Source organism: Accipiter gentilis, chromosome 10 (assembly GCF_929443795.1).
Source record: "Accipiter gentilis chromosome 10, bAccGen1.1, whole genome shotgun sequence".
Classification (NCBI taxonomy): domain Eukaryota; kingdom Metazoa; phylum Chordata; class Aves; order Accipitriformes; family Accipitridae; genus Astur; species Astur gentilis.
Genome location: NC_064889.1, coordinates 31,747,567 through 31,888,954, shown reverse-complemented (window position 1 = coordinate 31,888,954; position 141,388 = coordinate 31,747,567). Strand labels below are relative to the sequence as shown.

General features: G+C 41.9%; 2 protein-coding genes across 10 annotated transcripts; one reads left to right on the top strand and one right to left on the bottom strand.

Annotated features, from left to right (window-relative positions):
- The first annotated feature begins 10,619 nt into the window (after positions 1-10,619).
- On the top strand, positions 10,620-12,464 carry LOC126043624 (GTP-binding protein Rhes-like). Its single transcript, XM_049812314.1, has one exon. The coding sequence runs from the start codon at positions 11,106-11,108 to the stop codon at positions 11,730-11,732; it is 627 nt and encodes a 208-aa protein (XP_049668271.1). The 5' UTR covers positions 10,620-11,105; the 3' UTR covers positions 11,733-12,464.
- A 13,100-nt stretch (positions 12,465-25,564) lies between these two features.
- On the bottom strand, positions 25,565-135,680 carry TNRC6C (trinucleotide repeat containing adaptor 6C). Of its 9 annotated transcripts, none has more exons than XM_049811401.1 (24): positions 134,839-135,680; positions 114,704-114,803; positions 113,730-113,751; positions 84,572-84,898; positions 65,016-67,607; positions 57,083-57,292; positions 55,679-55,845; positions 54,906-55,010; positions 54,374-54,454; positions 53,670-53,727; positions 53,317-53,462; positions 46,550-46,723; positions 45,175-45,321; positions 44,598-44,720; positions 42,628-42,711; positions 42,055-42,286; positions 40,169-40,336; positions 38,782-38,973; positions 38,492-38,635; positions 35,507-35,623; positions 32,926-33,120; positions 31,480-31,550; positions 30,583-30,722; positions 25,565-27,472 (listed from the first exon to the last, which is right to left on the bottom strand). In XM_049811401.1, the coding sequence occupies exons 2-24, from the start codon at positions 114,764-114,766 to the stop codon at positions 27,112-27,114; spliced, it is 5,919 nt and encodes a 1,972-aa protein (XP_049667358.1). In that variant the 5' UTR covers positions 114,767-114,803; positions 134,839-135,680; the 3' UTR covers positions 25,565-27,111. The 9 variants fall into 9 exon arrangements, with proteins under 9 accessions (XP_049667358.1, XP_049667360.1, XP_049667359.1 ...); XM_049811403.1 differs by having other exon boundaries at positions 46,550-46,699; XM_049811402.1 differs by having other exon boundaries at positions 57,083-57,289.
- Between the last annotated feature and the right edge of the window lie 5,708 nt (positions 135,681-141,388).

Genomic DNA, 141,388 nt, shown 5'->3' with positions numbered 1-141,388 from the left:
CTGCAGAGACCGGCAGCCCCCACCGCAGCCCCTATTCCCCGGTGTTCACCTCTCAGTGCCGGGGCAGGTTTCCCCACCGGTGCTGGCACTGGGTGTGTGGACCAGGCTGGGGGGACCAGCTCAGCGCTGCTCCGGCATCTCACCCTCCGCTCCCCGTCAGCTCGAAGCGATGCCGCGTGTGCTCTCTCCTGCTGCGCCCTGGGGCGGGATGTAGAGCAAGGGCTGGTTAAATAAACACGCTTGTCTTTTCTGCCTGAGCTTGCAGCAGCCCAAAATCCCCTCTCCCTGGGCTCAGGCAGGATTGGTCCCTGTCTCACCACTTAAAAGGTTTAAAGTGTAGGTCAAAAGGATTGCGCTTTTCCAGGTATTTGGTCTTCTGATAATGGCAAAGGCTCGTGCTTTCACTTAGCACAAAGGAGTGATGCTGCAGAGCCCAGCGGTGCTACGGCCCACAAAGCGCCCTTGCGTTCTTGCTTTGCTGCAGCGGTTCAGCTTGGGACCCCCTGTGCCTCCTCTGGAGCTTGCTAGAGGGCGGAGAAGAGATGTGAGTTTGGTGGCTAATTAATTGCACATATTAACTTGTACCTGTCAGCGGCCACGGTGCAAATAAGATGGGGCCGAGCACCAAGGTGTCAGTGAGCTACTCCCCGGGAAGACAAAGTGCATTTTGCAGGACACCTCTGTGCACTCACGCACAGCAGTGCATGGCGCTTGGGAGCATCTCAGAAGTGCCTGGGTGCTCTCCTCTCAGTGTCCACAGCCCTGCTGGAACTTTGCCTGGAGAACATGCCACGTAGGGTGAGCAGCACCATGCAAGGGAGCAGGCTGCAGCCCTGCCTGGGGTCCAGCCCCGGCTGGCAGCCCCCGTGGACGTGTGTCTGCCGCAGCCCAGGTGGGCAGCTGGCAATTTGCAGCATTGCACTTTTATTTTTCACCTTTAAAGAAGCTGCTCTGTGAGCAGGGAACGCAGCAGTGCTTTGCCTTCCTTGACTCAGTTTACTTTGTACACAAAAAAAAAAAAAAAAAAAAAAAAAATCTACTTACCCTTGCAGCTGCCCCTGCAAAGGTTTTTAGCAGCACCCCCCGGCCTGCAGCACTCAGCAAGAGGGATGGAGCCAAGGAACTGGAGCTGTGGGTTGAAGACTGGGACTTTTTTCCTTCCCACGTCCCTGCTGTGAAACGAGAAGGAACTTGGCCAGCATCAACACAACAAGCCACATCCATCAGCTCTGGTTAACTACACACAATTGTTTTGAACGTTACTGGAAGGGAGAGGAGACAAACACAGGAGCATGCACACAGGTCATTGCACAAGGAAAATAAAGCCAGTCGGTTACTGCAGAAGGTCCTGCCTGACCCACGGGGCGAGCGTGGCCCCGTTTGGGAGATGTGAAGAGGTCTCCAAATCCCGGTGTTACAGCAGCATCCCCTCCCCTCCTGGTGCCACTGGAGTTACACTGGCCTTGATAAAAATGAGACCTGATTTTGAGCATAAAGCAGCTGCACGGGGTATCTTACCGCTGCCAGCTCATCTCTGCTTCACGCTGATGCTGGAGGAGGCTGATGGAAGCGAAGTGTACGTCGTCCCTCATCTTCGAAGCCACCAAAGAGCCCCAGAGCCCTGCTCAGGCACTCGGGGAGCAGCTCTGATGCCAGGAGACACTGTGGTTTGCAGCCGTGCCCTCGGGCCCTGTGGGGAAGGGGAGCCTTGAGCCCCCCTTTTCCCCACCGGACCCCCAGGTCAGCTTGTGCAACGATGTCCCCTGCCCTCTACTCCCCTCTTGCAAACATGCTTTTGGGTTCCTCGTCTTTTATTCCCAGAGCTCCACTCCTCCTGGCTTCGCTGGCAGTCTCCGTCCCGCTGGGGACAGCCCCCAGTGCCTCTGCTGACAGAGGGACGCAGCCGCCCCATTAACCACCGTGAGAGGGGCTTTGTCTTGTTGGCGGCCGGTTACGGGTGGCCGGGGTGTTCTGCAAACCAGAGACCCGGCAAGACGTGTCCTTTGGGGCAGGGCAGAGCCCCGCCACAGCAGACTCCAACCGCAGGCGGCGAGGCGAAGGTGCCATTTCACGGCTCACCGACACCAGTTTGCTTCCTTTGAAACAAAAACAACTTGGGGAAACCAAGAGAGCTCAAGGGCTGGGTGGACGCCAGAAGTTCGGAGAGCAATACCGAGCCGGGCATGCAGGAGCTCAGCGGGATGGTGGCCCTGGGCTGAACAGGGACGGCTGCTGCTGATAGTCACAGACAGAAAATATGTTTTAAAAATGAAATGTCCTGACAGGCTGCGGTTGAACTGGAGCCCCCGGCGCAGTCTGCAGAGCGGAGACAGCGGCTGCTCAAGCAGTGCTGTCAGGAGCTCTTACGGTGACGCCAGCTTTGGTGAGAGGGCAGCTGGGGAGTGGGGATGGTGCATGGGGAGCTGGCAGAAGTTTCCTCCTCTGAACCCAAAAGGGACAGGAGGAGAGGTTTTGGGGAAAGCCAGACCAAAATGCTGAGGTTCAACAGCTGAAGGCTGCAGGCAAGGAGCTGCCACCCCTGGTCACCAGTGCCCCAGCTTGCAGGACTCTGGGGCAGGGGACATGCAGCCCACACTGTGGGACCTGGCACATACAGAGGGAACATCAAGCTCCCTTGTAAAATGAATGAAAAACTTTTTTTTTTTTTTTTCCCCAACCTTGCTTTCTGACAGATCCATCCTTTGCACATGCCCTAAAAAGGAAGGAGGAGTTTGATCATAAACATGGCTATGGCAAAAATCAGCTCAGATCTGGGACAACACTGCTGTCACTTTTACCCCGTGATGTAAAGGTTTATTTTAAGGACACGGGGTCACTGGGGAAAGGGTAGAGGACCGTGGCATGAAAGCCCAAGGAGTCAAGGCCATAGAGTCAGCAGGGAACAGGCCTTTACGGGCAGTGACAGGCAGCCTCCCGCGGGCAGGCAGCATCACTGGGGGTTGTTTACAACATGACATTTTCATGCACTCTGGGGAAAAAAAAAAAAAGCGGTTAGTTTTCAGGGCGAGAGCGTCACGTCTGCCTGCCTTTGCACTGGGGCATGATGCAGAGTGCTGCTCGCATTAAGACACGGGTCAGGGGAGGCACGGCTGCAAACGCTGCTTGGGGACAGGAACGGCAGCCCGGCTGCTTGGGATCCGAGGCGAGACGTGACGATGGCTGCAGCATCCCCGGCAGCCTCGGTGACAGCCTGGGAGAGAGGGGCCGTGGCCCCAGCCCAAGCTGCAGGAGCACCCTGGATGGGTGAAGACAGGCAGGGGGGTTTGCTCCAGCTCCAGCAGGGTGCCCCCTCTGTGCTCCCGTCTCCTGAGTCTGGGGTCTTGGGCATCTCCTGCCCACGTCAGACCCTGCTGCACCCAACTTTGTGCTAATGCTGTGGATCTGCTGAAGATCCCATCTCCCTTCTGACATTGCCATGAGAAGCCATATATCCACCCCTGGCTCCTCAAAGCCCTTCAGTCATCCCTCATCAGTGCCAGGCTTTCTCCCAGCTTCAGAGTAGCTCCTCTTTTCACTTCATATTTAAGTTACTTGGACAATGGCAGGACCCTATGCTGTATTTCAGGGGTGTTCTTAGCAAATTCTGCCATTTTTCTCCTGGAAATACCTTACCCGTGCATGCTAGGACATGTATCGGTCATCCAGAGATGCACTGCCAGGTACACCCCTGCAAGTCCTGCCCCGGTGAAGGCTATTACATTTTGTACCATTTCTTTCCACCCCTCTTTCACGTTCAGCCCCACTGGTCTGTCAGCACCCCTGCCCCTCCCCACCCTGCTCCTGGCCCCTCTCCCTGCCCTTCCCCACCTGTACCCTGAACCCAGGCCAGCAAGACTGGTCTTGATTTGGGGCTTTCATGCCTACGCTAGCATCAGCCATACAGCCCAGAGCCTCCCACCGCTGCCCAGACTGATTTATTTGCAGTGGCCAAGCGCGAATGGAGGGAGCGTCCGTGGGGATGGTCACAGCATCCTCCCCGTCCCCAGCCCACCCACCCAACACCTCTGTGGCTGCAGCCCCACACGGAGGAAGCTCAGCCCCACGTTGAGGAGGTTCAGGGTTTGACCCCACATGGAAGAGGCTCAGCCCTGCTCGGAGCAGCACGGGGGAAACCGGCTGCTCAACGTACCTTGCAGCACCCCACCGGTTGACTGGCTGCCAGCTTTATTGGTCCTCAAAGTGGATCAGCGCTAATACGAAGCCATGTGCTTGTGTCTAGAGAGGTTAAGGCACATGCCAGGGCTGAGCTTCCCTTCTCAATGCCACCGTAGTGGGCAAAACTGGAAAGAGCCGGGCACTGGGACCACCGGGACCACTGCAGCCTGCCACAGAAGGGGGTAGGCTGGACCCCTGCTCCCACACGGCACGTTGGGGCGGCAGGGACACACATCACAGCCCCTAGCAACACACATTTAATCTCCTGATGACCCGAGAGCGCTGCTGCAGAGCATGTCACCCCATGTCACCCGAGGAAAAACCGTGTCGGTGGCCCAAAGAGAGGTGAGCTTTTCGCTCCAGCTAATAATCCCGGCCAGGGCAAGATAAGAGAAGCTATAGAAACTCCTCCAAGCCCGAGAACAGCTGCACTAAATCCCTTTAGTCCTCAGCAAGACATTTGTTTACAGGGAGACTAGATTTTATTACCCGGGGTTGTCTAGTACAAGCTGTTCGCGGGCTCCCTGCCTGCCCCCCCCGCAACACCGGTGCTGGCACGGGTCCCTTGTCCCCCTTGGTGGGGGGAGGTATGGGGGCTGCAGCTGGAAACGGGCTTTGGGTCAAGGTGGGTTTTCAAAGCCAGGATGAACTCTTTTGCTTGGAAGAGGTCGGTCATCTGGAGGAGGGATGAGCTGGGGAGCCAGGGTGCCAGGGTCAGCTTCCCTTTGCCCCCGTGCCCAAAACCGGCTGCCGCGGGCATGACACCGGGGCTGAGCACCCTTGCCAACAACTGCACAAGTGACATGGTTTCCATGGGTCTGGCTGCCGGTTGGATCAGCCCCGTCCCTGGGGAGGGTCCTGTCCCCTCGGGCAGGACGTGCCACGAGGATGCCGTTGGTCCTCCTGAAGCGACTGGTGATGCCAGCAGGGATCGCCTCCAGTCCCTCCTCCACTGGTGCTGGAGGACCCCAAATCCAGCCCTGCTCGCCTCTCCTCCCCTCGCTCTGCTGATGCCTGGTTCGGGGCTATGGGCAAACCTCAGCCCTGGCCTCTTGCAACCAATTCCTGCCTCTTGCAACCTTGCAATTACAGCCTTTAATTAAGCCATTAATCCCACCTGGCACCGGGGTCACCAGGCAGCAGAGAGGCAGCGGGGCAGGAGCTGGGGTTGGTGTGACCCTCTCCAGTGCTGATCACCCCCACGTGCCCCCCCAAAATGGGGCCAAGCAGCAGGCTTTCCCTGCTCGGGGTGGCACGTACCCCGCGGCGGCCCCACCAGCATCGGGAACAGGATCCGTCCGGCGACATGCTGTTCCAGACAGAGTCGGCACAGAGCACCACATATGGCTGATCCATCTATGTATGCATCAGGGAGGGCTGCGGCTCCCCTTTAAAGTGGGGGCGGAAGCTACAGCGGTTCAGATTTCTCCTCTCACCTGTCACTAAATCAAAGGCCATTTGGATTTAATCTCCAGGAGAGGCAGGTTTAACCCTCTCCTGTGCGGCTGGGTGTCCTCACACCAGGGTGAGGACCTGCCTCACCGATCTCTGACGGCAGCGGGGGCCATCCCCTCTCCCGTTTTTGCCTCGTCTCCCATCCAGGGCTCATTCCATGTGGGAGAAGCAGTACTTCACCCTGCGAGGCTGTTGCCCAGCCCCTGTCTGTGGTGATGGGCAGCAGCTGGGGACACGCTGCTCGGCGGAGACAGTCTCGCTGGGGTTTCTCATTACTGACCGCGTCCTTCTCACCTTCTCGGCCGGAACGCCAGAAACGCCTGCTGAAAATGCAGCCGCTCTCACGTACACCATGAATTTAACCATGGGCAGAGGCACAAGCAGGTGGCAGGGGGTGGAAGCATCCTGCAGGCATGGGCTGCCTTTGCTGCCTCTGTGTCCTGTTATGGGGTACAAAGGCACGGGGTGCTGGGGCACTGGGCATCCCAGCACAGGAGTCGGTGATGTATCAGCTCCCAGAAGCTGGCCCAGACTCACGCAAACACATCACGGTGCTGCAAACTATTTGCCACCACGGTTGTAATGATGCTTTGCTGCCTGCGAGCAATGGGCAAGGCACACCGCTCCCGTCAGCTAGGAAAGCACTTCGCCCCGCGTGTGACTGTGTGGTGCTGATCTGCTCACTGGGCAGTGCGGGTTACTGGGACACCGTGTCCAGGACTGGAACAATGCCCAGCACCGGCTGCTCCAGCACCGTGCTGGAGAACATTGCTCCTGGCTTCCTCAGCAGCCACCGTCCCCTCTGAACTGTGACAGCTGAGCACTGAGATATCATAGAATCACAGAATCATTTAGGTTGGGAAAACCTTCAAGATCATTGAGTCCAACCATCAACGATGCCCGCTAAACCATGTTCTGAAGTGCCTTGTCTACGCACTTTTTGAATACCTCCAGGGATGGTGACTCAACCACTTCCCTGGGCAGCCTGTGCCAATACCTGACAACCCTTTCAGTAAAGAAATTTTTCCTAATATCCAACGTAAACCTCCCCTGACACAACTTGAGGCCATTTCCTCTTGTCCTATCTCCAGTCACCTGGCAGAAGAGACCAGCACCCACCTCACTACAATCATATGAGCTCCCCAAAACCACATCCAGATGCAGCATGGGCTGTTCCTGAGGTTTGCAAATTGTCTTACTGAAGCGCATCTCAGCACCACAGCGGAGCCGTGTCTGGCAGCGGAGCTGGGGAACGCTCAGCTGGTGGGAAACTTTCATGTGCTCTTTTGGGTTCCTCCTCACACACTCACTTAAGGCACCAAACATAAAGCTTGCTAGTGAAATGAAAATGAATGTTTGTAAACATCAGGACCTTTTTTGGGGGGGAGAGCTCAGCTCATACCCCTCCAGCACGGGAGCTCTGTCCCTCCTGGGCAGCTGCACAGGCTGGTTCAGAACAGAAGTGGCACCAACCACAGTGTCCCACATCCCGGGCTGCAAACAGCAGTGGGAGGGGAGTGTGTTACTTGTGCAGACCCCAGTTTCTCCTGTACTTAGTGCTGATGGCTTTTCCCAGGAGTGGGGGTCCAGCTGCCTCCTCTGCCCTCCTCCCTGTGCCTCCCCTGGTCCCTGCGTCTGCTGCTGCTCCCTGGCTCTCCCCCATCAGCCCGTGGTGGGAAGCAATAGCGTACACACCATTTTCCAGTGTTCTGCCCCAAACTGCCCTCTCCTGACTGCTGAAAGCTGCCCAGCCCACGGGGGCTGTGCTCAGGCAGGGGCCGGCTGGTGTTTCAAGCTCAGACCGCTGCTCATCCCGTGCCCCGGCACCGGCTGGGACCTTGGGGACCATCCCTCACCTCCCCCCCAGGGTACCCCACCGCTCCGTGGCTGTTGGCCCTGCAGAGGGTTGGCGTTGGGGTAAGGATGACCAAGAACCCTCTTGTCTCACATATCCAAGCTCTTCTTGCTCCAGACCTGCCTGTGAACTCTGGGTGTGAGGTTCTACCTGCCCCAAACCCACCCCCAGCTCGTTCATGCCCATCCCAGCTCCGGCCCATCACTGCCGTCATCCCTTCACCCTTCCTCCCGCTGCCTGCACTCCTCCCTGCCAGCACCTCAGGGCTGTTCTCCCTCCCCGCTCCCTTGCAGGCAGGTCACTGCCTCCCTCCCTCCCTCCCTCCCTGGGCCGTCACGGTCCCCTTCTCCCGTGGGCGTACGCTCCGGCTCAGCACTGGCACAGGCTTTGCCCCCGCCGTGCTCCAGCCCCCACGGGTGCAGCGTGTGCCCTCGCTGCAGGATCCAACGCTCCACCTGAGTTACTAAATCCAAAGGGGCCAGATCCAGGCTGCTCCCGCAGCCCTGCTGAAACCAAGAGCCGGCTCGGCTCCACTCACCAGCTCGGTGGATCCCCACGGTCCAACGCACAACTCGTGGGATGCGGGGCTTTTCTGTAGGACTCATCCATGAGTGTCCCCACCTCCAAGTGCCCATAAAGGTCTCGTGAGTCTTTCCCTGGGGGAAACACAGGCTTTAATTATTATTATTTTTTATAATACCTGACCCAAGCTGGCTGGCCAAGCTCTCCTTCAAAAATACAGTATTTAGGCACATCATTCTGGGCACAAAAGGCTGCAGCGGAAAACAAGTCACCGCATTCATCCTTCTCTGGTTTCTTCCCTTCCTTGCACACAGTCCCCCTGCGCTTTGCTTTCCCTGCTGTCAGTGGACATAAGCTAATATGGAACGAGATATTCATGCAGAAGGCCTTTGGAAATATTCATCGCTCATCTCTTAACAAGATTACTCCTGAAATCCTCCATTGCTCTGAGGGAGATTTAAAACCTTTCAGGCTCTCGGTAACCATAGCAGCACAGATGTGAAAACTAAGGGGAGACAACTGATGTGAAAAATCATTGGGGATGTACAGACAGGCTGAGCGCGACTGCAGCGCCAAGGCAGGGAAGCTTCTTATCTGCAACACATTTCTTTGTCTAACACAGCCGGGGCTGGCTCTTCCCCCTGGCCAGACCACGCAGGACACAGCCGCTCTTTGCAGAAATGACTTGAACTGCAGACAGCAGTAGTGATGTGACCCGGTGGTGGCTCCCATGGCACCAGGGTCACCTTCCCGGCCACAGTTTGGAAACCCTCCATGGCTAGCGTTGCTGCTCGGCGTTTCCAAGCATGTCCATCAGCTTACGGCTCCTTCCCCGCAGGGTGCTGACTGTCACGGAGACAGTTTAGAGCCAATACAGGGTGCTTGGAGACCGGGGTCCCCATTCCCTCCTGCCACAGGTTCCTCCTTCACCTTGGCCACCTGTAAGCGAGATGCTGGGGTTTGTGAAGTTGAACAGGTCCATGTTTTGAGGCTCTTTGGATGAAATACTGGGGAAGTGAGCAGAGGCAAGGGCATCACCCAGGCCCCCGGCACCTCTTGAGAGCCGGCTGAGCCCTGCCGAGCTTTGCCATCATTGTCTGGGAGGAACTGCGAGAAACCCTTTTCATCTCCTCTCTTGAAAACCCCTGTCACTATGGCTATCTAAGCACAAAGAAGCATTAACAAAATTCTCTTCTAATTAAAAATAAAAAATAAAAAATGTTTTTTTGGCTTTAAACAGCTTCCAAAACTGCGGTGAGATTACTTGTCATGCCCTAATCCTTGCCGCCTTTGGTTCTTCATTTCCACTGACGTCAATGGCATGTCGGGCACCAAAAGGTGATCAGTGCTTTGTTCATGTCCCTAAACTCAGCACCCTCGGCTCATCCACTCCTTCTCCTCGTTTTTGGCCCGCTGAGGTCCTGGGGCTGTGCCATCACATCTTCTGCATCCTCAGCTCTTTCCAACTCCTGCGGCTCAGTCCTTGGCGTTTGCCTTTGGGTTCGCCTCATGGCACAGTAAGTCTCTCCAGAAAGAGCTTCACATGTGCAAGTGAAAGCACGCTACTGGATGGTGCAAAACCCCACAGGGTGCCATGGTGTACTGGGTATTCTGGACACCAGTCCCATTGCCAGTCCCAATTAAAGGGACCCAACCTTCCCCTTCTCCCAGGGCAGGCTGAGCTGAGGACAGGACTCTGCTCACCCTTATGCAATCTCTTGGCTCTGCTGATAATGAGATCAGATAGGGAAAGCTCCTAATGTGGTTAAAATGTAACGATAATTGGGGAATTAAGAGGCAGGAATAATTCTTGTAAAAAGGGCTTTTGAAATCAACAGAATAAATTCATCCCAGAACTGAATGCTGAAAGAGGTACTTTGCTACGGAAAGAAAACCAACTGCATTAAACCTACAAAAACTAGTCCAAAGCTAGAAAAAAAACACACGTGCACAAATTTAGGATAAAAACTTACTTTAACTTTTGAGCAAGTTCCCTTTGTATTTGCACTTTGCAGAAATCAGCTTCTGAAACAACTCTAGCATGAAATAGGGGAGGTGACTGCTGAGGAAACACACCTGGACGGGGCAACCTGCACCTCTATGAGCAAACCTGCTTCCCGAGGTGATGCCCAGCCACACGGAGACAGGGGCTGACAAGCACCCCACCTCTCCGCCCGATAAGTCAACCAACCGTTCTGGGTCACAGTTTTGCTGAAGCCAGGTCACGGCCAGAGTTCCTACCCATGACTGCTCGGCATCTGCTCGTGGAGCTTGCGCTGCATCATTTTCAGGATTTTATCTTCCCCTCAGGTTAAATGTTTCATAAAATCACAGAATAACTGACAGCTGAACGTGCAGGTTATGACACGTGGGTTTCAGGAAGATCTTATTTTTCCGCTCAGGTCAAATATTTCATAGGCTCACGGAAGAGTTGGGCACGTTTGCAGCAACCCCGTCTGCGAACAAGTCCCCAGCCCCAGATGAGTGCAAGAAATGCTGCGGGTGACACCAGCCAGCCCCTGCCATGTCCGGCCATGAGCCACCCGAGGGGTGGGAGACCCCCACCGAGCTCCCCTGCTGCCAGCAAGCCCGCGCCAAGAAACACACGGTAATCTCCAGGGAGGACAAAAGGGCAGGATGGCTCACGCAGCGTGACGGCTGCGATGCTGCCGGCTCCCCAGCGCTACCGGCAGCGGCGGGCGATGCAAGTGTAATGTGCGATGTGCAATGTAGCGCGGTGCTCTCCAGGGCTGGAGTGGTTTTCCAGGACTGAGCTCCGCGGATTGGCCCGGAGCACCCGGCTCTCCTCCCTCCTTGCCCTCCCTCCTTCAGCACCCTCAACCCACGGAGATTGGACAGCCTGGTGCCACATGGCAGAGAGGAACCAGGATAAAAGATGAGCTGGACTTGGGGACGGTAGCATCTGCGGCAGAACAGCCGGGAGAAGTTTGCAGGGCGGTGGCACCAAACTTGCCTGGCTGCGCTGAGCTGGTGCAGGGGAGGACGGACAGACGGACGGACGGACGCCGGGGCTGCGGCCGCCCAGGGACACCCGTGAGTGCCAGCTGCGGAGCATCCCGTCCCCTCTGCGCCAGCCATGTCCCTGGTGGTGAAGGAGAAGAACCACGTGCGGTTGGTCTTCTTGGGCGCTGCCGGCGTGGGCAAGACAGCCCTCATCCGTCGCTTCCTGATGGACACCTTCGAGCCCAAGCACCGGCGCACGGTGGAGGAGCTGCACAGCAAGGAGTACGAGGTTAGCGGGGCCACGGTCAAGGTGGAAATCCTGGACACCAGTGGCAGCTACTCCTTCCCGGCCATGCGGAAGCTCTCGATCCAGAACAGCGATGCCTTCGCCCTGGTCTACGCCGTAGATGACGCCGAGTCCTTCGAGAGCATCAAGAGCTTGCGGGAGGAGATCCTGGAGGTGAAGGAAGACAAGTTCCCTCCCATCGTGGTGGTCGGCAACAAGGCAGAGAGCGGCGGCGAGCGGCAGGTGCCGGTGGAGGATGCCCTGTCGCTGGTGGAGCTGGACTGGAACAGCCGCTTCTTGGAGACGTCGGCCAAGGACAACGAGAACGTCCTGGAGGTCTTCAGGGAGCTGCTGCAGCAAGCCAACCTCCCCAGCCGGCTCAGCCCGGCGCTCTGCAAGAGGAGGGAGACGTTGCCCACGGAGCAGGCGCTGAGGCCTCCCATGAACAAGACCAACAGCTGCTCGGTGTGCTGAGCCGGCCGCCCGGGGCTGGGAGGACGGCGCCGGCAGCAGCGGCACCGGCTGGAAACTCAGGTGGGCTGGGTGGGGAGAGGCGCTGCCTTGGCCAAAACCAACCCTGCTGCCTCCCACCCCTTTCCTCCTCTTTCCCACCCAGCCCGCCGGGAACCGGTGAGAGTTGGAGATGACAAAGAGGAGGGACTTGGGATTTGGAAGGGATGCTGGTTGCTGGAAGGGCACGGGGAGAGGGCGAGTTCCCAGAAAGGCAGGAGGCGTTCCTGGGAAACCGCCGTCGGTCAGCCAGCGCGTCGCATCCGTGCCGTGGTGAGCTTGTGGGCAGGCGGGCAGGCGGCTCCTCGCGTACTAGGAAAGGCGAACAAACAACAGGTCTTTGGCTGCATGCATCAGAAGGCAGATGCGGGCATCTGTGCAGCTGCATCGCACCCACCGGTGCCGCTCTCCCGGGTCTCATGTGGGTCCTGTGCCACCTCGCCCCAAGCACTTACACGTACAACCTCCTGGCGCGGCTACAGTCACAACAACTGATCCAGTGTCCAAAGTAGTTTTGGTTTTGTACCTTGGCGTAGAGCATGCGATAGGGAAGTCTATGCAGTTCTTTGGGTTTCTCTTTTCTCTTTTTGATTTTTTTTTTTTTTTTTTTAAGCATACCCAATAAACACGTTGTTGCAAAATGGAGCTGGAAAAGGTCTGGGTTTCCTTCTCCTGTGCTTCAAATGCTGTAGTGCCTGGTATCAGTGTTTTATGCCCAGACCCCTTATCACCGCATTTGCTTTCCCTCCTCCATGCTTCATCCTTATCTGGAGCGTGTCCCGGCACTGGAGGAGCCTTCCCAGCTCTCCAGCCTCCCCTGGCAGTGTCAGGATATTTGGTGTTATGATTTTCCTGTCAACTTAACCACTAAAGTTTCTACCAAGCATGAGTAACTAAAAATAAAACAGCTCTTCTCATGTCCAAGTACAGAAAAGAACAACAGCCGTTACAAGACAGCTGATCCACTGAAATAAAAACCATAAACACATTAAAAGGAGATAATAAAAGGAGTGGGAGAAGAGCACAGAAGGGCAGTATTTACTGTGCTTTAGCATGCACCGCAGTGATATACTCTCCCCTCGCACAGCCCATCCTTGCTGTAATGAGCGTTTAGCCTGCTCAGCAGCCGCACAAACACAATAAATAAAGATCTTAAAGCCTGGTGGATTAAAGAGTCATCCACCCTGGTCCAGACCCAAGGCAGCTGGGCACTTTGGGGTCCCCCAGCTTTCAGAAGCTCAGCCCTACAGTATGGCATGCCTCTGCCCAGCCTGGCCGGGCAGGCTGATGCAGGATCGCACCCAGTGATCCCAGCCCTTTCCCGACCCGGGGAAGCGGAGGGGAAGGTGCCGGCAGGGAGAGCCCAGCCTCCCCGTGGGCACCCCTCGCCGGGGCATCCTGCTGCCACGTCCCCCGCAGGCACTGGCGCAATGACAGCCACCTCCGGGCAGGCAAAATCCTCCTCCTGGAGCCCGGTGAGGGATGAAGCCAGGGGGTGGGCAACGGGGAGGGCAGGCAGATGCCGGCAGGACCCCGCTGCTGCCGGCCAGGTGGGTCAGGTTGCTCTCACCGCTCTTCAGCTCACAGCCACGTACCTCGTGCTGCCACCGCGATGCTCTGCGAAGGCGTGCGGCCGCTCCTCGCCCAGCGCCTCGGGGATGTGTGGAGCAGTTCAAGGCAGAGCCCTTTCCTGGGGAAAAAAACGGCGCTTCTGCCTGGAGGGAATGAAATACAAAGAAAGTTCACTTTCAGCAGCTGACCCAACGTGGTGGCACCTGGCCCGCAGCAGGGACGGGCGTGATGGATGCAGCCACAGGGGATGCTGCACCTTGGCTGTAGCCACCACCTGGGCCACCCTGCCGTGGCCAGATGGGGACGGGGCCATCCCTGCCAGCGCTGCCCACACTTAGTCCTGACCGGGGGTGACCTGGCCATGGTGAGGCACCTCCTGGTTGCTGCAGCGGGTCCTGCCTCGATGACCCGACCTCTCACTAATTAGCCAGCCCTGTGGGAGTTTCACAACTCGCAGAGAGTTTTGGGGTTTTTTTGGTTTAGAGCAGGGTTATGGCAGAATCGGGAGCATCAGGCCTTTTGGTTTACGGCATTATGCTAAAAGCAGAAGAAAACCTCTTTGCAATGTAAAATTAGGAAGCTGGGACAAGCAAGGCTGCCTGCCAGCCCCCTCCTGCGCAGCGTGCCCTGCGTGTTTTGATCTGTGATATGGACTGGAAACAGCTCCTTACATCTGGGGTGTCCCAGAAGCCTCCCCAGGCTCAGGCTGGCGGAACCCCCTGAGCCGCTGTGGGCAGCAGCTCCCCTGTTCCCCACCGCTGGCCTTTCTGGGCAGACCAATAGCCCCCGGGTGCTTCAGGACCCCCACTCCCAGCCAGCCCCGGCCCAAGACCTGCAGGACACAGCAGCCACTGGTGCAGAGATGCTGAGCTAGATGCTGGAGCTACAACAGATGCAGAGACTGAGCTGCCGGAGGTGCAGAAGACGCAGAAACTGAGATGCTGGAGGTGCAGAAGATGCAAAGACCGAGACGCTGGAGCTGCAGACTGAGATGCTGGAGCTGCAGAAGCTGCAGACCGAGTTGCTGGAGCTGCAGAAGCTGCAGATTGAGCTGTTGAAGCTGCAGACCAAGATGCTGGAGCTGCTGGAGATGCAGACTGAAATGCTGGAAATGCAGACTGAGATGCTGGAGCTGCAGACCGAGTTGCTGGAGATGCAGACTGGGATGCTGGAGCTGCAGGAGCTGCAGACCGAGTTGCTGGAGCTGCAGGGCCTCTCTCAAGGGTCCCACCTCCAGGTGCCCCTGCAGTCCTGGGCTCCAGCAATGAGTGGAGCCATTGGAGGAGCTCAGCCAGCAGCACATGCCACACACCCAATGCCTGGCTGTGTTATACAGCCCCTCCCGCCGGCTCCCGGCTCTCTCAGCAGGCAGGGTCCCATCCCCCTGTCCCCCCCCCCCCCCCCCCCCCCCGTCCCTGGCTGTCCAGGGGACTTGGGGGCAGCGGGTAGGGATGCTCTTGGGTTGGAGGGCAGCGCTCCCCAGCCCTTCTGCCCCTCACCTGCAAAACCCCGCTCTGCGGCATTGCGGGTTTGGGTTTTTTTTGCAATGCTCCCGTGAAATCTTGTTGCATGGAGCTGCTTAACTGAGGTTACAAAGAGCTGCCCGCTCGGACCTTGGGGTTAGCAAGCTTTGGCCATGCAGGAACATGGTACGGAAGCTGGGGTTAGCAAGTATTTGCCATGCAGGGACTCTGGCAGGACAAGAGCCTTTTAGATGTCTTCTCCCTGTGGCTCTGTGCAGGACGCAGGGCAAGGGAGAGGAGCCTCAGCCCGTGCCAACCTGCAAGGCACCATGTTTTGCTGCAGGAAGGTTGTAGAATAGCTGTAATATGAAAATGCATATAAAGCAGTGTGGTAAGAACCCCTGGTGTCTGTCCCAGAGGAGCGATTTGTGCAGACACAGCGTTGTCCTCCGAGGCGGTGCGAGCCCTACCCCTTTTTCTGCCTGTGCACATCGGTGTGCTGGGGCTTGAGCAGTGCTTCTCTTGCAACCGAGCAGGGCAAGAAGCAACCCCACTGCAAATGTACCGAGCGAGATTAAAAATAGGCAGGTCCTATGTCTCACAGCCTGAGATGTATGTGTGCAACCCGTCTTCAGCCTTTGTTTTAGCAGAAAAATGTAGTTAAAAGGGCTCTCTCGGGGCAGCTGGGTCACACAGGGGTGGTAAATCCCTACTGAGGGCTAGAGCTGGTTTTGGTACCTAGGTGTGTCTCTGTACAATGTGATGTGGTGAAGAAGTGAACACCTGCAGCTCATTTCCTTTCAACAAGTGGCAACAGGTGAAAAGGCTTTTCTTTCCCAGACACCAGTCACAGCTACTGAACTCAGCATATCTGCAGCACGGGAAGCCGAGTCCATGGGAACGGTAGGTGAGGGCAGACGGACCGTGCGATAGACCGAGCCGTGCACACAGAGGTTGGCTAGAGCTGTCCCTGCAAACATCCCGCAGGCACACGCAAAATTTGCCCTTCCTTCTGCTTCCCCTCCCAGGAGGAGAGGGCAGCTGGGGCAGACACTTTGTGCCAGGGCTTCAGGAGAAAGCCTGGGGAGAGCAGGGTCCTTCCAAACATCTATCTGGGTCCGTCCCCCCCCCGGCTCAGCTCTGCCCTGAAGCGTTCGGTTGTCCCCAGCAGAGCTGCGGGGACAGAGGAGTTAACTGTCACCCCGGGCACTTGGAGCCTGGGCCACTTCTCAGCGGGCCAGGGGACCAGCAGATGAAGGGGCTCCTGCCTCCAGAGCAGCTGCTCAAAGCCCTCCAAGGTGCAGGAGATGCAGCACGTAGAGGGGAGGATGCCTGAGACTGGTCCAGGGGCAATCGGGGCCTGCCAGGGGCCGAAGGACTGTCGTCTCCATTAGCTGTGCGCTGGAGGCTGCTGCAACACAGGATCCAGGGAAAAAAAACCCCTCGGTCCCCGGTGAGCCACGCACAGGCGCGACAGAGCTGTCCCCGGGATGGCATCCCAGGCAGCAGCAGCGCTCGCTCTCCCGACCCCATCTCTGGGACTGGAGAGGTTTCATCGCGCTGGTCCTCTTGGTTAATTAGCTGTGGTTTAAGTTTTTCGTAGGTGGGCTATGAACCATTACGTCCACATGTAGAGGTGCCTTGGAACCGGGGAAGGGAGATGTTCTGCTGGGCATGACAGTGGGACAAGGATGTGGGTATCCCTGTACGATGACCGTGGGCAAGTCGCTCTGCCTTCACAGGGCTTCTCTGTAAATCATGACCCCTCAGAAGCAGTGAGGTCTGTGCCAGGACACGCACCGCTTCTCAGTGCCTCCCTGGCTGGTGCCGAGGTCTCTGGTGCCGCTTTTCTACAAAAAACATTGCGGCGAACGTTCACGTGCCGAACCAAGGGCTGCTCTTTCCATCCCCAAAATACCAGAAAGATCCTAAACGTTTTTCCATCGCAACTCTTTCTCTTCCCTCTGCCTCCCCCTCCGCCCGGTTGGACCATTTTACTCCCGCCTCGCCTCCAGAGCAGACGCCAGCCCTGTCCCCCCGCTCGCCCACGTCACCCCCCAGGAGAAGAGCTCCGTGTGATCCCTCCTGTTCTGTTCCACATCATGTAGCACATCCCATCAAACCGCCGCGAGATGCTCCCGCTTAATTTGTGTACACAAACAATCAGGGAGAATCAAGATGCCGCCCGCGAGAGCTGCACACCAGTGACAGCCGCGCTGGCCCGCGGGGGGGGGGATCAGCTGCGAGACCGTGATGTGCCTAATTGGTGCTGGCTGCTGCAGTTTGCTCAGGTCTTGATTGATGTAGAGCTGCGGCACAAACACTTAAACCAAGGACACCGAACGAGAGAGCAAAACATTTTAAAACGAAAAGCGGCACTTACTCGTTGAGGATATAATTAGCCTTATTTGTCTTTAGGGCCTTGCGCTAAGCGAGGCTCAGCACCGGGGAAAACAAGCCGACCTGCTAAGTGCTCTGGAAAGAGCAAACCTGCCGCCCTCGCGTCACACGAGCCCCGTTAGGGCTCTCCCAGCCCCGTCCCGCAGCGGGGCCGGTTGTGGCAACGCGGCCGGGATTCGGCTGGCCCCACGTTGGGGGGCGGCTGGCGGGGGCTGCGCGAACATCCTCGGCGTTGCCCCCTGGAAGAGCAGCACCCTCCCGTGGTTTTCGGCCTAATAAATGGATATAAAGGACAGGGTGCCTGCCTTCCTCCCTCACCTTGCGGTGAAACCAGTTCCACCCAGCGTAGACCCTCGCAAGCGCGACGTGGTCTACGGGTTTGTGCTCGCTACGGCCTAACAGCGGTGTGGAAAACCTCTTTCACTGGCGCGTAACCCCAACTTAACCCGAAATTGCTTCCAAGCGAGGAACTTTTTTTAAAATACGTGGCTCAATTCAAGCCGCTTTTGGGAGGAGAGCCTCCCCTCGCACACGAGCGTGACCCCACGGTCCCGGGGAACCCACCGAGTCCCTGAGGCGAACAAGGGGGGACGAGGGGGGGACGGGGGACGGGGACGGGGGGCTGCTCCCTCTCCCCCCCCCCCCCCCCAGCCCCCGGGGCCGGTACGTGCTCAGAGCAATTCCCTGCCACCATCTGGTGGGGGAAAGGGGGAATTACAGCCGTGGACATTTTGTAAAAGGAAAGGGCTTTCTCCCATTTCCTACCGGCAGGAAGGCTGTAACCCTTGAAAAGCGATTTAAGCCCCCCCCCCCCCCTCCCCCCCCCCCCTTTTTTTTTTCTTTTTTTTTTTTTTTTTTTTTTTTTTTACGAGGTGCGAAGGGACAGACAGGACGAGCGTTGCTTCTGCTCCTCGGGGCTGCCCAAGCAATGCTCTTTATTTTGTCCCGATGCACAACAAACCCAGGGGAACGTGGGCCAGACCAGCTAATACTTGTTTCCATTGCTACCCAAGGGCCTGGGAATTGCTCATACAAGTGGTTCTGCAAAAAGGACTTGCCTGGGTCTTAGGTGGAATGTCCAGCTTTTCCGGAGAAGAAATTTCAATATCTGGAACTGTGTAAATGAGAGAAAAATGTTAGTCTGCAACACTTGGAAAGCATAGCGTTGGTCAGCATCACTATTCCTCTTCCTCTGAACTCTTTGGGCTGCCCAGTGCTCACTTGCACCAGGGTAACCACCGACCCACCCTGCAGAACGTGCAGGGCTGACGCAGATTTCTTTCCTGGATAGAATGGATTGCAGGAGCTCAGAGATCTGCATGCTGCAGGACTTGAAGCCTTTGCAAAGAGGATTTACAGTACTTTGCCTTTTAATTGCCAGCTCAACCGACAGGGGACAAGCATGCAGAACTTTGCTTGATACAAAGGCTTTCCAAAATCAAAAGCCTCCATTTAGGAGCCTAAACGAGTCTGTAAACACCCAAGTTCGTGCCCTGCTTGTTTCCAGTGCTGAGTATCCAGGCGGCCTTCAGGAAAGACAGCGTAAGCTCCGGAATGCTCATACCTTAATAAAACAGGGCTGCTTGTCCAGGTAGGCAAAGAGAGGAAAAGTGGGGCTTGTTCTCCTGACGCAGTCGGGCCACAAGCAGCGAAAGGGCAGTGCCTCTCCGCCTCCGAAAAGCAGGCTGGCTTCTGGTGCCGAAGGTGCCGGGCAGAGGCTGGCTGCTCCGGCTAAGGCAGGGCCAGCAGCATCTCCAGCAAAGCAGGCATCTCCACTCTGTGCAGCATCTTCCCCGCTTTTCATTCCAGCTCTGCTCATCCCCGTTAAGGCTGTGGCCCTTAATCACAGGGCAGCAAAATCCGACGTTGCCTGAGCTGCTAGAACCCCCGCTGTCCCTTGTGTTACAACCTTGTAACCGGTGGGGAGAAGCTGAGAGGCTGATAAGCGATTTCCTTGGTTTGCAGGCCATGAACTTCTGGCCTCTGCCATGGTGCACAGTAAAAAACTGGATAAATCCTTTAACTTGGTATTTCTTCTCTCTCAGGTCCCATATAGGACAGAAGTCAGGCACACAACTGATACCTCTGTGGTCCTACCACTGACTATGAAAGAGGAAAGCATTTTTAAGAATGTATCAATCACTTGTTACGCCAGGTGGAATACTGCAATTTAAATGCCCTGCATCGACAAGAACACAAAGAACAACGCCATTTGGAAAAGGTGATATCTGGCCTCCTAGACTTGGTGAAGCTCCAAGTGGAAAAGGAGACTTCTTCAACTATTCCCTCCAGGCTCACGTCAGAAAAGGTCCCCTTTCTTCTCAGCTAGAGACGGTGTCCACTGTGGTAAATCTCCAATGTCTTAAAAATCCTGGATTCTACAAAACCGGTAAAATTGAACTATAAGGTGATAAAGATCACTATCTTCACGTGGAGGTATCTATACCAGAAGACATGATCTCTTACCTACATACTGGATCCTATTATTTTTTGGACACTTCCTCTTCCCTTCCCTCTTCCTCCTGCCCCAGCATCTAGGGACAAAAGCTAAACTTATTTACTTACGCTGTGTCTTAAATTTCATATTATCAGGGTTTGGTGCTTTGTGCCTAATCTCCAGTAAATGATGAACAAATAGTGTTCTGTTGCAGACAAGGCATTAAGCTTTATTCTGCATCAACCCCAGTCTTAGTCTCTAATGGTCTGTGCTTGAAAGCAACTCCAAAGGGTGTCCGAGGCCCCGTGCTGGGCTGGAGTCACTGGTTTGCTTTGCTGGTCCCGAGTGCTCAACTTCACGTCTTGCAGCTGTGTTGCAGAAAAGCCCCAGGAAATGGTGTTTTTCAAAGATGCTGAAGCACCCTGGGGAAATAATTTTGAAACTGCTTCCAACTACACTCCCATCTGGGTTATTGTGTGACCCATAATTCACAAACCAAGAGACAGCAAAAGCTTAAAAAACAGTTCAGGGAAACAGAACTAAAACATGTAGTAACCATGCTAATGAGCAAGAAATAAAGGCTATTAGACTAATACAGAAAGCTGGACATAGCTTTAGAACCACCTTACTACATGCTTATGTTTACATATTGATGCTATAAAGAAAACCATCACTGAGCCAGAGCTATCAGGGAAAACCAATTTGTTGCCTTTTTTTTTTTTTTTTTTTTTTTTTTTATTTTGAACAATTTCTAGCTATTTCAGAAATGAAACTCACCAACAAATCAACTAGATCCTTGTACGCTTCCTTCTAGCCCTCTCCCTGGGCCCTCCGCCCTCCTCGCCAGCTTGCCTTTTCACCTCCTGCATCCTACCTTTGATGCTGCACACTCAAGACACATTGGGGAAGCGCAGCTCTCCCCATCCCGATAGGTTTTTGGAAACTATTCAGCAATAAAAGCATCCCAAGGTAATCAATCAGAACTATTTGCCAATTACCGCTCTTCCTACAAGCTGTTCCTTCTGAATGCATGATCAGCCCAGAAAAGAGGGAGGCGAGGGCTGCTTAGCTATGGGGACTAGTGTCTGTCCCCTCGTATGTATTTCAGATATTTTATGCTTGTGCTGAATCTCCCACTGAGCACAGGGATTGTATTTCTAAGCAGGCAACTTATATACTTCACACTGGTAGAAGCTGCAGTTCTTTACCTGCAGCATAATCATCTCCTCTGCCTTTATCGGAAGTTTCCTGTCATCTGTAGGGAGAGAAGAGATGGGAAGGAGAGAGACAAGTGCCAAGAAAAGGCAGGAAAAGTGAGTCCCACTTGAAATCAGATAAAATAATGAAAAAATCTTATGTTTTTCCTCCTCCTGTGGGATACAGACAGTGAAACATAATTGTCAACCATGAATACTGTAGTTGAAACCATGAATACTGCAAAATGGAGTCTGCTCCTTTCCAACACCACCAGTAACACAGGTTTTTAGTCTGCTTGAATACATTTTTTCAGTGTAAATTAAGAATAAATTAAGCGGGCAAAGGATCCAGGAGATAAAACTACAGAGAAATTATAGAGGAATCTGCCACAGTTTTGAATATCATCAAGTCCACTCCCCTGAACAAAACAAACATTTAAAACAATGAACTATTTCATTAACTCAGGACAGACTACAGGCAGCTAGCAGATGGGGGGGGGGAGATTTCTCATCAAGAGTCAGCAGCCTCACAGCTAGTTCAAGGCAAGCCACCTTTACTAATAATAATATTTATTGAAAGCAAAGCCATCTTCCAGCTTATTGTGTTTTATAACATTTTAATAACCCTGAAATCATGACTGCACTGGGACCACGTTTTCATCAGAGAAAATTTACAAGCAACTCGTTTCCAATGCATCTGACAGTAAAAAACAAACACTGGGGGCACACACAGGACAAAGTGTCATATTCATTTCTAATGAAACATTTTCATTAGAGAGAAGAAAACAGTGGGAGCGCGAGGGATTTAAAATGGTCAACTTGACTGTCTTTGCACAGGCTGGATTGGCCGTTAGAGGATGGAGTCTGGCAACTTGCAGCAAGCAATAGTTAACCTGAGAGATTGGGTGTATCCGCTGGAGGAAGACACCTAGACCCCACTAGAACATGGGCACGTTAGTAGTCCGTCCTCCCTCAGGAAAGCTACAATGTGGATGAGAGTTGGAGGTGCCTCTCCCGAATTCCAAGAGCACACGTGTATTACTGGAAGAGACCCCTTGGGAACGAGGGGGGAATGTGAGAGGACAAAAGTTAGGCTGCTCCCGTAGACGTTAAGGTTTCACGGGTACGTTACCGCCTTCGAAGCAACGCAAGGACCTGGGTGAAACAGTCCAAGAGACCTGCAGGGAGCTAAAATCGTCCTGTGCGGTCCGTGGACGGGCCCGTGGTCTCCTTCGAATTCCCGCTAAAGATAACATCGTGAATCACAGACATTTCCAGACATTTACGGATCTGTCGTTTACCTTGGGGTTTTGCGGGGAACGCCAGGCATCCGTACAGTTTACATACAGAGTTCGTTTGAGCTCAATATCCGATTTTTCAGAACTCCCCTTCCCTGAAACTGGCTACACAGGACTTGAGCAGAGATTGTACATTCAGCATCAATACAGTGATACAATTAGTACACCTGTCATTTGTACAATGCGTGAACTCTAACAGACATTTAGCAGCAGTTCATATACAACGTTAGATGATCCTACAGGTCACCATGGCAATCTTTGATCTGGTATCACAGGTATGCTCCACACTATAGCTGCCCATAACCCAAATCCTAAAGGGTTTTTCAATTCCATTTCCAGACTCTTCCAACTCCAATAATTCTTAACATATACAGATATCCATATACATTTTTTAATTAAAATGCTCCTTCACATACACAATCATATATTGAATTATCAAGAACAATAATATATTTCTGGAGCAGAATAGCAAAATGATCTGCTCTGCCAGTGCCACCCACAAACTAGACAAGTAACTAAGAAGAAGTTTGACAGTTTCAGACCACTTAGGAAACAGTTCTCCTGGCCTAAAGACAGGGGAGCCATGCAGTGAAAGTGCTATGGAGGATACAGTAAATGCAATATACAGAAAAACACAAATTGTTAAAAATGTTTTCTTGTAAAGATTCTGGAGCCATAAGGAGAATCCTTATCATCAGGAGCTATCTTTACCAGTTCAGAAATACTGGAGAGCATTAAAGCAGAAAAAGAGTATGACACTGAAAAAGAGCTACACAAACACTAGAAGACTGATTTTGGCCAAAAGCTACATTTCATTTAATATGCCAGGGTGGGATACTAAATTTTAAGAGTGCATCTGATTTACAAAAATCCATCTCTGCCAACCTTATGGAAGACAAAAACTCGTTAGCTAAAACATCCGACTCCGTAACGCACTTTGATGTCTAGGCAAACAAAAGCCAGAGACACTGAAACCGAGAGCCCTCCTTGCTAAGGAAAAAAAAAAAAGCAAACAAAACACAAACCAAATGAAAAACAAAAGAGAAGGCAACTCTAAGAGTTTCGTTACAAACACCTGGAAGAGAAGAAAAAAAACCAAAGATGGGAGAGGAAGCAGTTCACAGTAAAAAACAACCGTGGCAAACAGCTGTGCAACTTCAGGGTGGCATCAATAAAAATATTAGCAGAACAGGCTTCAGACTGGGTACTTTAGCTATTTAGAGAACAGAATTCTGTTACCCCCGAATCTACATTTGATAATTTTTAACTGTATCACACCTGTTAGCAAACTGCAAACTCTCAAGAGTTGCTTGGGTCCTCCCCTGCCCCATGGGTCTGTCTTATTAAATGTACAGTTTATGGCAGATAATCCTAGTGACAGCAAAGATGGGCTACAGCCGCAGCACAGGTAGCTGTTCAGGGCTGTGAACTGCTTTCTTATTAATCCAGTTCTTCACGTTAGGTATTTTCCTTCTCAAATGGATTAGTGGAATGAGTTTTACTGTACAAACTCGTAACCACTGGAGACCTGGGGCCAGACCTGCTGTAAATCCCGCTTTCAGCGCGAATCACCTCAGTGCGACGAAGAGGTGAAGAACTGGTTTGATGGAGGTGGAAGGAGGACTTCAGCTCATCTTTAGACAAGGGAGATGGAGCAAGTTTGGGTCCCTCCATGAACCTTCTGCAGTTCACCTCCTATGTCTGATGTTAGCCACTGTAAGTATCTTCCTTAATTTCAAAACCTGAAAGGCCAAACATGAAAATATTTTGGCGTTTCTACCCTATTTTATTTACAGGCTATTTGCCCACCTCAAAAAATTTAGTGGAACTGGCAATTTAGAGCTAGAGACATCCAGGTCCAGAAAACGGGAGGCTACAGGGTGACTGAATGGTAGAGCTAGAGAGAAGCCTTCAGCCTCACAATATTCAGTGTTAACAGTTCATCTACTGCATTATGTAAAGACACGAACAAATGAGAAAAACATAATTCTAACAAAAAAATGATTACTGCTTTTTGTGCAGCACTCTTCTGGATGCGATATGCAAAGCGTTCATGGTACAAGCTTATGAGAATGCCATCACCAACAAGCACAGATTCACAGTGTGTGACTACACTTATAGGAGTGATTTGCCTGGCTGTACACTTAATTGTCATTAATACTGAAAGAGTTAAACTTCTTCCATGAAATACCTTAACAGATTTAACTATATAGGTTTTTTTAGTATCCCCTGCATAAAAGAAAAATACACATTATTTGAACAGCCAAGAAAAAACTGCAATTTATTAAGTTTCAAAGAATCTTCGTACTCTTGAAAGCAACTTTCGGTGCATGTTCTTTAACCATCACATTCTATGAGGAGAATAAACATTAAAAGCCACAATTGTTGTTTTTTTTTAATCTCAGAGTTACAGACATCTTTAATCCAAAAAGGAAAGGCAAAAAAAAAAAAAAAAAAAAAAAAGGCCCAAAACAAACACCACCACCCCCCTCCCCCCTTTAAACAGAAATTTTCGTTCCCAATTTTAAAATATCAGGAGTTTTTCTACAACTCAATGCTAAACTTCAGCATGGAAAATTGTATGTAAACACGCACATACACACATACATATTTTATATAACTCTGTGTGTGTATATATATATAAAATATATACGTAGGAGGCGTGTAATGGCAATGAGATGTAATTACTCTGAGGAAAGGTTATTCAGCTAAATACACTACTAAAACTTGAGAAAAAAAACAAGTCTTGAACCCAGTTTGTGCATAGTTCATGATCCTCTATAAAACCAGCTTTTGTTAATTTGCAATCTTGCAGGACCCTTTAAATCTGATAAAACCATTAAAAAGCTAATCTTCAAAAAAAAAAAAAAGTGTAATGCACAAGTTTCCTGATCCAAGCAGGCAGGGAGCACAATGTTCATATAATTTTTAAAACATACTTGAAGTGTATGTTAATCCATTGTCTTTCTTCCTTTCAAAACAATCAAAAACATTGATCTTTTTTTAAACATAAAGCGATTTTTTAATATATAAAGCACTCTTCAAACATCTATTTCTTTTGAGTCCATTATTTGGTAAATATGTAACTGCTACACATTAGATTAGGTATTTTCTTCTTTCTTACTGTCTTTTTTTTATTTTATTTTGTTTTTTAATAATATCTTCAGTGCTAGGAGTTGGGTTTTAAAAATACATGAAATGGTGTGGAGTTGCTCCTCGGGAAACCCGGCTTTCCTGAGACATCTTCCACCATGTGCAAGATAGTGATCACAAAGTTTTCGCCACGTTGACGAAGAGGAGAAAAACAACAACAAAAATAGTACACAGCAATGGCCAAAGAAAAGAATAATACAACAACACTGTTCAATCCCAGAGCTCTGAAGTAGCATATCTTCATTCTGAAAATAGTTTTCTTTATGATGGAAGTCTCTTTTTTTTTTTCTTTTTTTTTTTTTTTAATTCCTTTTTTATTTTAAAGTTTGAAGGAGAAAAAAAGGTCTGTAAACAGGTGGGAGCCAAAACTCCTGGCTCCTCCAAAAGCAGTCAAAACCTATGTCCAAGTGCTTGTTTCTGTTCCTGCTTGCAAGGGAACTATCAACTCTTTACAATTATCTATGGCCACAGTTCAACAAGAGTATTTTTTTTAAACTTTATATTCCGAATGGAAAAATGGTGCAATACTCCGGTAATAATTTTCTTGCATTAGTCCACAATAAAAAGCCGCTAAAGGTAGATATACATATTATTCTCCAGAGATACACACTGTAATTTTTAAAATGCGTAAGAGTCCTTGAGTAAACATTTACACGTGAATTGTCGCCGGCCCCTTCTATCAGTTTCTTTCTTTTTTTTCTTTTTTTTTTTTTTTTTTTTCTTTTTAACATTATAGGATTAGCTACAAGAAGGGCTGCGGACACTCAGTGCAAAGTTAGAAGCTAATAACAATTAAACATTTGACCAATGAGCAAATAAAAAGCATATACTGAATAAAAGGAAAAAATTCACACTTTTAATTAAACCACACATGGGCACACACATACACGCACACATACATACACACAAGCACACTCACACACATACATCTGTTCCAACAAAAACATATAGTCTGAACTTTTAAAAAAAAAAATTCTTAGAGCCTGTTTTTTGTGTACTGATGCTGACCTGGAAGTGTAATAATTAGACTTAGAAAGTGTTCACATTTTGTTATTGGCCTGCTGGATTCAAGTATTTGCATGTTGATATGTTTTTTTTTTTGTGGGTTTTTTTGTTGTTTTTTTTTTGTTTATTTTTTTATTTTTTTGTTTTTTACTTTTTATATTTTTGGGATTAAAAAAATGACATGAAAAAGTAATGAAACAAGGGTAATGTGCATAGGCAGATCCATGGGAGTAGTGGACACAGAGATACCCCAACCCTGCCCTCCCTCCCCCCCGCTCAACCTGTACAGTCAATAGTTACCATTCAGATTCATTACTTTTCTGTACCAATGGTAAATATCACACTTCACCCTTTTCTGATTATTGGGTCCGCCTCTGGTAATGTGCATAATAGTCACAGGCTCATTTTAAATAGGCTTTCATTTCCCCCTTCCCCACCCCAGTTGATAAAATAACCCTTTCCAGCCCAAATTCTGAAAAGTGCCCTTCATGATAGACCTATTCTAAGCAGCTTTTATACTTTGTTTTGAAAATCACCATACAAACATAAAAAGACAACATAAAACAAAAAGCCATGAAAAAAAATAAAACCTGTCATTAGCATGTGACACTGACCAAAAGTAGCCCATACTGTTTCACGAACAGTTCACAAGGACTTCTGCAGTTTCATATTCGATATTGGACAGAGGTACTAAAAAGGGCTGCCAGTCTGATCTGTTAAAGCTGGATTCTTCATCAAGCCCGGGACTGGAAAGGGTTACAATTTTTATTTTTCCTTTAGTGCTGATGATTGTTATTTCCATTTTGTTTCTCTTGTTTCCTAGATGGACTCCCCACTGAGAAGATCACCCGGAAGAAGAGTATTCAAAGGTGTCGGGCTTCCGATCACTCTGCCATCGTCGGTGCTCGGGGGTCCCCAAAGGCTGCTGGAGTACTGAGGCACCCCACCCCACAGCAGGTCGCTGCTCCCCTTGCCCCCCAGGCAGGGAGCGTTCCAGTGGCCGGCGTCGTTGCGCACCAAGCCGTGAGAGCTGCTGGAGGAGCCCAGGCGAGTCTGGTTGGTTCCAGTGTTGGACTGCCAGCTGGAGGTGGGCGGCAGTGGCTGGCCTTGTGCTAAGAAACGGTTGACTTCTTCTTCACCAGCAAACTCAGCCAGGATGGTAGTGTTTCCCAGGACACACCTGAGGACGAAAACAGCAACATGAAGGTGCAACAACATGAACAAGGGGTGCAAAGGATACCTCTGGAAGTATCTGAGATGGATATCAGTCCATGTTCCCCCAAGTTGAAGTCAAGGTGAAGAGTTATGCCACATCTGCTCACTTTTAGCAATCCCAGGCTCTTAAACAAAGACTTCTCTCTCCTATTTTCTATCTACCTTTCTACATCCATAGGCAAACACACAAAGCCGTATGTGGGGACACCACCTCATTTAACTAACATGCATCACAGGAGGCTGTACTCTAGGCATAAAGATACAAGCATACCAGCATTATCAGTAACAAATGATGCCAATAATGACAAATTTATTATAAAAAATTTTCAAAAACTATTCTCTTCACATTGATTCCTCATCAAAGAATATATCCTGCAGCAGATTAAATCATTTGCTGTGTATTTTAAAATCAACTAACCAGGAAAAGAAGTCTCTCTCTTTTTTTCTTTTTTTAAATCTGCCAGATATAGGAGCAGAATAACACTCAGACACCTTCCACCTCAGGATGTCTACAGCCATCACACTCGATGGTAACTTTTTAGTTACAGCAAAGGCTGAAATGCTGTTTCTGAGGCCATGCTCAAGCACCTGGTAACACTGCCTCCTTTCCCTACTGTTATTTTTGCATAAATGTTGTAGCTGTTATTAGTTCTGAGCACTGGGACCTGTAGTAATTACAGCGTTTTGCTTTACTAAAAAGATAAGATAGAAAATACAGATCCAGCAATGCATCATATAATGTAGCAAAGCAAGCTCCAGACTACAAGGTGTGTAATTGCTCCTCCTTTTTTTAATATTCTCAGAAGACTTGAAGACTCAGAAAGATTAGAGAATCCTTCTTTTTTCACATGTATTGAACAAGTATGCTTTCATACCTTTGAAGGTCTTATCCCATCACAATGTTTGAAATTAACTCATCAATGTACAGTTCAACTTTTCCATGTCTAGTGCTTATTCCTGCTTTAAAGATATACTTGAAACCCACTGGCTGTGTTGGGAACACATATTCAACATCTGTACTCTGACGTCCATCTGACAGATGGACCACTTGGTGGATAAAGAATTGTCTGGATGGTCGCACTCAAAGAGTTGCAGTCAATGGCTCGATGTGCAAAGGGAGAGCAGTGACGAGTGGCGTTCCTCAGGAGTCGGTCTTGGGACCGGTGCTGTTTAACATCTTTGTCGGCGACATGGACAGCGGGATTGAGCGCACCCTCAGCAAGTTTGCCAACACAACCAAGCTGTGTGGTGTGGCCAACATGGTGGAGGGAAGGGATGCCATCTAGAGGGACCTTGGGAGGCTTGAGAGATGGGCCTGTGTGAACCTCATGTAGTTTAACAAGGCCAAGTGCAAGGTCTTGCACATGGGTCAGGGCAATCCCAAGCACAAACACGGGCTGGGCGGAGAATGGATTGAGAGCAGGCCTGAGGGGAAGGACTTGGGAGTGTTGATTGACAAGAAGCTCAACATGACCCGGCAACATGCATTTGCAGCCCAGAAAGCCAACTGTATTCTGGGCTGCATCAAAAGAAGAGTGACCAGCAGGTTGAGGGAGGTGATTCTCCCCCTCTACTCTGCTCTCGTGAGACCCCACCCGCAGTACTGCCTTCAGCTCTGTTGCCTTCCAACATAAGGACATGGACCTGTTGGAGCAAGTCCAGAGGAGGGACACGATGATGATCAGAGGGCTAGAGGACCTCTCCTACGAAGACAGGCTGAGAGAGTTGGGGTTGTTCATCCTGGAGGAGGCTCCAGGGAGACCTTACAGCAGCCTTCCAGTACCTAAAGGGGGCCTAAAAGAAGGCTGGAGAGAGACTTTTTACAAGGGCATGTAGCAATAGGACAAGGGATAATGGCTTTAAACTGAAAGAGGTACATTTAGATTAGATATCAGGATGAAGTTCTTCACTATGAGGGTGGTGAGGCACTGGAACAGAGAAGCCATGGCTGCCCCATTCCTGGAAGGGTTCAAGGCCAGGTTGGATGGGGCTTTGAGCGACCTGGTGTAGTGGAAGGTGTCCCTGCCCATGGCAGGGGGGTTGGAACTAGATGATCTTTAAGGTCCCCTCCAACCCAAACCATTCTAAGATTCTATGATATTTAAAACAAGTGCTTATCTTTAAACTCACATATTAATTTTGCCTTTGGCATTATTTCTTTTACCTGATGCCCACATCTAAACCAATGTAACTAAGATGGGTCAATTTTTCATCTCCAATTGTTCTGAATGCTGCTTCGTAACATTTAATTAAGGAGTGGACAACAGTTAAAAAAGCAACGTGGTCATTAATGTAATTATTACTACAATTCCTGTTAATCAGGTTCATAATGGGAAAGTAGTTGCAACTTTACATATGGAGTAACCATTGCTCCTAAATTTCTAAGTATAGGGAAGGTAATCAGGCCAGTAGTACAGCTAGTTCCAAACAATGTTATTGCTATGATCAGTATTTTTCATTATACTTGCGCTATAACCTGTTGATAAAGAAAACTGCTTTCCAACTCTAAGCACCTAAGCATTCTTTTGAAACATCAGTCTCTATATTCTTAATCCTCCCTGATGTCACTGATTTTATCACTCAAATTCTCCAGCTCTTGCATAGTATGCCAATTAGTCCCATGGATTTTAAAACACCTAAAAAGCACATTTGTTGACGTACATTTCTTTCAATTTCTTTCATAACTCCTTTACAAAAGACGACCACCATGAACACATTCTTTATTTATCATTGTTTTGTCCTTACTGTTGCTTTCTAAAGCTAAAACCTTGCCTCATGCTCTCTCTGCGCTTCCTTTGGAATTCTTATCACATCTTACGAATTCTTTGCAGCCTTACAGGTGACAAATCCTTACTGAGCACATTATTAACAGTGAATATCTATTACCAAGTTTTGTAAAGACCTCTTATTTGGTAGTATATGAGTATCTAGCCCCCAATTATTTTTTCCCTCTCTCATTAGGTAATTTTCAAAATCAGATTAAACTAACTAGTGGTCAGTTCCAAGTCCTAGCAAATAAATGCCTAAGAAAATGGTTTCTGAGATAAAAGTGGGAAAGAGAGAGCAGAAACGTACATATGCAGAGACTTTTGGGCCTTGGCTGCTTCTTCCTTGGAACTGTATCGGACCACAGCATTCCCTTGCGTCAGGTTCAAGTGGAATGTTATTAGAGGGCCATGTTGCAAACACAGTGTCCGCAGTGTGGAACCATCAATCTGTTAAGAGGGAAAGGGGGGAAAAGGTTTATCTGTATTTTTGTGATTATACTGCAAATGCTTGTTAACTAAACAAGTTTAAAAGCTAAAGGGGGGCGAGGGGGGGCGAGGGGGGGAGAGGAGAGGAGGTTTTCTTCCATAAGAATTTAATTATAGACTTATCACTGTCTTCATTGAGTGAGACTTCCTGTCTTTTTAAGATTTCCCTACAGTCCAGTGCACAAAATTTCCCAATTTAGGTGATACAAATTATATATATATCATAAGAAGTCCACAGAAGTCCAGAAATAAGTCAAAGGAAAACCACATTGTTCATAAATATAACTAAATTTTCCCCAAGATTAATTTGGATGTCTACATTCAAGGCTTTGTGGCTTATGTTCTTCCTTGTGAATGACACTACGTGGAGGACTAGAGGATTTGACAGACTTAGGAGGAAACCCAAAACCAAACCCATAGGAAAAGCAGATTTTACATCTCTGTACCTGCTTTAAAACATCATTCACCTCCAAACTTACACATACATAAATGGTGCACACTGAATGACTTAAAATGACTGACAGCCTTAAAAGTTCATACTTGATTTGACAGCACTTTGAAAACTTAATAAATTCCCTGTAGAAAACAGACACTTGTAATAAACGCAGAATTATTTTTCCTTCAAATGAACCAAATGACCAAGGTTGATAAATGTTCTTCTTATCTCTTAAATGTGAGAAGTCTCTTCTCATAACTAGTTATGTCTAATTCTATTTACCTGGGGTGTGAGGTTTCGAAGAACCAGCCAGCTGCTTGTTCTCCCTGAGCTGTCAGTACTCCATGCAGAACCTACAATACAAATTCCACCACAAAACATTTTATCATGGTGTGGAGAGCATATTACAAGAAGAAAACTTATCTGGAATCACAACATACTAGCAAGCGTTACTGCTACTGAAAACAAATCCTACAGCAGTTCCCTCATATCTTGATTTATTGTTGTCTTTGGAATGAAGGTTGCTGAATGAAAACCTGTTTTTGTTACATTTAAAAGATCTGTGGCATTTTTCACATTCCCACAATAACTGTTAGAAAACTAGCGGATGCAGATATGACACTGCAACAAACTGTATCTTCAGGTTACATTAGAATTAATCTGGAAGACACATTTTAAAAGCAATTCAGACGTCCAAGCTCAGATTGCTGCTTGCTGTTGAAGATTTTTATAGCACTGCAGCATTCTGCTATCTTACCAATGATAGATTAATGTCTATGACTTATTCAAACCAGATATTTCTGCACCAACAATGTTATGATTAAAGATACAAGGACATAACCAACAAAACCTGCTTTTCCAACTTCAGCCTGGTGTTTTACAATGAGAAACTGTACAAGCTTGGTATTTATGAGTGGCATTTGAGAAACCGCAGTACTTCTGTAGTCACATGCGTGACCACACTCAGGCTCCAGAGAGAATCCTGGCATCAGCAGTATCTGCCCACCAGGTGGAGTTTTGGTGAAGAAAACAGATACAAAATAAATGGCAAGAAGAGGGAAGAACATTTAACTCCCAACTTAGTGTAAGCAGATTAATTAAAATAGTCAGCTTTTTATAAAATAGGTGTAATACTTTTGAAGCTGACAATACTTCACAAACAAACATGATAATATATATATTTATATAGCCAGATCCATGGTTTCTTATATTTGTATTTAGCACAACAACGACGTCTAAAAAAAGAGCCTGCATGAAAAAAATTAAGACATTCCCTGAGGGCCCTGCAATGCCATCAGGTCCTAAATGCTTCACATCCATGCTCCAAAAATGCGTTCCGTATTAAATTCCGTGGGCTGATTCATTCGTCTTGAAGCCTCGTAGGCAGTCATAGATCATACCACAAAACAAGAAACATGTTTAAAAGATATTTTTAGAAATCAAGGAAATGGAAAAAAATCCTAGTTGGAGTTAAGTAATTCAGCAATTCCTATGTAAAATTACTAATATGACGATCTGAAAGATGACGGCTTCATTTACAACTTATCCTAACCAAAATAAACAGGCACGAGCTTCATCCCCAAACCAGAAACACTCTACTTGTATTAAACCTTAAGTTTCTGGAGCCTAATACACAGCTATGGGGTGCCTCACTATTGTAACACAGAATAAAAGCAAACAATACAAAGAAGGCACTGTGGTGTTATAAAACACAGAAGTCAAGAGTACCAGAGGAGTAAGAGCTGGTCCAACCCAGGGGACTGGCACCCCATGTAGATGATGGCTTGGTATTTGTTAAGCCTGGAGGTGGTCTCGTAGGAGCAGTAGTGTTTCTGGGTACCTTCCATAGTTCATGGGATAGAGAGGCTTGTGTGTGAGAGATTGGGCCAGAGGACCACGTAGACTTGATGTCTGACAATTTACCTGCAGTAGAAAAAAACCCCATTTGTGTATTTTTAGTGAGCAACACCTGTTAAACCAAGTAGGATGGGTAATCATCAAGCTTCTGCACTGACTATATTCTTCCAGCCTTTCAGGAGAGAAAAGAATAGCATTCTGTACCATCCAGTGACGTAAATCCTACATCCTTTGAATATACTTACACTAGTATTTACATTTTCGAAGAATTTTGTATTTAATGAATGTCCCACCACCTGCTACATATACAGTTCCCTTTTAAAATCTCCTACTATGTCACCTTCTTGTAAAAGACAATACGTGAAAAAAAGACCAGAAAATGGACTTAAGTATTTGAAATCTAATTCAATCAAAATTATAATGAAACACTTCCAGATTGTCTCTCTCAAAGGTTTAATAGAACTTAACCACTTTTTCTTACACAACTCATTTTATCTAATATAAAGTAACCAGTATATCCTTATGTTCTTCTGATATATTATTAAAATTCCAAAGATCAAAGACCAACAAAAACTGTATTTCTGAATATTCAAAGTAATAGATATTCTTCTTCCCAAGTGTCTTTGAGAAAAATGAAGTCTTCAGAAGATTAGACCGTATCACGACCTGTCACTCTTTTTTAACTTTTTACTGTTCATTTTGTTATTTCCCTAATCAGTTTTTAAACTATCTTACTACTGTTCCTGCCAAATTAGAGTTTTGTAAAATAATACAAAAAATAGGAACAACAAATACAGTTTACCATTCAGAGTGGCAAACAAAATTGATTCAAATTATGGATACCAAAACAAAACCCTGTATTCACCTTTAGACTTACACATCTGTGCCTTTTTTTCCCTTGTACCAACAGTATGTTGTGAAATTAAGAGTCCAATTTCCTTGTCATAGCACAGTCCCACAATTGCTAACATTAGCAGCATGTGCTTGACTGGAATGGACTGAAATGGTCATATCACTGTGTCTTCTGCCACAGCAAATGGTACTGTGATTTTGCTGCCTTAATGCTTTAATGTTGATTGCAGACAGTAAGAAAATACTTGGCCTGACAAAGTCCAAGATGGAAAGTGAATTTTTTCAAAACCAGATTTGAACTGGCAGATTAAACTTATACTTAATCAATGCTTTGCATCAGGCAGCCACTGAGGCTTTTTTATTAGTCCTAAAGCCAAATTTACCAGTCACCAAATCACAGCCTCAGTTATATATGCACACACTTCCCAAATTGCCTCAATTTATCTATATAATTTAACTCAATGATTTTATATGAATTATAACAATTTCAGTGAAAGGGCAACCACTCTCCCATCTTCTTGCAAACTGTAGCAACAAAAATCATTTGACAATGATGATGAAGACATTAACAAGGGTAAAATGGTGGAGAGAAAGGGAGAAAGTCTGAGTTTTAGAACTCAGAGCAGCTCAACCTGTGATATAGCACATGATACATGCACATTACCACAGATTAGATGTTGCTATGTCACTACTTCTCATGGGGTTAACACAAAGATTAGATGACACTGCAAAAAAATAAAAAGCAAATAAAGCAGAAATGCATGGCAGATAAAAGAAAAGCAAGCCATTCCTTTCTTTTCCTTTCATTGGCGTAAAGCATTTCAAACAAGCCCTTTTTGTTGTGCATTCTGCAGTATGACCTAGAGGTTGCACCCTCCTTTATTCAAAGTGGAGGGTTTTCATTGATTAGATACGAAAATGCTAATACAACCCATACAACAGCCGCAACACATTTTTATAATGGGACAAACTGGATATTTAGGTAGCCAGTTTGCAACCAAAGTTTCCGTGATTTGCAGAGAGAGATGCTCCAGAATTTATAGCTCATTAAAAAGAATGGGGTAATTATTTAGACCATCCACAAGCTCAGCCATATAGGGGAGCATCAGGCTTTGGACTGACTATTCGAAGACATTTTAGAGCCCCAGACCCAACCCCTCTAGTGCCGTGCAGAGTACCTCCTTGAGGTACTACTAAACTTTTGCCTGAGCTGAAGATGGTTCACGTTTAACAGTGAATTTATTAAAAAAAAATTATCAGCTCTTACTGGAAGGGTCTAGAAGTGGTGTTTCTACTGAGGTCCTAGACAATATTCCTCCTCAAAGTTGCAATGGAAATAGCCATTAAGAGATCTCGATGCCAATACAGAATGACAGCACATGGCACCAAGTGGAATAAATACATTTTTCCTTAGCACAATTCCAGGCATACCATCCGACGCTCACCACTGAAGAGCTGCCAGGAGAGCTGCCTAGCTAACACAGGACAAAAAAAAATATGTTTCTCTCTATAGTAGCACTACTATAACTGGCAAAGCGCTTCCTAGGGCCTTTTCTCAGAATGCAGAAGGATGTGAAAGTAGAAAGGCCATTTTTCGTACCTGCAATGCTAGGTGCGGATGCAATGCTGCTGAAAGAGCTACTGTAGCCGGAGGCACTAAGCGGCCAGGCACTCGATGAAGGCAGCGTGGCATTCTGAGATGATGTTGGGGATGACCCTGCAGAACCAGCAGAGAAGCAACTAAGAAAGATGGCCATAATGATGTCTGGTGTGACATAAGCAAATCTGTTATGTGCAAATACAAACCATGCAAGGCATTTTCCTTAATCAGCCTGGTCACTGAATTCTAGGAATGAAATGTTATAGAAAGCATGATAAAGTGAAGCAGAAGTCTTTAGTAGAAAAGAAGAGAAAGCTGGCACAGTAGCAGATGTACTCACGCCTATGCAAAAGAGAAATTCTGCGTTTCCTTTAAGATATGTGACTCTCAGAAAAATCAGTGTTACAACTGTTTAGTCTCAAGGAACAGGCTTCATTTATAAAGATGCTCTGCCAGCTGACTTAAGCAATGCCAACTGTAGATGAGCATAGATGTATATGACAAACTAACCTCTTACCATGGGTGATTTGTCCTTCATTACTTGAGGTAAGCACTTCCCCTACATCCTAATGCCCACAAACATCTTTATATTTTTGCAGACTTTCAGTAAAGCAAGGATGTATTTTAGCAATCTCTTCTCAAACTGATAACATTAAATGAAATAGCCTGAAACCATCTTGGTAAATCATTTACAATCTGAGGAGCTATCTAAGCATACATAGAATTTCCTTACTGGCAGCAAATGAAAGAAACAGAATGTAAAATAAAATATCTTCATTATAAAAACCAGAAAGGCTGGAAGTACTCTCTCTAGTCACCAACAAAATTAAGTGTGTATCCTAGGTGACTTATCATTCCTGACATACATAGATAGACTGTGATACTGTAACATCTTTAACTGACTAATAAAAATCAGTGAGTTTTTTGGAAAAGAGTGCTGTACTGAGGTAGAAGGGAGGACGTAAAAGGACAATCTCATCCCTCACAGCTCAATAAAAAACACAGGCCACAATTTCAACTGGAACAGCAACCAATCAAACTTTACCTTATCCAGACTCACTGCCCTCCACAGGATACACCAATACAAACATCAGTCTCAAGCAAAATAATTCTAATCAAGGCCTTCTCTGGAAATAATCTATTCCCCAGGCAGGAGTGAGGGAATTATATCAGATTCAAAGGCCCATATGCCCACAGAGCTGAAACCATTCCTGATTCCATGTGGCTAGGACTTTCAGCTCATAGCAGCTGACCCTGCAAAGCTTCATGAGCAAACAGGGTAAAACAAAAAATAATCCCAAAAGGTTAGGTTTTGTCTGCTTCTACGTATACAGTGCAAGGACAGTATACGCCACAGTCTAGCCCTCTAAACGGAGATCAACTCTGTTAATACAATCTGTGTACTTGAAGCTGCAGCATTCAAAGATAAGTCTCTTCTTGGCAGCATGTCACAAAAGCCCCAATCTCATATGGAAGGGTACTGACAGTAACAGGTAATTTCACCTAGGAGCAAACACCTAGGTTATACAAGCATAAAGAAACAGATTCAGCAACTACATTTTTCATTAAAATTGTAATATTAACAAGCTAAAAAGCTACTGAGGAAAGGAAGCATACAGGGACCCCAACAGTCACTGCTTTTCAGAAGGTTTTGGCTCTTGAAGGCCTGTTTACTTCTGCAAAGATCATCTATTCTGACCCTCTCCAAGTAGTGTAATTATTTCTTCATTCCACAGGCAGATTATACACCAACAGAGCTAATGTATACTCTCCTTCTATAAAGGAGGAAGACCTGTAGTAGGTATCATCTAACTTACAGGTATAGCTCTGAAGGGCTGGGCTTTTGGCCTAAAGGGAGTATTTCTTGCATGCACCATATCTGAACTGTGACTGAATTTTGTCTTTATACTTCTCTTTTTATAACTTCAAACCATCCAGGTTGCCTGCCCCTTGAAGTACATTTGGATCATTAGAAATTAATACAATATTACTCATGCACACAAATACTTCATGTTTCAGCTTAAATAAAGATTGCTTTCTGGTAAGAGACAACTAAAATCATTCAAGGCAATGAAAACCCCTGCCTCCTTTCCCTCATATTTCACATCCCTTCACCTGAGTTAACAAGCCCAGAGCTGGAAACCCATTTCAAGGATAGTTCTGATTTACAATCTACACAGATATCACAGATTAACTACTAGAAAATCCACATTTTTAATCCTGACAGGTCCTCTTCTACAACCTGGTTATACTATTCCTGTGCATATTAGAGTGCTCTAATAGAGTGCAGGTAACTTGCCTATTTCGGCATGCCGATCACAATTAAACCAAGCCACCCTTCCCTTGATCCACTTTCAGTACATGTAGTTAACAAGTAGCATAGTTCCAATGGTTTATTCTTTTAGAGAATATCCGTTTAATTCTGTAGTAAGCACTGCCAAGACAAAAGGAATGGAAATGGCACTGGGAAATACTAGTTTACTAGTCAATTCCCTATTTTTATTTTCTTTGATGGTTTTCGGGATAAAAGAGCTCTAATTTATTTTGCTGATTGATCTTCTAACAAAGCTACAATTAATTTGTGTGACAGAAGCCTGCTGTCTCAGCAACGACTGTGGAACTTTTGTATTGTGTCTTCTCAGTATTTCACAAAGTGTATGTAAGAGGTTGGTCAGTATGGAGAGCAAAATCTTGTTCAAAACAAAGTGTTACAGGTTACAAAAACCTCAGTGACCACAGAAGTTTGTATTACATCTCACAGCCTTTTCCAGTGTAAAAATATTTACATTCCCATGGAAAACCAGAAACTTCTTAGTCCCATATTTAACTCAAGTATTTCTGGATTTTCAGTGAAAGTTCAGAGCAGAAGCATTATTAGATTAGGATTACATGCAAAAATATACTACATCCATAATATATGAAGTCAACTTTTTTTGGAAAGAAAAAGAAAGCATACATAGATGTGAAAGTAATTTGTGTGTTTACCTCCACTCTTGAGAAGATAGCGATTAACATCCTGTATCGTGGTGTTTATGGTAGGCCCAGTTGGAACACTTCCAGGAGTAACGTCGGGGTCATTTTCAGGATCAATATTCTGCAGTCCTTTCCATGGCACTCCTGGATGAAACTCTGTTTCAAATACAGTGAAAAGAAGAGTATATAAAGTCATAATTCTCCTAAGTTCCTGTGTATCAGAAGGCATGATGATTCAACAAATAAAACCAACAATACATTTTAAGGACATCAGTTTAACACAATCCTTTGTATTTTGTTACCTGGTGGCCAGTTTATGCTGGAGCCATTGGAAATTTTATCACTATCGGTTTTGGCACGTGACCAGCTGTGAGGAACAGCTACGGGCGGACTGGCAGGCGATTCACTGTTTTGAATCAGATCATACCGGCCATAAGAGTCATCAATGGAGGACTTTCCCGGAGGACCAATACTTAAACCTCCAGGTATAGCACCTGTAATGAATGAAATGGAAAGGCTTTGTTTAGGAGTGGGACTAATTTTGGGTATGGAATTTCATCAGCCCCTATATTTTTTTATTATTGTTATTGCTGTAATTCCTAGTAAGGCTTCAGAGGCTGTTAAGCCTTGCTTGATGCTTTGTTTATATTTTAGTTTTCTTTCTGTATTACAAAGGTAAAAAAGAAAATTAAAATATAGACACAGTAAGCAAGGCTAACAGTCTCTGAAGCCTTACTAGGAATTACAGCTGTGAGATACACCATTGGTATAAACTAGACACTCAAGTTAAAGAAATTTGCATTACATTACTGCCAAAAAGAGACTAAGTAATTCAAATCATTACACTGATGGTAAACAGGAATTCGCTGAGACAGCATACTACGGAATATCACTGTATGCAAGCCCTCTTCTCATGCTTCTCTAGGTATTCACTGCTGACAGGACAGTTGATTTGAAATGGCCATTCTCATGTTCCTACAAACTACCACACTACAATTTGGCATAAGCAGTACAGCGACTTGCAGAATAAAAAACTGTTGTAAAAGAAATAATTCATGCTGCTCATTGTAAAATCCAGGATACAATAAAGTTAACAGAGCACCATTTTCTAACAGAATAAACTTGGTACAGGAAATAAAGGAATAAACGACTCAGGATACTGGAGGCGTTAGGGATAAAGGTGTTCAAACAGATTAGCAATTGCTTCTGGAAAAATACGAAGTTTGTGCTCCTAACTCCCAGGGTGGGTAACTATGTAATCCATCATGCCTTTGTACAGGACTGGCTGTAAAAGGTTGACAATATTGGAAAAATAGTGGGAGAAAGCCAATATAAATTTTTTTTTGATTGAAGGTATGCAGACCTGGAGTAAGGGGAAGCTTGTGGGACTTGTTTTGCCAACACTAATGGCTTGTTTTACTTGAACTCCATGTTCTGAGCAACAAAATTCAGCAAATGAAGAAAACCACCATTCCTACACTGCATGTAGGAAGTGATAGCTGCAAGAACTTCAATGCATTGTTGAATGTGACTGCAGAAATCATCTTAAAAATATCAGTCTCAAAGGGTGCTCTGTACCAACCATTTATGAGCCCTTACCGAAAACAGTAACATGAGAAAAAAATTACAATTGCAATATGACTCAAGTCTCAAAAAGCCAGACTGACACAGACATTAAATGTGACATACCGTGCTTGCTGGAGTTCTGGTCAAGCGAAGAAGCAGCACTAGACAGATTATCCATTGAGTTGGGGTGTGTCCACTGAGGAAGGCGAGACTGGGACTGAGAAGTGTCCTTCACTGACAAACCACCAGTAATGTCCATGTTATTTACATTCATGTTCGGGTTCAGTCCAGCTAAGGGGAAATAGGTCATTAGATACCCATAATACACTGGAGGATTAAAAGACTTGTTTAAAAATCCAGCTAAAAAAATTTATTAAGCATTGATTTTCAGACATCTGTATGTATGTGTAATAATTTACTATGCACATTTTCAACCTGCTGTCAAGAACTTTTGCTTTTATGGGAACACCAATAGAACTCCCACGAATTGAGAAAATGTTAAAACTTTGCTAAAAGGAAAAAAGAAAAAAAGATATAGGGATAATATTTTAAAGCTGTTAGTATTTCTATTTGCGGTCTCTTCACTTGTCTCAGAAAAGGCATTCTGGAAGAATGCACTGGAATGCTACGTTTAAACCAGCGAAGAATTTGCAGCATTCCACTGCTAAGCCAAAATATTCCTAATGTCTCACTAGCACACTCCGATGATGCTTGCCATTTTATTTTGCTAACAACATTTTAAAAAATCCCAAACAAAGCAACTAATTAAAAGGTCATAGAAAGAGCTGCTATTCATCATAGCAGTTATTGTACTATTTGGGCATATATTTTGTATAAGCAGAACCAAATCACTCAGAATACATTTAAGGAATAATTTTGACATGCTTCCGTGATGCAAATGTGGGTCCTTTTTGATTTATAATCCTGAACGTTAGCAGATCACAGGAAGCTAAGATATGATAAGAACCTCTTAGACTTAGGCCTTTTAATTCATAAATTCTTTTGCCTTCTGATGCTCCCTGCTATAACAGCTCACCATTAGCAGTCAGAATTACCTTCTTAACTGCTGCACAGCAGAAAAACCTTGGCAATTCTATTGTACACAGCATAAAGAGAGTCACAAAGAGATTAAATTAATTCCTTTATGTCATAAATGAAGTCTGTAGCACACATCAGACAATCACAGAAAACAGGTCTGAAGTTCTGTTCACCCTGTCTCAAGGCCGAATTGATTATTTTGACATCAATCATATTTGACAGATCTATGTCTAACCTACCACAAAATGACCTGTGAAGATTTCAAAAACTTCCCAGACAATTTATTCCAGTATTCTACTTTGCTTAAAGCAAATAAGCAATCCTTAACATTTAACTAGATCTCCTTCTATGCAACAAAAGCTTATTACTTCTTGCATTAACCACATGCAAGAAAACTTCTTCAAAGCTATCTTTTAAATTTTTGAAGATTCCTGCATGTCTCTTGAGTCTTCTCTTTAGACTAGAGTGCAGAGGATTTCATTTTTTTTCCTAAGCAGTCATGTTTTTGAACCATCTCATCATCTGCACAACACTTTCTGCATTCCTTCAAACTGATCCATATCTTTCTTGAAATAGATTGACCAAAATTGATGCCTTACCAGTGCTGATGACTTTGCATGACTTCCAGATGATATTCCTGTTTATCAATATGACATTTGTGTATTTTACAACATGACACTATTAATTTATATTTAGTTCATAAATAGCAACATACATAGTTAATTGAGAAAATCTTCTGTTCTGATATATGTAGGCAGAGCACAGGCGAGCAAATACAGCCCACCTGAACAGCTACCAGATAGGCATGTAGTGCCCTGATTTTGTTTTGGCATCTCAGCATTATTTAATAAACATATCTTTTATATTTCTGTATTTGTTATACTATGGAGCAAAACATTTAGATGCTGAATTAATGAAATGTACTCCCTCTGTCTTTTTCATATGGAACAGCTTTAATGAAGGACACTTACCAAGAGGGTAAGGAGCAAAGGTGTTCGGTGAAGACTGTTGCTCTTTGGTCTGCAGGTCAGGTAGGCCGGGAGCCTGGGGATGGGGTGAAAAGCTATCCATGGCTGATTTGCCTGCAGAGGGGTGCAAAGATAGATGTGGAGGGGGAGGCTGCTGCTTCATAAGCAGGGCCTGGGCCAGCTGGCGCTGGTGCTGCTGGATCTGCTGCTGCATGTTATTGATTGTACGTGCAACCTGACAAGCGGAGAGGGGGGGGAAAAAAAAAAAAAATCAATAAATGCTCAATTGAACAAAAAGACACTAGATTTCTTGTGCCTTTCTCTACAGTGAAATAACACAATAGATCTCTTTACAAATAAAAATTGACTGTATTAAGGGTTGAAGAGCTTTCCTCCAATAACTGAATGCTGTGAAGTAGCTTTATTACCCTAGCATTTTCCTTTTCAATACTCAAGCCATGCACTATATCATTGTTTCTAAGGATGCTTTAGCTGCTTTGGTATAATGTGGTACAATCCCTTTAAGTTACTGAAACCAAACTGTAATGGAGAGATTGAACTGGCAGGCAAACCTACTTGCTGCTCCTGTTGTCTCATGGGTCCGGAAACATTACGCTGAGCCTGTAACATCTGCTGCTGGATTTGTAAACGTTGGTACGCCTACAAGACAGAAATGAGAGGTCAGAGGTCCTAACATATACAATAAGCCAAATAAACTTGCTTGAACAGCTCTGGTACATTATAAATTAGAAAAGACAGAAACATTGGAGTTTTCTGAAAACAGTCAATGAAGCAAAAGTAGGAATCTTGTTACAAATGTATTTTATTATAGATATAAGTCCAGTGTTTGTTCATTTGGTTGTTTGTTTTTTAAACTAAACATGTCAATAAACTGATGAGTAAGTTTGTGAGCAGTAAGTGATCATTAAACACAGGAACCTGTTTTTTTTCTGAAAAAATTGTTACACAAAGCAGAAATTAAAATAGACGTTTATAATATTATACGAATAGGATAAATACAAACAGTTATTTTTGTTTTGCCCTTTTTGAGTTCTGATAGTTTGTAATCAGTTGTGATGCTTTATTCCAGAAAAATTCCACCAATTTTAATATGGTTAACTGGGTGTCCTGGTTTCAGCTGGGACAGAGTCAATTGTGTTCTGCAAAGAATGTTGATAACACTGATGTTTTCAGTTGTTGCTAAGTAGTGTTTAGTCTAAAGTCCAGGATTTTTCAGCTTCTCAAGCCCAGCCAGCGAGAAAGCTGGAGGGGCACAAGAAGTTGGCACAGGACATAGCCAGGACAGCTGACCCAAACTGGCCAACGGTGTATTCCATACCATGAGACGTCACATCCAGTATAGGAACTGGGGGGAGTGGGGGCGGGGGATCGTTCACTCGGGGACTAACTGGGTGTTGATCAGTGGGTGGTGAGCAATTGCACTGCGCATCATTTGTACATTCCAATTCTTTTATTATTACTGTTATTGTCATTTTATTATCATTATTAGTTTCTTCTTTTCTGTTCTATTAAACTGTTCTTATCTCAACCCACAAGTTTTACTTCTTTTACCAATTTTCTCCCCCATCCCACTGGGTGGGGGGGAGTGAGTGAGTGGCTGTGTGGTGCTTAGTTGCTGTCTGGGGTTAAACCATGACACTGGGCAGTAAATTTTTTTTTTCCAAGGTATTTCTCTGAAACATGTGAATTTAAAATCCAATTCTGTACAGATACTTTTCAAGTAGCTGTGTACTGTGTTCAGTTATTACCATGGCATGAGATCAATGCCATGCTCCTCAAAACGAGGAAACATAACCAGAAATGAATAATCATATCAAACACTGTTACTAATAAAAAAGTTTGACTAGCACATTGAGATCAGCAACTAAGCTAGTTTGTCATCCTCATTTTTATGTTTAACCCTAGAAAATACTGTTAGCAGTATCTCTTTTCAAAATAGGCTTAAAATCCAATTAAATGTTTTCATACACACACACACATATATATACACAGAATTTGCAAATATAGCGAAAGGCCACAACTTTTCAAAAACAAGTAGTTCTTATCACATGATGTGTTTAACAGACACTTCACTAATAACAGGAACTTTACCCTACACTTTATGATTTAGTGAGGCAACTGAAGAAAGTTCTCCAGGTAACTCAGGTGACCAGCACTGCTGAGTTTTCTCTCTTGTTGCAACACAAGTCTCCCAGCTGGTCCATCAGTTGCATACATTCACATGTAATACACAGATTAGTGCTGTTCCAGAACATACTATGTTATTCATACCAGTACAAAGACAACTGACTTTTCAGTTCCACTGATCAGCTGTAAAGGATAATTATTCCACAAATTGCTATTTATAAAGCCTGAAGCAAAAAACACAATTTTGTTTCTTTAAAAAGAAACTCTACCAAAAATATCATCATCTGATTGTTTTAAAGATGTCACATCCATTTAAAAATTTAGTTAGCTATTCTCTTATTTTATCTTCATGCTTCCAATTCTGATTTAGACCTTATTTGCCATGTCTTTTAACTTACCAGCTGCAGCTGATAGAGCTGGTTCAACATCGTCATATGCTGAGGATTATTAATTGGCGAGGTTAACTGTGCAGGGCTGAGACCAATGTTTTTTGCTGCAAACTGCAAAAGCTGTGCTTGAACCTAAGAAAAAGCAGTGTATTAAACGTTGTACATTTACTTTTAACGCTGGCAACTGTGTAAGCCGTTAATAAGAGTCACAAGACATCAGCTGGAAAATATTACTATAACCAGTGGTAGAACCATGAACTATCAAAAATTAACAAGAGGCTCTAATACAAATCTTAATAACCATACTCAAACATCCATTAATAGAAAAAGAGCTGAGAACAAACTCCTCAGCTCTCTAGAAACATGTACTTTTTGCAAAAATGAACACAAGAATGTGTCCACAAAGATAGCATACAGAATATCCATGCGAGAACATCTTACCCATGTAACACGCTTACTGGCTAGTAAATTAACACACAGCTGCAAAGCCTCAGGAACATGACAGAATGCACATGGAGAGGAGAGTGCATACGGAAGAGTTCCAGGGAAAGAAAGGGAACACTCATGAGTGGAAGTGTCATCTAACCTGAGGGGATAGAAACTGAGGCACTTGAGCACGAAGACTAGGCTGGGATGAATTAAGAGGTTGCACTGGCGGTTGCTGCGGCTGTTGCATGGTCCTGGCTTGTGCTGCTCCGCTATTGCCAAACATACCCAGATTGCCACTCGGTATCTACAGCAGGACAAGACAGACATTGGCATTTAAAGACATCACTCAACATATAACCTGGAAGTTACTTATCTGTGCAGTCTTTATCCTTGGTGATTAATTACGACAGGTGCAGATAAAGAAACCAGTATGTACAGACTGTATTGCCAATCAGGTATGGCAAAGATTGCCATGTACCCAACATCCCAAACCTCCAAAACTTTGTGCAGATGCCTGACCAAAAGGTAGCTGAAGTTGAAGATCACTTTTATAAGGATGCATAATCCTAGAGGGTCACAAGATGAACAAAGAAAAGTCCTCGCCAAAAAAGTTTATTTGTGCAGCAAGGGACAGGAGAATGGAGTCATTAAACTCACAGCATCCCAATCCTTAAATTATCTAGGCAGTTTTTATACTTAGTCATTTTACAAAGCTACTGAGAACTGACATCCTATATTAGTGCAGTCTCCACTTCTGAAAGATATGCCTAATGGGCTGTAAGTGCTGGACAAGTATTGCCTTTAGAAAACTAACTTTGAAAGAATATACATCATAAAAGCCACCACGGAACAATACACACTTTTTCTGTGTTGTTATTTCTTATCTTTGCTGGAACTTATTTATATGGCAAAAATAACCTTTTCACAATCAACAGTAGTTTATGGCCTCTCAGTCTTGTGGTGTTTAGCAATCTTCCCCTCCATCTCCTTTCCTTTTCTTTCCCTTTCAGCATGTTCTATACCCAGGGGCCACAACATCCCTCTTGCCGCAATGCTCTATTTGACCAGAGGTGCTAGAAGCAGTTTCTTTCTTAGCACCTGTCAAACCTATGAGCTGCCTTGACACTTACAGCAGGAATAAAAAAGCCCCCATCACTTCTGACCCATCTCATCACTGAATAATTATGCCAGCCAGGAAAAACGAATAAGAGCAATGTCTTTGCCTTAGAGTCGGTGACAATTAGCAACGCCTCAAAAAAAGAAACCTCACGTCAATCAAGGCAGAGCTATGCCAGGGTTCAATGGTATAAATCCGTAATACCACAGTCTCTTCTCAACAGATGTGTGTGTATTTAGCAGGCTAAAGTGAAACGTTTACACAGCAGGTAGCTTCTCCACTGATGCTGCACGTGAACAAAGGCGTTGCACACACTTTCAGTTCAAACCACAGTTTTCCCCAGGGAAGTGATGGGCATTAGCAGCAAATCCAAGAGAGCTGAAATTCAACTTGGGATTTCCCCCAACAGCCTTACCTGTCTAGAAGAATTCAAGTTTTGCATGCCCAGCCCTGAGGCAATCCCGCCCAGGGTCTGATTAGGGAGTGCACTGTTTGAAAGGGGGAGCTTCAGGCTTGGTGAAGGCAAAAATGGTGAAGTAGTGGGCTCTTCCACTAGGCCGCCATCCTGATTGGAGAAAGAAAGGGTGAGCTGTGTGCGGTGCCCAGGAGCAGACAGCGCACAAAATAGTGTCCCATGGAAATATAAAAGGGCATGGATGAATAAAAATATTTAAAATAAAAAAGGTATGAATAACAGGGAATGAAAAGTATGGAGTGAAGGGAGAAGAAAGAGAGAAATAGGATTAAGGTACTGTTTTTCTTTACTTTGTTACACTTAATCCCCAAATGCACAATCACCCTCACCCACCTCTCCAGAAGGAAAGGAGGGATTCTAGCAACTGATCACAGAGCTATCATGCAGCTGTCTCCTCCTCCCCCCTTAGATTTTCTCCTCTCTTCTCCACCAGATTAAAAGGTGAAAAGGGAAGAGACCCCACGCATTTCAGGGAAGTCTTCTGCTAGTTTGCTAAACTCTCAGCAGTGGAGCACAGACATAAAACATACTGCTTTTGCTAAGCCAAACTTGGGAAAGGCCAGATCAGCTTATTAGATATCAGTCTGCATTTGGTTCCACATCATAGCTCTGCTCTTAAAAAAGCATTTTTGCATTAATCCCCTTTCCTGAGACACATGAGCCTCTTAATATTCACATAGCACAGAGTTATTATTATCCACTATGAAACATTACACTCCAACACACCCAAGGAACACAAAAATACTTAAAAACAATAATGATAATCTTGTCTGCATAGCCTTCCTAGGAAAGCGATTAAGACACTGCCTGAACATCCCCAGGAGGCAGCAGATTTTAGCAAGACATAAGGAGCCCCCTCTGATAACCAGGCTGTAAGGAACCAAGGTTGAACATGGATATGATGCACAGAAGGCAGTCCCCGCAGGGGGCAAACAGCAAGTCAGAAAATAAAATAAATCATATAATCCCCAATCAAACAGGTAGGTATCTAGCTAGTATTACAGTGGGGTACCGAGTTCTATCTCAAACTGTGCTTTGATGTCTGGGAAGCCTGCGGCAAGCATGATCAAATAACACTGTGTACAAAGTAGAGCTCCAAAAACAGGCAGAGTGAAAAATCTTTAATTTGCAGCGTGCTGGACTGGTGTTTTTCAGGGAATATATCCACTGCAAAGAAAGGCTTTTAAATAGGTGAGAACCTAGGTTATTTCAACCAATAAATTCAATGCCCCAGAAGATTGAGAGATAATGATAAGCCTCCTTTGTTAAAAAAGCAGCCCAGTCCGCTAACCAGATACCCAAACAAATGACCTAATGCAGCAAGCACGCTCCGTAAATTTTATGTTCTAAGTTAATCCTGAAAAATGCATTTTCAACAGCTCTCCTTTGATGCAAAGAAAAAGTTTCTTTACTATCAGGCAAAGTGACACTTGACATGCTATCTGACTATCCTGAGGGGGACACTGACATTTTCTAATGATATCCCTAAGGCCTTTCAGCTCAAGATATTTCACATTCTGCTGGACATCAGTCACACTCCACAAACAACTGCAGCTTGCATGACAGTAACAGGTTCAAGGATTTCTCCTTAGATCACAGACATATGTTTACAATCCTGCCCTTCCCCCTTTAAAGTGAAAATAATTTCAAGCTTCATGCGTGCTCTCTCCTTCAGATGCCATTGTTTCCTATGTGAACAGACCTATTGACCATGAAAGACCAATGCAATCCCCCCCTGCCCCCAAAATTTATTCAAGTCTTGTCTCATTGACATTATTTTTTCTCATTTTGGAAATAGGCAGTGCCAGAGACAGTGGAGCACAAGCCACACAAGAGACCCAGGCATCTAATTTCCAGAACAGGCGGACTCTTGATGCAAGGCCACCTTCACAAGTGTGTTCCTTGGCTGAACTGCAGCAAAAGTCTTTTGTAGCAAGTTTGTAACACATTCACTTTGCTCTATTTTTTTAAATTTGAACTTGTCATAAGGTGCCAACTGTGCTGCACAAATCTGTGCTCTGTAAGTGGAACTGAAATCAATTCATTTAACAAAGTATTTTAGTCGGTCAACACAAAGTACTCATAAGTCATTCTCAACCTAGTCTAAGTGATACCTTTACTGCTGACAATGGTTGGTGACCCATTATTTTTCAGGCTCCTTTATGTAATAATTGTTTCCCGAAGAGTAATCTTTTCTACCTAACCTTTCCTCTTCAGTGATTTTCTTACAAATTTATTTTACATTTCTCTGTCAGGCTAATCAAACAAATCGCCTACATCTGAATCGCCAAAACCATGCTCAATCCAGCACTGCTTTTAACTTTTTTGAAGGAACTTGACACAAGTGTAAAATCCTACTGGTAGTAGTATTTCCTTCTACAGTTATCCAACACAAAGCACAACACTGATGCTCAACAATACATTACTTTTAGGACTTTGAAAGTGTCTCACAATAGTCTCATGTACCAAATATGACAACGCAAGTGGCATTACTCCATGATTTTTCAGCCCTGTGAGATACGGACAATTTAGTAGATGATACCCGGACACTTTGGCAGTCACCTGCCAACAACTGCCACTTTGTGAATCAAAATGTCCCAACAGACAGGTGCAAGACTGATGAATTTGCCAGAGGTCTTTATACAAAGACAGTTACAGAAGTAGTTAGTAGAAAATACACATTAATAACTTCTAGAAACAGAAAAATGACTTTTCCAAAAGAGGAAGCTAAAGTAATAAAATCTCGCCCCAAAATAAGTTCTCTTCAAATCTGACAGGAGTTAGGAACAGGCAAGAGAACCTTGCAGGAAATGCAGAACTCGAAGAAGTACTCACCAGTGGTATTTTTAATTTTGAAAACATGGGAATATGAAAAAGGTTTCAAAATTTGGAAGTTCAATAAAGAAACAATCACTGGATCATAGGAAGCAGAGATGGACGAAAGAAGAATTTAAAAGTCAACTGTAAAATTCTATGATCATCATCTAATTGCAAGGCCTACAAAAGTGCTTCTGCATAATGATAAAGCATCCCATTCGTCTAGCAAAGACAAAAACCAACCACACTCACCAGAGACAACTGGGATCAGAATATGAAGGACAGGTTGAAAAAAACCCCAACAAGCACTATGTTCCAATTAGAAATGAGGAAATGTGTAGTCAGAATGTTTCTGGAAGAACCTGTTCGCAGCCAACAGGCATAAAGGCTTGTAGACCTGGATTTCTCAGTAGTAGAGAAGAAGAGCTGATCAGTGAGTAAGAGAGCAGTGAAAAGAAGACTTAATTTGCAAGGTGAGAATTTCTTGGTCTCCTATAGGCTCAAGAATTTGGGAGACAGTTTGGAAGCAGCATCGAGGCAAAAGACGACAGGACTCTCTGCTGGCAGTATGGGAGAAAGCAAAAAAATAAAAACAAAGATAGAGGAGAGCAAGAAGGAAAATGAATCTGCCATGGACTAACAGAAGCCCCACAGAAGGCAAGCTTGAGCTAATGCCAAAGCAGGCTGATGTTACTTCTCTTCAGAGACCTGACCTGACTTTTGATCACATACATCTAATACAATGGTCCAGAGTTCAACACTTGCATCTGATTACGCTAAAAAATTGACATCTCTGTATGGTTCAACATTTTTAATTATGGGGTGGGTCGGTGCAGATCAGCAAACCACATTTTTCTTCTGAGCTTAGAAGAATACTTGATAGGTGCAGTGAGAATACACACCACACTTGAGTCCCAGTACTCAGGAGTGGTACCCAAGCGAAATCCCTACACTTTAAGAAAAGATCCTTTGAAGCACTTGGGGCTTATTTCCAATATTTTTAAGGATGCTTCCAGGAAAATCTTACATGCTTTTATTACAAATTTGATGGCTCCAGAAGACATCAGGTAATGCCTTCAAGCAAACCTGATACCTAAGTACAGCATGCTGACCACCAAGTGTAACATAACATGGTTGAGATCACGTATCAGGGTACTGCTAGGCTGGATCTTTATTTCCTCAAAGCCATTGGGTTTTGTCCGTCCTCCTTTTAGGGTGCTACAGGGCAAGATAACATCCTGAAAAATAATACAATTAACAAAGCACTGAGTGCCAGAGATTGACTCCGTGTGACACAGAATAAAGAGTATCTGCAGCAAGCATTGAGGAACAAGTAAGAGCAAACATTCAGAGGTGTTGTTTAGCTGCATGGACCACTACTAATCCAGAGAGAACAGGGAGTTCAATAGGTCCAGAAGCAGATGTTGGGGCTGGAAATTCTCTCTCCTCAAATGCATAATGTTAAAAAAAAAAAAGTAAGTGCTGGCTTTACCTGTCAGAGAAAATGCAGGAGAAAAGTGATGGAGTCTCAACTCAGGTGAGCCGAGAGAATCAGCTGAGTGGTAGCAATGAGCATACTAAGCCAACTTACAATTTCATTACGAGAAACCTGGCATAACTTATTGAAAACTCAGCAAAGCCAAGCAAAAGGATAATGACTTGATAAGACAATAAGTAAAATAAGGAATGCTGGCTGGAGTGCTTTGTGCGGCTGTGTGGAAAGCTTGTTCACCAACCAAGGATGACCTGAGCAGGAAGCGAGACAGCTCCAGCCTCATGGTCTGAAATAGTACCTCAAAGGGCAAAAAGGTTTTGGAGAAGAGGAGTTGCTCTAGTAGCATGAGCTGTAAATCTGGAAAGAATTTCTTTGGAAAAAATAGCTGTTCTTGGAGTAGAAACTGTATTTGTTTAATTCACTTAGCAAGTTGTTCAACACTCCAATAGATAACAAATACAGTTTGGGATTATTTCCTTTGTTATAGTAAAGTCATTGTGACAGATTATGCCTAGACTGACAGATTTTGCTTGCTGTATGAATATTAATGATTCTAGTACTCCCTTCTCAATAGTTGTGTTTAACATATGTTTCCATAATTATGCATTATGCTGCACATAATGCATCTCTCTGGCAATAATTTTACTGCTCAAGATATTGTTACCCTAGAAAAGAAAAGGTTAACTGGCATGTGTGCATGAATTCTGTGACCTTCATCAGGAGAGAGAGATCTTTCAATTAACATATTCATTAAAGTTTGCCATAAGCAAATAGATTTGCCATAGTTAAGAATGAACTTTACATGGCAGGAAGAGAAAAAGAAGGAAGAAGAGCCAGGTCGAGCCTTACACTGTAGGAAATACACAATCAGTTTAGCCTGGTTTATGGAACGACAACATAATGGACAACACATCATTCCAATATAAGTAGGGAGCCCAGAAAGAACAATGTTGTTATTCCCCCAAAAGCAGAAAAGCAGTTTTCTAATATATAATCTTTGGGGAAAACTGCCATGACACTAGATTACACAGAACTGTGGCAGCATTTAACTATCACAAAAACTTTTGATATGTAAGGACCCTCTAAAGCAAGTTTTATATAGCTATTAATTTTTTCTTAGTAATATAACTAACCTATAATTATGTACAATGCACGTGTTTAATCAAATTAACTTGTTTACAGTTTGCATCATACCAGCACTAAAACTAAGCAAACTGTTTAGACTGTGATGACAGCAGAAATAGTAACAGTCATCATTAAAAGGTCAGTATTTATCAGAAGTCCTAGCATAGCACCATGCTAATTTTCTTAGTGCAACACCTGGAAACCTGTCACAACACAAGCTGCAACTTTAAGGATAACACTATAGTTAAGACTATAAAAAAACCACAAGGTGGAGGACTGGAAAGATAATAATTATTCAGGGTCAGTAAAGTTTTTAATACAGCCGGTGTTAACAAGACTAGATACCATTACTGCCCCACATCCTGTAAACAGCTTATGTAAAATGAATTGGTTTCAGCACAGTTTGTGAAAAGCACTGATTTCTGCATTCAGAAACCACCACGACCCATCTTTATGAATATTTCAAATAACCTGTGAAATAAAGAATGGCACCAGAGATTGTTCTTTCCTTATTAATAATTTTCAGGGGGATTCTGAGGTGATTTGATGGGTCTCTTTGTAGGACTTTCTATCAGGTTGTAAATCTCATTTCCTACTGAAGATCTGTCTGCACTTTTCCCTGCATCCTCTTCTTTAGTCACTTTGAATCTTGGACACCACAAACTTCTGTCTCCTCAGTCATTAAATGGTGCTGGAAAATTTGTCATACGTGATCACAGAAAAGGAAGCTCATCGGAGAAGCTATTTATGACTGTGCATGTCTGCTCTTCACTTAACAAAAATACCTCAGCTCCTCATTCTTATTTAAGTACTGAACTTTCACTGAAATCCATAAGGAGTTCAAAACTAAAACAGGAATTAGGAGCCTAATTCTTGAAGATTTTGGCCTTGGTCCTGCCTGATCGTTAATTTGGGCAAGGGTCACTGACTCTCTGGACTCTTACAGAATGAAAGGCTTTCTGTGCTCCATTTCTTCGTCTTTCCTATTTCCAGTTCCATTGCATTACTGATTCCTTAGTAAGTTTTCTTTTCAAGTGTAACACTGGGAATGACCATTGTTTATTTCTATGTGGGAATCAAATCATCGGTCCTTTCCGCAAGGACTAAATTCCCCACAAGATTAAATAAAGAGAAGAAAAAGAATAAAGCAATATATAATTATCTATCACATTTCTCTCTACAGCTTTCTAAACAGACTGTGGAAATCATTGATATTTCTACACTGTGTACATTTCTGACTTGTATATCACATTCATATTTCTGAACTTACCTTGTCAAGGAAGGTGGGGCGGTCCATGGAAGACTCTTTGGAGATTGGTGGTGGGCGGCAGCCAAGGGGTTTGGTGACCATTCCATTATAGTCGGTCACTCCCATTCCACGCTTGTCCATTTCCACCTTCTTTTCCAGCAGAGCACCTTCACAGAAAGGGGAAATACATTGAAAAAGGTGACACAAAGACAGGGAATTTGCCAACAGTAGTTCAGGCAGGTCTTGCTTACAAAAGCGAAAGCTAATAAATATTATCCAATTTATCTAGATAAGAAAGATCAAACTCTCAGAATCATGAATAGTTCCTGTGTTGCTTTAAAGGGAAAAAAAAATTTAGTTACACACATACTTACTCATGGCCTGATCGAGATTCATATTGTTGCTCTTCAAGGCCTCTTCTGCTGGCTCTCTCTGTCAAAAATACGGATTATGTTAAGAGAAAAAGTAAGCATGCTTATATGATTTCAAAGCAAACTGAGAAAACAGATACGTCCCTTAAATACCGGATTTAATATTTACTCAGCAGCACAAAAAATGTCTATGCACATTTTTTTCTTGCTTTTAGCAAGTCCCACAACAATTCAGTTAGTTTCAGTTTGTCAGGTAAGTACCAGTTCTACAAGGTCAAATCATACTGTTCTGTTTAAATTTCTTTCTGTTTTCCATGGACAACTTAAGTATCACTATGATATGCTTTTCTCTAAAAAAAAATACAGATATACTCTAATTTCACCTGTTTTAATAAGAAAAGGGGAACAGGAGTGGAATTATGACTGAAATTCAAAGTAACGCCTGTCGTTATAAAACTCTGAATTTCAAAAGATCTGTAAATGTCATCACACAAAGTATATCATCAAGTAATTTCAGAGAGCACTCTACTAGCTTATTGTAGAGTTCTGGAATTAAAGTAAATGTCTAAATGCAGGTAACAGAACTACTTCCTGGCCTGAAGACGAGGCTGAAGATCTTTTTGTAGCTATGCTCTGGAACATTGAAAGTCAGAACTACAAGCTACAAAAGCTGAGCCACAGATGTGCTAGCTATGAACACTACTCACAGGGAAGCCCATGTCTGTGAGCTGTTTTATCAGACGGTTCATGATCCAGGCCTCATCTTGCTTGCTAGATGTCTTCATGCCCTTGGTAAATAAATGGGAGGAGATTCTATTAATGGTCTGGTTCCCATATTCATACTAGTGAGATGTACATAAAATACATGGTAAGTTTTTCTTATTAATAATACATGCTACTGAAAGATATATTAGTACATTAATTTAGAAAGTATTGAAGAACCCTCCGAACAACGTAACTACGATTCTCTTCCCCCACAAAGTGTACGAATTTTAACTCAGCTGAATAGGTGTTCAGTGTACTATTTAGTATTTGATTTGCTGACCACTGAATTAAAGCCACCTTTGAATTTACGTATTTCATTTTAATCCTTGGTAGAAAGACATAACGAAATAAAAGTTTCTGAAATAGTACAACACTTCCTGAAAAACATTCCCAAAAACAAGTTTGCAACCTTGAAGTTAAGAATGTTACTCAGTGTATTTTCTTAAAAACAAACAAGAGCGTCTAGATAAACACCTTTAAAAGATCTCTGTGCAGCTTTTCTATCACAAAATCCTTAAGAAGTCTCTTCCTTTCAGTTCTCCAGAAAGTACCAAGGGACAAGCGTGGATTTGTTTTGGGCTGCGGACAGTACAAGAAACAACCATACTTGATCAAATCACCGGCCTAACTGTTGGCTAATGGAATAACAAACAAACTGGCTAAATGCATTCCCAATTCCTTTAAGTTACAGCCTGGCCTTGTCCTGAAATAAAGACTGTGCAATGGAAAACTTCCTAACATAATTGTCTATGTTCTTGGTTGAGTGCGGCATTAATACAAGTTTGCTTTGTTCTCATACCAGTACACACCTTACAATTATCTGTTTGTTCCTCACAATTAGGAAATAGGTATTTTTTGTTGAACCACTTCATCACAAACTACTGTTTGCTTTTCTACCACCATGAAAAGTGTCTGAAAGCCCCCTTTAACACCTTTTATGTTTCTGTGCATATATTATCATTTCTTTAGAATACATGGAAGCTTATAAACTTAGACAAAACAAAAGCAACAACAACAAAACTCCCAAAGCATCTGACATGCTTAAAGTCAAAGATCTCCCATTTTCCCCTGGAAACAAGGTAGGCTGTACTTGAACCACTGTAGTGGCAAGCTGTGTTTGTGTTCAGGTGTCAGAGGTCTAATTTAAGAGTTCAGGTATAATGCAACAGAAAATTTGTGACAACTTAATCTAGAAATGTTATACTAATTCCACTTTTTTCTAGAGATTATCTTTATTTTTGTCCTACCTTTTGAAGTCCTTTCTTTGGGGCATTCCCCCAGGAATTACAGGAGGAGCTGCTCTCTTGTGAAGCAGTATTATTCCACATATCTCCTTCTTCATCTTCCCACTGACTAGTACTGAGATTCACTTCATCCCCACCACTGCCCCAGCCTTCTTGCATAGATTTTGAAGCTGGAGGGAAAGGGAAAAGAGAGAAGAAAAATCTTAATTCAATTTTCTGCAAATTTTACAGAAATATCCTTTTATGCCATATCCAGTATGCTAACATTTGAGTATTTTCAAGAGATACAGAGGTTCATCAAGTAGCTTAATTGGCATTAAATGATAAGGACGCCTTCTTTGAAGCTAGCAAAAAAAGAAAAGTCCTCTGAATACTTTATAGAAGAGAAAGTCCAGCAACAGCAAGTCTTGCTTTTTCCTGAACAAGTAAGATCTGTGGTCATGGTCATTCCAGTCTCCTAGGAACAAGGAACCGAAAGTATGACCACACACTTGTTAATTGCTATTTTGCTTTCAATGAATCTCACAATTTTAGCTGCTACATTCTCCCAGTGAACAAAACCAAATTTTGAGGTCATTAACGGTCAGAAACTCATTCCCATCTCATAAGAATGGAACCTGAAAGGAGCACGTGGGCTGCAGGGAACACTTCACATTCAGTGACAAGGTTGAGTCACCTCATTCAGTTTTATTCTGTTTAAAGCCGGGATTACTCATCTTAAAACCCTTCACTCCTCTTTTTTAGGTTTTCTGGGCCTTCTATCTCTCTCTCAGTATAGTATTTTGCAGGAGTGAAACTTTTAAAGACTTCCACAGCTGAAACAAAACACAGTCTAAAACAAGCACTGTAGCCTTCAGGGCATTTAGAGATGGAGAATTTTTATCAAATAACATTAGTTAGGAATAGTGAAGCATTAAGTAGTTCAGGATATTCCTGAACCTGTGAACAGTTTTTAACAGCTGAAAAAGATACCCACTCCCTCAGTTTAACTGAATAGTGAGGTTATGACTAGTCATTCTCATGTGTTGCTTTTCCTACCAGAATCAATCCTATCTTGACTGAGCTCAGTTGGTTCTCATACCAATACAGATTTCTTTTAGGCACCCAGGGATAAGTACTATTCACATTCTTCTGCAGTTTCAGCTTCCTGCATCTCTAATACACCGCTTTCAAAGTATACCTTTAAATTTACTGGATCGATGCACTATATTCATATTTTTGTATGAATCTGGTATCTGGAGTATCAATATTTTGAGACAGCTAATGTAGTTTGGGGAAAGAAATTATTAAGACAGTCTCTGATTTATATGCACAGAAAACCAGATGTGCTGTTTAAAAATACCTGCAGAAACACACACTTCGCCTTTTTTCCCCAATCTCTTACGACAGTGACACTGATGCACGTACCTGGTTTGCACAGTGCTGGGGCAGCAGCTGGAGCATTTGTTCTTCCATATGTCCCTGCCGACTCGGCAGGATTATCTCCCCACCCTGTACCACTGCTGGGGGGTTTCCCCCATGCTGAAGTGCCATTATCAACTGCAGCAGAAGGGGATGACGGCTCTCCCCAAGAAGCTTCGGTCTTTGAGTGGACAGTAGGCATTTCTCCCCAGCCTGCTGAAGCAAGGGCAAGGAGAGAAGAACAGTGACGAGAGGAAAAGTTTCTTTTGTCAATAATTTCAAAGATGGACATTTTATTTAAGTGTTTTTCTGGAAAGAGCATGAACCAGTAAGTAGACACAGTGATTCTAATTAAGCACATTAAAAAATCCCCAAAGCCTTTGATTTGGTCTCAAAAGTTTTTTTCTTAATTGAATACTAATGCCTAGTTGTCAAGACAGACAGAGTATTTTTTAACACAACCAGAAGCAGCCAGGCTGCCACATGAGCACCAGATGTGGTCCCCAAGGAGCAGTTGCTTACAATGTGACTTCTCAGAGCAGACCAAACAGGGCTTGTGGAGCACACACAGCAGTGGGAGCATTCAGGAGACCACAACCCAAATCTGAGTTGGGTCTTGCTTCACTGGAAGATTTTAAGCTATTTAAATTCCTTTTAACTATTTACAAATTATCAAATCTCTTTTCTGATGCCCTACGAGTAAGATGGTATTTGTTTGTTACCACTTTCAACGTAGATTATGTATGTTGTATGCATTCCTTAAAGCTTTTATTACAGCTCGTGGTTGACTGTGTCCCTATATACCCCTTCATCACTGAGCCCCTACATTATAATAAGTATGATTTTTAAGGAAAACTAGACAAGACTGCAATTAGAATCTATAGTCAAATCATGAGGAACAGCAGGTAGAAGTCATTGTTTTCCTACAGAGTATTATTTTAACTCATTGAAAGACGTAAGCTACTATAAAGAAACAGCCTTAGTCTGGCTTGGCTTGAATGTAATGCGCTTAAATCCATATGACACTGATTTTAGCACTGAAGTTGAATGTGCCAGGAACAGCCATATAGCTTCTGAGTCCTAAAGAGCAACACTGATCAACACAGCTAAAATGTAAATTGAATTTAAAACGACCATTACCACTTAAACAAGTTTTTCCTGAAGAGACAGACTTGGATCATAGAGTTCAAGGTACTTTTAAAAAATATACAGAAGAGACGGATACGTAACAGGCAAGAAAAAGTTTTTACATATACCTGATATTAACCTATTTTTCTACAATTATCACAAAAAGCATTCCATTGCATGACAACCAAGATCTCAAGAAGTATTGCAGAATTCAGTCTGCTTAAAACTTCCACTGTTAATGAGGCTGCTAATTCAGAAACTCGTTCTCTTTTCATTGGAGATTAGTATTATTAAATCCAGGTATTTTATTTTGACCAACTACTGCCCTGTCAAATCTGTAATTTCTGACAGCTCACAATATGGAACCAGATCTGGTAAGAAAGAAATTTGGGGTTTGCTACTACGCAAAAAAAGAGTGTAGTTTCTGTTTTCAGCTGATTTTTATAATTAAAGGACTAGATGCCTACTTTGCTGCAGCACTATTCCTTTTATGCTCCCCAATGCTATCTGCAGAAATACTCTGGGAAGGTTTCAAAGAGCAGAAACATAACATTTTCTACACAAACTGACACCTAGAGTAGGTAGACAATGGCAAGGAAGTTGCCACAACAAGAAATCTATTTAAAGAGTACCTTGAAATACAGTAAACTAACTAAGCAATAGTGTTCCACTGAACAAATCTTTGCAGAACTTACTGATTTCAACAGAATTTCTGTTACTAGAAACTGCAGGCAACAACATACATTGCCAATAATAACTGAAACCCTGGCTAGCAGAGAAGAAAATTCCTTTCAAATAGATGGGCTCTTATCTGTCCACTGCTCCAGGGCTACCGTATTACATACTTATTTTAGGCTCAATTCCTTAAAGCAACTACATTTCTCTCAGATACTAATAAAAGCACATATGACATAAAACATATCCAAACTAAGCCTACATGTTCAGGAACACGTAGCTTAATAAAGCTCCTTCACTACCAGGAAGATTCATTGCGTTTTAAAACATACTCCTGAAACAACCCAAATTTTCCTTGTTTCATTACATTGATTTCCATTTGAAACAAAAATACTGTGTTCTAAGCTCTATCAACATATCTTAAATTTCTGGTTATTTTAAAGTGTGTACAGAAGACAAACTCGCAGACACACACGTATACAAATGAACCTCTACTTAACAAGACAACTTCCTTGGTGGTGCGCCTAAAATACTTATTCAAGCTTTCTGCTTCTATCTTTAAGCCAACTTTATTTAGGGAACGCTTTATTTGAATTTCTGCCTCACTATTCAGGAGGCAACCTTGTCAGACAACTGCATGTATTTAATCATACTGGCATCTGAAAAAGATTAACTGCAGGCAAATGAAACAGAAAACAAAACATCTCTAAACCACCAACTAGAATACAAATACAAATAGAGGTGTGCAGAATACTAATATTTCCCTGGGTTTGTGCAACCTATACTGAAAACTCGTAATTCAATTTATGAAATCAACCTTAAAACACAATTCATATATTGAAAGGGCAAAGTGTGCCAACGCTGTATAATAAAAACTCAAAAGAACTGGTCCTTTTGTTGCTCTCTACTATAAATTCAACAACATTGATTAAAGACCACAGATGTGTAACGTCCAAGTTATTTTGAGTTAAGTGCTTTAAATGCGCTGAGCAGTAAATAATACAGGATTACAAATAATGAGGGAGCCAGTCTTTACTAAAAGAGAATACTTGCAAGTACATAAAAGCAAACAAAATGCATCAACTGAAAGTTTTCAAAACTATCTTAACAGATCAAATTAAGTGCAGGAAATTAGTAAATAAAACTTGAAGGCTGCTGGAGAAATAACTTGTGCGCTGCAAAAATTAACCTGTATGTATGTAAATTCCAGGGTACTTCTCAATCACAAACCTGTTTTCACCTCTGTATTAAGTACCTGCTGTCTTAACGTTACTATCTCTCTGCTACCTTTTTATGACTTCATATGACTCTATTTTAGAAACTTAAAAAGGTGAATAAAGTTACATTTTTGAATGAATGATGCAAAATTCTACAGGTGGAAGAAATTTACTTTGTATTCTCCAAAGGACTCTTTTTTAAACTAGATTTTTCCTCAATTTTTAAAATAACCTAGTATGCTGGTGGACACAGGTGGAATATTAGTTCAAAGAGTTTATAGTCCCAACAGCTTGTCTCTGACAGCGTGACACTTTCCAGTACTATCATATACCTCGCAATAAACACAGCTCACAGTGGCATTACAGTGGGTTGAATGAACACAAGAAGTTACTTTTATGTTCCTTTACACAGCTGTTTGGAAGGAAAATGCTTTCGCAGCAGCCTCAAAATCTGAACCTGCCTAATGTTTTCAAAAATTCTGCTCCAAGAAAACTTGTTTTACTTTATGAAAATAATATGCATTTAGGCTTTCCTGAGAAAAAGCCCTGTGCCTTAAAAACCACCCAGATCTGCATGAATGTTGTTTTACAGTAGAATGAGCTCCATTAAAGGGTTCTTTGGCAAGAAAGTGAGGTTTTAATACTGAAGTTTTTAACCACTGTTAGAATTGCAAGAAACAAAAAGATCACAGTGAGTAATAAACATGGACACATTGGCAGCGCTTTGTTTTATAGAAATAAAAACATAATTAACATTGGGCCACAGCCAACAGGAAATCCTCAAGGGAAAGTGAAATGTTAACTAAGCTGTGGCAGGATGCAGTTGTTTTCCCTCAAAACAACCCTATAGCCATTTGGATGGCAGAAATTGTTTTCCTTGAAGTTGTTTGGTCTGTGATAAATTGCAGAGCATGTGACTACAATACAGGCAAACCAAAATATTAGAACCTTATGTAGATGAAAAAGGAAGAAATTAGATAGAAAAGAGATTGTTTACTGAATAGTGACTAGTTAGTCTGCTAAAAATAGAAAAGAAACGGGGTGTGTGTGTAAAAGGGAGGGGTTTTTACATATATGAGTCACCTGTAACCCTTAACCTTTCCAAGTCTTCATCTTCTGAAAGGTATTCCAGTTCATGCAGTGGAGCTCCATGCCTCCTTATATCGCTCAGCATTAGGGAAGCTCTTATTTCGCTTTCAGCAATGAGATCAACTTTGTGTGAAAATAGAGGGCAGGTTTCTCAGTACCACCTGGCTGTCCCCCAGAACTTGGCTGTTAAAGGGCTGAGCACCGACAACAGGATTTTATGTTTTCACATGAGCATCCTAAAGGAGCTCAATGCTGATCTGGTTTCAAATCCATTCTGATGAAAGTTCAAAGTAGGGAAAATGCATCACTTGCATTCTCTGTTTCACATGAATTACATGCTATGAATGACACAGAAGTTGCCACTGAGACAATGGCTCAGGATTATAGAAGGAACTGAGAGATGTTCAGAGATGTCAAAATTTAGACCTGGTTCAGTTTTTTAAGCCTTAAGCTCCTTGCTCTCTAGGAACCACAAAGACCTTAATTTTCAACCTAAAATCTCCATAGGGAAGCCTACATTATCTTCTGTTGTTTCTTTTCTCAGCTGAAGGACAGGGGGTTGGAACCCTGCCAGGCTCTACCTACCTAATGGGAACAGGAGAGCATCAAGCCCACTCCTCAGAATTTAGAGAGAGGATCTGGTGCCGTTTGGGATCCAAAAATCTCTTTTTTAATCATCCCTGTTTGCAAGCTAGACCTTCTCTCACTTATTTCCCTTGTATCAAAGTTGCAAGAGTTAAAAGTGCTAGTAAGAATTATATACATGTAATTTAGATAAAAATTGAATCTAAATCAAAACCACTAGCTTTCTGCTTGTCTTTCTAAATAACTCAGCAGTGGTTTGGGAGCAGGCTCCTATAACCAGAAAGGACTACATTTATCACATTATCTATACCCCCTGCCTTTTTTTTTTTTTTTCCCCTCCAATAGAAAAAGAAACTCCTTAGAGCACTATGCATTTTAATCCAGTGTGTACCAACATCTGCTTCCCATCAAAGCTTTTAAGTTCTGTATTCAAAGAATTTTGAGAACTTCTGGGGATGGGTGACAACTTGAATAACCAGACTATAACTTGGCCTCCATTTCTAAATTAATATAGTAAAAACTTAAAATCCAAAAGGGACTGCTACTCCTTTGTGAACAGCTAACTAGTGCTGTACAGCAAAATTAAAATCCACTTATTTGCTTTCAGGATGTGTGACTGTGCCATCTTACAGCTACGTCACCTATCCCTACTTATACAGGAACGGAATCCCTGATTCCTTATTCAGGATATTCCCTGAATAACAGGGAATCATAAAAATGATTGGCAAAGCATGTCAGGACCCATGCAGAAGACAAAATGCTAATGGTAACTACTTAGTTCAAGCGTTGTAAGATTTTAGATGAGCACTTAACCTTTACCCTTTGGCACAGCCTTTAATTACACAATCATGTTGTGCATGGAAATATCGTACACGGAAAATAACTGTTGTTGGATGAAATTTGGTTGTGGATTACAGAAGTCTTCTGGCTACAGGATTCTTGTCTCCCTTACTGTAGAGGTTGGAAATGCATAGCCAACGGGACAGAGAATTGGAGTAAGAAAAAAATAAGGTTAAACAGCACATCAACAAACTGCAAGCCCATGTCTGTGTTGTAGGAAAGCTGCTCACTACTTGCTTCTCATCTTTTAGCTGTCCCAGATGGGACACGATTTGTAGATGTTTTAAGTCTGTGTAAATTTCCACAAAGACCAACAGGATATTGCTCTACAGATGCTATGTGCTACATGCAATGTTAAAAATGGGTCTCCTGCACTTTGAATGGGGAAGCTAATAGGGTCATTTTAAATTAGATTTTTTGCTCTCTCTGTCTAAGATAAGCACAAGACTAGCCCCTCTCAGGCACAGTCAAAAGTAAAGATAGGCATAATACAAAGACACAGGGGACTGCTCCTAGCTTCCATTTGCAGATTAGACAATAATCCTTCAAAATATTCCATGTATGGCCTTTATATCTGTACCTATGTACACAACTGTAAGCATACGTAAGAAAAAATACACAACAGAAGGCCTAACTTATATCCTCAACAACTTGATCTAAATTTTAATATCAGAACCATATTTTATATTGTCTTCACTATTACTCAGTTTATTGTCTTTCTTGCATGCTGTCTTAAGTATATTCTGAGAGTTGTTTTTGCTTTAGTGTCTTAGAGTCTAATTAACATTTTTGCAAGATGCACAATACTGTCTTTTTAACCTTGTCATGTGGTAGCTTGAGTGGATGGTTACAAATTAATAAGGAGTTCTCTGACTGCATAAACATATTACTTCAAAGAAACCCTCCTTTGCTACCATCTATTCTCCAGAGGAATCACTGTAGATTAATACCAGTTTTTAAATTCCATTTTCAAAATCAGGACTCAGAATAGTAAGTTTTGCTGTGCAAGGTGTTATGATTCTTTGAACAGCATTAACAATACATTGCTGTATATGAGCAGTTCTACGAGAACCAATGTAATCATGCAAAAATCAGCTTAATGAAAAAGACGACAAAACACCCAAAACCCTAACCAAAACCCCATTTTCACGATATCTCCACTACAATTCACAAATCTGAATTGTCAGTTTCATGAGTAACAGTTTAAATAAGTTTAAGGTAAACGAATTACAGATCATGTATGTTGGATTGACCAAGTACAAACCTATTTACAGATCTCTCCTTTTGGAGGGAGCACATCTTATTAAAATAGTCTCAACTATTAAAATATTTGACCAGAGTAGAGAATATAAGACTTTTTTTTTTTTTTTACACAGACATTACAGTAAGTCAGAATTATTTCAAAACATCAGAGAGAAAAATGATAGAAATGAGAAGTAGAACAAATTCCACTTGGTGAAAAACATGGTTAAAAAGTCAATATTTAGCCATGACCAAGACAAAACAAAAACTTGGAGACAAAAATCAGATGAAGAATTTCAAAGAGCATTGCAAGATTAGGTTTATTCTGAGAAGTCTGTGGTCATGATACAGAGCAGGGCCTGCTAGTAACTTTTATTTAAATACCTCTCCCCTAAGCATTTTTCTCATTTTTTTCCCCATCTTTTATTCCTTGCTGCTTGTCTCCAACAGTACCTTGTCTTTGATTATAAAAATTCCTAGATGCCTAAAAACTTGTCTGTGGAACGCAGCTGAAGTTAGAGTAACTTTTCCCAGCCATCCTCAATATTAACATCTTTAACCAATCCAGCTTTATAATAATCACATAAAAGTCCAGGATACTACCCAGGCTTGAGACCTGAAGTATAGAAGAGAACCATTTCTTCATAAAAGACAACAAACAGAAGGCAGAGAAACAGCAACAGCGGAGATTCAGGCAACTGTTAAAAAACATCTGTTGCCAAGAGATACAGTTTGCAGAAAAGAAACAGATGCATACTGTCTAAACAAGAACAAATTCTGAGCAATGGTAACAGGAGACAAGAGAAAAAAGATTAGCAAAAAGACCCCAAACTCTCAAATGGTTGAATTAAAAGAAGGTGCTAAGTAACTGTGGAAGAGCTGACAAAATAAATACAGATCAACAATTTAAGGACCCAGTGCGTTATTGACCAGATATTGTTTCAAGCCTTTCTTACTTTCAATTTGGACTATGTGAGCTTGTGTGTCAGGTTCCATAGGTTCTGTCCTCAAGACAAGAAGTGTCTTCAGAGTAAACAAATAAACTTATTCTGTGACATAAATACAGGATTTCTATCTTTAATGTGTAACTACACACTGATCAGGCCAGACAGCATTCAGTAACCAGTACTGGTATACAGTATCTTATAAAACTATGTTCATACCTGGACCAAGCAGCGGAGACCGGTTCGGCTGGGCACTTGACTGGTGCGATGGCTGAGGTTCAACCATATTTGTGTTGATAATGGTGCTAGTGGTGGTGGTATTGGTTGTGGTACTGCTCTGAATTATAGGATTATTTCTATCCCACATGTTTACAGTCTTGTTGTTGTTGTAATTTGGGTCGCCCCAAGCTGAGGTACCATCATCGATTTCCATCTTGCGGCGAATGGACGGTGGAGATGGCTCCTCCCAGCCAGTTGCCTCACAGTTCTCTTTTTGTTTGGCTGGCACTGGCCCACCAACCCACCCTGACCCCGTCTGTTTTACAGAAGCAGCTCCTCCCCAGTTACTCACATTGCTGTCCTGGGGTTTATTAGCCCAATTTTGTTGAGGGCCTGGCTTTAAAGATTCCCCCCAACTTGTACCTGTATTAGCCTTGCTGTTTGTGCCATTTCCCCACCCACTGGTCCCAGACCTTGTGGAATCATTCCAACCAGACCCTGATCTATTGTCAGAATCCCATCCAGATCCATTCTTCTTCCCATCACCCAAGTGTCCAGGAACAGATGATGAATCTGTCCAATCTCCACCTCCTGAAGTCCAGCTTGGATTTGATTTCTGTCCATCTCCCCAGTTTTGAGATTTGGGTTTCTGAGGTTCACCCCAGGTAGGTGATTTGTCCTCCTGATTTGCGGTCCCACTCCATGCGTGGCCGCTTTTGGCAGCAGCAGCATTATTAACAGTAGTAGAGCTTGCTGACTCTCCCCATCCCCCCGGGCCATTTGGTGCTTTGTTGTTGTTGTCTCCCCAACCTGTATTTGTTGGAACAGCTGCCGGGGGAGAGTTGACCCACCCAGATACTGAAGAGGTATTTGTACTGTTCATGATGGACCCATCGTTCTTCCCCCCTGAGTTTGAAGATTGAGTAGCTGCACAACCCCAGGCCTCTGTTCCATTGTCATTCTTTCGTTCAGACCTTGGGGACTCTTCAAATTCCCAGGCAGTGTTTTGCTTTACAGGGGTCTGTCCCCACCCCGTATTGGACAGGACTCTGGGGTCAAGGTCATTTCTTGGCAACTGAACTTGCCCTTGGTCTATCATCCCTTTGTCTCTCCTCCTGCCCTCTCCAGCCCCCTCCCTCCCAGTACTGCCTTCATTTTGACTCCCACCGCTGTCGTTACTTCCTTCGCTAGCTGTGGTGCCAGATGCTGCAGCTTTGGCCCAAGAGTTTATTTGTTCATTGCCCTGCTGCATGGCAGGATTTGGACTGGTAACACTAGAGCTATCCCACCCTGTTGATCCTTTCCCATTGATGTCACTATTGGAATGCTGGTTTGGGGGCTTGCCCCATTCACCGTTCACACCGTTACTGGTGTTACGGTTGGGGTGGCCCCAAGCTCCAGAATGCATACTACCAACACCGCTGTTGCCACTGCCCCTGCCCCACGCTAGTACCCCAGGACCAGAGGGAGGCCCCGAATCCCAGGCGCTCGCTCCGTTTCCTTCCTTTTGCACAGCACTGCTGGATCCATTTTGTTTAGCACTTAATGCTGAGTTCACAGTGTCTCCATTCCCCTGACTGAACCCAGAATTGCTGTTTCCTGTGGCAGGATTACCTGGGGACATCCCCCACACTGAACTGCCCATTCCTTCACCACTGCCCCCGCTGACTTGAGAAACTGATGTTCCGTTAGCACCAGGAAGGCCTTGCAGGTGGGGCGGGATGATGGCCCCCATACCAACAGCCATCCCCCAGTTCGGCAGTCCATTTGTCTGCATTGCATTGATAGGGTTTGGTGAAGAGTTCATGGGGTTAGTGTTATTTGGTCCATCAGTGTTAAGGTTCTGAGGTTGTACGCTGAAAGACACATTCTGAGAAGTGGACGTTTGTGGTTCTGTGCTCTCTTGCGGCAGCAAGTTTCCCCAAGCACCTAAGGTGCCTGTTGGGTTCCCATTCTGGTTGCCCATGTTCTGACCTATGGCACTGACTGGACTGCAAATACTGGAAGGGTTGCCTGCTCCCACAGTTCCTTCATGTCCAAGTACAGGCCAGGCAGCTGGATTGGCATTAGGGTTAAGGTTAAGATTAATGCCAGCATTCGAGTTGGAAGCACCCCAGCAGTTCTGACTTCTACCATCTCCCATCATGTTGTCCATCTTTCCATCCCCACCACTGGCAGAGCAGTGAGCTAGGCCAGAGCTGGAGCCCGCAGCCACACCCCACACTCTGGCTGAGTTGCCGTTACCGTTTGCTCCACCAGCTCCAAGGGCACTCTGGTTAGAAGTGCTTTGGACGAGTGCTCCGTTGGCGCCATTATTGCCATTAGTTTTCTTTGTATGTCCAGTGAAGTTGCCTTGGGCACTCCCTGTAGCCATGCTACTGTTCTCTGAGCCACAGTTGGAGGCAGAGTCAGTGTCTGTAGTACATTCTGAGGCAGACTCAGTCTCAGCTCCGGTAATGGAAGGCCACGCTTCCTTGTCAGTCCTGTCTATAATCACTTTATCCCAGCTGCAGTTGCCTTCACTCCTGAAAGCGGGCTGCTGTCCCCAGTGGGAATTCTCATAATGGTCTCCCAATCCACTGTGGCTGAGATCTGAAAGGATCCAACAAGGTTAAAAAATGAGTCCACTGTTCAAGCACTGCAAAAGCCCTCTATTGAGTACTATTTTACATTGCTAGTTACAACACGGCATTCTGTTAAAATGTAGAGTACATTCTCTAACATAATGCTGCAATTTTCCTCACTACAATAAAGCACGATGCTCGTATTTAGGTTTTTTTTTTAAATCTGGCAAAACTCTCCATTAAAATAATGGAACAATTCAGTTTTAGAACAGAGCAACAAAAAGTGTTTTGTATCACTTAGTATACTAGTAAAAATAATAAGCAGGAAGTAAATAAGGATAGCAAATACACTAATCTACGTGAAAAATCTAAAAAGCAAATTTGGAAAAAACATATTAAAGTATCTAGCAGACTCTTACCCTTTATTTTGACTCAATTCTCACTCTTCAGAGAAACACAAAGAAAGAGCATCCAATAAAAAAATATAAAGTGTCTGCCTGCCATTAGATATTACATACACACCCACATCACACTCACGCTACATTCATACTGCATTTAGATTTTCAACTCTTCCTGTAAGTAAGGGAACAAATACGGACAGCCACCTTTACTATTCAGTGTCAATCATGCATTTAAACACCAACACTGTAACTTACATTTTAGCAAAGAACCTGGGCATTTCTAAACAACAGACAGTTGTGTCAATAAACTTATCTCTTAAAGGATTTACACGCAGTTTAAACATTCTTTTGCGCTTACACACACAGTCCAATTTACACCCCAAACCAACAAAAACCAATGTTATGCCGTACACAACTGTAGTTCTGTACAAGACTGTACTCAGAAGACAGTCTTTTCGGAAACTGCCCACATCCTCAAACATAGATGTTAATCCAAAAAATTAAAACAAAAGCTCTTAAGCATCTAATTGCTTGCTAGGGTACAAAGTTAAACTGGAAGACTCGGCATTTCTCATGCTAAGAACTCAAGCTTAATTCAAGTTTTTGCATTTACTTGCCATCTCGATTGCTCTCTACAAGTTTTCTAGTACAGATTACTCTTTTTGGTTTCCTTTGATGGGAATTTTATAGCAAGTAATTTAGTCTGATCCTAGGGATACGTACCAGTGACAATCTGCATAACAGTTCCTCTTAACTGGTTGTCTAAAGTGAGAAAACTGCATATACCTAATTTACAAATTTTGGATATAAATTATTTTTACTTGCTGTAAATCTGCAGAAACATGACTTTTATTTTTTTATTATTTGAATGAGAAGAATATTTTGTGGCAAAGATGGATGCAACAAAGCTCCCAAATAAGCTGTTAACAGTGGAGGCCTAATATGCATTAATTTAAATCACAAATATTTTGGTGTAATTAGCTCCTCTAACTGCCTCCAATTACAGGTGTTCTGATACTGAAAAAAAAATGTTCCAAGAACAAAAAAAGCTCTCGCTTTGACAAAGTCTTCTTATTCACACATTTCACCTGCAGTTTTTCAATAAAGGGACGTGATTACTTGGTTGCCTCATGAAGATTTATCAAGATGAAGAAAGAACACACTAAACCAGGATGGAATGCATCCTTTCATTTTTTTTCTTTTTTTTTTAAATTTAAATTAATTGAAGTCAAATTACTAATGTTAGAGGAAGGAAGGGAAAACAATCTTAGCTCATCACCTGTCTTCTCATGATGCCAGGAAAAGCCTAGCATTTCACAGAAAGAGCTAAATAATTGACATGTGTATGACAAATGCAAAAGAGAATATGAAAGGAGCCACTTGAATTTACCTAAAATCTCTCCCCTATGTGCAATGGCTAGAAAGGAAGAAAGCATCATATTATTCCTGGATAAAGCCAACTGGTTACATTACAGAGCTAAGGAAGAAGGTTCAAAATTTACCTGATTATCTAGGTTTGCTACACAGGTGTTAAATTGAGACCAGAATCCCAGATAAGACATGGCAGGGAAAGGAAGCTTGTGAAGTGACTTAAAAAGGGTCAACAGGGTCAGGAAAATGAGCCAAGCAGCATTCTTAGAGTGGCAATGAACAAAGAAAAAAAAGCAGTGGCAGTCCAGGCCAGAAGATAAGAAGTTGAGGCAACCAAGGAATCAGATAAGAGGAGTTATGCGAGATTTTTTTTCAACACTGTGGGTGGTGAGATTCAGCACTGCATTTCAGACACGACAGATTTAAAAGTGCCTTGAAATGCATTGTTCCAATAAAAAGGTCTTGTCAAAGCCAAAACCTAAGCTACATGTGTGAGTGCCTGGGAGAAGGTTGGTGCTGCCCAAGGCAAGCGCGAGTGTCTGTGCAGGGCAGGTTTGTGAAGAAGGATCAAGAGCACAGTGCAAGATGTCTCAATATTAACAAAAATGGCACCAAGACTGATGAGATGAAAGGGAGCTGTTTGTTTAATCATTTCTTTTTCTTTCTCCTCTCCCCCAAAGATGGTGGTTAAAGCAGTGCACAAGTTTGAGAGCACCGAGGAGACAGAAGTAAAGGGAAGGGGTGGGAATGTAAAGAGGAAGATGACAAAACAGCTTAGAAAGATTCCTGAAAGTAGGGAGCAAAATGGTTCATTAAGTAAGATACCAGGATTTTGAAAAGCAGACAGATAAACGGGGGGGTGGGGGGGGTGGGGGGGTGGGGGTGGGGGGGTGGAGAGATTATGAGGGGGAGGAACAATAAAGACCAAGAGATCTTCCCATTAAACATAGAAAATGGCCATGTGCCTTGCCTTAGCTTGGATAAGCACATCTAGTCTAGACCATATCACACCAAATATGTTTGGCTTGGAAGCAGCACACACAGCTCAAACCTCTTTGCCTTTCAAGGGTTTGCAACTCCATAGTTACTCCCTTTCACGTACTATCAGCATAGTTCCTCTTAATGAGGTTCAGATTATGCCCTCAGCAAGAACAACTGACTAATCTCAGAGTGGTTACTTTGATAGGGATTACAATCATTTTTTAGGTGACATAAAATAAGGAAGCCCTCTCTCGAGCAGCAGTATACCTGTGCTGTGCCTTCCCTGCTCTGGAGTTAGCGGGACCACACTGGTACCTTTCACAAGTCATAGATTCAAAAAAAAGAGCAACAACAGAGGTGTGCAATAACTTTTATAATGTCCAAACAGTTACTGGAACAATGCATTCTAACACCAAAGGCTGCCGCTATAAAACTTGTAAAAAACAGGTCAAATAAAATAAAGACAATTAAAAAAATATTTCACAATATAAACAGAAGCTGCAAAAACTGTGACTTCGCTGCTGGACAAACTTAACAGAGTTTGAGAACAGAACTGATCCTGAAGAGAGGACTTCTTTATTCTTGTCTCTAGAAGAAAATAACCAAATGACATTTTTCCATTTTCTCTAGACTAAAGGGAATTCATTCCTATAAATTAAATACCTAGTAGCACAGTCCTACTTAATCCATAAGGACTTTTAACGTTTGGGAAAAATAATGAAAGCAAAACATTGTATATAACTAAATCTAGAGATTTTGTTTGTTTGTTTGGGGTTGTTTTGGGTTTTTTTGAACACATACACTTCCACCAACTTTTTAGGAAACCAACTCTTCATAGAAATTGCCAATATTTTCTTTTATTTTCAAAGCTGTTACGACTGAAATGGAACACCCCTTTAAAAAATTCTTAAGAATTAATTCCTCTTTATTTATGCAACAATCAGAAATAAACGCACTGCAGTCCACCAGAAGCATTTCTATTCTTCCTCTGTGATCTAAGCAAAGATTTTAAACAAAGCACGATGTACAGGAACCACAGGTATTTTGTGTTAGTAAATCCTAGTGCTGGTACACCGCAAAGTGAAATTGATTTTTAAATTAATACTTTGTTTTTGAAAAATCTTAATTATGCATCTTTTATAAAACATGGTTCCTGTTAAATGATTAACAACATTTCTTTGGCAATCAGGAAGGAAAAATTAATCTGAGGATGTTTTAAACAAACATACAATTTCTGTCAAATTGCAATCATACATGCTACCTGAAAAATGCACGACTTTGATCAGTATTACCAATAAGCATGAGGGGCAAATTGGGGTTTGTTTTGGTTTGTTTGTTTGTGTTTTTTAAATAATACCTTAATGGGGTGGGAGGAGATTACAGGTGTTATTACATACTGTACCCAACACACTTTACCAACTTCAACTTAGTACTTATTAAAAATAGAAGACATTTTTGCTATGTTTGATAATGAATATGAATAATTAATTGCAAAATAATTTTAATGTTTACATAGATTACAAATGTAAAGTATGAGTAGAGTGAAATGGAAAAAGCTGTTGCATGCATTTCTTAGAAAAGCAAAATACTTTTCCTGCACAACCAATTTACCCAAATCTTCAATCCTCCTCTGAAAATGTTATTTACAATAATATTTCTTTTCATTTTTGTTCAGCCAAGTTAAAAGTAACTCTATCTTCACAACTTCCATTACAGTAATTAGTTCGAATGCTGCACAGTAAAATTAAGCATCCTCAACTACAATACAACATTCAGCTCATTTAGGAACCTAAGTATGGAGAGGGTGCGAAAATGGCAAAGCCTGGGATAAACTTTTAATGAGAACCACATTATTAATAGTTTTGCTCATCCAATTTTAAATCAGACCTAATAGTGATCCCTTCTCTTATTACTAGTTTTATTTTTCAATTCATGTTAGTCAGCGTAACACCAACCAGATTCATTGGCTCATCCTGTCCTGCCCAAAGGACAGATTACAGACGATGTTGTTCTTTGCTTTGACATGCAGAATAGAGAAAAATCCCAAAGGCCAGTGACAGTCCTACTGGGGATTTTACTTGTCACACAAAGGTTAGTGATTCTGAGTAGGAAGTTGAGAAAAAAGGGTAAATTACTTTCTCCCCCCAGAAGAAATATTTTCAATTCAACATGAGCAGATATTTAAAAGACTACACTGGAATTTTTCTAAATCTAAAATAAACAGGAATTGCCAGAAACATTTTAAGTGCTAGATCAAATGTAGCTTAATTTCATAAAAGAAAAAGAAAAGATGACACAAGCATCTATTCTGAAGAGCGAAATATAATAAAGTACAAAATCTGGGAATTGTAGTGCTAATATTTCAGGTTACCTGCTACATCCAGCTCTATGCATACGCTGAGAGAGAGGATGAATTTGAAAACTGTCATCTATTTGAAGCCACTTACAAAGCTAACTTACAACAAGCCTCATAGATGTGAGGAAGCTGAAATCTTGAATAGAGTACTTAATATGGAAAGCCAGAGAAGAGATGGATGCACTGAATAAAGCAGCTTTATTTAATTTAAAACTAAACCATAGTTAGGTACACAAGTGGGAAAGCCTGTTACCCTGTTTTAATTTTCTGCACTACGACATTAAAATGTAGTTCCTTTTCTCTGATGCTGAAAGCTTTTAAATGCATTAAGAAAACAAGCAAAAATAAACAACATTTTTCATTATTAGTAGCGATTCCACTAAATGCTACCTCTCCAAAACAAAAGCAGCAGTAGAAAACACCAAATAATTGCATTTTTCTGCTCAGTGCAACATATCTTTAGCAAGCAGCTCACTGCGAAGACGCCATTTTATCAAACCTGAAATGCAGCCAAAAGCTTAGGACGCTGAGCTGCTGCTCTCTCTCTGAAATGTTATGTAATAAATTGATTTAGCAGAAGCAGATGCTATTTTCTCAGGGTTAGGGTTACTTTCTCTTTTTTTTTTTTGGCTCTAAAAAGGGCTGATGGGTAATAAAATACCTGAAGAAAGGAGCCGCCCAACCATCCTAGGAGACGCTACATTGTGTGCAGAGCTGTTTCTACTCCTGCATCTACGTTCTCCAGGGCTCTCGGCTTCAATATGTCGGCTGTGTACAGTGTGAGCCTCATCCTGTAGAGCTGCCAAGAAAATCTCTCTGTGCAAGCGTGCGCCCAGACAACCTGCAAGCTCGGTCGGGCCTCGGTTGCACTGGCTATGGAAATGCCCTTTCCACGCACAGCCCTCCTCCCCCTTCCCCTCGCTCCGCTCCTTAACTCTAGGTGAAGGTATCAACAGAGTGGGATTTTTAAGCTTTGATTATCTAATTGCAGCTGACACTAAACCGATCTTCCTTCCTCTTTAAATTCTTTCAACTGTCACAAAACATTTTCACTTCAGGACCCAGCTACAATTAGCACCCTAGCTGCTTTTCTCCCGCTTTTGAAAGTCAGCCAAGAGAAGACGCGGGCGCTGCCGACCGCCTGCACGGGCAGCAGCTCCTGCCTCCTGCCCGCCATCCTCCCTCCCTCCCTGCCCCAACAACCCACGGCAGCTCCTGCCCGACATCTTTCCTTGCCCCCCCCAGCCCCAACAGCAGCTCCCACCGCTTGGCAAGGGAGAGCCGCACCAAACCCCAGACGTGTACTGGCATGCTGCCAAGCCCTTAATGACTTCCCTGCCCCTATCTCAAAAAGATCTAAGTGGCAAACACGAGAGCGTATTAATCAAAGGCGCTGCTGTTTATAAAGGCAGGGAACAACCGCCGTAGACAATGCAGCAGCACGGATCGGGGCGCTTTCTGCCTCCTGCAGAAGGGTGGACCGCCCGCCCGCCCGTCTTTTAACAACCACAGGCTGGAGAGCACTGCTCCTCTTTGAGACATGAGCAGACAGAGCGTGGACAGAGGCAGGGGGCAGCTTAGCGTTTTCAGGACCTAAATATCATCACAAATTCTGACAACACACCTAGAGGACTTTTATCAATGCCTATAAACAAATCCCAAAGGATAATTTACACACAAACTTCCAGCGTGTCTAATACACTCCTTTACAATTATTTCTCCTTCTCACTTTGCTCTTCCTCCTCCCGCCTATCTGCCCCAAATACATATTAATTACACAGTAAACGGAGCACGTTTTAAATTTGCTGTTTCAATTCTTGTCAGGTGTTTGTTTGAGCAGTTTTGCCCTTTTGCACTGGATCGCACACAACTGATGTCTCTTTAAAGGTTTGGCTGCATTCTCAGAATTGCTGCCACTTCACTACCAAAGCACAATCGCTGCTGCTATTCTTGGCTCAAGAACTGTTCCACTGAAGTACTCCTGAAAATAGTTGGTTTCCTTCTGAAGACATTTATTCTCTGTTTCTTTGCAATAGTCTCTGAATACTGGATGGGTTTAACCTCATTTTAAAACAACAGATGAATGAGAATCAAATCACTTTGGGTTTATTTCGATTCAGAAAACTATTTCAAATGGAATTAGAAACTAAGCTTGAAAGTCAAAATATTGTTATGGATTATTATATTCCTTTAATACCAGCTATACATGATTGAAATTTTCATTAATTAAAATGATATGTCAAAACTGGAAGAGAACATAAGATACATTCCCATGTTCCTTGTATTCTTCTTATTAATAACATAAACTTCCTGTAATCAACTTCAGCTTACAGATGCAGGTGCTTACAAATGGCACCAAATCAAAGGGACTGTGTTTACCAGACAAGGGTCCATAGGAAGGAAATGCAGAACCCCAAGGAAAAGTCAGAGCCCACATCAAAGTTTGGGGCACAATAAAGTACAGCTTCCACTCCAGCCCGAGCTGGCAGAGAGCGTCTGTTCCCTTCCGCATGCCCTGTCTTCTGGCAACCTCAACAGGGCATGCGTCTGATAAATTTGAAATCCTTATAGTTACCTGAAGACTAAAAAAGGGAATTTGAGAGGTTATGCAGACCACTCACCCGATCTAAGCAACTATTCCTGATACGCACTAAGTGACATTTACCCAACCCACCAAGGAAGCCCTCCAGCAACAGAGACTGCACATTACCAAGTGCTCTCTCTCACTTCTTAAGATAGCTTTCATATGGGCACGTTTTTCCTAATGTCTAACCTTAATCTTCCGTGTTGAAATTTAAGCCCATTATTTCATATCTGATCCATCACAGGCATATAGAACATATCATTTTCTTCCTTGCAGCAGTCATTTAGGTATTTCTGCATTTCTAATTCCAGTCTTCCTTCAACTCAGCAGCTCCAATTCCTTCACTCTTTGCAAGGCTTGTTTTCAAGATCTCTACTGTTGCATCCTTCTGCGCTTCTTCCAGCTGGTCACTTCCTTCTGAAGGCACAGTACCCCAAACTGGACTCAATATTCAGAGGCCTTATCAGAAGTGCCTCATGGGAAGCCATACTGTTTATATCCATTCGTATGTCTGTCATCTTTTCAACAGTGTGACACCATTAACCTGGTTTACCCCGTGACCAACTCCAGACCCATTTTTGCAGCGCAATACTCACGTAACTGTATTTGTGTACAGAGCTGCTCTGGCCAAAATAACCTATCCCTTTTCTTTATTTCTTATTCAATTACATGGTTTTGTCACCACTATTCCATATTGTAATTTTGTCTTCAAGTCGCCTTGCACTCTTCTCCAGTTTGGTATCATTCAAAAATTTAATGAAGGCTGTTGCTTATAGACAAAAGACTGATGCAAATATCAGAGGACAAATTTGTACTCTCACTCAAAACGTTCTCATTTTGCCAGTAAGGACTGATAGCTGCTCCCTGTCTACAGCTTCTTGAGGAGCTATGACTCTTCTTAACATAGTTTCATTTTATACTTCCCACTTATTTACACCACCACACATCCATCACAAGAAAGTCTTCTGAAGCACTGTCAAAGGCTCTACCAAGCTGACTTCTAGGACGTGATTTTCCCTCTCATTTTGCAGTGCCTGCCGCAGTGCTGACAGGGAATTACTCTCCTTCGGCACGACCTGCTCTCTACAAACCCACATTGGCTCTGTACTTCTCTCTTGAAAAGTTCTAAATGCACAGAAACAGCTGCTTTGGTTATTTTTTCTAGTATCATTCTAGCAGATTACTGACTGATCTGTAATTCCTCAGTTTCTCCTTTCTCACCTTTTAACATCAGGTGTTTTATTTTCTGTTTTCCATTTCTCACACTCTGAAAGAATGCCATCACGCCAGATTGCTCCAACCCATCTTCAATGTAGTCTACTATGAATTTCATCACTTCCAGATAACTGGAAGCATTTTATTTCCTTAAGTACTATAACTCACTCTAGTCTTAGTTTTAGTCAATCATTAGTTGACAGATGAACAGAAAAGGCATTTAAAGTATTCCTGATGTCATCTATCAATGGTCTCCCTGTTGAACATCAGACCAGTTCCACTGGCCTTCCTTTTACTACTAATGGACTTACGAAAGTATTATCTGTTTGTTCTTTGTGGGATTTTTTCCCTAACAGCTACAAAATTCTTTGTTTTTTATTTATTTCTTGTAGTACCATCCCTGTTTCCTGAGCTGTACAAATTCAGCTTTCTGATATTTCACATGACGTTACACCCTTTCTGCTTTTCCAAGGACCAAACTCTTATTTCCTGGTCACTTTGACCATAGTTAGTTGCTTTCTACCTTTTACTTCTCCACCATCAGAGACAGGTCCTGCTACTCGGTCTTTTCACATGCTTTGTCAGAAAATTGGCATCTGCACATTTTAACAACTTGCCAGACTCTTTGTCTCCTGGCCTTTTTTCCCCCCAGACACCTGCGCAGTTCATACATCTGGCTATCACCAGAGCAGAGCCATCGACAGTGAACCTGGAGGCAGGATGCAGGTCTATTGATTCTAAAGCAAAAGCAGTGGCCTTTGAGGAGTCATGCTTTTGCACAGCCCCACCCTTTGAAAGTGAGGACAACAAAACTATAAAGGCATCTCAGTCATTTATCCTTTTACAGATTTCTATTTTTCCTTCTCCCGGTGAAAAATTCTAATCACTGTCAAATAGATTTGAAGCAGCAGATTTATTTTTCACGCTCTGCTGCCTGATGTCAGATAACATACACAATAGAGAAAAATTCATTCCAAAGATTAGTTTACTGATGAGTTTCTACCATCATTTTTCATTCATAATGCCCGTATTTGTGCTACACAGAGCTTGCTACTTCTCTATCTATATTCAAAGCATTATATGGGTTTTTTGAAAATTTACATGGGAGACAAAACCCTTTACTAGCTGACACTCACTTCCCACAGACTTTCCTATTACTGCATTTCAGAAAACGTTAATCACTCAGGAGTACATCCAGATAGTACCTACTGGCTAGATCCCATCTCCATCTTAACTGCTACATTTTTGTCCTTGTATGATGTTTTTTCAACTTCCTTTTGTCTAAACATATACCTGTCACTAGTGACCTTTGGTAACACTGCCTGATTTCCAGGGACATGTACCAGACAACAAGCACTACCAAATGATAAACAAAGCCCTGAGGAACAAAATGAGAAGAAAGAAACATAATCACCACTCATGCAACCTCTGGTGGTACCTGAACATCCCTTTACAATGCTAATTCGATCAGACTATTGGCAAAAGAGTAATAAAAACAAATTCTGGAAATTTCCTTTTTAAAAAAAAACAAAACAACCAAACAAAAAAAAAAAACCCAAAAAAACCAAAACCAACCAAACAAAAAAACCCCAACAACAAATGGCATAACATCAAATTTGATCCCACTAGTAGGAAAACTTTTACATAGCCACATTGCAGAAACATTGTGTATAGTGACAAGCTGTACAGTGAACACCTAATCAAGTGATGCAAAAATTGAAAGCTGTTAGGAGTTTTCTTGCAGATAAACATTATGTGTTTGCTATATAGTTACCTTTCAAGGAAGCAGTATAAATAGCCAATTCTTGTGTTTACAAAGAAACATCACCATGGTAGTTCCTTCATTCAAGATCAACAGCCATGATACAACAAAGCACATCTTCCAGGTATTATGTAGCACACTTTAAAAAAAGTGTATTTGCTATATAAAGTGTGAAATGATATACATAGAAAGTGTGCAAACAAGATGAATAAATATACTATCTAATCTCCAATTTCTACTTCATAGCATTTAGTGTTTTAACTATTACATATGAAAAACACTGCTTACAGAAGATCCAGAATAAATCAATTTCTAAAGTTTCTGGTTTTAATTCTGTAACTTTACAACCAAAAGCAAAACCACAGTAATGTTTTGCCAACAAAGATATTCTGCTAATGGAATTGCAGATGATGGGCCCAAAGAGATAAAGTTCAGCAAATAATTTCCATAAAGGCAGTTTTCACATGTGCTTTATTTGTCAAAAATCACCCCTGTTTGCCATGCCTCCAGGAAGTCAAGCTAAATCTTACTTCAAACTTTTAAAATGAGACTGTATGCTTCACAAACTACTTTTGCAAATGCATGCCTTACCTGCAGTCATCACAAAACACAATAAGCTAAACTGGTCAATTGCTCAAACATGCGTTTGGCATGAAGGTCACTACTGCATTGCTAGATCTGGTGAAACAACTGTATGTCAAAGCTTATCTGTGTTTTCCAACTATACTGACTGGTTTTAGAAGAGGTATGCTCCCTCCTTAAAACTTTTCTCCAAATATGACTTCACAACCATATACAATTCCCCTATTAGAAGGAGCTCTAAAGTAACCCACAGTTAAAGGATTGAATGTTTGAAATAGTACTGGCAGACATGATTTTAACAATAAGCAGGGGTTTTTTTTATCTTGCTGCCTAAAAAAATTATCAAAACCAAAGTTAATACAAACAGATTTATAAGAAGAGTTAACCTGCCACACGACGGCACTCAGCAACTTCCAACTGCCCACAACACTTACTTCAACATGCACATGCTACACCACAAGCATGAATATGTAAACTGCCACTAAGGAAATCTTGAAACATGAAATAAAACTTCCAGCTTCATAGAAAAAGAAGAATAAAGTTCAGGACAGAATCTGGCATCAGCCCACAGCAGGAAAATAAATCTCTCTAACTGCTGTCAAATTCTCACTTCCCAGAAAACAGCAGATAGAACAAATTAAAAGCCTAATTCTTCAGTTTCCACAATGCTTGGGTGTTTTCTCATTTTGACTACTACACAAATTACTTGCTTTCATTTCTTTTTAGACTTCGGAAACATATGTTACTCATCCGTTCCACAAAATACTCTACTTGCCAATACAAAAGAAGTGCAAAAGTTTCATCATGACTCCTGCAGGACATGGTACATTTCTTTTGAGTTGATGGATGTTGCTTTCACATTGCTGAATTGCAGAAAAGTGAAAGGCATCTTCAAGAAAAACTGATTACTTCTTTTGATCTTTGTTCTTATAATCATCAAACACACAGTGGTTGCCTGGAGACTCCTATACAAACTTCATAATTTGTAAAGAAACAAAGAAGAATATTGTTATTTTTAATCTCCCATGGTAGCTTCCAGAAATTACCTTAATTCTTTTAGATCATATGGCAAAAGGACCATTCCATTAATGCCTCACACCTTAATGAGGGAAGTTAACTATTCACCACATTTATTGGAGTTAGTTGACAAAGTGGGTAGGGAACAGATGAAAAGCTCCATCTTTAAGTAAAAATAACAAACTAGACTAGATAATAGAATATTGCCCATAGATTACAAATACAGCTTTCCTTCAGTGTAATCCTAAAAAGGATTACAGAAGGGGCATGTCAAGAACAAACTTTGCAGCTCAAGGTAAAAGTTCCAGACAAGTAACTATTCTACAGAAAACGTTCTAAAGTACTACAGAAGATAGTTTCATAATAGTTAACAATAAATAAAAGACTGTTTTCAAGGGATAAGATTTCTAAAATATTCTATGCAGTTTGAAATGTTTTGTCTCTTAACAGTTTGTCTAGTTAATGTTTTAGAGATTATCTTAAAAGAGAAAACAAAAAATCACTGCTCTCATCCACTTCACTGGTATTTCCAGATGATAAACCTGACAAAGAATATATTAGTGGTCATTAATTCCAACGTGCCTTACATTGGCAGAACACCCTTTTTAATTCATGATATTGCAGTTAGAGTTCTGATAAGTGTTTTGGATAGGCCAAGGCAGTAGATAACAGAGACTGCTGATAAGAGAATGAAGAGATAAAATAGTGTGATTATTACAGTGAAGAGGTTGCCAATGCCTCTCTAACAGCCTTCTTTGTATCCAGGTAGTTATAAATAGGGCCTGGAAGGAACGTGGTTGCATAATTTCAAGTTAACTATGAAGGAATATGACCCCATAAAAAGAAAAGCTACGGGCACGAATTTACATTACACATCTTCTGGATACAAGATGCTAGCTTACAACGATCCTGGCTCTTTGATTAGTACCAGGTCATCCATCAAAGGGAAGTTACTATTGTTCATCATAAGTATAAAGAAGACGCATATGGAGACTTGCTTGGGCAGAATCCAGCACGGGTCTAATAAGTTCTGGTTAGGCAATCAGGTTACCAGAGAGCGAGAAAGCCCTAAGCACTGATGCATTATTGACTGCCTCTAGACTTTGAAGACATCCAATAATGTTCATTAAGTGATCACTCTTCTACGATGCAGGTGCTGTTCAGACAGACAAAACTCCTGTTTAGACATGGATCAGGTACCTACACTGATTCTCTTCTGGCCAACTCCGATTATTTTGTTCCTTCACTTCACTTCCCTAGAGAAGTCCTATTTGCAAAGACTCTTTAGTAAATGACTGTGCTGGTTTTGGCTGAGATAGAGTTAATTTTCTTCACAGTAGCTGGTATGGGGCTATGTTTTGGATTTGTGCTGGAAACAGTGTTGATGACACAGGGATGTTTTCACTATTGCTGAGCGGTGCTTACACGGAGCCAAGGCCTTTAATGCCTCTCACCGCACCCCACCAGCGAGCAGGCTGGGTGTGCACATGGAGTTGGGAGGGGACACAGCTGGGACAGCTGACCCTGACTGATTAGGGGATATTCCAGACCATATGACGTCATGCTCAGCATAGAAAGCTGGGGGAAGAAGGAGGAAGGGGGGACATTCATAGTGATGGCATTCATCTTCCCAAGTAATGGTTACACGTGCCGGAGCCCTGCTTTGCTGGAGATGGCTGACCACCTGCCTGCCCATGGGAAGCAGTGAATGAATTCCTTGGTTTGCTTTGCTTGTGTGTGTGGCTTTTGCTTTACCTATAACTGCCTTCATCTCAACCCACGAGTTTTCTCACTTCTACTCTTCTGATTCTCTGCCCCATCCCACTCTGAGGAAGGTGAGTGAGCAGCTGCATGGTGCTTAGTTGCCAGCTGGGCTTAAACCACAACAGTGAGTTACTCAGGGAACCAGAGACAGACATTTAAAGGAATACAGTTCCTACTGATAAGTGGAGGAAGGCGAGGAGTTTCCTTCTGATGTTGTATTGCTTAGTCAGAATCCTCATGTTTAAAATTCTTTATTTTCATATTCACAAAAATATGACCCAGTTTGAATTACATTTCATGGAAAATTTGTAAGTTAAGTCCTGAAGGTTTTCAGGATATAGAATCCCGAATTTTTTTCTAAAGCTAGTAGTTACTCAAATCCTAACAGTTGAGATGAAAAGGTTTTGGCCTTCCCTGGATACTCTTCTTACTTCTTTGGTCTTTATGCTCATCAACGTGAAGACGAAGCCAGGATGAGAGACCAAGTAAGACTGTCAATATACATACTTCATGGCAGCAAAGGTCCCTCAGGAGTGAGATATGCTATACTCCTCTCTCAGCCTCACAAAGCAGCCAGGCACACAGCTGTTGTCATTATAAAGTGAGTTAGATAATTTTTTTTTCTTCTGTAACTGTTTGTAGTTAGTAAATGAACTGATGCTCCACCTGCTGGAGAGAGAACTACATGAGCTCTAGTATTCAGCAATTTCTTTCTACAAGGAAGATGCAACCACTTAAGTCTCAAAACAAAACCTCTTGCTGTCAGCAGACAAAAAAGTAGCCAAGGATTTAGCTTGTCTAAGATTCTTTTCCCTGCTCCAAGAACTGTGCACAGATTTTCCTCGTGCCTTTGAAAGTTTTTGTTTTGACTTTACATAGTAAACAACCACCTGACAATTTTGACTCTGTGCACTAATTGCTTTCAAGTAATACTGTTGCTAAGAGTTTGATATGGGTTAACTTTTGTGCAATATGGCATATAATATAAAGCTGAAAAGCTGCTGCAGCCTTCCTCGCATTTGTACTAGCTTTTACTGTATTCTGATTTTTTCCAACGGTAACAGAAATGTAGCAAAAGAACAAAAAAAGCAAACTAATTCAATGGGGTAAAACCTCTGCTGATACTTGCCAGGCTGACGGACTGCAGAAACAAGTGCTTATTTTATACAGCAAGTTAAAATAGGAACCAGGAAAAGTTGTCTAAAACCTCAAGGTACAAATGCACCTGGCAAGATCACAGTCAGACAGCTAGTACAAGCTAAGTTATTTTATGGATTATGTTACAATTTACGGTGGAGTTTGTTTCGTGATTTACACTATGTTTCTGAAACATCAAGGATGTTTCAGATACATCTATAATGATGCTTGGAAGAAGTCTAATACTGAGCCGCTTGACTTGGTCAATCTGCTTCTACCATATAAATAATTACTAGATTTCTGAAAAAAAAAAAAAAACCCCAAACATACATACATATATATATGTATGTATAGTGTATATATATATATATATATATATATATATATATAAAAACCAGAACATTAGTCTGACAGTTAACAAACATCTCCAAATCAAAGAGAAGCCATAAATGTCAGCCACCGCCCCTGCTGAACTGTGATTTGCAAAGACGATGAGAATGCTGCTCTAACTGGTTGGAACTTACTACTTTCCATGTCACTAAAGCCAAATAGTCGAGAATACAGAAGCAGAACCTCTTCCCACCCTAGAAACCCCCAACATTTTAAGTAAATAAACAATTTGTTTTATTTTGCGTTTTCAGATTTGTGTTTCTGCAGAGTAGCTGAATAGTATTTTCAAATGCATCTCGATAACCGTAAAAGCTATAATTTCTGAGAGGGATGATTTTCATATCTAACTAAAACTTGTAAGGACAACACCAAATAACTTCCTCTGCTGGAGTTCAGTTCAGCAGCAAGTACAGCAAAAATAGTGAAAGATTCACTAATGCCCCAAGGGAAAACTGCAGGCAGTTCAGATCCAAATTTTGTGATGTTTGACAGTGTTAATGAGTGATAATGAACAACACTTGAGATCATACAGAAATTACTAATATTAAAGATATCAAAAAGCCCCTTGTGACTTAGTCCAGGTAACTTTTTCTAAGCCATAGATAACTGTATCTTAGAACACTCCCTGCTTTGCCTAACATGACATTCATATATAGCGGTGATGAAAAAGGTGATATATACCAGTTACTGACTAAGCTCATCTCCACTGTAGAAGTTACACAATCTCTAGCACAGAAGGGCAAATAAGAGAGCTGCTTCTTGTTTTCTCATTAGAAGCTTCAGGGAAAAAAGGCAGCTAAGAGACTTATTCCTCAATATGCTATTTCCAATAGCCAAAGGAAGGTCAATGTGTCTATCTGCAAAGGATGGAATGAAGTGGTAGAAAGGACTAAGATACTCAACTACTTCTCCCAAAGTATTATTTTCCTAATGTGAAAATAACAATTGAGAGCATAAGCAAATAGAGGCATAAAAGTGTCACAACACAACATAAGCAAACTTCCTATTTTTTATTTACATGTAATTATATGCAAAACTCTCTTTAAAATTGCCAAAATTATAGTAAAAAACTTGGACATACCCAAATTAACAATGCTTCTGTGAGAATGATCACTGAAGAAATATTTACATTTCCTGAAGATCATATCCATTCTAACTACCAAAGAAACAGAAAAAGAACTAGAAAAAGACCCCACAGGTCTGAGCATCTAAGTAAGAAAACCTTTTAGAACTGGATCATAGAAATGACATCATATATTCTGTAAGAAAAAGAGCAACAGCATAGACTTCACTTAAAATCCTGTTATTTTAAGACAATTCTTAACATTCCTTATGTTTTCGCAGCATCTCTGCTAACAGTGGAGGGCATAACTACATAAAAAAAAAAAAAAAAAAAAAAAGAGTCAGTATCTCACTGGGTTTCGATTCTTACCTGTTTGGGTCTTACTGGGATGATGCTGTCCACCTGCTCCTTGCTGTGGAGGAGGACTCGCCCCTGCTTGTCCAGTACCTTGTGCTGGGCTGGTGCCGGTCAGAGTCCCAGTAGGCAGTGGCTGACCCCGCTTTAGGAGCTGCTTCTGTTCTTGCTGGCGGAAGCGTGGAGGCACCTCACGAGGCAGGTAACGGGACGCAGCTGGCTGCTGCCCATTAGCAGACGCACGCTTGCCATTGCTGCTGTTGGTAATAGTGCTGGTGGAAGTACTGGTACCGGTACCGGCAGGTTGGGGCTGGCTTAAACTGGTCTTAATAGGTTCTGGCACTACATTTAAAAAAAAAAAAAAAAAAAAAAAATTGTTTTAGTATCAGAAAGTTGTAGGGTTTTTCCCTGTAACTGAGCAAATGGATAATGTCTTCCAGTCTCCCAAACAGCAGCTGGCAAAACATGGACTACAAAATACGTAAAATACATTCTAAATAAAAAAGTGTTACGACCAGAACTCGGGGCTAGTCTACTATGTATGTAGCCTCCTAAATTGTTATATAACATTTTTGAAATCTACGTCTAAAAAATCTGGTTTTATATAGCTGTAAAATTTATGTACCAGAATACAGCTGATAAAGGCTTCACACCCAACTCTTTGTGAGAGCCTACATGTCTGTTTTTAACTGTACAACCCCCCGGCCTTATCTTGCACACTTCCCGCTTCCCAGGCTGCATCGGCAGTCAGCAGCACACAACAGAGAAGTTCGTTACTATAAATATCTGGTACCCACTGCGTGAGAAGAGGAGAGAGCATATCGGCTGAAGACTGAACAGTTTGTATATATACAACCAAGTTCACATCAATACTCAAATGGCTCACAAATGTATATGTCTATGTATGTATCTGGGTGTTTATACTAAATATGACTTAGGGTAGTACAAGACTTAAGAAGAAAAACACTGATTTGCTATCAACTCTACAACAGAGCAAGTGAAAAAACTTCTTAGATGTTTTCACTTCCAGCATTTCTAAGACATCTTGGATTGTTCTCAAAACGTCTAAGAACACTTAGCCTAAAACAGTAAATAAAAGCCCAATAAATAAAAGTATGGCTAGAAATAATTTTTGTTATGCTCAAATAATGTGCAGAAAAAACATTAAATAAGAAATAGTGGCACAGAATAACTAGCATGCCGTGAAATTTGCATTTCAGAGAATTAATTCAACTGAAAGTGTGTATATTAGAGTGAAAAGTTTTCAAGTAAAGATTAATTTATGTTACTCCTGCTTTACCCAATCTGTAGACACATGTGCAAATGCTTTGTACCTCCACTGAGGCACAAATATGTTCTATGTATTGGGAATTTAAAAAAAAAATAAGTTATGCTCGCACGCAATTTATTCAATAAATTATTTTTAAGGACTTCAAAAATATGGGGCTTATGTTTTCAAAATTATGATTAAAACTGATCATAATTAGTTCCTTTCACTGGAAACAGAGGATGACTTACACAACTCTTTTGCCATTACAAGTCTATTTTGGGGGGAATTTTTTTTTTTAATTTAGTGTCTTACAAAAACACCAAGTTTTTGTATCCCACTGAAGAGTACAAGAACCATTGCTGTGGTTTGCATAGTTTGCAAAGTTACATAGCAATGTTTCTCTGCAGAGCACTTCTCATTTCTGAACTGACTCTGAAGTGGAGTAACTGAAGAAAGTAAATCACATTTCAGTTTTACACTAAGCTACACATTTGCAAGAACACAAGTGAACGGGCACAAGGACAAACAAGCCCATACCATTCTTTTTCCACGTCTCACAAGTAACTAAAGGAAAACTCTTTCTCATCTGTAGTAAGCAGCACTCAACTTCAGCTGCAAAATGGATTCCACTGTGTAAAGCATGAAGATTATTTTAATCAACGTTAGCACTACTTTTAATAATACAAAAGGTTTTGTCTTTCACGGATATTAATTCCCCAGTATATGCAAAGCACATCCACCACAGGTACCAAACTGGCCAACCAGTTCACACTAGGACAGAAAGAACACCTCAACGTATCTTAATTTTCTCTCTGATTTAATAAATGTATTGACCAATCTGTAGGATAGGCTGAAGACATAAATTTGTGACTGTTTTTATTGCAGAGAAATAAATTTTTACAGTTACTTGTACATCAGTATTTCCTCACAAGAGTAACACAAGCTTTTCCTGAATCTTTCAAGTCTAAAACCTTTAAAACATACTAAATAGCATCTCAGCTGCTTCTTTTCCATAGTTTTAGCCTCTTCCTTACTACCAGGACAAAATACAATGTCCTATAAACACTACTGGCACTAAAACAGCATTAAGTTTTAAAAGTAAGGCTAAGTTCTGGTTATTCTCTGCTTAGGCAAAACACATTGCCTGTTACAGTATTTGAACCTTTTATTCCTTACTGTAGCAAATCTTCTGCATGGTTTAGAACAGGAAGGAGGAGAAGAGAGAGGAGATATAACAATTTAGTATTGAATAGAGTGCTCATTTAAACTGCATAGTAAGCTACTGCACCCATCTAGAGCACCCACTGCCTTTTTAGTTCAGCAGTTTTTCAGTTTGGGATGTGAAATTGCTAATATTAAATATCACACTGCCTATAGCCATGAAAGCATAAATTTTCAGGCTTCTAATGAGCTCCCAAAAACCAAGTTTAAAGACCCAACCCACCAGCTTATTCAGCACTCACACAAAACTTTTGTTTTCTCGTGGTCTTTCCTAAACCATTTTATTAAGCATTTCAGGACACCCCAGTCTTCTACATTTGCACTCCAGGCATACATTTGATAAGCCCCATTCTAACCTTGCCTGAAATAAGCAGGCCAGACCCACCCTGGTCTGTAGCGGAATTTGCCCGCATAGCTTGGCGCGGAGAGGTCAGTGGTGCCGGGTCCCTTCGGGAACAGCCAGGAGTGAGTCGGGGTGGGGGTACCAGGAGCAGAGTGGCACAGCACCGGCCGGGGATGGCAGCGCCTGGCGGGAACTGCACCAGTTTGTTCTGCTCACTTGGCAGCGTCTACAAAGCTGCTCGGCCACCCAGAAGGAACCCTTTGGGCTTCCTAGATGCACAGAACCGAGTACTCCTCCAGCTCATCACAAGCATGTCCAACGAGGGCAAAACTGGATCTCATCTTGTTATATATATGGTGTAAAACCAGTACTCAGCCTCTCTGCAGGCTTTGACACACCTGAAAACTGATCATCTTCCACAGCAGAAGCAGTGAACAGGCATCAAGGTATTGTCGAGGGTAGTTTCAAAGCAAGCAGGCACTTGGACAAGCAAAAATATGGCAAGTTCAACAGCAACCATCAGCACTTTGCTTCTCCAAGACTTTTGTTTTGGAAGCCTAAACAATTTCACCTGTGCTTATTTCTATAACAAAAAAGAAACTCTGAATATTAAAAAAATTTAAAAGTACCAATAACATCTGAAGAGCCAAGAATAACACCCTATTTGCCTTTTCAAAATATACCAACAGCTTTGGAAGTGAACAGTTTATCCTAACTCTGACAATTAAAAAAGTACACTAAAAATGTCACGAAGTGCAGAATAATTAATTTCAAGTATCCGATTTGCATATTCAACATGTATCTGAGAATTATTTTGTTTCCACAATATAAATAAATCTATCTCCCACATGACTGAAAATATTACTTAGTTTTAATAGGTTGTTTCTTAAGTCCTGTTGACTTTAACATTCCACCTGACCTTTAAAAAAAAAAAAAAAGTAGTATAACCTATGAATTAAGCTGATCCTCTCACTGAAGAGCAGTCCCTCCAGAGATGAATCTCTCTGCAGCTCTCTCTGGACAGCCTGCCACAGGAGGGCACACACAGCTTCTGCGGGTGACCACCACCGCCTGTCTGGCAGGTACCAACCTGCTGCACAGACAACACAGGCTCAGGCTCTCAGCACCCGTCACCCTGGGTTTGGGAAGGCTACACCACCTTAGACTTGTGTATGTGCACATCGAAGTGCCTGATATCCAAACTCGAAATTGTATCAAAAGCCAACTCCTTAGTTTTGCTTGCTTTGACAAATTGAAAAGACAGTTAAAACAGTTATCACTTTTTATGTTTTTGAGCAAAAGCTTGTATTTCCATTTTGTTTGGGAGATGGGGAGCAGAAATGAGAAAATTAGAGATCTTGGGGTATTATTACTACGGCTACTGCTGCTACTATTACAGAAATGTAAACATTTTTAACTACGACAACGACGACTACTACTACTATTATTATTATTACAAAGATGTAAGCATTTACAATCATTGAAATTTCAAAGGATGAAGCTAGATGTCATTTGCTCGCAACCACAAGATTCAGAAAGAGCACTCCAGACATGGTCTGATCCACCAAAAATAATAAACCATTTCAGCCCGGAAGTTTCTCCAACTCAGATAACAGGACTAGCCACACAAACCCTTGTGCAGGCAGATCAGAGGGAACAGCAGGGAAAAGGAGGAAAAGGGGACAGGCAGGAGGCAGCAGCCGGGTGGGGATGAGGACTGCTCCCCCACATTGCCACTCAACGTCTCTCACCCAGCCAGCTCAGCTCTGGCCATCAAACTGAAGTACTCCAAGGTCCTGACGATCAGCTAGTAAAAAAGATTGGACAGGACAACTGCATGGCGAAACAAGAAACTACAGCCTTCTTTGATTTGCTTGTTTTTAAAACTAAGAAATGATTTTTCCATGGAGTTAAATAAGTATACAAGAGAATTAAAACCATTAACCGGCACAATGCCAACAGAGTCGGTATTTGTCTGGCCCTGAGACTTTCTTAAGGAATACTAATTCATTGGAAATGTCTTTGAGAGAGCAAGGCAGGCTAGGCTGCTTTTTAGAAAGCATTATGTTCTCATTTTATTCTTATATATATACACACACACACATCTGGTACTTCCAAATATACGTATGCATGCATACATACATACATATATACATATATATGTATTTTTATATATGACCTAAGGTCATAGAGTACATAATTTTTGCTTTAGTGTGAATTAACAAAGCAGCTTCATCACAAAGGTGTGGCCTGAGAAACCCAATTACAGTGTTAGAAACAATGTTTCCGTCTAAATATCTGAATCATAGATGAGGAAAAAAAGAACAAAGCAGATCAAAATATCAAACCTGTTGTACTTTAGAATAAAAATATTTCTGCATATTAATACTGTTTTTTCTCTAATCAACATAGCAATGTGGAGTTTTTTTGTATATGAAAATCTCTTTTAAGACAAGTTAAATGGAAGCTCTTGCAAGAACACCGTGTATACAATCATGGTAGCTGGAAAATAACTATTTAATAGCACCACTGACAGGAAATAAAGCAAAAAGTGAGCAACATCATAGGAATGGGCTTGATTCCCAAATTCCAGCTTCTTATCAGGCTAGAATTTAGCCTTCAAATACAGCAATAATATTTGGAGAATGTATGTTACAACGACAATATGACTGTATTCTTCAAAAAAACTCAACACCTATTTATTAAAGTCATCTTCAGCAATGTTTAAGCAGCAATTTTCATTTGATACGCACTGTGAGAAACACCTACCGTTCAAAGTGTCTACATTAGATTTCCTAATTATTGTCATACGATACTTGCTTTAAGAGCATCTTTATACACCATTTAGACATTCTCCTTCCTACAACGTGTGTATTTTGAGATGATGGCTGTGCTTTGCAGAACATACAACGTACAAAGACATAATATTTTAGCAAACTGCAGGCTAAAAGCAAACCAGACAGCAACCTTTTGCATACAGCATGGCAGTGCCTGTGGTCAGCAGGGGCTGCCTAGAACACTGATGCTCTGTGCGCTATACATTTAATCAGCCCCAAGGGCCAACCTGCCAATCTATAGAGAGACCTTGCCAGTCCCTGAAGGAGCAGCCTGTCTACCCTTTCACCTGAAAGTAATACACTGCCACAGCTAATGTTATGTGGGCAGCTGTCTGAAATCCAGGAATTAAAATGTAGCCTTTATGGCTAAATTTGCTTTAATGATAAAAATGTTATTTTAAATGTATGGGAGAAAGGTTTTAATACAAAGTGATTTTCACAACTAGCACATGATTAAAGAGCTAAAGCAAAAACTTTTAAGTAGAAAGCCTCTTGCAAAAATACAATTAAAGGCGTAAAATAAAAGCCTTGAGATTGCTTGCTCTTGAGATGTTTGTGATGGGTATCTGCTTATTCTACATTCTAAGAACTGTACATATACTAAACAATGAGCTTTCTTGTAACAATTATCAGTAGTTAAAGGTATCTAAACTTCTTAATCCAATTTTACCCAAACAAATCCAATAATTACCCCATATGCTTTTTGATGATTACAATCTCTGGAATCCCAACTGCATAAAAAAAGTGTTACGAGCAATTGTAGGTGGATTTTATTAATATAATGAATAGGATCAGTCTAACAGATTTCAATTACAACAATAGCTTTTAAGTACATTTCTATGACATAAGGAAAGAACATGCATAAATGAAAGAAACTGGTTAAGCCACATAATACTGATTTATGGCAGCTTTTTCCTTTCATTCACCTCATTAACATTTCTCTATATTTCAGAATCCCCCACTCCAGCTCTATAAAACTTGCATTTCTGAAGCCTTGAAGGAGCAGGCATTCCAGAAGAGAAACAGTTAAACCCAGAAATGCATTCTTGGCTGCTACTGTGACAGGATTTATTTACAGCTTCTATTAAACACAGCAGCTCCATTACAAAGTGCTGGATGTGAGAAGAATTTTTGATTATACAATGCCAATGCCTCACTGCGTTAAACATATCATGCCAGTGTATTATTTTTTTCCTTCAGCAATTCGTTCAGGTCATTGTTTGATGGGTTTATGAATTCATTACAGGAAACAGATGGATCCCATAATTCAGAGCTATTCTCCCAGCCAATCATATGGGCAATTTTATTTCTCATCTTGCTCCCCCCTCCAAATCAACCTTAATGAAGCCACTTCCTCCATGTCCAATTCCCCGCACACACACACTGTAGCGACAACTGGTGCTTATTAAAGCAACCTCCAAACACTAAATGCTTTCAAAATAAAGCTGAACTGGAGCATGCTCATACACAGACACCCCCCTATGAAGTCAGACAGAAAGCCATGAACTTACCCAAGTCAGGCGAAGATAAGCAAAAAATACAGGATTGTAGTGGGCAAAAATAGATGTCCTGATTAGTAAGAAGTCCATTTTTATATGCTTAAAAAAATCTTTCCTTAGGAAAAAAATGTTACCCCCCCAATCTACTTTCAAAGGATGAATTTTCTTTTAGCAAATTACCTCCTTTGTCTACTAAGCACTGGTATTTTTTATCCACAGTGACATCTACTGGCAAAAGTAAAGGTATTTCAGTAAACTCTTGCATAAAAACCTACTTCCTAATGTTTTTATACAAAAGCGGCAATTTTCTGTCTGGATCTTCCCTTCCCCTGAGCACACAGACTTCTCCTGAAAGAAACTGCAGAAAAGTTACAGTCTAAAGCCAAGAGAATCCCAAAATTACTTTTCAATAGTACTTATAATGGTTTTAAAAATGTAACCAGAAGCTGCAGTTTGACATCAAAGCCCACATTCAGGGTTAAAAGTAAAAACATATCCATTATGATGGCCTTAGAACTTTAACACCATTTATTTTTAAAAAATGCTTCGATTTTGTACTAATTCCTGAATATATCATTCATCTAATACTCAGAATAAATAAAAGTCTTTTTCTGGTTTTACTTTATTTTCCCCATTTGACCTCCTAACTGACCACAGTGCATCTTCTCCTGCTTCCTCTTCCAGACGTTTCCTCTTCACTTCCTCCTCTTGACTTTTGCAGTTTCCCGCCTCCTTCCTTAGTCTGTCAACATCCCACTTCTAAAACCTCTCATCATAACCTACTTTTCCCGACAGTCTCTACAGACTTCTCTCACTTCTACCAGTGAGACCAACTCAGACCTTTTACACGGAACTTGAATTTTTTTGCCAGGAAATTTGAAGTCAGAATAGGAATTAACAGGAACCTGCAAAGTTCATGGAAAACCTCTAAATCAATTTTTAGTATTTCTCGACCATCTTCAACAACTCAATTTTGTGTCTTTTAGTGGTAGGATATAACCAAGGAAGCTCCTCAAAAAGATAGACTATCTAATCCCTCATCCCTGCTCCAGTCTCCTCTCTGCTTTAGGAGGAATGATGATGGTACACGGTGTGGTCATATAGCCAGCCTCAGCATCATGCTCCAGAAACCAGCTTCAGTTCTTAATAATTTCTATTGCTTATACATTACCTAAACTGCAACTGATTAAAACTGTTTTAATGCACTGTTATATACTGCATAATTAATGAGAACAACCAGAGCTTCCAACTCCAGAAAAGAAAAAGAAATCAAAGCTCTGAATACACATCTACCCATCTAGAAGAGCACCAGCTTATACCCACATTACATTTGGAAAGTCTTTTTACAACAACAGGAGAAAGAACAATTTTTAAAAATTAATTCTGCGTAAGACAGACATTTTTATTCAGGAAATACCTACACAAGTGAGGGCTATCCTGTTTGGACTGGAGTAGTTTTAAAGTCATGTTTACCCATATGTTCATGGTTCTGGTTTTGTGTGAGAAGGTATCTATGCTAGAAAGAATTCAAACCCCACTCTGCAGCTCCCAGTCTGACCTGCTCATCTGAACACATTTCACAGGCTTCATCAGGATATAAGCATAATTTATTCTAAAACTATATTCAGACATATGATCGTTGCATGAAGTTAGCAGGTAACTACCCACCATAAATTGATAGATATTAAATACTGAAATTTATTTGTTACCTATTCAGTGGACTGCAGTTCAGTCAAAAATTAATTCCTAATTTTGATGCTGGGAGACCTTCTTTGAAAATATGTCATCCAGGAAGATTTTACAACCATCTGTGGGAAACCAGTATTTTATGAGGAAATCATAATAATTTATAGGGCCCACAGTGACAACCCAGTCGCAAATCATCTTCCCAAGAGTGAGACTTCCCTATTACCTCTTAGAAATTAAAGGTTTTATTTTAATCTTCATTCCTGGATCTGCTAGAACCATATAAATATTAAAGCAAGCTGGAAAGTGTATTCCATTTGGTTGCGTTTCACATTTTTTTAAAGTACTAAACATTCTTTTCTTAAACAGACATTGGTGTTAACAGTACTGTGGCTTGTTCAAAGCTCCCCGCTGGTTGACTGGCCAGCTGGCAGACTAACCAGAATAGATAACCATTGAATTCACATTGAAGAGTTTCCTTAAGACCTGAGCACATAGGTGGGAAAGGTAAGTAATGGCACTAAGACACTGTCCTGCACCCAGCTGCACATCTCCAGGAACATCTGTGGACCTCCAACCAAATTTGGTCAGGATCAGCCAGGTATTTCTAAAGCTAAATGGGGAGACCGAGACAGGAATACAACGCACCCTCACAAGCCTCATTTCCTTAGGAAACTAGGTCAAAAACATACCGAGAAAATGTATTTACTAGAGCATTTTTCCACGATTTTATACAAACTGTCTCTAAAACTATGAGTCTGCACTATTTTTGCTAAATTAATATTGACAAATTCTGTATCAATGAAGAAAAGAGTAGAAATCTTTTGGGGAAAATTAACAGGAAAACCAAACCATAGCTTCATAAATCATGGAATAATGGAGGAATTTAAATATTTGACTTAATACATTTTAAACAGATAGCGCCTCAGTTACTTACGGAAAACCATACAATAACCCTATAATGTAAGGGCCTCCTATCTTTCTGCATGCATTAGGAGGCCATGCAAACAAAACCTGTCTGAATCACTAGCACAAAAGTTTGTGACCTGCTTTCTATTAGTCCTTGTGCCTTCTGAGGTAATTCCACATTCTTTCCACATACTACCCTACCCACACTCACACTCTTTACTCTTACTCTTCTTTTCCTCTTATCTCCGCATCCTAGGGTCCTCCTGACAGCATCTGCATGTTTCAAGCTTGTCTTAATAAACCCACCATTGCCCCAACTTGTCTTTGTAACTCTGCCCTTCTCCACAGCACCTCTCAGCCTAACCTCAGTCTCTGTAAACTGAGCTGTAAGAGCTTCTGAGGTTTCTAATGGTATTTCCTTGGCTAGAGCTTGGTGTCTCAATACACCCGCTTTACCAGAAATGTTTGAGATAGCCAAGTCTTCCTGAAATCTGTCCCTTGTTAGCTCCTACAATCTTTTTCTCATCATCTTCTGGTTTTCTTCCCAATTCATTTAATTACAGGTGTTACCTTCTTAACTGTTGGCTTTATGCGAAGGTCTGAAATAGAGAAACATATATCCACAAACCCAGTTGACCCCTAACTCCTACCCTGATACTCACTTGTTTCTCCCTCCACTCAGACCCAGTCATCTGCTGCAGTTTAAACAAATTCTACCTGTTTTCTCACATTTTCCATCTGTGTGCCACCATCCAAAGCTCCCTCTATACATCTTAACTTCATAATGGTTTGTGACATGAAATTCTTACTTGATATTGTCATAAGTAAATTGGGGAAATGTGAGCTAAATGTAAAATTGGTTGAAATATTCTCCGGGAGAATCAATGGTTTTCTGTCAAAACAGAAGCATGTTTCAGAATAGATTCCGCAGGGACTTGATCCAAGCCTATGCTGTTCAATATTTTTGTTAACAACTGGATGATGGACTAGAGAACATCCTTATTAAATCTGCAAATGACACCAAGCTAAGGAGAAAAAAGATGGAGGTGATCAGATTGCTGTGTGATAGGATCAGAACGCAGCAATAATAAACTGGAGACGTGGTGTGAAAAAAACAACGGCAACTCAATAAGGAAGTCATGTTATTAGGCATGAAGAATTAAATGCACAACAGCAAACAACTTACCCCCATAGCAGTTCTGCAGAAAAAGATGCAATGTTTTAGCAGATCACAAACCAAAGAGAAGTAAAAAGATCAGGCTACAGTAAGAAGACAAGTGTTCTAATCGAATAAATAACCAACTATGAGGCTCAAAGTAACCCTTCTACTTCAGTCTGGCATCTTATAGCCTTCACTAAAGCACTGCCTGTACCCACGGTTGACCATCTCTCTTCAAGAAAGAGCTGGAAAGAGTACAAAGGAAACAGGAATCTGGAAGCATGAACTACCACAGCAGACAGCAGGCAAAGAAGTAGTTGTCTGGAAGATGCTGGGTGCACAAAGAGAAAAACAACCAACCAACCAAAAAAAACCGCAAACAAACAAAACCAAAACCAAAAAGAACCAAGAGAGAGAAAAAAGAGAGGGGAGAGGAGCAGGGGAGAGGAGGAGAAGGAGAAGCAGAAGGAGAAAGAGAAAGAGGAAGAGGAAGAGAAAGAGAGAAAAATACAAAGGAAGAGGAGGAAATCATTTGCTCCATCCCACAGCAAGACAAGACTTGCTGCGTTTAAATAGCAGCCAGGGAGATTAAGATTTATATTTCTAACAATAAGAATGATTCAGGATTATCTGCAAACATTAGCTGCAGAACTTCTGTGCAGCTAACAGTCCTAGCCCAACTCTATTGATATAACCCTATAAACACAAACTTAACTTTTCTCTTAAGAACTGGAGAAGCTTCTAATAAAAACATAGATCCTTGCATACTTCAGAGCTCAGATACTACATTTTGTTTCCCTTTCTAGAACAGCATATACTTTTTTTTTTCAGATCTGTCAGCAAAGAGGGTGCCAAATACTTCTTTTGAAAGATACAAAACCTGTTTTGTGTGATTCAACATGTATTTTTAAAAGTTTTCTTCAATCCCATTCTACATTACTCAGGTTGGTTTCACATGCAGCAGTCTTGTGAAGAATACTTATAACAGCTTTAATATTTTCCTCACTGCTTTCCTCCATGTTAGCACTGATTATAATTTTAATTTTAAATTCACAATTAATTAGTTGTGCCATTAAAAATGGTACAGCTAATTAGGTTGATAGGTTGTCATCAACAATAGATTGATAATCCAAAGCAAACATGATGCTCTTTCACAGCAAGCCAAACTGTCTCATGTTTATTGAAGGCTCTGAGTGCACACACATGGGTTTACCATGGCCTAATGATGAATAGAAATGGGACCATATACATAAAGCCTCAAACTTAAAAGTCCAAGCTATAAATCGAGATTCTGGGTAACGGAACAGGTAAATTGTCATAGCTACATTTCTTCAGGACATGAACTGATAACAGATGGTAACTTTCAAGACCTAACAATTCGTCTGTTTCCTTTCAAGCAATAGTTCTCCAATTTACAGGCAATATGAAGACAAATTTATGAATTCGTGTAACTGAAATACCAGTATTAATCAAGTATATATCTCTACACACACACTTGTCCACATATGCACCCACTGTAAAGCAGCGACAGATAAATAAATAAATATATCTTGCTAAAAGCTGGTCTCTAGACTACATTTGTCTGAAGCCTCTGATGTCTGAGCACAGGCATATTTCATTTAACATGTCATCATACAGTTAACTCTGAATTCAGACTCCTGTAAACTCAATTCCCACCTCCAGAGCAGGACAATACACTGGCATTAGAAAGCCAACTTGCCTATTAAGAAAGGAAAATAATGAAGCTATTAGAAGTTTTGAAGCACTCATGTTAATAACATTAAGAAACAAGAGCATTAAGACCTGCCTAAAAAGGGCAGAAGGGAGGTAAGAGTCATTGCTGAGATGAATCAGCTTGCGCAAGAAAGTACTACTCTACAATGAAGTGAGAGGGCAGCTCTGAATGAAGAGAGGGATTGCTCAGCTGGCGTTTAGAAACATTTGCAGTTTTTTCAGGTTTGTGATATAAGACAACTGCAAGTTCAGCCCTCTTAACAGCTACAGAATTCACATCTTTTATTCCCTCCCAGGAATTTAGAAACATCTAAACTCCACCAATTAATTTTAAAAAGACCCACTAGGCAAACACACATTAAGTTCTAGCCCATCTACAGGATATGAGTCTCACAAACACACAGTCTCAAGAATTCAGTAACACAGTAAAGGATTATACCATTTCATGTATCAAGAACAAGTCACAGGCACGTGCTCCCTCCTTCACCTCTGCTCTCACCCTCCAAACCCTTCCTAAGTGTTGCTCAAGGCAATACAACCCCATCAGTAACTAGACAGTAAAACAGTCAGAAAAGACAGGAAACAGCTTAGAGTGAAATTACACAATGCTAACACTACCACTACCGCAGGTACTGGTGGGAAAATCCAAGAATAAACAACAGATCAAATCACTTCATACAGTCACATAAGAAGTCTGGGCAGAACCAGGAATTGAATCCTTTAATTTTAAGCTGACTGTATGAATTTAATCTTATTAGACAATGTTTTACACACAGTTTTCATATTCAAAAGAATTTTTTTTAAAACCCCAAATTTACAAATGGTGCTAAGTCATCACACTGGCAATATTCTTTTTTCTTCATTCAACAGGCTACTTCCAAGCACAGACCGAACAGTAAATAGTCTTTACAATAGAAATGCAATCATTGTTAAACCATTCTCACAGATAAATATGAAAATTCACAGTAATTAGTATGTTCATAAGTAATTGACAATTAGAATAATCTCAGTGTTGATCAGTTTACTGTATACAAGAGCCTAAAATTTCATTCGCACCTTAAACAGTGATGCAGGTACAGGTTACAGTTCATGTGAACGAGCCTTGAGACTTATTTAAAACAATACGGAAAACAGGGCAATCTAGTGGATCACCATCCTACAGATTAACAGGTGGTTTTTATATTTGAGTAAGCAGAGGCAAAAATTCTATCATAAACAAATCTGTGCCTTAGGAAGTGATTAATTAATGCCTTTACTGTGTCAAACAACTGCTGTTAGAATCAGCCCTTTTGAAGCAGAATCTGTTCAGAGTCCGGAGGACCCAGCTCAGCCCATACGGCTGCTGAGGTTTGAAGAGATGCTGAAGGCACCTCTTCAGTTGGGGCTTGAAGAGAGCGAATCATAGCGTAAATGCTTCCAGTTTCAAATACATACATGGTTGAGCACTGTAAAGAGACACCTCATATATCCATCATTTCTATCTTGGATTGCTTCTACAGAAATCTGTTCAGCTGCAGTACGTAGCGCTCAGATTATATCACACCTAGAACATATGTGCTGCACCCATCGTCTGTGCATGCAAGGTAGATGTTCCTGGAGTTTCAGGGTGTCCCAGTCAGTGCTAGCAGCCCACCCAGGACAACTGGAAATACTAAGCATTCATGCTATGTCAGGTACAACCTCTGTCTTTTTCCACTTTGAAACTGGAGCTAGAAAGAAGGTAAGGACTCTGGCTATTTTTCTGGAATGTCTGGGAATTGCCAGGGTGTATTTATGGATCAGTATCTTTACATGGGGATAGTAAGATCAATGTGTCCAGGACACATCAGACCTACTGGGTATGCAGGCAGCATGCACGTGTGCCTAAGATCAATACCCCAGGGATGCCTTAGGCCTGTGAAGCATGCATACATAACAATTTGTATCAAATACACACTGGGTCTAACAGCCTGGACACATCAGATTCACTATACATATGCACACATTTTTGTTCTGGAAACCAGAAATACAGCTTCTCCAATTATTTTAGCTATGTTTTTGGAGGTGGATGCAGGGGGAGCAGGTTGCATTGTTATTTAACTCCTATTAGACATTTTTATGAAAGCATGGTGTCGACTGCTTGCAGATTGCAAGTCGGCTGGTGAGATATTAAGTATAATTTTTACTGACACTGGCTATGCTGCTGGAATCATGGGACTAGGCATACATGTCAAATTGACTAGAGCCCCATGTAAACACAAAGCCCTGGCTCTACTGTCATGTACATTTATGGTACCAAATGAATATTTTATGTGCAATACTAAAATAGTAACAATTTTGTTAGCAACGAGTAAAAGGCCTCTGTAATTTTGGCATAACCCTTCCAGTTGACATTCTATCTCAAAAGAAGGCTTAAGAGTATGTTTATACTACAGTCCTAAAGATAGCACAGAGATATCTGAGCTATCATTTTAAATCAGTCAGCACAAATAACTGAAGTAGTGCCAACAAAGAGATCAGCACGGACCAGCTTCCCCTCCTCCCCAGCAGTGTGCACATATTCCAAGTCTTAGGTAGCATCACCCAGAGAAACTGTGTATGGAGCCAACTCAATAAAAGATAAATCTGAAATATTTTTGCCTTAGATTTCAAAGTCTGAATCCTTATTGGGCTAACTGAAGATGTGTTCATTTGTATGTTACAAAATTATTTTGAGAATCAATGCTTTGAGCAAGTCGGTTCCTAAAAACATACAAAAACCACAGTGACATTGTTACCACTTTAGGAGACTGTACCTACAAAATTTCACAATTTTATATCTTTTGTTTGGGGTTCTACATCCTATTTTGGATGCAGTTCCTAGTATTAGAAAGACAAGCAGTCCTATGGAAATGTCACTCTTTTGCCTTCAGAAATGAGCAGCTGAGAAAAATTTGAAGCCCAAAAATAAGAATGATCCCTTACTCAGATAAACCCAATGAAAGTCATGCTCTAAGAAAAAACAATCTACTGCTTAAGTCTGCGTACTGATCTAGAAGGGGGAAAAAAGAAAATATACTAAACTTAGAATTTATATTTCAGTTCTTTTGAGACCTCCTCTTAAACATGACATTTAATATGCAGATAGTGTTTTCCTGTATGAGCTTCCCAAAGACAGCCTCTTCACTGCAAGTTTTTGTTTTGAACCAAGAGTTCATCCACCTGATAGCAAAGCCTGGAGAATCTGAAACAAGCTCTTCATTAATTCAGTTTAGGCTGAACAAATTTTTTGTGTCTCCAGTGCCATTGTGCATTAATGTCACATACGAAAAACAGGATTTAAATTATTCAGAAACATGAAGAAAGCAGTTCCAGCAGCTTTCAGACCTCCTTTTCAGATTCTTTTGGAAAATTTCCTAAATAAAAGCAAACTAAAATCTGACTGGGATTCTGCAATCATTTCACTGCAGCTGAGATGAAGCCAAAATAAAAAGCTCGGTTCAATTTGTTGAACACAGCCTGACAGAAAACCCCTTTTGTGAGAAGGGTACAGCCACAGCAGGACTATTAATGACCGAGCATTCCTTAGGAAGCTTTTCACTACTCCTTGCAATGCAACCTTGGCATCGCTGAAGATGTAAGCAACGAAGTTCACGAAAAAGACCATGACCAGAAAAAAACATGGAGCAGAGAGGATCCATCTGTCAGCATTTATAGCCTAGCAGCAGTGGTGTCACTGTGCAAAGCGGGGCTAGTGTATTTGTTGTTTCAGATGACAGCTCTGGTTGATCAGGCTGTCACCATAGCAACTTTCACTAAGAACTCACAATGCACCCAAACGAACTCCGAGCTAAATTAACTTATTGCATGTCACCAGTGAGAAATGACTGTTCAGAGGTAATTTTCTGTACTAATATGTAATAGAGTTAACTCTCTAAATTGAATTAAATTAATTAAATGCCACTCCCAGTAAATCAGATTCTATTACATGAATGTTAAAAGAAATTAAAGATGTTTTAATAAAGATTACTAATAATAACTTAATATTATTACTTCATTTTAATTCAAAAATTCTGCTCAGTTTATTTTAGACACATGTCTTCCCCTTACTAGGAAGGAATACCTAATTACTCCACATACATTACACATTTATTTCACATAGATATGCTTAGACTTATCCAAAAGAAATAACACCAGCCTTTTAAGGACTGTTCACCTGTGAAATACAGCTTGGTTTAATATGTGACACCCTAAGATTTTTCTTCCACACACACGCTTAAGCTTTTGGTAAATTCCCATAACTTCAGTGATTATGTCCAGTTTCCAAAGAGCTTTATTTCTACTTTCTGCAGAAAAAAAACCCCAACTTTTTGCAATAAGTCCAAGTGCAAAAAAAAGAGGAAAATACCATGCCTGTCTAGGCAGGCTACAAAAATAACAGCTCTTTAATGGCTTTACAGATCTACCTAATGATATATTATTAACTTTGGTTTCTTAACGTAGTTTCTTGCACGTTAGAGTAGGATAGTCAGCTGGGAGGCAAATCTAAGCTGCCCCCAGTTCCCAGTGTAAATAAAGGGCAAGTTATAATTGCCAACTGATGGTATTAATGCTGTTCCGATGACCCTGACTTTAACTCATATTAAAGACTCACAAAGATACTTCAGGCAAAAATGGGCCCTATCTAACATTAATCATCTTTCAGAATTACAAACCACATTATTACTTTACTTTTCAAAAACAAACTCCATTTACGCACTAGAAGGCAGCTATTAACAGCAGGGGGAGCACATGGTATTTTCATATCTGCCACTGGCTGCGCTGATGACAAATGACATCAGCCCAAGCACACGGTTCAGTTCAAGTTCTGTTAAACACCCATAGGGAAGTCAATACTTCCATTAAAAGAATACGGTAAATAAGTATTTTAAAACATTTTCTGAATCTCAGTTGAAAAACAGGCATAAAAGCAAAGGTGAAAAGCAAGGGTGCATTAACGCAGCGACAATCCAATGGAGCGGAACACCGTAAACTGTACAACACCCTGCCTACATTCCAGGTGTCAGTAAAATGGGATTACAGATTTAAGTGTTAATTGTTACTATGTATCTAAGTTATTATCTAGAAATTTTAAGTTAGAATTAGATTTTATTAAGTCTTAGTAACTATAATAAGGCACCAAATCACAAAGTCTTCCTATTCAAAACTGGAGTTAGTATTCAAGGACCAAACTGGAGACATACTGTGCATGTTCATGGAATGTACTTAGTTATCCTAACATTGCACAAAAACATACTTGGACAGGAGACTATAAACCATCCAGAGATAGTGAGAATACCTTATCTAATACATAAGAAAGTAATTTAGTATTTTAGAATCTTTAAAACATTTTCAACCTGAACTTTCAGCTTGATACAGGCATTCCTACTATACTTTCAAAACCCTCCAAGAGTTTTAGTTCTTTGTCGATAAACAAAATCGTCTTTATTCTCTACTCGCCTTCTCTTTACTGCTTTTCTTTTTAGAGGAATATAAGCAAGCCATACATCTGTAGGTGAAATTCTGATGTGATTTCACTTTTCTGTTTGATGCTCTCCCCACCACCACAACCAATCATGACAGAAGCTCTTCTTCAAGGTGGAGTGACTTTCCTGGCAGCAGTCTCTTGAAGTAGGAATGACTTACAGAGCTTCCCAGTAAGATCTAAGCAGTTATCAACACAGTCCTTGCAACTACTCAAACAGAAAAAGGGTAATGATCACAAAACTCTGCAATAGAGTTTAGGAAGGATCTCTTCCCAGTTGCCAAGAAAAGGCACCCAAAGTTGTAATATTAGAAGTCAAAAGGCAAGCTTTTTGAAAAATCTATTCCAAATAAGCCAGAAAGTGATCCCAAATGACCACAGTGAGAAAGTATGTTTTCCAATGCAAGCCTCATTCACCTACAGTAAGAGAACAGAAACCTGACCTGGCTGAAAGATCAGCTGTCTTTTGTACTGGAAAACTGGAGGCTACAGCAGCAAGCAGTAGTGAGGCACTAAAGCATCACCTTAGTAAATTTAGTGGGTTTTGTATATTTATTGTACAATATAGCGGAAATTTCACAAAGGGAAGTATTGGACAGAGCTACAGACAGGCTCTGTACGCTAAAAAGTACATCATAACAACAAGGCAAAACAGGTTTTTGAGAAGTACAGTGAAGGAAAAGTGAGGCAGAGGCGTGGGTTCCAGAGTTTGCTAGTTGGAACGGGACAAAAAAGATGAAGAACATGGACCCACAGGCTAGTTAATCTTTTCTGGGAAGGAAGAGCTAAACAACTGAGGCGGCTGAATAAGACCTCCCATTTGATTTCCTGCAGTGACTGTTGGACAAGATTAGAAATAACTATATGACAAAGAAAAAAATTAAATCATTACTCCTAGAGGATGGCAGATACCAATATATGAATTATGAAGGAGCCTATGTCAGAAACATACCATTGAATACATTATCTTCTTCCTACTTCACTCTGAAGACTTTCTCCTTTTGAGGAGCGAGTCACTACGCAGATACCAGAGTGAACGGAAGGGAAGGGCCTCCCTCATACATACATCAGAAAAGAACTGAAATCCACCTCCAGCACAGTCAGGAAGTTTTCTTATCGTTTGTCAATCAGGCCTAAACAACTGCAGCAGAAACTGTTGGGAAATTAAAGCAAATAATACATTTAAATGTTTACTTCAGAGGACTACCTGCAGAGAGAAAATGGTTAGCAATGAAAAAGGAGAAAGGGGGATAGTTGGAAGAAGAAACTCCACATTATCAATTCAAGATCCTTACGGAATTAAAGAAGAGGGCATCTGAAATCTAGGAGCTTCTTAAAGCAAGCTGAGTTCAGGGACAGCTAACAACGAGAACAATCAGCAGCAGCACTGCTATGAAACAGCTTGGATTACAGAGCTGTACAATGGAGTGAGCCTGAAAGGCATTAAAAAATAAGCCTTAGATTTTACTTGTAAACAGCAGTAGTAAGGTTATAGTTACACAGGTTAACTCAAAGGTTACTTAATAATCCTCCAATTACAGATATTGCATTTAAAAAATAATTCTGGACTAACTGGAAGGCCTTCCAAAGAGGAGAAACATAAATTATGGTTTGAAAAACAGCTTGAAAACACTAGCTTGAGGAAAAATTGAATGGGCTGTTAAGTAAAAAAGAGGATACACAAAAAGGCCCCCACAGAGGAGGGGAAAGATTTGCTCTCCACATACTGGGCAGATCAGCCGAGAAAGAATGGGCTTAAGTTTCAGGAAAGACTGTTCAGGCCGAGTATGAAGATGACTTTCCAACAATAAACAAAACGTCTTTCAAGTACATCCGTTGGGCCTGTCTGACAGTGGGCAGATAGATAAGACAATCCCTTCTTGCTCATCTAAAGGGCTATATCTAGTCCTGCGATTCTAAGACTTCAGTGTGGCATTTGAATTTTTAATGGAGTTGAGGACTCATCAGTTCTGGAGCTTAGTAATTCATGTGCTTCAAAACAAAAGTTCATGAGAGCCTGTCTGGCCTTGGAAAGGTGAAAGGTCTGGCTCCATAAAGACTGCTGAAAAAAAAGGACAGCAGAAGCAGCCAAATCGGAAATTATGTCAGAAACATTAAGAGCATCCTGAAAACAGGAGGATGGATCTTCAGGAAACTCTGTGATAAGACAGAGGAGAACGACTTCTGTTAACATGGAAAGATGCAATCAAGAGCTTGAATCATGCCTCAAGTTCAGCTGTTGCCCTTGGGCAAACAGTACTAATAGTTGCTGACACGCTCAGGGCAGCTGAGGAGTGTCCAAAGCATTTAGTGGTGCTATTAAATGCAGGTCCCACAAGACTGCTTAGTATAAGCCACTGCTGCCATGCCACAAAGCTAGGGCAGGATGCTTAAAGAGAAAATCACCTCCTCTCACCGTGATCTTGGACCTACAATCAGCCTCATGCCCAGCCACCTCTTGGGATGCTAATGCACACTACACTGCCTAAACCAGTTCAGGAATAACCTGAAAGATGAGATGCACCATGCAAACCCGACCAAAATGCTTCAGAGCATTTACCAGAGTATGAGCTGGTTAAACAGACATTTTAAGTAGTCCTGTAGGATTTGTAAAGTATGGAGTATCACCTTTTAACAATTCAGGAAAAACATTAAAATAATCCAGCAAAACACAGGGAAGTCAAGAGGCAGCCTAGGTTCTCAGAGCAGAGGAATGTCAACACCAGATAGTCAACAGGAGAACAACAAGGTCCCTCAGGCCAAAAGCTTCATACACAGTGTAAAAGAATCAAATCAAAACATGTTTTCATTTTCCCAGGATAAACCTCTTCAGCATTTGTAGAGTAACTACCCCAAGAGCATGTATTAGTGTTACAGTTCAAAGCTGGTTTCCTCCTTCCCAAGGAAGGGATGAAGAAACATTAGAAAACTGGCATGTATCTCAAAACAATAGTACCAAACAGAGCTAATACATTTCCTGATGAACCTCTCTTCAAGCTTATGGTTTGCAGTTCTTATAGATACTATATTTATATGTGATACAAGCCTCCTCCAGGTAGTAAGATGATAATCTAATAACAGAAAGTAGTCAGCACACTGCAAGTAAATCAAAGCTGATAGATTTTCATGGAAAAGGCATCACAGCAGCCAACACAGTTTCCCATGAAAGAATGACCTGAGACAGTCAAGACAGACAAGAAACTGCCTTCATTTACATGTTTCTTTAAAAGAAGAGTAAAAGCAAATGACGGACTTTAGTTCAGAAAGTAAAGGAGGACCACACTGATAAAATAGGTGAGCTGTGCTATAAAGCCACTTCCAAGAAAACAAACCTCAGACTCTGCTGGGTGGGTAAAAAAAGGTAAGAGATGCAGTGTGGGTGTTCCCTGTCCCTTATTATCAGTACATACTGAACATAGTGGTGGCATGTTAAAATGGAAAAATGCATCTGGTCTCTAATACTGGGCCATATATGCTCTGACAGACAAGTATGAGACAACATTCGATTTATAATTGGAAAATAGTTATTTGATAAGCAGACCGATAGAAGAACAGAATATAAGCTCTTGTCTGAACTGTCGTGATGCCAGAAAGGGTAGCAGTTTGACTGTTTCACAGTCTACATGCTTAAATATACCGCATTAGGCAATGCCCATTACTGAAAAAGCGGTCTATCGCGGAGTATGAAAGCACACACTATGGGCAGATAAATAACCATAAAACAGCATGCAGTTTGATGATAACTACCACTATTATCATTGTGTAGCTGTGTTAAAATTTATACTCTAGAATATACAGTTGTCAACAACTGTATTGGCAGTAGTTTTCTTTTTCAGAAAGCAAGCCAGGGATTTGTCTGAGTGGCATTACCACCAAGGGGCACCCTGACAATTAGGTCTAGATGAGAAAAGCCAAACTGGTGTTATCTAATTTGTTCTTATTCTCTCATGGAGTACTCTTGTAGAGATAATGTCCCAGGCTTTAAATTTATTCGACAATGGACAATGTAAAGAGAAATCTGATGAAAGCATGTAGTCCTGCTGCCTTCAAGCAAGGTATCAACCCTTACAACATTTAGAGCATTTGAAAAATACTTTCAATTAACTGTGTCTAGTGTTTGAAATCTCCCATTTTCACCCAGTTTTAAAACTACATATATATAGGTCAGGCTGTTACCATCCTCAATCTGATAAGCCCAGATCATTTCCCAATGGAGGAAACTGAGAAAAGGCAAACCACATGGAAGACTAGAGCAATATTCTATCTGTATTTATATTATAAGCACATGCCTAAATTTGCATGATGACAAACTATAACAAACTGTCTCTAAGGAGACCACCTCTGAGGAGTACTAAGAATATCAAAGATCTCTGACTTGAGCTCTTTACTACTTCTTCTATTCCCAGACAAGGAATCTGCAAAGCTTACAAGGCAGCCACTGAAGGGGACTAGAGGGGCTTACTTGAGCGGTAAGGCAAAGAAGCAACTCCAGGCAAAGACGTCGAAGTGTTCTGCATCTCTTCAGGGGGCAGCTGTCCTCTAAATCCAGCTCAGGACAGGAGCACATTAGGAAGAATATCTCATGGTTTCTGTTTTATTTTCAAATAACCCTGGAGTTTTGTGTGTGTTTGTTTTTAAGAGAGAAATGTTTTTGCCAAAAACCCGTACTAAATGTTTTGGTGTCTCATTGTCCGAAAAGGGTGTTTATATGAAAGCTAAAGAGCCTACAGCTTCGCAAGAGCTACAGAAGAGTTAAACCTTCAGAACTGTCAATCCTTGGTTGCAGGGCTCAGGGTGTCCAGCCTTGACAAACCCCCTTTCCTGCAAAAAGACACCAATTCTCAACGCCACAACTAATCTCTAGTTGGACACCTTTGACTAGCAAAACAGCAAGACCAACACAGAACGTGGTCAGAAAGCCAAATATAGCTGCTAAGTTTAGTAAAGATTATCCATATACTTACTTGTTACCTTAAATTTTCCTTCTTCACTTTGTAACATCAATGTTGATTTCAAGATACCCATAATGTTGCTTACACTTGTCAGAGCAAAAAGCATATTAAAAAGCACTTAACTACTGCCACCAGAAACTCAGCATGGCTTGTCACAGCCATCCCACCTGAAATGATAATCAGGAAACCAAAGTTTTTTTCTGTAGTGGTTAACTCCAAGCCTCACAGCTCATTCTTCTTGCTTGTCTCTGTGACTATGCAAATTTCTCCTCCTGTCTGCTCTAATCTTTTTGTATTTTCACCCAGTATTATATCAGGGACTCTATGAATTATCTTCATACTCTATTCTTTGCAGATTGTAAAATCGTAATTACTTCTCTATCAGAGAAGCGATATCTCAGCCAGTTATAAGAACAAATTCATGTTTGCTTAAAGACGCTTATAATAGCAAAACACCACCATGATAAAGTTTATCAAAAAGAAAACATTTTTGTGCTATAAAGCCTTAACGTATGGCAATAGGTTATCATTAGGTTATCAAATGACTGCATATTAAGATCTAATTGAAGAACTTATTATAGTGCTCCCCCTCCTTCTGCAATGATGATTTATGGCACATTTTGTCACTACAATGTTCAGCAGTTCCGTACAAACACAGCATTTAACTAACAAGATGGCAGAGGCAGATATTCAAGCATAAGCTATAAATACTCAAATGAGTCAGAGGTTGTAAGTCTGTTGTAAATCATACCTGATTTGTAGGCTGAAACACTTCCTAGTGTTATGTAAAAACCTCTGCTGGTTCCTACAATAATATGACACAAACTAGAAAAACTCAAAACTTTTTTTTTTTTTTAAAGACTGATTGTGTTACACACTGTCATAATTCTACTTAAAATACTGATGAGATTCTCTAAAAAGTTTAGTTTTCCTTATTTCCTATGGAACTACCATTAAACATCAGTAACAACTGCCACAACCAGAAAGAGCACATTATCAATGTACATAAAACTGCACTTCTGTATGAGCAGAATTGAGTATAGGTTACAGGAAGGTAATTCACATCCAAATGAGTACAAGCAGAGAACATTCTAACAGCCCATTTGGGCAGGGTAAGTAAAGAACCAATTTAAAATTATGCAACAATCTACATGGCTGATTTGGAAATCAAAATACCTGGCTTTGAAGAAAGGTAAGCCACTAATTCTGTCATCCAAATAGAAATGCCAGAGCAGCAGACAGGATCTCAGATCTTTTCGTGCACTCTTTTTTCCTTTTAACTCCCGTTTACAATAGAGTTGACCACGTTCCTCCAGACAAAATATACAGTACTGCTTGTAGTATAAAAAACACTATGCTAATTTAAAAAGAATCTGAAGAAAGTATGCCAACATTTGTGACACCACAAATGGTTTATCAAGCAACCACATAAATGCCTTCTGTTCTTCTAAGTCCCCCAAAATGAAATGTATTAAAGCGTCTACCTTAGTAGAATAATCTCTCAGTCTGTAGACAACCTTCCTGACTCTGCAAGTTGCATATTAAGATCATCATACAGTTTAGAGTCCCAAGACACACAGCACAGACAGTCTGGGGGAGCGGAAAGCTCCAGAAACAGACCATAGCAGAAGGGAATGATGCTTGGCTCAGGATCCATCATACCACTTTAAAAGAGGATGGGCAGTGCTGGAGACAGGCTTCTGAATCCCAGGATCATTTTAACTATTCCAGCTTCTGCAATCCTGCTTCACCCCATAAACAGTGAGCTGAAGTTTCCATTTTCCCCTTGGAAAGCACCCATCTCTCCTCCTGGTCCCATGCCATGAAAATGCTAAAGACAGACCTACCAGGATCATGAAGTTCAAAGTGGCAGAGGCTGGCCATCTCTGCTTTAGACTAAAGAGAAAAAAGTATTTTCCAGACTAACATTGCAAATCAAATATTTACCAAAATATTTTCTATGTTAGACTAAAAATGGTATAGACTCAATTCTTTTTATGTCTGTGTTTGCTGATTGAACACTTACCTTCATTGTAGATAATGCTGGAGAACTGGACAGATACTTTGCCTTTCAATCACCGTGGCTGATGTTTGAGTAACAAACCACTTAAGCTATTTTATAACAGCACTTTAATTTCATTTTAGACTAAGTGCATAGCATTCAGCTGGGATGGAAGTAAAGCAGTCAAGGAATTGACCACCTGTGTGCTGACTAAACCTACAGCAAGATGGCTAAAAGAAAAGTAGGCAGCAAAATGCGTTGACCTCATAGTATTTATCACAAGCATAGCTCTCTTAGAAGTCCTCTGTAGCTATTAAATAACAGCCATTTACCATACTAGTGACTATTTACCATACAGCACAAAACTCTTACTGGTAGTTACAGCTGAATGTTTTCATTACAAAAGCCTTTATATACAAAGTTTCTTTATCAAGTGCATATAAACTGGCAAGAGTTTACACATTTAAAATAAACTCTAATAGGCTGTGCTCAATAGCCCTGTTCTCAAAAAATTACCATAAAAGAACAGTAACATGGAAGTACAATGCACAGCGCGCAATAAAAACATGTTCATTTCCCACCTCATCTAATTTCGCAGCGCTCCTCTCCAGCTGAACAGGAAGACAACTTTCATTTGTTTTCAAGTAATTGAGAAACATTTCAGCTACTTATCAGCTCTTCAATCTTTTTTCCTTTCACACATTCCCTAGAATTGTTGCCAACAGGGTATTTATAAAAGATTCAGCCTAACAAAAATACTCTGGCAAACAATGTTGCAGAAAGAAATTAGAAACTGAAGAAGCTTTTATGTAGAGAAGACTTAAAAGACTTGGATCCTTGTTTAAACAGAAAAAATAATTTAAGTTGTTTAAATAGACACAAGAGCTGTGTAAGGGAGCACTTCCTACCCCTGGACCAGTAACTCCAGAAGCAGCCACATACCTTTCCTCTATTGGTGGAAATGCATGTTTATTTTGGAAGGGTTTTGTGCTCCACATCACAAATGGAAACATTCAGCTCTGTCTAGAGGCCTCAGAGCAATATTTAACTGACAACACGCCATATACACACACCCACAGGAAACCTCTTTCCTCCTTACTAGTTTCTCTTTCCTGAGGCCTCACCAGCAACTGAACATGCAACAGCCAGTATCATCTTACAGCAAATTATAACTACACATACAAAGCATACAAGTTAATTATTAGATAGGACAGTATCTCTACGTTTTCCATTGTTCTAGAGAAATAAATGAAAATCTTAATATTAATTAAAAAATTAAAAAGCACCTTGATCACAGCATTTCTGTTTTCTGGTACAGAATAAGCCAACTGAAAGGGCTAGCCTTTCCTACTGCTTATCAAGTCCCACTGTTTGTCCCATCCTAGCTACTTCAAGAAAGTGCCTTCTTCAAAAATACAGCTGAGAGCAAACAAGAAATGGTATAAACATATTGTCTCCAATCAGCTGAAAACCAGAAACTGAAAAATCCTTCCATATCCCACCTCCAGTTGTATAATTTACTTTTCTCCAATGTGACCCAAACAGTGTAAGCATCTCTCATTGCTATAGCAACTCAGTTGCAGAACTGAATGACACATACATAAAATGAAGTAATTTTTTTTCTAAGTTACCACAAGCAGCTACATGAAGTCACATACCAAAATCTAGGTATAGGAACATTTTGCAAAAGGTTCAGTTCCAGCTCAGTTTTAATCTTCGATTTAATACATCCCATACATTGGCATGCAGTACCTGCTGCAGTCAATTCACCCAGTTTTACTGTGTCATCCTGTTTTTACAATGAATTTAATTGCTGTGTCCCAGATATGAAATAAATGAACTAAATTCAACGATAATCTGTGTTGCCTTTTAGTTGTAGTAACATTTGTCACTCAACCTTGAAAATGTATCAAAATAAAATACTTGATGCAGTACTGCGTTAAAGTTTACAGTCAACTTTGAATATTCTATGAAAAAAGTTCAGCCAATTTTTTCCTCATTAATCTAGAATTAGTATTTTCTACATTTTAAGAAATTCCTGCTACCTATCATAAGCTTGTGTACATCTCTCCGAAAGAGAAATGTAAGAGAACATTACCATAAAATGGAAATAAAACATTCCCACAGACCAACCTTAAAAGCAACTAGTAGTTGCCTGCCAAAGCAAACTAGAAGGGTCATCCATATGACTGTAAATAACCACTACCCCTTGTACTAAATATGAACAGGGGAGGTTTGGTTTCTCTACAGGCCAGGTCAACTCTTCCCAATGAAGCCCAACTACAAAAAGGTGCATTACTGCTTCTGATAGATGAAACTATAAAAGCCAGAACTGCTTAATCTTTAACGTAACTACCTTTACGTACTGTTGTGGTCTTCCCAATTCATGTTTCACAGCAGTAGCATAGGACACTTAAATACAAAGATAACGGACCTGACCCCCCCCCCCCCCCCCAAAAAAAAACCAAACAGATGGAGAAACACAGTCCCTAAATTTGAAAGAAACGAACTCACAAGCATACCAGAAAAACCGAGTTATTATCATGCTACTTTTAAAAACTTAAACTTGACATTTTCAAGCAATTAAAAACAAAGCTGTCACAACAAAGACAGAAATAATAATATCCCACAGAGGAAAGCAGAAGGCACCATGTTTCAATATTAACAGAAACGAAGAGCCACTGTATTAACAGGTGAAAATGAACTTAGTTACTTTGACAGCAAAAACATCTGCCATTGAATTATGGTATTAAAAAGTCATTATAATACATTACAGAACAGTGAAACCTTTTCACACAGAAACCAGCTGATGCAAAGAACAAAACACGTAATACTGTGGAAACAGAAATACTCCATTTAGATAGAAATCGCTCTGATGTATCTTAATTCTGATTCTTTTCATGTACTTAAGATTTCAAGGGGCTTAGCTACTTCTGCTACCTTCTCCTCCTGAAAGCAAAATTCACTGTTACAAACTAGGTAAGGTGTTAGTGGGTGGGGCAACAGAATTCAGACGAAAATTTTCTGATTTCACACTTTCCACGTAAGAAAAATTTGGAAAGAAAAGGACAGAATTTCAATAAATTACTTGTTACAGTTTCTTCATCATGTAGTTGGACTCTATTTTTCTGACTTCAGTATTACTGAAGAAGTAATTTCTGCTGTATAAATATATAAAAAGTGTTTGAAACATGAGTTGTTTTGTCAAACCCATATGTTAGGTTTGGCTCTTCTCTAACTCTCAGGCTTTGGGAATCTGGGAAGCTCTACTTGCCTGTCTGTCACCTAATTACCCAGCAATAAATAACAGTGCATATTAACTCATTCAGAACTGTTCCACAGCCCTCAGTTATGTATGGTGCCATGTAAATCAAAGGACAGACTAGATAAAATAACTGTAAGCCAACAGTTGTGGAAGAGAGGCATTACCTTGACCCTCCTTCCTCCTCGCCTTTTTTAAGGCCATAGCTTCATTAATGTTTCTCCTAGGTCACCTAGGAGTTTACTGCCCCAAAAAGGAGAATGCCTTGCTTATCTCTGCCCCTTCCTGGACCATGCTGCAAACCAGTTCAATTCACTTGTCAAGCAGAAAACCCACCCAGAAAGAAAAAAAGGCAGAGGTGGCGGTGGAGGAAATAGCTTTCTCCTAAGTTCAATGAATTTACTTTACTCACTAAATTGACCTGAATCGTGCATGCAGGGGGAGAGATTAACTTTTTGGTGGCAATTAGTTGTCTTTGAAATAGATAAAAAACTACTAACAACTAAATGGAAAACTACATCTGTCTTGACATTAGATAAAAAAAGATGACATATGTTGGGTTATGTTTCACAGAAATTTAATCCATATATTCTTGTCAAAAAGGTGTCACGCAATACCCAGCAAGATAAGCAAAGAAAAAGCTTATGCTGAGAATCCCAACATATAGTCAGCTCCTCCAACAAAACTTTAAGAACAGAACTATCCTAGTAGTTAATCTCCCCATTAAAAAGACACAAAGAGTAAAAAGTACAAGCACATTTTTTAAACAAACTTACAAAAATATCAAATGGTTCATACAGAATAAACATGAATTTACCTTTGGTTTTTTGTTCAGCAGCCTGAAAGAAAAGAACAAAACAAATCAACTACTAGTCAATGTCCAACATGATACGTAATAATTATAGGGCTGCAGGTCTAACTTATTGCAGAAACTGCTTACATAAATCAGGCACTAGTTCCAATGAAGGACTGGAGAATGTTAATTTAACTCCATGTACTAGGAACGTAAGAATGGCTACCCTTGTCTGACTGAAGCTAAAAGTAGATACCAAAGAGACAGTATAAAACATGGCAAGCAGTATGATAGTACCCCCATCTACCCAGCCAGCCTTCTGTCACTTGAGGTTCATAGACTTCCTGAACCAAACAGTATGTGTATGAACTTTTTAACACTCAACAGAGTTAACTTCCCTGAATTTGTGCAGTATCCCTTGGAATCCATACACACTATTAGCTTACACAGATTAACTGCACATTTTATGAAGACCTGTCTTTTTCTTTTTTTTTTATCTGTTTGGTATCTACCCCCTTTTTTTTTTTTTTTTTTTTTTTTTTTTTTTTTTTTACGATGCCTAATTTTTATACTGGAAAAGACAGTGATCAATTCCTATCCACACCCTAAGGGCTGTTTAAGGTTAAAACTAACCATGTAATCCAGAAAATGAGGCAGGAAAATGCACACCACGGAAAATGCGCAATGGCCTTGGAATCCACAGTCACTTCAGTATCAGTTGAGACTAATCCAGTTAACTTTGCATTGACATTGATGAGGAACATTCACGTGACACAGCTGTGGGAGCAGTAACTTAACATCAAGGGATGGTAAGCAGCTTGGGGAGTGCTAATGAACTGTCACAACTGCTTTTGCAGAGATTTTCTGACCGCAGCCTCACTCAAAGTCAACAGGACTGCTCACTTGCGTCAGAATTATTCACAGAAGGCCGCAGAATCAGTATCTGTATGTTCCACGTAAAAGGGAATATATCATTTAAAACAGAAACATGAACAAACCTTTTTCTGAGCACCTTCCTTCTTTTTCTTTTCTTCCTGCTTTTTCTTTTTCTTTTCTTCCATCAAATGTTCCTCTTCTTGTGTTTCTTGTTCTTTCTCCCTGATAAGAATAAAGGTTAGGAAAAGCATTTCAGTAAGATGAAGTTTATCTAGGAAGGTAAATAATCCATACTTATAAACTGCTAACTTCACACATCTCATGTTTTAAAAAGGCTGTTTCTAATGCTGTAATACAGGCATTAAAAAAAGCTGTTCCAAAATTGAAACCAATGACAAATACAATAGTACACAATGAAAATTCAGAAAGAATAGATTTTATTTGGAACCTCTTTCCACAATCACTCAAAAGTACTGATTAATATTAGCACATTCTACAGAAAGAGAGTTTAAAACTGAAAAAAAGAACAAAGCCCAGGTAATTAATGCAAGTTCTGCTGGCTTTCAACAGGTATGATTCACAATATACCTTAAAGATCATGAGCAAGTACATTATTTTCCAACTATTTTTCTTTTTTTGATCAAACCCATACCCTATTAATTTCTCATATGCATCAATTTTGTTCTCAAGGAGTTGTAAACTAAGGCCCAGATTAATTCAAATCATTGTATTTTGTGTTCATCCTGTAAAGTCTAGCTGAAGAATTTGCATGAATACAACACAAGGCTGTTCCAGTAGCATCTTGGATAAAATTTAACCTAAGTTATCCCAAATCAACAAGAAAATCTATTTGAAACCTCACTATCTACGCTATCTTTGTCCATCAACATAATAAATGGTTGTAACAATGAACCTCCCCAACATCCTTCCAAATAAATACCAATGCAAATAATTAATTTACTTCTCTATAACTGTTTTATCTTCCTTGACAGCTCTTTAGGTCCCAATCATTTATCAGCCTTACAGATCTTCTGAGAATACTCTGTTTCTGATGGGCTGAAACCATTACTATTATTATTATTATTAGATTGGATGTCTTCCAATTATTCATTGAGATCACTTTTAGCCTAAGTTATTATTGCTTTACATTTAACTTGCCAAAGCCTACAGACTACCGCTGCCCTTTTTTTTTGTTGTTGTTTGGATATTTTTTTTTAAAGGTCTTTTTAGTTACAAAACTCTTCGCTCAATTTTTTTTTTATCACAACAGGTCTGCGGGGGAGGTGCTGGCTGCTCTTTACCTAAAGGAGAAACAGATACTCTTCAGATTTTGCACATAGTGTCTTCAAACATTCCCCATGCCTTTGTTTCTTTTATTTTCCTTTTAACAAGTTTGCACATTCTTACACAGCTTCCCTTTTTATAAAAAAGGAATATTGTAGTCCATTTTTTGAGGTTTTGGCTGTTGAAGGGTATTCTGGTTTTTGGCTTTTTCACTTGCCTTAAAATATTGATTTTGCCCACTGTACATGCTTTAATGCTTACAGACATCCTGCACAGTGCTCCAGACTAAACCAAAAACAGCTTCCCTTTTCTTGTGTTACCCAAAACAATAAAACATTACAGTAAGCAATTCAGAGGTCTAAACATAGGTGATAGTGCCCTTTTAGACACTTTACAGCACTCAAACTATTTACAGACGTGACAGATATGGCAAGACCCAGAGTCTGGAATAGCAGCTGGAGGTCAGGCACTTCTGGAAGTGCTTGGTGCACAACTGGAGATCAAGACATCTAAAGTGGCATTAGATATCTGTATTTTAAATACCTGAATCACTTTCTGCCATGACCAAAAATTCATCATCTGCATGACTGCTTGATTTTATGCCAATTTCAAAGAGCCACCTTTCAAATATTGTACTGTAAATCAGTGTTTGAGAAACATTTGCTCTTAAGAGTCGCAGGTGGGTATTGGCATCACAAGCTTAATATTGCACTTAAGGAAAGGGTACTTAAAATTGTACTTTTAAATGAATTGTTCTAGGACTTTGGAAAAAGCAATGACTTACATTGCCAAAAGAAACTGAGTTGAAACCTTAATAGATTTGACTTTATTCCCCTTAGCTCCAGAGAAGAACAGAAGCTCCCAGGATTTAAGTAACTACGAAGTAACAACATCCAGTCCCTTCATTTTTAGTGCTCCCTACTCTAGTCACATCAGACTCTACAAAACCCATGTCTTCAAGTGAACTCTCCCAAACTGTCAGGCTATTGCCAAGGGAAGCTCTAGCCTTTTCTGTTTTTTAAAGCAGGTGAATGAAACAAGTCAGTGCAAAATAAGAAACTTTTTGGTTTCCTCTTGCTAGTACTTAAGAAAATCCAGGACATTACAGCTGTTCCAGAACATCATAATTGCATTTAAAACCCTTTCAACAGTCAGTACAGTATTTAAAACAAAACACAAAAAAAACTCCACAAACACCACCAGCACTTTGCTTAATTTGCAAAGTTTTCTTTAAGCTATGAAAGTACATACTTCCCAACATTCTTGTTACGCCTTTGTTTATTTTATATCAAGTTCCTTTCACAGAATATAGAATATCAGGTTGGAAGGGACCTCAAGGATCATCTGGTCCAAGCTTTCTTGGCAAAAACACGGTCTAGACAAAGATGGCTCAGCACCCTGTCCAGCCAAATCGTAAGTATCCAGTGTTGGGGATCAACTTTCATCACTGTCAAAGTCTCATTACTGAGACTGGACTCCACTATGAACTTCTCTATTTCCAGCCTTTCTATCCTCTAAAGGTGGTTCTGTTTTGACATTTCCCAGGCACTGTTCTATGTTATTCCCTCCCTTATACAGGTAATACGCCATGTCAGAGGATTTTCCAAATCAAAGAAGTGCAAACATTTTGTTCCATTAAAAATACAATGTATTTTATTACCATATTATCACATCAATTACAACATAAGAGGTAGAAGTGCCACTCCTAGTGGAAACCTGTTTGGTTTTGGTTTGGTTTTGGTTTTTTTTTTGTTGTTGTTTGGTTTTTTTCCATTTCTGAGATTAAAATAGCCTCAGATTAACTCAGAAAATGACACTATAATTTTTAATGGAGTTCAATTTTCAAAACTGATTTACATAATGACACTTCTGAATACATGTGCTTTAAATATGCTTAAAATAGAAATAAAGCTCCAAGTGGCCTCTCAGATGGCAACTCTTGCTGTCACTTCTAGGCAGAAATTAGTCATCTAAGAGCAAAACAAAAGGAAAACAATAAAAACATTGCTATATAAAGTTTGATTACATTGTCAAAGGCATGTGTTGCAGTTTTACTTCCTGAGCAACAATTTAATCTTTATTACAGGAAACATGCTAAAAAATGTATGAATACAAAGCTCATATGATTTAAACCAGAAGTGTCTTTGAATATACTTGTAGGATTTTGCCTTTTTCATATATATGGATCTGATGTATCAGAATCATGGGAGATTTTTATGAGCAGAGTGCAAAGAGTTTTACTATAGCATCAAGTGGGTTTTTTTACAGGTTGCAATTAGCTTATTAAATCCAAACCTAAACCAAGGTTATCTTTAAAGTACACATGCTTAAGAGCTCTCTGAATAGGAAAGCAAGACAAAATGCAGGTCCTGGTCAGAACAATTTGAGAACTATGGCTATGTTCTGTCAATGCCTGTTGCAGAAAGGCTTATTAATCCCTTTTAAAAAATTAACAAATCTAGGCTGATTTTATTTTTTAAGGTGAGAACTTCAGTTTTCTAGTTGGTATCAGACATTGGATTGCTTTTACATCTGAAGCCACAACTGGTTATTTTGAATTAGCACTGATGGGACATTCTAACAGGATTTTACAATAACACCTTCTGAGAATATAGTGTTCTTAAACAAACTTCATGTAGAGGCTACGTGTGTTATTACATGCAAGGTTATTACCCACACAATGTTTTATAGTTCAGAAGATCCTGCAATAGCTGAGGACTAAACAGATACCTGTTTCTCTTGTCCCTCCATGTAACATAGCTCCAAACTTAGCAGCCTAATGAATTTTGTTTGCATGTATTTAAGATGCTGAAGGTTTATTTATTTACATAGGAAAACTGCCTGGAATACCGCTTCAGAATAGCATTCTTAATCTTGGTCTACAGATGCCTTTGCCTGGTTTAGCCCGATAAGAGAACAGCTCCCATACCTTGATTCTGGAATACCTCCTGTACCTTCAATTCATATCCTACTTCATGCTGGAAAGAACTTCCCTTGATAGTTGTGAAAGCTGCTGTTACTGACAGAAATCCTGCCAATTTCATTCCATTGCTTAAGTATTGCTCCGATTTTTACTTTCCCCACCATGTAACAGGGCATCATGTATTTCTGCACACATATTTTTCCCCAAAATAATGATGAGAGGTGGGGAGGAGCATAAAAAATAAATCTTTAAATGAGAATTGTAATGAACTGACAAATAATGCAGGCCACCAAAGCATGCTGAGTAGGCTTTTTGGAAGGAACTAACAGAGCCGTGCATCCTTACAAGCGGTAACAGAGAATCTGGACAGCACAGACACAAAACACAAAGTAACCATCTACCAAGTTCTCAAAATCAAGTTATCATACAGCTTCAAATAGAAATAAAGAAAATTACTATTTAGAAAGTTCTTCAAAATCTGATTGTAAATGGTAAGAAGTGGTTGAGATCATGAAGGCAGAGCGCAGCTTGAAGGGTGGCAATGAAATGGAATGAAAAAATTAACAAAAAGGCAGGCTTCAATTCAGGACAACTGAAAAATACTGTCACATAGGAAGAGGCAGGCATTGCTTCGTGGAAATTGCCAAGAATCTAAATGGCAATGCAGATACCCTGAAGTATACAGGGAATACTACATAAAGCAAGAAGTCACCATATCATCAGCAGTCCCTGTTTTCATGACTACTAGAATGGATAAACTAAACTGCCACATCTGCCTATTGCTAATTTTGTTTCCTGCTTCATCGTTCTCTGGCCCAGCTCTCTGTGACCTTTCCAGAGTAAATACCGGTGAAGGCATGGAGCTGGTGTGACTTCAAAAGTGCCAGCTTTTTTCCCTTGATATCTAGGCTCAGTCATTAATCAAGAAGAGTCAAGCTGGTCCCTAATTACAAGCTCTCCAATCACCTCAAAAAAAGAAAGCAGCACACAAAACTAGGTCAAATAAATAAGAAGGAATATGAAAAAAAAAAAAGCACAAACACATGGGGACAAAAATAAGGAAGGCCAACAGTGTATTAGCATTGTGCATTTAAAAAGTAACAATAAATCAACCTTTAAGTGCTTCATTAATAAGCAAGAGGAAACATTAGTTTTGATACTCAGTGGGAAAGGGGGACTATTGACAGATGACCCTATGAGGGTTAAAGTGACAGTACTTTTCTTTCTGCTTAGCCTTCACTAAAGACGTCAGCTGGGAACAGATGGCCAACAACCATCTGAACTGGTGCTGAGCCCGCAGATGACAACAGCTTCACAGAGGGATTTTGCAGTGCTCTTCCCTGCGTAGGGAGGCTTTGCTCCAAGCTGGTGGCAGGGGCAGCAAAGAGCCAACAACCAAGCTGCTCCCTCCATAGGATCTCTGCCACCACCACTGCAACGTTTCATTCTGGCTTCCTCGCCCAAAAGGGCTGGTGAACACAGCTCAAAGCCAGAATCCTGAGATGTGTTTAAGTCTCTTTTCCCCAAATTTGGGAAGACGGAATCATCCAACTTCTCAGGAAAACTTCCATGAACTGGTGGGGGGAGGGGGGGGGAAGGAGATAGAACTAAACATTTTGCTACCACTCCCAATAGGAAATCAGGCTAGCAAAAGTAAGAACAGCTTTAAAAGTCCCTAGAGAAATTAGATGTTTTTCCACTGGCTGGGCCTGATATAGTTTACTATAAGAACAACTGTGTCTAAGTCATTACAGATTACCTTAAAGAATCAGCAGAAAATGGATGGCGCTCCAGAATACTAGCAAATGGCAAAGACTGTGCATGTTAACTTAAGAGGGGAAGGGATAAAAACATCAGTAACAGCTAACAAGAATTTGTGGGGGGAAGAAAGCCTGATTTTTTTCCTACGGCATAGTTGCAGGTGCTTTTGAAAAGGACAAAAGGGAGGCAACAGAAGTAATTTATTGACTTTTCAAGCAACATGCACAGTTTTGTTAATAAGAACGTGGTTGGTTGGGGGTTTTTTTTCCTCCTAAGAAGGTAAGGAACATAAGCTAAATGAAATTACAATAAAATACCCACAAAACAAGTAAGCTCAGCACTTCCCCTTCCCACAAGGCAGAAAACCAATGGATTTTTGTTGCAGTATGCCACACATCCAGCAGCAAAATTTTTATTAACAACTTTGCTGCTGGAAACACGTGTGCACTTACTACGTTTCCAGAGTATGTCAGGTCATGGGGCTTCAAAACAATTAAGGACTGACAGTATTCAGAACAACCTAATAAACTGAAGATGTACAAACAAAGCCGAGTGCAGGTTACCATGTTAGGCAGGAACAATCATATATATCAATACAGCATAGGGAACAACTGGCTAAACACCAGTTTGGGGGAGGAAAAAAACCCAGGCCTTACAGGGGATATCAATTCAAAGGCAAAGCAACAATGTCACAAATGGTCAGAAGCTGATCAGCTGCTGTACTGTGTCCAGTTCAGGACAATCTACAGCAACAGAGACAGATCAGCTGAAGAGTGTCCAGAAAACAGCAAGAAGGATCGGAGATCAAAAAAGCATGGGCCCTTGGAAAAAACTTCAGACTTGGATTCAGTTAATCTAAATAGATGGCAACCTCCGTATTCAAATAGGTGTTAAAGACAGAGGTAGAGAAGAACGGAGTAAAATCTTCCTACTTTAGCTGTGCTAAGTAGTATTGAATTTAAATTGCAACAAAAGAGATTTGGATTGGGCATAAAGTCTTCCACACTTAACATTTTAAAAAAAAACAAACCCAACATTAAAAGACATACCAAATCTTTATAAATAAACATTTGGGTGAGAGAAGAGAAAAAATACCTAAAGAAAGGAAGATTTGTTGTTACGAAGAAGTAACACTGATACAAGGCCACACCGCCTTCCCATTCACAAAGTAAAATCGTACAATATCCTTTCAAGGGAATTAATGGAGGAAAAGCCCTCAGCCAGGGCTGTAAGTTTATGCATGAGTTGCATGTATAGGTATGATCACACAGCTTGAAACTAAATGCTGTAATTTGAAAGTATGGGTGCAAGATTTGCTCCTACACGGAGTCATAGACAACGCTTGATGAGTGGTATTGTTTGACCTCAATTTATAATTTATTAATCCCATGCTTTGGGGTTTCTCACTGTCAAATTATGCCCCTGTCCTGCACTTGTCACTCTTTAATACATTATTTGCCTTGACAGGGGATTCCTCCCTTCCTCTGAAACATCAAAATATCATCCACTGCTAACAACTGTGGACCTGGTACTTTGATGCTCCCAGTATCTGCTCAACTTATCTTAAAGTATGTAACAGAAACAGCAGTCTGTTTTCTGAAGTCACTTAGAAATTCCACCAAAGTTCCTGCACAGAAACAGAGCACTAGTACTGCCCTTGATGTTTCCTTTTACTGAAGAATATAGTTTTGGCTCCAAGTCTTCTGTGTTTTTATTTGATTTGTTACAGAGTACTAGTAGGTGTCTTTAGGTCTATGATGCTCTGTGGACCCTCTTCCACTGCTGCCTGTAATGGTGAGGGATTAGACTTGATCCCTATGTACTCCCTTCCAGGCTTTCTTTAAACCACAGCACACTTGCCTAAGGTGCAAGACGTGCACAGACAACTTCATTCACAACTGAAATTTGTGCGGAAGCAGAATGTAGCTGCCATTTACAGACACCCAAGAACACTACAGCATTAGCTGAGAACAGGGTGTAAAAAGCAACATATTCAATTAAAATATCTTATTGAAGCTACAGGGAGATTTTAGGTTGCCCAAGAGACAAAATTAATAATCCTGCTCTTACAATCTGTACAACAGAAATTCCATGATCAGAAGAAAGATGAGCACCTGTATTGCACACCTTGCCTCAAGGCTGCATCTCCAGCAGTAGTACCTGGCATTCCTAACATGCCATTTTGGATTATTGGTTACAGAGCAATAAAATACTGCAGGACCTAGGCTCTCACTGTAAGTTTTCAATTCACGCAGTGTTAACTTACGGTGATCCTACTTTACGTACACACAATGCAAACAACTACTGAAGTAAATTAGATTAGAACAAAAATAAAGCAGACTAGATAGTTACTATTGTTCAATTCAAGGTATTTTTAAAAAGCACACTGATCCAGCCTTGTTTTAGCTTCTACTAGTTGATTACCAGCCACTAGAAGTGGGGAAAAATCCCAGAGAACAAAAAGCCTTTATAAAACTAAGGATGCAGATTAACTGTAAGTGGCAAGTCAGACATCAGAAGTTTGATGAGTCCATATCTGAGCACTGCCCAAGTCGCAGTGAATGTTTGTAGGGTTTGGGGTTTTTGTTTTTCACCTATAGGCTTCCTTTTGTTCTGTTTCTCCTGGATTGTTACCAGAGATGGCATGCTGATGAGACTACTGGAGTACAAATGGGAATGTTTCAGGAGATGTACACTACATCTTCATTACTAAGTAGTGCAGACCAATAGGAGTGGATTTGCAGAGCAAAACTGTTGGTACAGAGGACTTGATAGCCACAGTATCCCCATTTCAGGTGACTTTATTACTTGAAACTAGCTGCAGTCTGCTCCCGTGTCCTGAACGCTCACTTGCAGCATGAAAGCATTAACAACACCCTTGGAGCACATCATCCAGTGAAGTTTTATTTAAAAGGAGTCCAATTGTACTCGAAGACCACTCCACGGTGACAATCAAAGCACAACAAGTGAGGACAATCAAAAGGTTTGCTTAAACATGAAACCCCCAATCCAAATTCACACACTACTGTAGGTGATGCTATAGGGTATGAAGCTGGTGTCACACAGGTACGCCACCTCTTCCGAGAAGGTGTTGCTCCCCACAGTGCAGGCCTATTAATGTATACACAAACTCCACTCTAGGGCAACTTAAGTGGTTAGTAGGGAAATCTAGACATGGGCTAGAACATTGTACACAAAACCTCACCCTTGTATACATTTCAGGCACAAATCATATTGGAATTTGCTCCCTCAGTCTGCTGACAACATCCCAGCAGCCCTCAAGTATCCCATCATGTGCACCACTTGGGCTACGCAAGGACCAAGGAAAAAAAAAAATCAAACTACACACACCAAAAAAAAGCATGCATTACATTCACCACTCAAAGCAGCCTACGAACAACAAGAAACATGCTATGAACATCTCTCCTCCCCCAGCAAACACAGACCACCTCCTCTCTTGGAAAATTAAGCTACAAACTGGGAACAGTGCAGATAACTAGATTTACTTTCACAGTGCTACCTTCCTCCCAGGCCTGATGATATTTACCAGCAGTTGATGTAGCATCTGGCCCAGAGCTCTTCCCCAGTCTTCCTGGGACATAACGCACAAAGGAAAAAAGCATTGGAATCCAGTAGCTCAGCAAGAGCACAGCGTGTTTGTCTCTCTCCAGATACTATGTTCGCTATTTTGGTTTCTGCAAATACTTTAGAAGATGAAAGCCCTGTGCCAACAGAGGCAAAGTCCCACAGTGACAAATTGTTTAACTAAATATTGCCTATTAACTGACCTAGAAGCAACCTATGGACACGTTTCTGGCTCAAATTATTTAGCTGGACTTGAAGAACGTGTCAGAGGAACACTGCTTCCTGAGGCAGCTGCACAGGGATACAGCAAAGTAGGAGGCCAGGAAATAGGAACAGGAGCAACAGCTCCACAGGATGTTTTGCCACACACCACAGCCCTGGGCTCTCTGAGAGCTGACCACTCCCAGGGACAGAGGCTGGAGAAGCCGGTCGGCGCGTCACCTGTCCAACACTAACAGGGTCAGGAGGGACAACGCGTGCTGCAGGACAGACAGCTAGGAACACTGCTGCTGCGTGGCATACCTTTGCACCCTTCGAGCAAGCACAGCTAAACCTTTATGCTGCTTTGTTAAAAACAATGAAAAGCAAGTCTGCATAACTAAAATGATGTACCATTTTGCCTGTAGGGATTTCAAACACCCCTAGTCCTCCTTTCCCCCCTTCCATCACAGTAACATGCCAGCACTCAACTATTTCTGAGCCCAATCACTTTGTTATCAGCAGGTGAAAGCATATGCAACTCGCTTACTGCAGGAGCTGAAGACCAGGCTGGTACTCTCACACAGGTCAAGCTAGACGACACAACCTACAGTATCAAAAAGTAGGCAGCAGAATTTATGCTGAATATGTTTATGATGCTGCTCTTGTGCTTATTCTGGGGAAAAGGTCGTGCCAAAACATCTTCAACAAAAGACACCCAGCTTACAGCAGCCATAGCCACATGCGTCCATTGCCACATTCATGAGTGGTTCCAGTGTGATTAAAAAGGCCCGGGAAGGTGAGGTCTGGAAGAAATACCTCTCCTTTAGGTAGAGTTCCTGCCACAGGCACAGCAGAAAAACGCATATGCACTTCCCTCACTCCTACCCACAAGTGGGGAAACTGTACCAGACAAGTCCAACACCAACACATACCAGCAACATAGCGAACAGCAGCAGACATGTTACCAGAAATGCATGTCACTCAACTTAAATACAGACCTATCTGAGATGACCTTGTGAAGTCTCTTCCAGCTTGCATTTTCCTACGATATTGTTTCACAAATGTGTGGCAGAAGCCTGCAGAAACCAGCCTCTAGGAAGATGGCATCCTATACAGGGAATGGGCCTCTGCCATCTCACTACTGACATCTCCAGGTGTCGCCTCAGAACACACAAGGAGCGGGGAGGTGCAGGACACTGCTGCAGCCCCAACTCCGGGAGGCTCACAGAGAGAGACCTGGATGGGGGAGTAAAAGGACAGTGGCCTCACAGGGAGGATGTGTCTCAAGATCTAGACTTCGGGAAAAAAAAATGACAACACTGTTCCTCATGTTGTAGAGCTCAGAACAGTACTCCTCAGCACAAGCCTGGCCAGCACCACCAGCAACAGTAAGGGGATACACAGCAAAGTGGGTGAATGGCATAAGGTATCTATGAGATGCGCATAAGCTAGGCTAGGCTATACTTGGTGTAAAGAACAAGATGCTCTCTACACTGCACACATGCTGCCTTGGAAAGCTGAAGTTCCACTATATAGGCGTATACCACCTTATTATACTTGCTCCCAGATACAGACTTAAGTTAGGTGAATGCATGGCTCCTGACGTAACAAGGCAAGATGGATAAGATGAAAAAGGGAAAACAGATGTCAGCAGAACTCCTTGTTGTAGAAACCAGAAGGGAAATAAACTTAAAGAGAACATGAAGACGGAGACCTCATGTTTTTGTAAAATGTTTATTCTTTTAAAAGATTCCAGAATACACAAACCCGTAATTTCCTTCCGCATTTTTAAATTTGCTGGGTGAGCTCATTGAACATTCAAGTTGTTGTCTTCAAGTTTTCCAAATACCATTCTATTTAAAGGCACTGTGAATAGGGAATTCAAATTATCAAATGAATGAAAGAATAATTCTTAGCAGGAACCCTGGTGAGCTAATCAAGAGTCACAATAAAATGTCAGGGGTCCTGGAACTCTCTGCAGGAGGTTAACACCAAATTTGATCCGAGTCAAGGAAGACAAAACATACTATAGACTAATAAACTGTACTAAAAAGTTGTGCACTGCAAATATGTGGAAGCTTAAAAACAAATGAAGAAAATCTACTTAATTGTTTTGTGCACTTTTTATACATTCTCAGTGTTTAACTAGAAAAATCAAAACACCATGATCATTTCATTCAATTTAAAAGATAATACAATTTGAAGCAATTCAGTTTTTGTTCCACTGCATCTTCAGCTGCAATGCCGTTTTGCAAATTAATACAGCAACAAAACTCAAGTGAGATAAGAAACCCTTACCTTACTCTGTACCTATCTTCAGGCTGGAAACTGAATCCACAAAATTCAGAACAAGATTTAGTCTATCATCCAAAATTAAGGAAGAAGAAAGGTCCAAGCTAGCACCTTTCCCTCCACAAATCTACCAGAGTTTAAAAGATTGACTCTGCATTGCTGAAAAGGTAACACTTATTTCCATTAAGTTCATCAAGTTCCAAAGTTCTCTGTTCCTCCACTTCACTTTCCACAGTAAAAGCATCTGGATGCCAATTCCTACCAGTAATAAATTAGAATATCAGAGCCACCACCAGAATGGGCCATCATCCATTTTTCAATTTAGCAAATGAATAGCTTCTCCATGGGGGGAGGAGAGACAGGGTTGGGGAGAGATGGGGAAAGTAAATAGCCATAAACGATCTTCCGGGACAGGAAAACCAGTTGCAGTAAATACCACTTTGGAAATCAATTTACGGTCAATTATGATCTTAGTAATAACTATTTTATGCCTTCAGTTAGTCCACGAAACACCCAGGGGAGCAAATATTCTCAGAAATATATCCAAAATGTCTCCAAGTGTGTTATCTGATCAGTAGATGCAGACAGAATTCCAGAAAGATGAGCTCTTGCTTGTCTGGGTGCTGATAGAGGGATGGGTGATGGGAGGGGGAAATCACAATTTCAACGCAGTTGGACTGTCGGAGTGTTGCAATATCATCCACATAAAACCAATGATATCTATCAGTCCAGGTTATTTGCTTCAAAAGCATGGGATTTTGTTGTCACTGCAATATTTCACCTAGAAATCTATGAAGAACACTTAATCTTCACAGATACAAGAAAAAAAAGTTGAGGGTCTTTTTTAAGCAAATCATTATGTAAGCATCCATCCAATAACATAACCATTGTTTTAGTCAATTATTACATGTAAGTGTGGTAGTATGAAGACTGACATCACTAGATATCGTACTGTTGGTACCCAATGAAAATTACTTAAATTGGATCATTACCTTCAAAAGTGAAGGACTTCTAAAAGTTTGATTAGAAGAATAGAAATAGTAAAAATTACACAGTCACCAAGCTCTAGTACGTCCCATGTAACAACATCTTTCACCTGAAACAGTGCTGTTTATACAGAGACTCTCCTCAATAGCAGCAATTCTATTACTGTGACAGACCAAATTTAGTTCCACATCTGGATCAGACAGCTATATTTTATGATGATCATACTAGAAAATATTAAATAGCATTTAGATTGCTACCACCACATGCTCTTCTCCTTCCTTATCAGAAGATGCTGCATTTTCCATATTAATTTATTTTTAAAAGGCTTAAAAAGAAAAAATATACCTCTTTATAGTTTACATCAGCTAATGTTATGCAAAGAGAAACCAAATAGTTTTATAAGCAGGAAAATGAAGAGGTATGTTATGCACAGATGTGATCAGCACTCTTATGCCAATAGGTTATTTTTAAGTAACAGCAATTTTTTGCAGCATCACAAAACAAGAATGAGGTACAATACTGTGCTCTTACAGCATTACAGCCACGACATCATAAAGAGACAAGAATGATTAGATTTGCCAAGATGTTTAACACCTTTCATTACACAGCCACGGAGTAAGAGACAAACTTTCAAGTGCAGCATCCATTTCAAAGCTGAAAATGCGGAAAAAATTCAAACACTAACATTGGAAGCAATTCCCCTATGTTAAGTAAGCTTGTGTAATTGATTAAAAACATTGAGAGAAGAGGAAAGTTGAGACCTACAGATAGAAAGAATGGTGTTAGTAGCAGAGGGATATTGAGGAACCCTACTCCAGACTGGCTTTGATAATACACTGTGTAGAGTCTTACTTGATATACGCGCATGCCATTAGGCTATGCTTGCAGTGCTAGCAAAGTTTTAAACTTCATATTTCATATGAAATTTCATTTTCAAGGCTATTATGAACATACATTGAGTTCAAGCAAAAACATTACAAGCAATGCCAAAGACCACCTCTGTGGTCTTCTATTAATGACCTTCTAAGAAAAAACAGTAAAATGGCACTCAAAACATTATACATCCATACAGGTGATTTTTTTGTTTGTTTTGTTTTGCATTCTCACTGAACTGCTTTTTTTCTAGAATGGTTTGTGTTAAAGAACTGGGCTGATGCTCTTTTGTTTACCAGTAACCAGCTACTGTTTAAAAACAAGCATCTCCATTGTCAGCACCAATGACGTTAGCATCAGCCATGAAAACATCTTGGGATTCTGAAGAACTAAAAGACCTGAGAGTCCGAGACCAGAGTATGACTGAAAAGCAGACTGACAGTACACAGGTATCTAGCTGAGCTTAAAACAGACTTGGTAGAAGCCAGTTTGAACTAACAATCAATATGTGTACATACTGGCTACCCAGAATGGTATCCAAGCCACCGTGAGTACTCTGTATCCCACAAACAAAACAAAAAGCTCTTCCATTTCTCATCAGGAAGTCTTGCAAATGCAGTACAAGAGAGGAAACCATAAACTTCAAGCAGACAGCATACAGACAGAACACAGGAAGGGAAAAAAGGAATAGGAAGAAAAACAGCACATTAAAAAAAAAAAAACAAAAAACCAACCAGATATGCCACTCTAGGAGATTGTTCTTGACCAAGATCGTAACAAAGGCACTACCCATCCTTTCAGAAAGTCATCATGGGAAAACATACATAGACCCCATTAACAAGAAGCTGGGGGTGTGGGGGGAAGAATGGTCTACCTCAGGAAAAAGCCCATGGGCAGACACTAAACACTTCATAGCCCAGGGTGGTTTTTTTTCCTTGTGGTAGAAGGGGAGTGGGTGTTATCTTTTCCTAAATGAGCCTATAGCTGGTAGTTGCATGATAACTATTTTGGGACCTATAAACATATTTTTCTCTGGGGCTTAATTACCACAAAGGATGCCAATCGATTTGACAAGTCATTTTTTCTCTCAAATAAAAACAAAAAAAGAATTTAAAAAATCTCATTCTCGAGCAATTCACAGCTTACTGCTAAAAAAGCCCAAACAGCCAAGGGATAAATATTAGCTATTTTTAATACAAAGCAATTGTTAACATTTCTCATAAGCGAGCTTCTAAAACATAGAATTTCCTGATTGAAATCTAAGTAAGTGTGCATCTAGTTTGCAATTTTTTAAATGGATGTACATTTCAAAACACAGAAAAAGCAAGCTGCAGATAGCTGTTTATTACAAATGACTTCCACCTCCATAGCCCTCAAAGGCAAACTATAAAGCTGTGTGCAAAGCTAGACAATCTGGGCATCCAGCCATAAAACATCACTGCTGCAGCACAGATAACTGTTCTCACTCTCAAGCCATCCTTGGCTGTAAACCCACAGGGAAGAGCTCCAGAAAGCAGACCTCACTACTGTCAAAGCTTCTAATATTTTATGAGCTTGAATTACAACTACATTCGAGACCTCAACACTGAAAAATTATAGTGCTGGTTCACATCCAGGGCTAAGACCAAAACTCAGATTTTGATGCTTGGTACCCTGAACCATGAGACTTAAGAACAGCTAGTTATTTTACAGATGTCTTCAGTGAAAGAAGCCTTTTTATTGGGATGGAGAGAGATATACGTTACATTTAAAAGAAAGACAAAAGAATCAGATGCATATTTTAAAGTACTGCTGCATTTTCCACAAGTGATACAATCTTTGATACAATCTTAAAGAGTACTGTAACTATTCTGTGCAAGAAGGGACAGTTTGTTATTATGATCAAATTCAGACATTTTTATCTTGTGCAGGAGATTTTAAAACATACTAGTGACAAGGTAGGAAGCTGCACAAATAAAGTTTCAGAAAATACAGTTATAACTGTATATGGGAATCCACAGCAAGGTTAATCACGATTAAATCATGATAAAATAAGCATAAGTACATCTATATCTGGTAATTAAGATGTAAAACTAAGCCATGCTTTTGGTAGACAATTTTCATAAATAGCCCAGATTCCTAAAGGAAGATCAAATAAAACTTTGATTCCTCTGCTTTCATACATTAAGAATAACCATCTTTCACTTTACTACTAGCATTTACCAGTGAAGAGACTGTGCAGACCGCATAGATCATTTAGTAATGCAATTTACTGTCACTTCTAGATCATCTCCCCATTCAATAAAGTACACTTCTCTTCTAAATACTATTTGCCCTGGCTGATATCTTCATAATACAGCTGAAAACCTCAAGCCATTATCACTAGAAGGCATCAGCTGATCCTAAATTGGCTAGACTGCAGCATCACAGGCATTTAAGAGGTTTCCTTATCATTCATCTTTAATACTAAGGGATCGACAGGCTCATACCTGCAGCTTCTAGGCCAAAGGGAAACCTTCTAATGGTATTACCATTATCTTGTAATCTGAATTTTAAACAATTAAAACAATAGCACTTTTGTGTTGCACATCTCTACTGTAACCAAAGATGATAAATTTTTCATCAGTTATGTTCAGCGTCTGACATAAAGCACTGATTTTTTTAAAAGAAGCAATACGCATTCTACATTTAAGGTGCTGTACCTTCAAAGAGAAGCAGCACTGTAACAGGCATCGAGATACAACTAATCAACAATGGTTATTTTGTTTACTTATGAAAGGTCTGGCCATTTTATTTTTAAATCCGCAGTTCTCGTAGTCAATACTATCTAGCAATTCTTTCCAAATGAAAGCCTCTTTTTACTAAAGCAAAGGATGGCTCCACCCCTGACCTCCTCCTTCAGCTTGTTTTGGAAAGGGGCCAGATGACAGCATTTGGAAAAGCGCATGTTTATCTCTGCAAGGCCAGCTGCTAAGTTAACATATTACCCCTTCCCACATACACCCGTCTTGGTTAAGTCTTAACAGCTAAAACTGAAAGTAAACGCTGCTATTGGGCTTTTTAATAACAAACTTAACACGAAAGAGAAGAGGTGTCTCCATCGCATATATTATCTGAATGGATTGTAAAAGCATAGGTCATTTTGACTTAACAGCAGGCAGTAAATCCCTTACATGAATAAAATTTCCTGGCCTTTCTGAATGAAAAACAGAAAAATAAGACGGTTTATTTCTAGACTAATTTGAAGTGATACTTTCTATAAGGTTACCATTCAGCAACAGTTTGCTTCCAGACACAAAGAGATTACAGCCCCTGCTTGACAAAACCTTTAACTTTACCCTGTTTTATTGTCACTCCAGCTCGGCAAGGTACGGAACCTCTTGGGAGCTCTGAGAACTTCAACAAAGAATCTTCGGGTTAAAAGTACCGTTATGCCCAATTATGTTATTTCTCATATTAAGGAAATTTCATCCTATCATTTTTCCAAGTCTTAAAAAGCTCCTTCAAAAAGGACAGAGTTACCGTCCTTCCTTTAAACGCCAGCAAAAGATCATAAAAGTCATCAAAAGCATAGCTTGTTATTTTAATAGGAAAGACATACGCCAGAAAAAAGAAATTAAGCCAGAGGTGTGGATTTTTCATGCACCCCAGCAAGCTTCAGCAGGCTTTGCAATAGCAGATGAGGTAAACCTCATCCCATTCACAGGTGATCAGAGGCAGATTTTGAAAGATGCAAAGATGCCAGGTCATAGAGGGTGAACCTTTAAGTTACCAAATGCTTCTCAATACCGCATCAAGACCCAAGGGCAGGCTCCCAGAGAGCCTCCCAGAGCCTCCCCTCCATAGCCTCCACTATGCTTTGTACTAGCACAGAAATGGCACGGACCAAAGCTCCCCACAAGTACCTTCCTACCTAGTAAGTGGGACTAACGCTCTGCACCAATGACAACCTAATTACAAAATAATCCATGTACTGTAACAGATGTAACAGCATACACAAACCAACCGTCCATAACACAGTTCAAGTCAGCTTTTAGTTCGATGCATACCGATACTTAAATTTGTCAATATGAGAATCCACACATACAGAGAACAAAACATGAGTAAATCCCAAGTATTTTATACTGCAATCCAGAAGAGCTCTAAATAAAAAGAGATTAGTCTGCCCTGGTTTTTGCATTACTAGAAACAAAATGTTTTGTCAAAAGTACAGAATACTGCCTAAAATACAGCCCCTATGAAGAGGCATCACTCCTGCCCTGAAACAAGTCCCACTTCCAGGCTGCAGCCATTCTCCTGATGGCAGCACCTGTTCACCAAGGGCTGAACCGAGACCTTCCTTCATTTCACAAGCTCTGTGCCAGTCAGGTAACTTCGAGTCAGAGGAGATACGTTCTCCTTTGAAGATAAGGACAAAGCGACGCAAGGCATTATTACACTACTGCTGGTCCCCTTAAACAGTCACATCCACTACAAAAAGTTCAAATGAATCCGATTTACTATGGCTTTCTTCATAAACTCAGTAGTCACAGATCCAGAAGCAGCAAGGTTATCCCATACCCATGCATAACACGGCCTCTGTAATCTCATCCCCAAAAAGCAACGTTAGTCCTACAAATTAAAGAACAAGCCTCCCACAGGCTAAAGCAGTTTTTCTCTCTAGTTGTATACGAAGTCTGACATTGATGCTTTAACGTTCTGGAAATAATTGCAGAAGCCGGAGCAGAAACAACAGTGCATGCGGGGGCAGGTACCTCAGCACACCATTTTGAGCTCACAAATAACACACTGAAGTAGCCAGACAGATATCCGAGGGCTTTCCGATTTTGAGGAACCGCAATTATGGGAAACTATGTGATTTGCTAAGCACAGGTTGCACACACTGCAAATCACCTACTACTTCCTTGGAAAACGTAGGGGGGAAGCAGTGAGAATCAGTGTGTATCTTTCCACTACTTTCTCGAAACGATAAAAAAAAAGTAATATCCGATGGGAAACGGCATTTTAATTCTCAGCCGTCGGTGAATTCAAAAAACCCACCCACCGTATGTAATGAGGGCAAGATTTTAAAGACATTACTTTCTTCCAAAGTAAAACCCAAGAGCAGTGCAGATATTCTCCTGCTCCTACACTTGCATTGTCCTCAGGTCCACAGAGCACTACGACATCCACCTGATTTAAAGCTCTGCATCATCAAGCAGCCCACCAACAGCGGGATTTATTGGATTTTTAATTACCTTAACTGGCCTAATGTCCAGAGCAAATTTCAGTATATAAATTAGCGTAAATTCCTCAGATACATACATATGCATACGAGGAAAAATACGCAACAGACATGTGTATGACGTACTAAAAATTATTTCTAAATTTAAACTGGCTGTTATATTAATTGAATGAGTATCTTCCCACAGATACACTCGAGTTGTAGTAGAAAATAAAAGTAGCCACAAAGACTAGCAGTACCATATTTAATGGAAAAAGGCGGGGGGGAACAATCGAGTTCAATAAATCCCATAATTGGACCTTCAACTAATTACATATTAAGAAGATTAACCTTTGACACAAACTTGTGATACAAACAAAGACGATTCAAACAATTAATAAACTTCCAGTGTTTCAAGACTTCTCAGGTTAACAACTGAACCCTCCCCATTTTCTTCCCCTTCAGCGTCGCAGTTAAAAGCATAAACTCTGTTTAATATTCTCTCCCCCACTGGACGACATTTCAGGTTTACACGAAGATATCGCTCGCTGAACACTCAGGAGAAAATTACAGTAGATTCCCATAATCCCATTACGTGAGGGGAGAGAGGAGAAAAAAACAAATCTAGAGATCTTAACTTTTAACAGAAAGCAGCCATAAAGGACAAAACTGGAACCTCATCTGTTCAGCCACCAGAGCAGCACTGCTGACCATACCCACACTGCTCAATTTCCAGACTTAGGATAATTTCCAACATTCTCTCCAATAATTTTCACACGTGTAAGTTGTAAAGCAAGTGCACACGGTCATGTCTGCAACAGAAGCGGTCTTAATGTCCAAGTGGCACAACACACCCACAAATGGCACTTCTGTTCGCTATTTTGCACACAACATCTATTTGACCTGGGAGAAGGTACAGAGAAAAATACTGAATTAATTCTAGCACGTAAAAAAGCATTTCTGCAAGTTGTTTTAAGCAAAAAGAGGCATCTGGTAAAAATAAACGGATTTTGAAATTTTTTGGGGTGTTACTAGCTTCACTAATAAGCAGTTAAAAAAAAAATCTGGTTTAGAACTTGTGAGAAAGAGGTATGCACTGGCTTAGCAGGTCTCTTCCACTGCTAACTTCTACCATGCCGAGATTAAGAGAGGCTATTACCCCTTCTTACCTTTTAGTCTTTTCTTTATGGGGCTCTTTGGCAGCTTTCGATTCAGTCTTGCTGTAAGGAAACAAGTGAGTATTTTGTCTACCGTGTAGGGGTCTTTCTGACGTGTTCCTTTCTTATTTTAATGCTTTTTTTTTTTGTAAGTGTACCCGTAATTTCACGAATCTGAATACGAAAAAATCTCACACGGCCAAAAAAATTAAGTTTTTTTTTTGTTGTCGTTTGTTTACCCCCCTCAAAAAAAAAAAAAAGTCTGCCACACAGGAGAAGAAAAAAACAACAGATCAACAGGAAAACACTATCCAAGTAGAAAAGCAAAGAGCTTCAGTGTTATCCAGCCCAGAGAAGTGCAGCAAAAGCAGGTCCAATTCCAAAACAAGCTTTTGATTTCCAGTGAAGCAAAAAAAAAAAAAAACACAAACAAAAAAAACCCCAAAAAAACCCAAGACCAAGAAACCAAGACAAAATACACCTTAAAGTCCCCAGCTAAATTTTTGCACGAGTGTGTCTTAAATACAAGTTTGCTTTTATGTGTTGCAGCAAAACCCACGAAAGCCAGGATTTGGAGTTGATCGGGATGAGTTCTCGTGTGTGTGTCTTGATGGGTTCTCAGTCCACATGGAGAAGCATCTGAGGGTGTTTTAAAAAGTGCAAATTAAAGAGAAACCGGGACCCAGAAAATAGTTTTAAGATGGATCCCCCCTTCAAAAAAAAAAAAAAAAGAAAAAAAAAAGGAAAAAAATAACCCCAAACACCACGGAGCCACGGGGGGATCCGGAGTCTCACATGGGGCTCCGGGCAGGAGGAGGATCCCGCCGAGTCTCTCGCTCCAGGAGATCCGAGGAGGGGCGGAGGATCGGCGGCAGTCTCTCACGGGAGGAGGATCCGCGTCTCTCTCGCAGGGACCCCAGCGGAGCGATCCAGCAGTCTCTCCGGCGGGAGGAGGATCCAGCAGCCTCTCTCGCAGGAAGGAGCGAGCGCGGGGAGGGGATCCGAGGAGGAGGATCCAGCAAAGTCTTTCACGGAGGGGGGTGGGGGGGACGGGGACGCGACGGGGGGGAGTGGGGAAACCCAACAGTCTGTCTGCCTCGCTCGCACAGGGGATCCGGGGGCAGGAGGAGAACGATCCCGCGGGCTCTCTCCGTCTCCTCCGGAGGGATCCGGCAGGGTCTCCGGGCGGGTGGAGGTGGGGGCAGGCGGGCGGCGGGAGGCTGCGGCAGCGGAGCCCCTCGCCGGGGGGCAGGGACCCGGGCGCCCGTGCCCCCGGGGTGGGGAGGGGGGAGGCGGGGAGCGGGGGGAGGCCGGGGGCCGAGGCGGCAGCGTCTCCTCCCCAGGGGGCTGCAGCAGCGCCTCGGGCAGAGTCGGTCGGTCAGCCGGGCTCGCTGGCGGAGGCTGGGGTGGGGGGGGGGGGGGTGGGGGGCCGCAGCGCCTCTCTCCGTCTCTCCCGCTCGCTCTCGCCTCGTCCGCTCGCAGGCAGGCGGTGCCAGGCTCAGTGCTGCCGGGCCGGTCCCCCGCTCCTCCGCGCCGCCGTTGCCGCCGCCGCCGCCGCTGCCGCCACCGCCACGGACGCCGCCGCCACCGCCGCCGTCCTCAGGAGCAGAGCTGCTGCCACCGCGGCCATTTTGTTGCTAACTGACAAGAGCCCCGCCAGGCAGCGCGAGACCGCGGGGAGGCTTCGCCGCGCGCTCCCCCTCCCCGCGCTGACCTCAAACAGGAAGTCTGCTCCCGCTCCCTCCCTCCCCCCCCCCCCCTCCCCTCCGCCGCCACCGCCCCCGCCTCCTCCTCCGCCCCCGCCCCCTCCCCTCCGGCCCGCGCGCGGCCACGTGACAGGGGAGCCCCCGCCACATGCAAATGAGCGCGGCGGCCGGAGCCAAAGAGCGGCGAGGCCGCGCGCTGCCGGCCCCGCCCCCCCCCCCCCCCCGCGGCGGCGCGCGCCCTCCCCGCCGCCGGCGCGCTCAGCCCGCGCCCCGCGGTGTGTATGTGGGGGGGGGGGGGGGGTAGAGAGCTGCACCCCCCGGCACAGGGGTGCTGAGGTGCTTCACACACACACACACACATCCGCACCCCCCCCCCCCGCGAACGGTGCATTTACGCACGCCCGCGCGAGCGAATGTCGGTGCATTCACACCCTGCAACACCCCCGGCGGGCGGGGGGGGGCCGCTCTGCGGGCCGGGGGGGGGGGGGGGTGGTGTGAGGGGGGGAAGTGTGTGTGGAACACGGTCCTGCCGCACCCCGAGGTGCCCCTGGCCTGGCGGGGTCCGGCGCCCTTAGAAACCCATCCAGCTGGCCTTGCATGTACCCCAGAACGTACAGTGACCCACCGGTACCTACGCACATGCACACAGAGGCCTATATACGCTTGTTTTGGACTATACGTGTGGCTATACGGCCGTGGCCCAGCCCTGCACGATGGGCTCCGAAAGGGCTGCGCTGCTCTAGGCCATCGGAGGGGATGCCGGTGCCTACAAAAAATAATTGCAATGTTTTAAATGAACTTGTGGCTAACCAAAACCAGGGAACGGCTAGGAACTGTGTACCTAGGAGAGACGAGATGGAAACGCAGCGTTTCGGAGGGACTGGTTTACCCCCCCACAGTGACCACATTAACTGTATGCAGGTTTGAGGAGAAAGTCAGGATCTACTCTCAAAGTACCACGGGAAGAGTGGAATGCAAACATGAGTCATTTTTGCTAAAAAACTGTTGCGTCTAGGTCTTTCAGCAGATCCTCTCCGGTTCTCTCTCCTCTCCTGCTGCTTCTCCCCCTTCTGCAGCGAACGTTTTGGGAACTGCAAGGAAATCTAAAGCCTGACTCTTTTATTTGCGCAGGCCGTTCCACTTAAATATTAATTGGATGTGGGTTACAGAGCAGGGCGTTTACTATTGCGAGTGGGATGACACACACAGCGGGAGGTGGGGGAAAATAAGAAAAGTACGGTCCCAATACGATTTCTATTCAGATTTGTGATGCCGTGCTCCAAAGCCACCCTGCCAGCTCCAGCGCCCAGGCGAGCGGCAGCAGGAGGCCGGTGTCCCTTGACCACTGGAGGGAGCCCATATTGTGCCAGAATGCAACAGAAATACTATGTGGAAGACAAAAAATAATAAAAGATGAAATATCAGATCATTGTAGTCAGAACAAAGTGTCTTCTCCAGGTCAGGCCGTGATCTATATATATGCAAAATGTTATAAAAATCAGATTTAAATGTCCCGTTGTACTTCATCAGCACAAAGAAAGGAAAAAATTATTAAGAACAAGGCTTTTCCCCGCCCCCCGCGTTTGGAATGTCAGTCTGGCACCTTTCACCAGGAGTGAATTCATACACCGTGGTGGTGGCAGACCCGGACTAGAGTGAAAATGCCCTTGTGCTCCTCGGTTTGTGCAATCCCAACAGCAGCACGGGTGCCACTGCAGGAGGAGTCGGCGCAGCTCCATGCTTGCTCTTCTTACTTAAATGTAGGTCAGCACCTATAGACTCTTTCCCACAAAGACCGCCCCACAGCAGCAGGAGGTTGCAACACTGCTTCTTTCGAAAGAGATTTTGCCCTTCTGATAAGCCAACAACCCCGAAGAAGCAGAACAGATCAAGCCATGTGCCCTTTTCGCCTGCGTATGGGACAAGCATTCTCATACTCATAATGTACCTACAGGAGGCTGCCCTAGATCAAAAAATCTGCTTGGCAATTGCACAGAGGAATGTTCCTGGTCAAATGTGGCCCTAAATTATGTGTTGTGAATGTGCAAATATTTGTAATTCAAAACACACTTTTAACACACAAATACTTCCAAGAATGGCTGGCTCCGCAGAGTGATGCCAAGTTGCTGGAGACCCTGAAATGTCAAAATGGAATAAAACTGAAAGTGATTTGTATACTAATATGTTTTCTTGGCCCTGGCAAAATTACCATAAAAAGCATGATGTAACCTCAGCCACACAGACACAGAGAGCCCGTTGTGTTTGATACCCATGTTCTAAAATACTATCTGTAATGGGTAAAAATGCATTCTACTAAACCATTGCTTTCTTACCTGAGCTCTTCCACCATTAAATACAGAGCTTTATCCAATGCAAATTTATTATTTTTTTTCCTTGCTTTGGTCTCCCTCCAGGGTTTTGCCTGGGTTTTGCCCTCCCCGCTCCCTTGGCTGTGCTCCCTGGGAGCTCGCAGAGATCCCTGCGTGTTTGCACCCTCGGTGGCATGGGCTGAGGCTCTGCAGTGGCTGGTCACTGCTGGCACCACGTACGGTATGTCTGTCCCCTAATAGCCCCCTCGGCCTGAGCTGAGCCACTGTTGCAGGACCCCGGCAGGGCGCAAGCTCCTCCTCGAGCTTTGTTTTCCAGAGCTGTTCCGGCATGGAAGCCATCGCTTCGGGCATCCGCTACTGCCTTTGAACTCTCTCCTTTCCCCCAGCGCTCAGGTAGTCTTTTTTTGTCACACATGAGCAAGAACAGATGTGATCTAGTGTGAAGGGAAGGAAAAGGGACATATGAAGCCAGCCGTTCATTGCTCGCAGAGGAGGAGGAATGCCTGCGCTTGCTCCACTGCCTTGTAAACTTCAAATTTCTCAATATGCTCATGTCTCGGGGAAAGGGCCATGACCAAAAACATTCACAGGGGGCTGGACACGTTGAACAGATGGACGTGAGTGTGAGGAATCACACAGATACGGTGTTACCTTTGCTGAGAGTGACAAAGCTAAGCCAAGCAGAGGTCTCCACGCAAAGTATTCATCCACTGTAGACTTTATGCTCCTTGCTTATTCTTCTGTGATCCAGCTGAGTACAAAAGTGGGTCAAAAGGGTCACCAAGCACTTCTTACCAAGCAATAATGAGCACACGCAAAATTAATCTCAAAGCCTGACACCAGCACTAGCCACGCTTTTAATGACAAATTCAACATCATGCCTTAGGGAGAGTCTGGTGTCTGATGCTGAACAAGATTTCCTAGAGCCCACACGAGGTGAAGCTACACCTCAAAAGCCCTCCCTTGTCCAAGCTAATGCTCAGAGGCAGGGTTTACATATATATATATATATATATGGCCGCACTGGGAGGGCAGGATCCAGGACAGAACAGACTCTTCCTCAGGTTTCCAAGAGAATTATGGATGTGCGAGACACTTGCGTTGAGTCCGTTCCCTCTGAAAGATACAACCACACCCCTCCCGCCCACCCTACCAATAGACTGCATGCTTAGGGTGAATGCTTAAATGCACTTGCAGATCATTATTTTAATGGAAAAACTCACTTTAATAACTTATGTTTCTCTCCCCATATTTTCATGCAAAAATGATAACCGTTCTTTGCCCACTTGGTGGGACCGTGCCCCGATGTGAGACAACCAACACCGGGGTGGTTGTATCCAGCTATGAAATGTCCTCTCCGTGGCACCGGCCCGCAGCAGAAAGGACTCCTGAAAACATGGTACCTCAGGTTCCTCCTGATCTCTGGCACAGACATTTAACATCAGCAAAGCCACTGCAGCAAGCATCATCACAGGAGTCTGAAAGCCCTAGGTTGGATGAGCCAGTTCCCCTTTTTTGTATAACAACCCATTACTTCAAATAGTTGCCCAGACAAAGTAACATCTGGATTCAATTCCCTCCCCAACCTGAGAGTCTCTAACCTGTATTTCCCATGAGAGAGATGTAGCATGATGCTAAAAAGCAATCTGGTAAGGGGGAAAAAACAAGGTATTTTTTATTCTTGCTCTCCAAGCAGAACTATTGTATAAACAAGAACACAAGTGTCCTGAGGCCAAAAAGCAAGCAAGAAGCGCATGACTCTCTACCCTGCTTGCCACAGCACACAGCAGCTGCAATAACACATTCTGCTTATTATCAATAGCTGTTTAACAATAAATACATAATCTGTCCTGAACAGAGGGGACAGAGCCCTGGACTTGACACTATAGCTTACTCTGGGGGAGAGGAAGCAATGTTTTAGAGGTTGTAACATGTGAACACGGCACCCCGAGTTATGTCTATAGGCTGCAGAAATGTGCAGAGATGCAAGTTTCCCATCGTGCTTCTGAGAATAAAAGTATTTCCAAGAATAGGTTTCTCTTACTCTGGTCTTTACCTTCATAGTCATCATTTATTGGTACAAGGGGGTTGGAACAAGCAGAGGGAAGACACAGGTTATTCTACTGGCACAGAGAGTGCTCATCATCCAGGCACGGCTGCAGATGTTACAGAAAACCCACCACCGAGTGTGCAAAACCCCAGTGAAATACTCAAGTTGTTACATCTGGCACTGGCAGACTGACGCCAAGCCAAGTGTCTGTAATAAAAATCCTGTAGCAGAAAGGGAAAAAAACCTGATTGCCCAACCTTTCAGTGAACTGGGAGGAAGGTGCCAGCACCTCTTTGCTGAAAAGGCCTTTCAGAAAAAGGTTTTTCAGAGTCTCCTTCAGCTTGTTGATTTTTATCTTCATCCCGCACAGAGCCTCGTGCATGTACGGAAAGCACTGGAGCTGTTTTCCCGATATGCTCAAAACTCAAAATGCTTTTGGTTTTCCTACCTATTTTCAAGTCTCTTATCCCAATGGA

Coding starts and splice junctions, on each gene's coding strand:
- TNRC6C (XM_049811401.1), bottom strand. CDS start 114,766: ATGGAAGAAAAGAAAAAGAAAAAGCAGGAAGAAAAGAAAAAGAAGGAA. Junction 55,846..57,082: donor CCCAGCACTGTGCAAACCAG/GTACGTGCATCA, acceptor CTTTCCCTCCAG/CTTCAAAATCTATGCAAGAA. Junction 31,551..32,925: donor GACCAGCTCTTACTCCTCTG/GTACTCTTGACT, acceptor TTTGTATTGTAG/GTTCTGCATGGAGTACTGAC.
- LOC126043624 (XM_049812314.1), top strand. CDS start 11,106: ATGTCCCTGGTGGTGAAGGAGAAGAACCACGTGCGGTTGGTCTTCTTG.